Raw genomic sequence first — 144,179 nt, 5'->3', positions numbered from 1 at the left:
GTCCAGTTGGCTGTGATTTTTTTCTAAATTCTTCAAAATACATTTCAAAAGTAATTTTTAGTCCAGAAAATATGCCTGGTGCTTTTTGTTACAAAAAATATATTTCATGGCTGTTTCCAAGTCTTCCACTTTGGCTCCTTTTCTTTGAATTCAACTTCACTCCAAAAAGTGCAGAAAAAGTGCAACGAAAATTAGATTTTTAATAGGAGAGATTCTTTTAATTATGCTTATTCATTTTAATTACATGTATTTCTGTCTGTTAAGCTTTTGAATTCTATAGTATTTTGAAAGCCATCAGTGATCCTTTTTTTCTGTTTTTGTTTCTCCTCTCGAGTTTCTAAATAGGATACATTTAGGAAAAAAAAGATCACTTTCACAAAACAAACAGTTGGGTTATTTTTGTCATTACTGAGCTAATGTTGTACTTACAATCATATCATTCCTACTACTTTACAATGCCTTACTAATTACACTTAAAGTATAGCTTTTTCCTTTTGTATTGGTATATTGATTGTTTCTTCACAAGTTCGTAGTTTTCTGCCAGTACTGCCAGCTGCTCCTTTAAACTTTTACTATGCAAAGAACTCGTATTTTCTGTGAAATGTCAAGAAATGCAATTAACCTTGCTTTGACCTTTACTCAGCTGTAAGTATATTGCTTTGGATTCTGTACATAACAAAGTGTTGTCTTTCACCTTGTACAAACAAATTTAAGTACCGAAAATAAGCCTTAACACAAATAGGATATGTCAAGTTACACTGACACGTGTGTGTACACACATTTGTATGTGTAATATCTATAAATATGTGTATATATATGTATTTGTATGCCTGTGTACATAATATAATGAACATAAAGGTGATGTGTATCACATACATAAAAATGGCTAATACATTAACACTATCTGTTACTAGCGGGAGTATGCTTTGAAAATCTCTCCCCAAATGCTCCCTGTCTGTTACTGCACAAACTTTTTTTCGCTCAGACACATACCCTGAACCAATGAAGTAGATCATAAGTAAGCACTACGTTATAAAAGATAAAGGTATGCATAGTGTGCAGCAGATCAGCAGAAACCCCACTTCCCTGGCAGGAGACAGGTGCCAGGAACCCGAATGCTCCCTGCCTTCTCGGGGAGCAGGCTGCTTGGACTCAGGGCCAGCCTTGGCAGTGTTCCTGCTCAGCCTTGCACCAGGGAAATGGCTTTGTGAGCAAAAGCTGTGAAAAGCGACCCCTTTGTTTGGGAACTGCTCTTAAGCACAGACCCTTGACCTCGGTCTGAACTATAGCTACCCTGCCCAGGCCTGGCTGAGTGCCTCCCTGACTCCAGCCCTGACCTGCTGACCTGCCTTCATCCCAGACCTGCCTTGTCTCTCTGGACTTGTCTGGCTGTCACCAGATTGCGGCTGGTCTTGTTTACTACAGACCTGATCCTGGCCATCGACTTGCTGAGTAGACTTCCTGCCCTGTGGCTGCGGACTTGTCTGAGGATCCGGATTCTCTTGTTATTCTCTTATTATTGTCACTGGACCTGTCCTGCTCACCATACTAGGGTGCTGTGAGCCTGTGCTCCTTGTCACTGCCCCTGCCTGCCTTACTGCCTTGTTTACCTTCCGGTCTCCCTTGCTGAGCAGCCTGCTCCTGCTACTCCCTGACATTAGGCATATAACAATCTTTTAAAAATACAGACCTAATCACAGACATAATTTGCCTTGATTTGGATTTGTGGGTGTTCAGTTTGATTACCAGACTCCTAGAAGCATTTCAAGTTGAACATCCAAATGTGGAAAAATCACATTTAGACTAAGCTCTAGTCCTTAACATATCTGAAGTTCCTAAGTATTCAAAATTTTCTAATAAATTCAATATCAGGGCATAAGTCAGGTAGCTAGAGGGAGAAGTTATCAGATTTACATCCATTTTGCAAGTACAAAAGATGTAGGTGAACATCATTTTACCTATCGGTAACCTCGTCCCCAGAAGGTTCAGCGATCTCCATTTTCTTATAGTGGTTATCTCTACATACTCATGCATTCATGGCATGTCTGCCAACATACTCTATATCAGTGAAAAGCTCCTCCATCTTAGAGTCAGTGAATTTCAAATAGAAGCATTGAAGTGCTATTTTTATTGTCCTGGGGAAAAAAAAACAACATTTGACATTAACCTATCTCTGGTATTTTCTACCTCTCTCTTCTCTGATATCATCCCATTTCTGGGTATGTTACTGGAACAAAACAACTATTTCAGTGATTGTCTCTGTGGGCTTTCTGGAAGAAATGGTTGACTTGGAAGGTTATGAGAACAAGATCAGCAGTGAGTACATTACATGTAGAGAACACATGTGACGATAAGTAGATGGACCCGTAATAACTGAGGCAGCTGGGAGAATTCTTCTTACGGTGTTGCTCCTAGCAACAAAATTCTCAATTTGGATGTTGTGGACATTACATATATTCAGAAAAATATCATTAGATGATGGAAACTGAATCCTCTCTTCCTGTCGTCTCCTTTCTTATGTTCTATTACTATATTTTACGTATGTGATCTAATGCAAAAATGACATTACCTCAGTAAATTATAAGTTGATAAGTAGGAGATAAGATCAACTGCAGCTGTACATCTCTGTAAAAACAGTGATTAATTTAAATAAAATCCTTGACCTGTTTATGAAACAGCACAAGTCAGAAATCTTTCAGGAGAATATTTTCTATATGCTGAGTTTTGTCCAGATTTTTATTAGTTTGCATTAGCATTTTGATGTTCTTTTAAAAGCAGAGACCTAGGTAAATTCTAATGCTCCATTACAACTTCATCAGTTTTGGTCATAAAGGCTATCCCACCCTAAAGGTACAATAAATTGGACTTCAGGTGGGCTTTTTATACAAGTTTTCCATTCTGGGAACTAAATATTCTTAATATTAAAAGTAATATCAGGGAAAGAAAACTAACTGAAGAGCTGCAAAAGGCAACTGGAAAAATTATTCAAGTTGAATGTTGAATAAATGATACTGGCCAGAAATAGAATAATCTTAATACATTTTTTGTGAATATTATGATAAAGTGAATTTTCTGACATTGGAAAAGGCTTATTGAGCATTTTAAAATTTGTTTTGCAAATTATTTGACTGGGCATAGTTTCATAATTTAGATATGACAGGGCATCATTAAAATAAAAGTCCTTCAGAAACTCCAGTGTGAAGTATCTAGTTGTGTTCTTAGTTGTTAGTCACATGAATATTTACTTAGACCTCCCCTTATGTGAATAACGGCTCACTGGGAGAAAAAGAGTGTTTCAAGTCTGGCTTTCAAACATTGCATGGTAATTATGAGCTTGTGAAAGTTTATGAATCACCAAAATGGTATCTCTTAGTGTGTAGGTGTTTGATACAGCTGACTCAGATAATTCTAGGATGGGGGAAAAATAGTCATGGTTCAGACTTACCCTTCTCCAGCTGTGGTGATATTTGCTTCATACCAGAGGATATCTGAATGTTTTGGATTTATGTTGGTGACTCAACTAGCATTTTAGATAAACCATTAGAAGCCTCCTTATTATTTGAATCAGAAGTAGCTTAATGGTTGGACTCCCCAGGCACTCCTAACTTCACTCTGTTTTTGAAATGTTTAATAATATTATATTTGAAACGAGACAGTCTCTTGGAACATGATATTTGCAGACAGCCGCACATACTCTTTAGCAGATTTGCAGCTCAACGTGGCTCCTGCCGAAATGCAAAATCTCTGCTAGTTTAAGTGACATCAAGATTTGGCTCCCAATCTTTCAGTATAAAGCAGCTGAAGGTTGCTCTCCATTACACCACTCAGAGCCTGCTCATAGATCACTGCAAACTGATGCACCCTTCTCTTGACATGCTTCTCAAGCAGCGGGATCCAGGGCTCATGACTGCATTTAGGATGTTTGCAAACTGAATGTAACTTACAAAGCAAGGAGGATAACATGAAATTACTAACTACGCCAAGCTTTTCCCTTTTGTATTGGTACATTTTTTTTTTAAGGATTCGCTTTACTCTTATGTATGGAAATCCTAAGCCAGATCTTATGTTCTTTTCTGTATCTTCCAACTACTACAGTTTGTTGGAGCACTTCCTTTCAATGTGAACAGCCATAAGGTCTCTGCCTTTATGCTGGATAAATTGTCTCCAATGTGATGAGAAGTCTAAATAGAGTAAGATTTGGCCCATGTGTTGTATCCCTTTGAACTGAATTGCCTTTTAAAAAAGCAACATTCAACAAATTCATATGCTACAGCAGACACACTGATCCTGGCTGTCTTTTTGTACACCAGTGTGTCTCAGCTATTTCACTGGTATCAATGGAGATACTCCAAGTAAAAGCAATAGCAAGACAGAATCTGGCCTTTACTTTTAGGAGCACATTAACTTATCTGGTGTATGGGGCGGCCAGATAGTCCAAGCACAACATGCTTGTGGTACTCACTAACTTCATGAACTCTTTTGCTTCTTTGTTTCATAGACCATTTTATATTTTAAGTGGTAATGTTTTTAAGCTTATGAACAAGTATAATGTGTTCTCTTTCTAAATACAGTTTCTGACATTTAAAATCACTGCAATCCAATATATTATTTCTTGGTGATTTAGCACTGTTAGTATTTGGTAAGAGCATTAGGAGAAGGAGAGGGAGAAGGAGTTATGAGTTCCCGAAGCACCAAATAATCATTAAATAATTGCCTTCTGATATAGATTAGGCTACCCCAAAAAAAAAAAAAAATCCTTAGAGAAATGTGACCCCAAAAGAGCTTTTTAGATATAGAATTATTAAAAGTTCAAAATCTGCCAAGATGGCTCAGAAAATGTAATAGAAAAGAAGCCTGTCCAGGTTTTGAATTCCTTTATGCTCAGAGTGTTAAAAAACTAAGGAAAGACTCCTAGTTGCTGAGCTGATTAGAACAATTCCAGGAAAATCAGATTATTTCCATTAACTTAATCCAGAATGAGCAATGTCTGCACACTTGGTGTGTTTCATAATGTTTATTTTCTTCCACTTCTTACAAAATACTTTATTGTAGTCCACAGTCATCATCCATTTGCACTGCTATGTATTTTGTATAGACCTACTTCTTAACTCCTGTGACAGTTTTATCTTCAGAATATGAGTTTCTTGTGACTTGATTCTGGTCTCTGATCAGATTATACATGCCTTCAAAGAATTCTATATATGTATTGAAAAGACCCCCGAAGTCTTCTGTGGAATTTCTGTTGATCTCAGGATTTATTTGTTTTCACTTAGACATTCAGTAGGACAAATACACTTGTTTGTCTTGCTTATTTGGAAAAAATTCAGAAAGGAAACAACAAACTAATAACACTGTTCAAATCTAGTCTGTTAAACTTGTTATTTTTCCACATTCTTTGTGAAACTGGCATATCAACTCACATTTCAGCTATGTAATATGTTTCAGCTTCATACTACAACCAGTGCTGGCAAGTCTCTTCAGATGCTCATATAGGCTGTAGGAAAGCTTCAGTCAGGTTGTGATTTACATAGTTTTTCATTATTCCTTAAATATATATGCAAGATTCAACACTCTGGGGCATCATATGCATGATGGAGATACCTGCAGGAAGACTGTGGATTCATGATTGAATGATCAGATTATTTACAGGGTTCATTTACAGATTTTAAATTACAAAATATGCTTTTGAGGATTTTTTCTTCATTTAAAAGGTAATCCTGCCATAATTTCATTGCCTCTTCATGCTGTTTATCTAGTCCCAGAGAATATACCTCAGAGAATGCAGGTGTGAATATGTAGATGTGAAAATACAGGTTTGTTGCACAGCCTCTGCATACTTCAGCACTGGCTGTCAGGAATATGAAAAGGCATATGACAATTTTTATTTAGATGGAAACATGGCATAATCTACATGCCATGTTATAGATGAAAAAGTTTTAAAAATGACTTGCACCAGTCAATCACGCCAGAATAAAGTAGTTGTTTGTTTGTTTGTTTGTTTTTAAAAAGCAGGTATGTTTAAGAAAAAAAAACTGAAGCTATTCAGTACGAGATACTTAATGTAACATACTAACAAGGCAAATTATGTTATAGAGGGTTTTGCTATTCTGGATCCTATCACTGTGCACACAGAAGACATTGTTTTCACAATATACATTGAATTGTTTTTATCAACTTACAAATTCATCTGCCAGTTTATCAGTCAACCACTGAAAATCAAGAGACTTTTCACTCTTGTTGCAGCCCTCTTTCGCTTCTACGGCTTTGCGTAACTCACATTTCTCAGGGTTAAGTTTCTGTCAGTTCTTTGGTCAGTAACTTTTCTTCCTAATATCTGCATACCATCCTCAGTACTGGGAACACTACATACCTGCATAGACTGTGCTCTAGTATGGTATATGCTTTAGCATTGTGTAATCCTAAAAGACTAAGCCTCTCCAAGTGATACATGACCGTAGCAGAAATCACTTTAACAGGAGTGATCAAACACAGCAGCAATATGATGTTTGAAAGAGAAGCAAATTTCAGATTGCGTACTTAATATGATTCAGAAGTCATTTCAAGTTCAATGTACTAGTATTTGTACATTAATACACACATTAAAAAAAAATCTAAACAGTTAGTAAAAAATTGTTTCAGTTAAGCTTTCATTACCATGAAGAAAAATAGGATTTATCTTACTGCAAATTTAAGTCTCAGTGCAGCAAATATTTACAGCACTGATTAGGACTGTTTTATAGAAGGAGTGCTCCCCAGGAGTTCAACTGAACACAGTGCTTAGTCAAGACCATGCAGTGGTCCTTGTGGAAATAAGGCCTAAGTCTTTTATTATACTTAGAGACACCGGTGTGTGAATTACAAATGAATTACGACTCTAATTATGAGAACAGTTCTACATGCAGTGCAACCGTAATATTCCTCTTGTCTAAAGACATAGCATCTTAAATGAACAAGACTCGCAAAGAACAAGAAAGGAAGCAGTGACTTGAGGAGATGATCTGTCCAAGGTCAGTGCGACAGGTCAGCAGAAGATCCTAAACCAGGATGCAGGAGATACACCTTTAGTGTTCCTTCTTGTCCAGGAAGCCACTCATTCCTGCCAATCAGATTTTGAAATTTAGGCAGCAGTGAGACAAAATAAAATTACTATGTCAAGAAGGAGAGATATTTGTTTTTTTGTATCTGTCTCATGAACAAAAGGATTCAGGTATTAACAGTCCTCCTATAGGTACAGTACTTAGCTGATAATGTTGCTCTTCCTTGTGTGTAGATTTATTTAGTCATTCTCCACTTTCAATTTTAGAAAAAGTACAGGATATTTTGGTCAATGGCAGCCTTTACCTGTCCTGGGGTTTTTTTTTGTTTGTTTGTTTTTGCTTTATGAGGCCACAGGAAAACATGGTCTGATGTATGTCATGTGTATGAATTAATACCGTATGGGCTGATTTTAAAAGTGATTTTCATTTGACAGCAAAGAAGTATCAGATTTTTCCCTTTCAATGTAGTACTCTATATTTGTCTAATATTTCAAATTAAATGTGGCTAAACATTATGATACACAGTCTTTAGGGTAAAATTCAGACAAGTATCTCACATATAACTAAAGAAAAGCTAAATAAAACTTAATTCTTCTTTTTCTTTTAGACAAACTGTCTCTGTTGCCTGAAACCATAATGAATTCCTTCTGTACATTTAAGTGGCCTTTTCCTGTTGTTACTTATTTGCAATAAAGAGGTGTCCATAGGTCTCACGCAGGACTGGGTCTTGTTCTGTTAAGTCACTGTGCATAGATGCAGTCTGAAATGTTTATAAACTGCATACCATAAAATACTGCAGTGCTTTAGTGTCTGAGGTAGGCTGTTTACCACAGCAGCTCAGAGGATTCCTGTGGGTCCCTGACCCCTTGCTGAGGATTAACCCTAAATGTTTGTGTGCACTTTATATCTGTATTCTGTTCACTCCCCATTGCCCTGTTTAGGTCAAGGAAAGGACTTGCAGGACTGAATCAGTGATAAAAATGGAACTTGTACAAAAGGAACCTATACTATGGTGTAAGACCCTGGTTCTATGAAGCATTTAACTTTGGTTTGAAGGGTTTGCTAGTTGCTATTTTCAGTCATGGTTCTACAACAAGATATTACCGTATTTCTATCCTGAAAAAGAAATAGTGGAGAAAAAAAAAGCTCATGTCTCACAGACAGACATTTAAGGTGCAAGTTAAAATAAATAATAATAATAATAATAATAATAATAATAATAACAACAACAACCAGACACAATCCTACAGTATTTCATCACAGACATTTATTTGCCATGTACTTTTAAAACCAGTGTGGGATAAATAATCTGGAAGGATCACAAGGTCTGCATTTTTTCAATTCCTTTACAAAGTAATGATACTAAAGTTTTCATCCACCTAGAAACAGTGTCTTTGGTTTTGTCCTGTTGGTAAAGGAACACAGTGTGTATGTGGTCCTATTCCAGGATCATTCACTAGCAAAAAACCTTGTGTTATTGTGTCTGTGGTAGCTGTAAATTATTATGTCGAGATGTGTCCTGTAGTCTCTACAGAAAACTGACAGAGCAGCAGATGTCATGAGCTTAAATGAATGCATATAAAGATTAAATGTTATGTCTGATACAAAAGAGGATTCTTGAGGGCAAATTTCGGGAAGGTCTATGCCATCAGATCCAGAAGTAGGTAAAGCAAGTAGTCCGTGTAAAATTCTGAACTTGAGGGGCATTATCTCCATCTGAGTTGCCTGGGTGCAGGCAATCCACCTCGGCATGTGTTTCCTGGTAGCAGGAACGAGACCTGCTTCCTGCCAACCTGCAGTGAAGATGTTTTAGGGGAAGGGATTTTCTCCTGCAGTACAAATACTGCTCATGGATGGAAAAAAGAGCGAGAAGACTCTGTGCAGTTTTACTGAAATGGTGCTTCACATTCCCACAACCACCTTTTTAAGCTGGTGCAATCGGTCCTAGGCACGTACAGAAGCTTCAGTATCAGCTTAACTCTGCCCAACTGAGACAAGTCAGTCAGTCACTGGTCTGGCTGAACACCCATCAGGCTTTGGCACACTTTCCTTTGGTGTCCAGGCTTATTGTGCAGTCAGATCTATTCACCAACCCGTTTTAACCTGAAACCAGACAAACAAGAAAGCTGATGCTAAGAAAGCAGCAGGGCACGCAGACAAGTGGAAGAACCATTCTCTGCAGTAGCAGCACACTGTTAACTTCAGCTTAACCTGGCCATGAAACTGCACACTTTTTACTTCTGTGGATAAAACCATTGGTTTTATCCTTTAGTTTCTCTTCCTGTTTTCTACAAAATGCCTAGAAACCTGTCCTGCGAACCTCCTTCTCTACTGTAGTAAATGAGGAGGGAGGTAGTTGCTGTAGTGGCCCTTCCTCTGCGGAATCGAAAGGTAAGGTTGAAGTCTTGATTCTCTCTGTTGTGCTTTTATCACACTGACTTTTTTGGGTTTTTTTTGGCATTTTAGTCCTATATATTCAAAATTTAAATGCGGTGCTGTTTTTTTTTTCTTTCAGTTAGTTGCTGTATTTGCTCAAGCACTCACAAGGAGCATGTCTTCTGTCCTAACAATTCTATTTCAGTAAAATACAGCAGGGTTGGTTTAAGATGCATTTTATATACAGAAATGTTGCTATTAGATAGTCAACAGTAAATGGATGGAAACAAGATTGTATCATCATTCTTGTTCGTGTAGCACAAATAGCCTTTTCTTTTGTTGCCATAGGAAAATTTCGGAATCTTTATTTTTCTTGTGTATTTTACACTGCAAGTTTGGTTTATTAACAAGCAGGTGCTGTTTTCCAGCACCAGGTGCAATTTTCTAATGCTAGGGTTACTGAAAGGGGCAGAAAAGTAATAGTTATTTCTTTTCTGTTTCTCTGCTTGCATTTCACAGTTGACAGCACTCCATGCATAGTTCATTCAGCTTTTCCCTTGGGTAGCAAATCAACAAGCCAGTGTCCTCTGCTATTTGAGTCTTTTGCTCAACAACAGAGGAAAAGAAAAGTGTTTCGGAGCATAGGAAAAGATGCATATAAACTCACAAATATTGACAGGGAGACTCAAAGGCATATGAGCTATCAGAAATCACAAGTCTGTAGAAGTCACACACCAGGCATGCACAGAGTATAAGGCGGAGGCGGTGGTAGAGATCTGCCCGTTACTCTGCCTTCCTACTGCAGATATAATTCACGGTTTAACACATTTTGGGGAGGTGAGCCCAAGTCCTGTGTTTGTAAATAAAACTAGTGGAATACTTGCTGATTTTTAAAATTAGCTTCAGTACAAAGTCCTACCTGCTCTCTTCAGTTTCTCTTCACTTCGGGGATATCGCAGTGTTTGTCACATTACACACTTTGCCAGTGCAATTGCAGGTGAATGTATGAAAACATAAAGGAGGAAGTATCTTCATGTTCTTTGTTCTACGGTGGCTATTAACACCTAGAGTAACAAAATTACGATATCACTTTTAGTCCTTGGTGCCATTGTGTTAAAAATGATGTCAATAATCGTAATAAACATAATAATCTCTTACTGTTTGTAGAGCCTGAGTCCAAAAAAAAGACTTCCTAAAATAATCTAGTTTATCCATTTGCCCCAAGACAAATCAATCATCTTTAAAAACATGTTTTTCTGATGTTTTCTTAAAAGTCGTGGATGGCAGGGATTCCACCATCACTGAAAGCACTCCATTCTAATGCTTCACTCTTCTCTTAGTCAGGAATTTTTCCACTCAGGAAAGTGAATCTCGCTCGTGGGACTGCCCACACCGACCTGACTTCGGCTCACCCTGACCCTCCCTTGAGGTGCTGGCCTGCGGGACGCGGGCAGCTTTGCCCTATTGCTGGGAAGGGCTGACGGCCGGACGGCGCGAAAAAGGATGCGGCGATCTTTGGGGGGCCGCAGGGCCTGTTGCAACCCCTTCGGAAATGCGACGTTTCGTGCGCTCTCCTCTGTCGCCGCCCCTCATAAAAGCAGCGTCTTCTGAAATAAAGTGCGTGCGTGGGTGTCACTGGTTTTATTCTTCCCTTCCACCGGGGAAAAGGGGCTTGTTTCCGCAGAGACTTGCGGAGGGAGGTCTTCTGTGCCCTCCTCCCCCGTCCCCCGCCTCCCCGCCTGCAGCCGGGGTCTCCCCCTCGGCTCTCCCACGCCTTCCGTTATAGACGGTGGTGTTCGCCTCCCGCACCGTGCCCCCGCGCCGCGCCCGCTCCCCCTCTCTCCTCTCTCCCCGGCACTGCAGCAGAGGCTTCACCGCACGGCGGAGCGGGCGCAGACCCTCCGTTCCGCCCCTCCTCTGGTCTGTGGTGCTCGGTAGCCCACCCCCCCGGGAGGCTCCTCTCTCCCTCCTCCCTGCCCCCCGCAGCCACACGCCTTGAGCAGGAGGCGGAGGCGGCCGCGGGGAGCCGGGGGAGCCGGCAGCGCCCGCAGTACGGCCGCGCCGCGCCTCGCCGCCGCCTGCCCCGCCGGTAAGTGATGCTCCGGGCGCTCGGGCGGCTGCCGGGCAACTTTTTTTTTTCCCTTTTGTTTTTGTTTCTGCATGCTTGCTGCGGAGGAGGACTTCAACTTCTCCACGGGACTGGCAGGTGCTTTGCTCGGCGGGGAGCGAGGGGAGAGGTCTCCTTGCGGGGCAGGTCGTGCACAGGGTTCCCTCGCATCCCGGCGGCGAGCGGCGGCAGCCGCCTCTGCTCGGCTGCTCCTCAGCCTAGCTCCGTCCAGCGCTCGCTCCCTCTCTCGCACGGAGGGAGCCAGGACGCGCAAATCGGCGACGGTACGAGCGCCTGATCGCTGCTTTTCAAGCCGGCTGGCATATTACGGCTGGCAGAACTTTTGCCCTCTAGGGGAGCAAAAAACAGGGGTGCTGAGGTTCGCAGGCTCCAGATGTTTGAAGGAAGCAAGCTGGCAGATGTCCCAGCCCTAAGGACGGCGAGGAAAACCAAAGATGCAGGAAGGGTGTCGAGATTCCAGCTCCTTAGAGGACCGATGCTTTCTAAGATGTGTTAGGAAGGCGCAGGATTTCAGATCCTGCAACAGGGAAGAAAGGAAGAAGATAAACGGTTTAAGTGATTTTGAAAACTAAGTTGCTTTTCTCGCTGTAGATTGCCTTCAAGGATTGTAACTCACATTGACTACGTTGGGAGAACAGTTTAGCTTTCATGACCCATAAAGCAGAGGGGGGACTCCCCTTCCTTACAGTTTCGGGAAAGGACTTTTCCGAAACACACTCTCTATTAAGTTACTGCCTGCCTTGTATTTTGTGAATTTAGGTCCCGGGAGTACATGGGGAAGGGAGCACTGAGAAGTCACAGAGGGGAAAATGATAGTCCAAGTCTTGGGGTTGGGAAGAACCATGGGATGGTGAGGTTTTTTGAGGCGACCGTCATCTAATTTGGAGAGGATTACAAGGCAGACGAGCCTGAGGGATGCAAAGAAGCAGAGGAGCTGATCTGGCAGTCCTGAGTAGATACAGGACACCCCAGGGACCTGAGGGCTGAGTGACACCGGAGTAATTGGGCATGGAGGTCACTGACGAGTCTTGGGAGCCTAATCCTGCGAAGCAGTGTGGGCGCAGTGTGAGTGGGGGGCGAGGGTGGGAGCTGAGTCATGCTGGCTGGGGCGGCCACGGCACATCTGTACAGAAAGGTGGGGGGGGGCAGAGGAGAGAAGGAGGAGATGAGGGAGAGGCATATTAAGATAGGCAGGAAGGAGGGAGATCGTCTCATCGAAAGATGCTGAGATCATCCAGGGGCTCCTCGGTGACTAATAGTATCCTGCTCTCCTTCCCGTAAAGGGTTAGGAGGCTGATGGTATCGCTGATGGAGCGGGGAGGGGGGCGGGGGGGGGAGGCGGCGGGGTTGGCGGTGGGGGGATTGCAGAGGTTAGTACAACACAAGGGAAACCTACTCAGACAAACACAGTTGGTACTGCTGGTACTTGGGCTGCATTGCACTGCAGTGCAGGGAGCCCACAGCAACTTCTGCCTTAGGAGAGAGAGGGAGATGCTGAACTGATCTGTAGAGGTGGCACAAACGATGCTCAGAACTACTGCTTTGCAAAGGAATTGCAGATAGAACTCGAAGTAGAGCTGTAAAGAGATTTTGGAAGGAACTTCCTGATAAATTTACAATTAACCACAAGGGATTTTAGGGAAAAAACAAAACAAACACACAACACACAAACCAGATAAAGTTCTCCAGTTACAATAATTGTAAATGGTATACTTACATTGCAAGTTGTTTTCCTCTGAGTTCTCTATAGGAAAGAGCCTTATTTTAACTATGCTGTATGTCTTCCTGAATTATTGAAGTTTTTCAGTTGATCTTCTTTTCATGAATTGAGGTCCCTGTGGGAATGAAAACTACCATTGCACTGTTTTGTGCAATAATTATAGTTTTCTCTGTAGTTAAGTTTTTATTCAGCATTTTCATAGAGAACAAGGCACCATGGTAAACCAGAGACCCCATTCCTTCCCTCTCACCTAATTGTTTTCTCCAATTTTCTGAATGATACCATGCATTAAGCCTTACTGGTTTTGTGCTTATTTTGGTTTTGGTTTTGTTTTTTTAATCTGTTTCCATAGTGTGAGAGAAGAAGCATTGCTTTTCTGTATTCCAAAGAAACGCAAAATTCACTAAAATATAGTCACAGTAAGTTCCAAATGGACTTTTATTTATATTTGGAGGAAATATTTACGTAGGTCAAATATTGGCAAAAAGACAGTCTGTCAATTGAAATTGTTGGCACAAGTTGAACCCCCAAACATCTTTAAATGATCGTCAAAGAAAAAGAAGAAACAATTGTTTAATGTCCGTATTTCTGCAGCTGTATTCCTACGGCTTATTCAATAAAGATGACCCTGAATATCAGTGGTACAGACTAGACATAGACTGTCTCCGATGGCAACTTGATGTAAAATTACATGTCATTGCATTCTGGAAAAACAGATTTGTATTTGCCCAACTGAGATCAAACCAAGTGTTATGTATTTGAGAAATCTAATTAATTTTTAATAATAGTAAAGTGATAGTGTGGGTTTATTTCTCAGTTGTGAGTAACATGCAAGAAAGATGTTTGCAACAAAGGAAAATCACATGAAGCGTTCAGTTACGTTTTCAAAACATGGTGAAATGTGAAACCAGTGATCAGGTTTGTATGTGCCTGAGTATAAGCTTGTATAAGTTGCTCTCAGTAATGGTAGATTTCAAAATAATTTTTTTAATGATGTGGTCCAAAGCACAGAGGAGAAACGTTTATCCACAGTAGTCCTGGTTGTCCCATTAAAATTGCTGTGAATTGTATTGCAGACTTCAGTGGGAATCTGAATAAATCCAGCTATATAATTATCTAAGGGGTTTTTGTATGAAAATAGTATTAATTCGGATATTTCACCTTCTCAGTCATATAGAAGTTCTTTTGGTGTCACAGGCAGACCACTTGGGCTGTATGTTGCTGTGAATCTTTGCAACTCATATGCATCGCAGGATGCATATCAATGCTTGTTTAAACAAAAGCTCATCAATTAGATTAAATGTGTTTGCAAACCTGTGATAGGGAACACACAGCTGCTGCCACCGCCTTCATATTATGTAGTGCTTAACATTTTCCTGTTAAAACAGAATGGAGTCCTTTTCAAAAGGATTCAGAGGACTGAATTTAGAGTTTGTCTTCTTTTAAGTATTTGTAAACTGTAAAAATGAAAAAATAATTGAAAGTATGCTCAAAGTATTGACACCAGGAAGAAAAAGATAGTTAAATTTTTCTTTTAAATTAGCAAAATGTTTCAGGTTTAAATTAAATGTGATATATTCTCTAGTACCTACGTTACAAAACATGGTGAGCCTTTTTTTTTCCTGTAAAAAGCTGGTTTATAGCTTCACAGGCTTTTAACTGATCTTTGATTTTGTGTATTGATACATGGTTTTTCCAGAGACATTCTAAACATGCAGAGTACCTATTCTCCTGTAAATATACATGTTGCCAATCTATGATATGTTAGTCAGGTTTGGTTTTAAATTACCATTTTCTATGTCAGCGAGAGAGAAATACCTGTGCATTTAATATAATCCAATGTAAATACTATTATTATTATTGAAGGTGCTGCCCTCTTATTAAAAAAAAAAACAGAGGGGGTAAAGCAATGTTAAACACATCCTTTCCTTCTCTGTGGTTTGAATTCTCTGTTACTTTTCCACCTAGAGAGGCTAGTAAAAGTTTAAATGTTACAGATACAACAATGAAATTGCATAAGGTATAATAAAGTGTAATATGATTAAGATGTCGTAACATCCTTTCATTTTTAAGACTGAATTCTTACCTCCGTTTGTCTGCATTTCTGCTGACCAGCTGCTAAAGGATGCCATGCATCAACAAAGTGTCAGACTTTCATGATTAGGTGGGCATTCCATCCAAATATTTCTACATCAACTAAAAATGCACCATATTGAAAATATGAACGGCACCTATCACGTAATGTAGCTGTTTCAGCACAAAGGCATATAGCTTTATATTGATCTGAGACTCATGAAAAATACGATGTTGCTGCAGCTTCATGTTTCCTTGCCAGCAGCAAGATTTTTTTTTTTAAGATAAAGCCGTATGCCTGTAGCTGGCTCTCTCCTTCTCAGCAGGTTATTTTTGTGGTCATGGCTGCGTGGCTCTAGTAGCGTGCTTTGTTCTAGGATGGTAGTCTGTGTCTCACAAGCACGTACAGATTCTTTGACTGAAAATCCACACTACAATGAATGCAGCTAGTAGCGGCATCAAAGCATCCTGCAATTTTTTTCCCCTGTAATGATCATGTGAGGTTTTGCATAGGGAAAAGCTTTGTGAAATACATCATGGAAGGTAATTATTTAGCGATACAGGTAACCATAGAACTGAGAGGTGACTTTGCTCATTGCATCTCATAGGGCCTCTGGGTCTTTAAGCTGCACCATTTTCATGCCCTATAGAGCTGGAGGATAGTCTTGCCTTTCTGTAAGACTAACAGTGCTAATCTCAAGAAACTGGTTTTGCAAACTGGATTCTATCCTTTCCCTGCATGTCCTCCACCCTAACCATGGTGCTTTTATCCAGGAATCCCAGCCATTGCCACTGCCTTATAAAGGAAGTGGTCCTCTAAATTGCTTCTAAGGCTGAGAAATTGGTGATTCCTTGGAGCAGCACTTCCAGCAGGAAGTCACTGCTCTGTAACAGGTAGCTTTTTTGTTTTTTTCTCTTTTATCTGTGTGGATTGTGTGGATTCTTCAATCCTGCCTCTTGAACAGCTGGTGGGATGTCTCACATCCTTGCTGTCTGTAAAAATGGGGGAAAAAAAGACATATTTATTTTCATTAAAAAGGAATGCACTTGAAAATTCCATCACAAAATGTATCCAGGCATGAAACAATAAAGATAAGATCAACAGTGTCTTTTTCCATTTCCTGATCATATTGAAAGCTCTTTGCAGTGTACTTGTGAAATCTTTCTTGTACAGATAGGAAGGCACCAGATACTGTTTGGTATTTTCCTTTTTAACTCTCGAGCCAACAAAGTAAATTTCTTGGTACAGACTACGGAAGATCCTATAGTGACAGCTTGTTAGTGCTTTTTGAGGGGATTTATGGATCTGTGAACAACTGGGGTGCTTCTTCATAAGTCATATGAGGCTGGTCCTGAAACGAAAGGTAAGACCAAATGTTACCATGGTCTCTTATGCGTCTAGAAAATGCCTATTCTTGATTTTACAGAGCAGAGTTCTCCCTAGATTTTACTGAGCTGCATTTGAGCTGGTTTTAATTGACAAGTTAAAAGAAGATAATTCTAGATGCAGGTGAACATTTCATGTGTCTTGGCTTCCTACTTTTCATATCGGCATGTAGCTGTGCAGTTCATAGTGGCTTTTTCTTTTGGACAGTATTCTTCTCGGTGTCTAGACTTCGCCTCTCATGAGCAGGACTCACTGCCTTTCTTCATGTGTAGCTGGTGCACAGGCTGCTGCTGACGTGGGATTAACTTATCCTTGTAAGATTCTTTCTCAGCATGCAAGTAACGTCTTATTTTCAAATAACTTAACTGTTATTTCCTCTCAGCTTTGTTAAACAAATCAAGTTCTGGTCACAGGGAAAGTACCAGAGAAAAATGCATTTTGTGAGGTAAGATATTTAACTAACAAACTAATTGCTGTGCCTGGAAATCTTGTAAGGGCGACCTGTTCAGGGGAAAAAAAAAAAAAGCAAAACCCAAGAATTATTAACGCTTGTGGGAGTCTCTGCTATGCAGATGGAGTCTGCCTTTCTCTCGGTATGCCATCTCATTATGGCTACAGTATACTGCAGACATAATGAAGATGTTTAAAATAGCTACTTTCTGTTGCAGTCTGGTACACCAGTATGATGCTCTGAATGAACCACAGACGTGCTTGAGGTTATCGTGCCATGTGGACTGAGATGCAGGTAGATTGCCCTACATTCAAAGCTAGCTGGTTTAAAACTTACAAGAAGGTTTCTGCACAAAACTACTGCAATGCAAAAGAATAATGGAATGATGTACATTTGAAGGGATTCCTTGAAGTAACTTCATCCAGTCCCATTCTAAAAGCAGGGGCAACTTCTACAGTTAGCTTGGATTGCTCAGGGCCTTGCCCAGTCAAAGTCAGAGTATCTCCAGGGATGAAGACCTCAAAAGCTTCTCTGTGCAACAATTCCTGTGCTTCACCAGCCTCATCATGAAGAATTTCTATCGTATATCTAGGTGTTGGTAAGGGGGACAAAACTGGACATACTAATCTAGATGTAGCTTCACAAGCAGAGGGGAATAATTACTGCAGGTAAACTCTAATGCATCGCAGGATGTGGTTATCCTTCATTACAACATGGTACACTGTGGTGTACAGCAGCATCAGTTAAAATGGGGTCCCTTTGCCATAGCACTGGTGTTGGTACAGAGGTCCTGATTTTTCTTGTAGAAAATATTTCACATTATCTCTTATAAAGATGTTACTGTTCATGATTATTGAAGTGTGGTAATCCATGAAAAATATTTTGAGACATGACTGCCTATAAACCGAATGAAGATAAGTGTCCCACTGAGCTATGAAGTATTACGTAGAGACTCGAGTGTCAGCTAACAAAAATGTCCTCCACAGGTGGCTTCAAGTCAGTTGTGAGAGAAGGGACACTATGGATTATTACAGATGTACATACATATGTATATGACTAGTTTAAGTCCCACTGCACCTCACTGTAATTCAAACAAGGTGAATAGAATCGCATTCAGTGAGAATTTGGCTTAGAATCTGCAGCCTAGGGGTTTTGTTGGAGAAAAGGGGCTGTATAAGTCACTGATATTTTTTGTTTGATAATTATTTTCTCTTCGATTTTAAATAGTCTTAACTACATTCATAAATAAATAAACATTTGACCAGAAAATGTGTATCCTTCTAAGATTCCACGTATCTGGAGATATCTAAAACTTGTATTTAAATAGAACCTACATGGTTAGCCTTGGAAGATATTGTCATGCTAATTAGCATGGAAAAATTTGGATGGATGTGTTTGTCAGTACCACAGATTAAAAAATCACACGTTTTCTTTGTGGGTGTACACCTATCTCACAAGACCTGGTCCCGATCGGGGCTGAACTACAGCAAAAGGTAATAAAAGCATACCTTCAGCTTTAAAGAGAAAATATTCTATTTTGTATATATACCTTTTAATCCTTTTGCAGTTGTTTAATACACCTAAAAGGACTGAAGTTGAAAATTATCAAAGGAAAAATTACCTTTAAAGGGATGAAAAACCTTTTCTCACGTATTTCATGCATTGCATATTATTTCGTATATAGCTGCTCTCACGGATTTCCCCTACATATCTTCTAACTGGTAGGAGTTGTGCACTCACATGGATCTGAAGTGAAACTAGAAGAGAGGAGAGCATGAAAAACTAAAGCTACATATACTTTGCCAGTTACAAAACTGGCAGGAAAATCAGTGGTATATTTGCAATCACTTTCAAATACTTTTAAAAACACAGTGTTGTTCTAGTTGATGGTATCCCTTTAGTTCCATTTATAATCATCCTCTCATCTAGCCTCATTAGAATTTATGAAGAATTAGAAATTCTATCAGTTTCACACTTTGACTATTTACTTGTTAAATTCAAAACAAAGGATTTCCTTAAAGAATAACCTCTATATGGAATGAGTAGTCAAAAGAATAAATGTTTTCAGTATTCCAGTTTTTAAATGTTAATATACACTCTAAATGAGGAATGTTATTTGGTTTTGTAAATGTATATATGTACTTATTGTGCAAAGAAAAGGAAAATATCAAACCAAATCACACTCTGAGTTAGAAATATACATATGTCCTGTAAATGTACAACATTCAGATTTCTAAATGAGTTCAGGTCACTACTTTTGTGTGCGTGAGAATAGTCCGTATGGGCAACAGCAAGTGTACACTTAAAATGTGTTCTTTGGTGTTCTAAGCTGTCATATAGATTCCTAAGTTTAATATATTTCATAGGGCTTTCCAGGTTGGGTAGGCTAAAACTGACAAAGCAAACATGTAGCCCACTTTCTGGGAAAACTGGAATATCCTTATATAAGGATATCTTTGATAAGGAATATCTTCGATAATTTCCTTGGTCCATTTAGTTGGAATACTAATTCCTTCCCAGTCCTCTTCTTGCCTTCAAATGAAGTCCTGAAAAGAAAAAAAAAACTTGGACATGGAGAAGTGAGAACACTTTTCCAGAAAACACAAAAACGTGGTATAAGTGTTAGACATCACACAGGACCATCTAGAAGTTATCTGCTAAAATGACTTCAATTTTATTTCATTTTTGTTTCTTCAAATAAAATTTCATCTTCGGTTCACATCCAAAGTTGGCAGAGTCCAAGCACTTATTAATCGTAAAGCTCTTAAAAAGTTTTTCTTAGTACATTGTGCTAAGGATCTGAGCAATATTCTGCTCCATAGATGCACTCCTTAAACTTTGAATATCTAAACAGAAATATTTAGGCCCATATTTATAATCATAAATATCATGGCCTGACTTTCAGAGTCCCCAGGAATTCTCTCACTGCAAGACATATTCCAGTTGAATGCAGTAACAATTAAGATATCAATCCTTGTACACCTTGAACAACCAAACAATTGCAAACTCCCAGAGATTAAAAGATAATGCCATCAGGGTTGTTCTGTGTATTTGCTCAGAAAAACTACAAGGCAGCGAAAAAAAAGCCCAAAATACTAACTAATTGTTCAAAGATTTTAGAAAATGGATGTTTGGAAAATGGGTGTTAATTGGCTAAAACAGGTTCTTGTCGAAGACCATTGTTTTTTAGGTACTATACAGAACAGAGCAAAACTTGCTCCTACCTTAAGAACCTTAACAGCTGAAATCAAAATGAGAAAACATAAACATCTCATATGGTATTTGCTGGAGTTATGGCTTGGCTCCCTACTGTCTGTCCATGACCATGTCTGTCCATGCAGAAAGTAACTGTCCAAGATGTGACACTACTCATTAGTGGTCTAGAAGCAACCCTAGTGTTTTGGTACTGGACACCTTACCTCCTCAAGGCAGTTTTCTCTGATGTGCTCCTTGTTTTGCACCAGCTACCTTTGTAGGAATAAAGAGACTCCTGGAAATTGTCTTTCAGTTCACATTTGTTCAATGGTTAAAACAATAAGCTTCTTTTTTTTCTGTTGTAAAATAGCATTACGGTTTTGATTACAAAACTGGAACAACCAATAAAATCAAAGCATTAAAAAGAGAAATACTGAGAATTTTTCTGAGGTGTCTTTTAATTGAAGTGACTAAGGGCCAACTCAAGAGCAACACCCTTAAGGCACTCTCCTCTACTGTGTCAAAGCCACTCTTTGGCTTATCAATCACTTTTGAAAATTGTAATTTGATTGATGAAAATTCAGGAAATGTTTCTCAAATTCCTGTCTGGGATTGAAATTCATAAAACCTTTGAGTAATGGTTATTTCTCATATCTGGGTCACCCTTTTGCCTAGGAAGATGATTGAATTGCCTCCTGTGTGATATTAGCTCTTCCACATTGCATGATAAACTTTCTATAACATCATAATCACTTTAAAATGTGAAGTATCATCTTCCTTCTCAATTTTTAAATTTCCGTTTCATTCCAGCTACAGTTTCATTGCAGAAAACTACTGAAAGTCACATAATTAATTTCAGGTTTTTTTTTTTTTTTAGTATTTAGTGGATGTTTATCACTTATGTAGCCTTGGATGACAATATAGAAGATTCCTTGCTATGACAAGCTGTACAAAACGATTAAGTAGAATGGCACTCTGCTACCATTCTACTTAATTATTTAGTAAGTGGGAAGACTTTCTTCCTGGGAAATTAGGTATCTCTGAGAAGAACAAATCTTCACTGGATAAACTGCTTGCTGATTTCTGTATTATAGTAAGAAATGGGTATGATGGCTCCCTGCTCTGTAGTCCAAAGGAAGAAAATCTGTTTTCCAGTATTTGGAAAAATATTGCAAACCCACTTATTTCAATCTGTTGGTGATGTGACTGCTCTCTGAAGTAAATGTTTCCTGCAGAAATCATCAAAGGGTAATTTTATTGTGTATATTTGCTGAAATACGAGTAACTCAAGTAACTGAAATGTGCCTAAGATCCCACTTGGTGTTTTAAGGGATGTATGTTATTTTGGTATGGATAGGACAAAAATGTTTGCTAAATGTTCTAGGCTTCCCTAATGCTTGGACCATGTACAATCTTTCAGAACAGAACAACTGCAGTCTCCACCTGGTGAAGAAAGACACTGACAGTCTAGCAGGTGGTTGAGACACACAGCGCACAAGGAGAGGCTGTGGGTTTGCTCAGCTGGGAAGAGAAGACAAAGAAAGATGAAGGGGTCTAATTGCTGTCTTCCATCATCTAATGCATGATTAGAAAGAAGATGGAGTCAGGAAAGGGAACAGAAATTTGAACAAGATCTCTCTTACTTGGCTAGAAATTCTTGTACTGGCACAGACTGAGAGGCAAAATCAAGATAATTACATTGATCAAAAAATTGGTTTAGCTGATAAATGAGATTATTTGTTCTGTTGTTAAAGGGCCAAAATGTAGAACTGCTGAATAACTTCATTCTCTGTTTATTTATGGAGATGCAGTAGCTCATAATGTCAGCTCATAGCTGGGCATCATTTGACTTTCTGACCACTTTTCCTAAGGAACTGTACAGAAAGGATTTGAGTAGAAGTTACTGCACTTCACAGTTAAATACTATTGTTCTAAGACTGAAATAATAAAATATGTTGAATAAATATCCTCACATGGGATAAGAAAACATGGACACTGTAGGGCATTTTTTACTAGTCCAAACTGCTTTGTGCTATTGCTTCCTGGTGAGATACAAAGTGTACCTGCACTATCCAAGTTCACATGTGACAGGCATAGTAAATTATTACTTTTTCTTGTACACTCGTAAGGGGTTTTGCACACTGTGCTGTTGAGTTTTTCCTGACTTGTAGGGGCACAAGAGCTTTGGCATAATTTCCTTGAGATTGTCTCATATGGTTTATCTTAAAAATAACAGTCAGATGCACTGACTGCATCGTTTTCACCAATATTCACTTTTACTAGCTCTACGGACAATGTTGTACAGAAGCAGATTGTAAGAATCCAAAATGCAGAAATGTCATTCTTAAAAAACAGCTAGTGGAGGTTGTTCCGCCCCCCCATTGCCCTCCCCTGAGGCTGGGTGATTTACAGGAGTGCTTTGTGCACTTAGCTCCTGTCCCAGAGGAGAGTAGAGGAATACACTGCTGTTCTTACAAATATTTATATATAAATATATAAAGTCTAATTTATTGCAATAGGGTTGTTTATATGAATTAGTTTTACTCAAGGGCATAAGTTCTTGCATAATAAGACCATGTGGCTGATAACGCAGAAATCTTGTGGCAAATAAGTGTTGACAGTGTAAACCCCTGCCAGGAGGCAGGTAGGAAACGGAACTGGATTACCAACTAAAACTTTTTCAGTCAAATGTTGATGAACGTTTATTAAAGATGTAGTGTGCTTTTGGGTCCATTTTTTTATGATTGTTGGGTAAAAATGTATTTTTTTCCTAGTTGGGAGAAATTGTTTTAAATTGTACCTCTTATACATGCAATAAATGGAAGCCATTATGTATGTCTGTATTTCAATATACAGGAACAGGAATGAGCTAGAGGTTCCAATATACTGCCTTCCCCCACTCCTGTGACTGGGGAAGCTTACTTCTGTGAGCAGAAGTATCCTTTAGTTGGCTGAACTCTATGCCAGCAATTTTATTTAAACTGCATCTATAAAAAAATACGAAATTAAATTTTATTTAATATTCTAAACCAGTAAAAGTAACAATTCTGTCACGCCTTTGGTCTTTAATATTTTTGTAATGAGCATTTTTAATTAAGAAGTTATTTTAATTCAATAAAACTTTCTGAGAAAGTGTACGGCATAACTGGGATAGGTTTGATACAAAAGGTAAGTGTTGCTTTACTTCATAAGAGCTCTGTAAACATGTAGAGATTTTTTTAAAAGATCCAAGTAAGTGTTAAAAATGCAATTAAGAAAACCTGTTACCTGCTGATTTAACAGTGCTATAAGAGCAACGGTTGTATACTGTGTGTGTGAACTGTATCGCTGAAAGCTGTGGAGGGGTCAGGAGAGGAAGAACACATGCAGTGGACATTAAGAATATACTAATTGAAATCCCTGTGGAATTTTTATATTAAATCAAAACCTGCCTTTCCTTAACAGAAATGTCCCTTGCTCTAGGGGTGCAAGCACTGAACATTGCATCAGCTATACAATCTGCAAAACTATTTCAAATGAAAGCTGATACACATACATTCAAGGAACTAAACTCTTAATCAATGTGATGTATAACCTGAGGCCACCACAATGCGATGCTTTTAATAAGCTAATTGTAAGCTATAATCAAGAACTAATTGGCTGATGAAGCAAGAATTTCTTTTCTAAAATTGCTTTGCTTATTAAATTTAAACATTTATGACATCTGACTTTTTTTTTTTTCTGTTCTTTGGCTAGAAAAATAAAATTAATTTTAGAGCTTGGCTGTTGTATTTTACTGGGACTTAATTTTTTGCTTATTTTTCCTGCTTTGGACCTATGCCTCTTCACACACACAAGTGAGTTGTTTCTTCTTATACTCTCTTCAGGCTTTCTCGCACATAGAGTAGGCAAGAGACCTGCTTGGAGTGTAACACCGGTTTCCTTCATTAGTCAGCTGGCACTGGTGGTCTACAGATAATTTTCTGTCCTTGAACCAAAAATATTATCTGATATAAGTCACCCAGGGCCCTACTTGTGGGTAGGTAAGGAGTCTTAATGTTTCTTTTGAATAAGAAAAGTGAAAACAATAGGCCAAGTCTGAAGAGAAAATAATGGAAATGCTTATAAATGCCCATTAGTGATGTGCAACATTCAAATAGTTTGCTACCCAAGCATGAGGGCAAATGAGAATCCACTGGAGGAACCTGTCAAGTGTGAATAGTGGTCCTTCAACATGATTTGTGAGTGTGTGCAATTGAGGCACTGATAAGGGGATGGTCCACCTTATCTATGGCATTCAGGGGACGTTATTGATGTGGCATTGCTCCCCTGGTTCACTAATAGTAGCAATATCTTTCGTTATAAAAAAAGCACACATGAACATGGTACTGCGATGCAGGCTTTTGTGCTCAATTACCTGCTGAGGAGCCATGATTGGTTTTGTTCAAAGGCAATATCAGTAAAGAGCCAGCGTGCAAAAGAGCGATAATGACTAATCAGGTTGAAGCAGAAATTCAAGGGAAATTAAACCAGAACCCAGCCAGGCTGGGATGGTATCTTGTTGACCTTTGCAGTGTCAGAGAGTAAGAACATTGTTCTTATAAGTTTAGCAAAGATAAAACTAAACTGGTGAAAAACTTAAGTAAGTCCTACCTCTTGGAGAATGTATGTTTCTTATGGATTGTGCCAGTCTGAGGCTAGACTTCAGGAAATTACCAGTTACTTCTTATTTTGTAACATACATTCCTGATATGTTTTTTGCTTTCTTGACTGTCATATTAAGTGCTCTAAGTATCGCTGATATCCAATCTTTTAAAACATGGAGGTAACATGAAAAATTAAACAAGGCTGCTACATACTCTCTCTTTCTTTATTGTTTTATCAAATTACATTGAAACTTGGGAGTTAGAAGAAAACCATTATTATGACCATATAGCTCCTAAGTGCTACAGTCCACATAACATATAATTATATATAAATAGATATATTTTTATATATATATACAACAATAAGTACTTCTTTTGGGAGGAAGACATGCAATAAGAATCAGGGATTTTGTCATTATTAAGCAACTATTACTCATTTTTCAAACTATAAAGAATCATTTGGACTTTTTTCCTCATATTTTTATTCCAGTTCCTTTTCATGAAAACCCTTTTAGGATTAATTAAGAAAGGAGAAGAATTCATAACATTCAGTCTCTGCAACTGGCAGTGGTAATATGACATCCTCCCTTCAGAGCTATGAGTTTAACAGTCAGCTTTTCTCAGTGTGCTCCAAACCCAAGACTCAACCAACTTAAGACTTTTGACACCACTCTCTCCAGAAAATGTCTAATTGCTCCTACTTCTATATTTATATATGATAGAATAGATAAGGCTTTGATAATATTTCTAATATGCTATTTCAGTGGCAGCACAGGAAATCAAACACATGGCCCCGGAGCACAGCAGCATCGCAAAGATCCTCTTCTTCCATCCTTCTGTCCTTTCAAGAGATTCTTTCAATGACGTTTTTCCCCTTGCATATTCACTCATGACATAAAACATGGTGAATTGCTACAAATTCATAATTCCAGTCAATGTTAAAATTTGTGCAGGATTTGGGGTAGTTTCTTAGGTGTTTTTAGCATGCACTTCTAGTAAACTGCTGAAGGTGATAACTCCACAAAAGGTGGTATGTGTTCATTCTAAATCCCACTGGCTTCAGTGTGAGCATTTTAATTAGTTCTAATCCAGTCCCAAATGTTCATTCTTAATGTTCCTTGCAAACAGCCTCTTTTGGACTTGAAAAGTGGGTTGCTACTTCACATCGCAGAACAGAAAAATGAGATTACAGACAGATAACAGAGGCTCCTTGATAAAACTGGCAGTTTGGCAGCTGAAAAGCAGTGTGTGCTCCCCACGTCTTGCCAGAAAGAAGAACTACGCCAGCGTCTGTTTGTAGACTAGACTTGTTACATATGCCAAAAGTGAGCTTTCTAGTAGCCATTCTGATAACAGCTATAATTAACGATTGCTAATGAAAAATATTGCTACATTTTCCAATGTGTGTCTTTCTCTAGCTGTTACCGGTGCTCTTCCAGATCATAGTTTTGGTCACAATAGGCTTCACAATTTTGGGTATACTGTTCTATATGCATAAAGCAGTTTTCAGCCTTTTGGAGTTCAGAGATGCCTTCAGATTTTCCAGTGGAGGTAAGGAGCCACGTGTAGAAAATTTCAGTCTGCTGGCAGTAGTTTCACTATCTGGTTTTAGTGAGCTTTCACAGTCCTAAGAGTAGTCTGCAGGTCAGGCACATACCCTTGGTCTCTATGAGGATGCTGAGTGCCCCAACAGACCTTGTTTGCCCTGATGAGCCTCACCTGGGCCTCTCATGCAAGCACCTTCTGCCAGCTGGTCCAGGAGCTCTGTTGAAGCTCAGGCTTCAGCTTTTGTGGGAGCTGCCAGGGAGCAGCAACCTTGAGATTGCTCCAGGAGGGAAAAGAAGGCAGGAGCTGAGGCAGACTATAGGGCAGCACCTTTGCTGATGAAGCACAGTTCCCAGGCAAGGTGTGCAGAGATTTCAAGAGCAACAGCTTTTCATCAACAGTTTGGTGCTCATCAGGCATGGTGGGGCAGTGTTACATCCAAGGTCAGGAAAATCCAATCTGAGATTCACGAACAGCAGGGCATAAGAAACAGGCACCCTATAGTGTAGCTCAGGCAGACTTGGAGTGTCCATGTTTGAGCTTAAAGGGAGCTCAAGCCCATGGAAAAGCATCTGAGTGCCTGGGATGGGTCTCAGGTGAGGCTGGTCTGTGTGATTAAGGCCTATTGAGGCACCTGGGGCCCTGACAGTCAATTAAAACTCTCCAAGAGAGGAAGGGAAAAGAATGTAAAAGTAGGGAACTGCAGGAAGATGTTCTACTTCAGTGTTGAGTGTCTAGCATTTTAAGAACCAGACTAAGAATTAGGCTAAGAATAAGTAGGAAGACTGAGAATCTCAGTGAATTGGAGAATTATCCATAGACATAAAGCACACACTGAGAAAAAAGGCGGTCATATGTCATTCTGCTTTAAAATAAAATGGAAATGGTTTCCTATGGCAGAATTTATTTCTGAGATGTTTCAGTTGAACACACTTTGTTGCTGTGTGGAGTCAAACACAAGGAACAGAACATTTTTTTTCAGGTTGGCAAGTAGGTTGTTTTCAAAATAAGCTGCATGAAGCATACTGAAATAGAAGAGCTGGTGAATGTTTTTTTCTTTTTTCAGTCTTCATTTTACTACCTATTCTTTGCTTTCAATGACAGAGCACTGTGTTTGCTCAGTTGTGCTATCCATCTCTACATATTCTACCCAAGGAAAGAAAGCCACCCTGAGGTAGTGCTCAGATTGCATAATCCACTATGAGATATGGATAAATTCCTTTTTGTCAGAGGTCTAAGTTGCAGAATCTGAAAAGCTAGGGACTGCTGCATACTCTGTTCATCAGTCCATTATTTCAGTCTCTTTCTGTGCTCCATTCTCTCCTATGTTAACAAATCTACAAAACGAAGGCTCATGAAGTTTAGTGAACCAGGTAGGGATATAAAATGTAAGCTGCTAAAATATTAAATTTGTGATTTAATGGATGCTACGCACCTGCAGCCACTTAGATTTATTTACTTTAGGAGTGAAGTTTTCTCAGGCTTGCTGAAAAACTGCATGTGTTAACGCACACGTGCACTGTGCAACTTGCAATAATAGTATGATTCGGGTTAACAGACTGAAGAGACCTAATTAAACTTGTCTGCAAATGGCGCAGCTTGAGTATGGCTGAAACCTGAGTTTATGGGAATCTTTAAGAAGCCTTTACTTTCCAGTGTGGAATAAAATTATGTAAACAATTTGTACAATTATAAGTCAGTGCAGCCTTAAAAAAAATGCAATTGGATTTTTAGTAGCAGCACTTATATTTGGGGAGGTTAGAGCACTCGTGATTTCCTTTCTTACTCGATTAAAGCCTGGAAGACAATGATTCAGCTTTAATTGTGAAAAAAGTAATTTCCACCTGAAACTGTTAAATTTTCCTCCAGGGAGAGGTAAGATTTTATGAGTGTGCAGAATCACTTTTTTTTTTTTTAATGCAGCAGAACTAGCACTCTATTTGGATATCACGTTCCATAATTTTTAATAATCGAAGAATGTTTGAAGCATAGGGATATGTTACTGTGATCACAGACTTCCAGTAAAAATACTGTATCTAGTACAGTGCAGAAACAGTCCTAGGAAAATCCTAAAGGAACAGGATGAAAAGTCTTGGAATGGAGGGAATACAGGCTCTTTAGGAAGGACAGCCAGGGGAGAAGAGGAGGGAATGTTGTCCGCTATGTCAACGACCGGTTGGAGTGGGAATGGATGAGGAGCTGATCGACAGCTTACGGGTCAGGATTAAAGGGAGGGCAGGGACAGGTGGCACTATTGCAGGCATCTGCTAGAGGCCACTTGGCCAGGAAGACCAGATGGATGAGGCCTTCTATAGACAAATACGAGCAGCCTCAGGGTCACAAGCCCTGGTCCACATGGAGAACTTCAGCCTCCCTGGTATCTGTTGGAAGGACAACACCCCAGGGCACAAGCAATCCAGAGGGTTCCTGGAATGCGTTGATAATAAATTCCTTCTCCAAGTGAGGTGCTGTGCTGGATCTTGTTCTCACAAACAAGGAGGGGCTGGTGGGGAATATGGAGCTCAAGGACAGCCTTGGCTGCAATAACCATGAAATGGTGGAGTTCAAGATCCTTAGGGCAGTGAGGAGGGTGCACATCAAGCTTTCTACCCTGGACTTAAGGAGGCAGACTTTGGTATCTTCAAGGAACTGCTAGGTAAAGTACCACGGGACAAAGCCCTGAAGGGAAGAGAGGCCCACGAAAGCTGGTTAATATTCAAGTATCATCTCCTCCAAACTCAGGACTGATGCATCCCAACCAAAACAAAGTCAGGCAAAAATGCCAGAAGGCCTACATGGATGAACAAGGAGCTCCTGCACAAACTCAAACAGAAAAAGGAAGCCTACAGAGGGTGGAAGCAATGAGAGGTAGTCTGGGAGAAATACAGAGTTATTGTTCAAGCAGCCAGAGATCAGGTTAGGAAGGCTAAAGCCCTGATAGAATTAAATTTGGCCAGGGACTTCAAGGGCAACAAGAAAAGCTTCTTCAGGTACATCAGGGATAAAAGGAAGACCAGAGAAAGTGTGGGCCCTCTCCAGAAGGAAATGGGAGACCTGGTTACCTGGTACTTGGAAAAGGCTGAGTTACTCTGCAACTTTTTTGCCTCAGTCTTCACCAGCAAGGGCTCTAGCCACACTACCCAACTCACAGAAGGCAAAGGCAGGGACTGGAAGAATGACAAACGGCCCACTGTAGCAGAAGAGCAGGTTTGATACTGTCTAAGGTACCTGAAGGTGCACAAGTCCATGGGGCCTGATGGCGTGCATCAGTGGATCTTGAGGGAACTGGTGGATGAAGTAGCCAAGCCACTATCCATCATATTTGAGAAGTCGTGGCAGTCTGATGAAGCTCCCACTGACTGGAAAAGGGGAAGCATAACCCCCATTTTTAAAAAGGGAAACAAGGAAGACCCAAGGAACTACAGGCCAGTCAGTCTCACATCTGTACCTGGTAAGATCATGAAGCAGATCTTCCTGGAAACCATGCTAAGGCACGTGGAAAATAAGGAGGTGCTTGGTGACAGCCAACATGGCTTCACAAAGAGCAAATTGTACCTGACAAGTTTGATCGCCTTCTACGACAGTGTTGCTGCATTGGTGGAAAAGGGAAGAGCAACTGACGCAATCTATCTGGACTTGTGCAAAGCATTTGACACTGTCCAGCATGACATCCTTGTCCCTAAACTGGAGAGACATGGATTTGATGGATGAATCACTTGGTGGATAAGCAATTGGCTGGATGGCTGTGCTCAAAGGGTTGTAGTCAACAGCTTGAAGTCCAGGTGGAAACAGGTGATGAGTGGTGTTCCCTAGGGGTTGGTATTGGGATCAGCACTGTTTAACATCTTTGTCAGTGACATGGACAGTGGGATAGAGTGCACCCTCAGCAAGTTTGCTGATGACACCAAGCTGTGTGCTGTGGCTGACACACTGGAGGGAAGGGATGCCATCCAGAGGGACCTTGACAGGCTGGAGAGGTGGGCCTGTGAGAAAGTCATGAAGTTCCTCAAGGCCAACTGCAAGGTCCTGCACGTGGGTCAGGGCAATCCCAAGCACAAATACAGGCTGGGTGGTGAATGAATCGAAAGCAGCCCTGAGGAGAAGGACTTGGGGGTGTTGGCTGACGAGAAGCTCAACATGAGCCAGCAATGTGTGCTTGCAGCCAAGAAAGCCTGGGCTGCATTGAAAGAAGTGTGGCCAGCATGTTGAAGGAGGCAATTCTCCCCCTGTACTCTGCTCCTGTGAGTACTATACTCTACTCCCCACCTGGAGTACTGTGTTCTGGGCCCCCCAACATAAGAAAGACATGGACCTGTTGCAGCGAGCCCAGAGGAGGGCCCTGAAGGTGATCAGAGGGCTGGAGCACCTCTCCTATGAGGACAGGCTGAGAAAGCTGGGGCTGTTCAGCCTGGAGAAGAGGAGGCTCCAGGGAGACCTTAGAGTGGTCTTCCAGTACCTCAAGGGGGCCTACAAGAAAATTGAGGAGGGACTTCTGACAAGGGTATGTATTGATAGGACAAGGGGTAGTGGCTTTAAACTGGAAGAGGGTAGATTTAGATTTAGGTTTAGATTTAGATTTAGATTTAGATTTAGATTTAGATTCAGGAAGAAATTCTTTACTGTGACGGTGAGGCACTGGAAGAAGTTGCCCAGAGAAGTTGTGGAACCATCCCTGGAAGTGTTCAAGGCCAGGTTGGATGCAGCTTTGAGCAACCTGGTCTAGTGGAAGGTGTTCCTGCCCAGGGCAGGGGAGTTGAAACTAGATGATCTTTAAGGTCTCTTCCAACCCTAACCATTCTACAATTCTATGATTCTATCATTCTATGAAATAGAAGATTGGTGTACATCATCTGGAATATAGACAGTACAGTTTTTTCAGCAAAATACTTTTTAAGTGCCCTATTCTTTAAGAATAACAGGGAAAAGTAAAGGTGGATGTAAAACCAAATCACTTGATTTGCAAGAGGGAACCTAGCAGTCTTGGTTATACTTGTACGAAAATGTTTGAGAAGAATTTAGTTTTGCAGGCTTTTTAGAATATTTTAGAAAACAGTAACCTCCTTCCTCTTCTCTGTGAGAAGCCAAGATGTTTTAAGAGAGATCATCAAGTTTTAATTATTTCAGAATGAACAATAAAGTAAAATTATACAAAGTTTTAAAATTTAATTTCTACTTAAATATGCAGGAAAATCTTTTTGCTATTTATAAATCTGTCTTGAAAGCACTGAAAATACATTTTGCCAAGGTACCCGTTTACTGCATATTATCAGACTGGTTTTATTACAGCTCTCTAGGAATAGTTATCCTATCATTCTGAATTATAGCTGAGTTCCTATATTGATGAATTTCCGTGTCACAGGCTCTGAAAATCATTGTTACTTCTTATGTGCAAATATATTTACCAACTTTGTTATTACCTTATTCCGCATAATGATCTGACTTGACGTGTACAGCTTTTACTTCTGCAGTTAGGCAGCTTTCTATTTTGCATTTGGGGTTTTTTTAAAGTTGTTTTCTATCAGAGGTAGCGAGTTTAGGGAAAAACACAAGGAAGAAATTATCTACAATTCAAAGAGTGATGTGTTGAAATTACCAAACATTAATTTTAAGACCTATTTTGATACCTGCTCATGTCAAGCTGGGCAAGTGACCTAACTTTCCTGTACTTCAATTGACATATTTCAAAGCAGGAAAGAGAAAATTATTAAATAACTTCTTTGTGCAGTTTATCTAAGGTACTAGTCTAAAAGCAAATTCTTGTGCTTTTTAACATTTATAGTCTAAAGCATTTGTTACATATTTCCTGCATATCTTAACTCATTTTCAACAAGAAACATAACATAAAGGCTGTATGCCATCTAGTTTTACTTTTCAAAGCAGAGTAAAAATAGCAGGCATAGTCACCAAAGTGACTTTTTTTTTTTTCTTTTCAAAGTCACTAGAGATTGGACCTTTTCAACTAGAGCAAAATAATAAAAATGTTGTAATTTTTATGGCATGTGACAGGGATGTGACAAATACCTGACCCGTATTTTATTACTGTTCAGATCTGATATCTCTGCCAAATGCTTCTCCAAGACCAAATTTTTATGAAAACAGAAGACTGTTTTCCTTCTCTCGTATGGGCAACCGTTTTTTAACCAGTTTTGGCTAACCGTTTAGGCTTTGTACCCTTTGGGTGTGTATACGCCAACTGTCCTCCAGAGTCTGCTGAGGTGTCCCTTACTCTCTCTCTAGCCTTCCAGACTGGATTCTAAACCTTTTCAATTATTCTGTGAAAGGTACTTTTGTACGCTCTCATATTCAGTACTTGACACTTAAATTTCGTTTATAAAAATGAGCTCTTCATTTAAAACAGGACAATTGTATTTAAAAAAAAAAAAGTATGAGAATGACAAAATAATTTAGGTGGGGAAGGACCTCTGGAGGTCATCTAATCTTAAACCTGAACTCAGGTAGCTCAGAGTCTTGTCCAGTTGAGTTTTGAATACCTCCAAGGCTGGGGACCCCAGGATTCCTCTGTGCAGCCATTCCAGCCTCACCATGAAGAATTTCTTCCTTAGAACTGTTTGACATTTCCTTGGCTGTGGTTTGCAGCTGTTTCCTCTTTTCTTTTTGTTGCTTATCTCTGAAAAGAGTCTGAATCCATGGTCTTTATAATCTCTCATTAGATGATGGAAGATGATTAGATTCCTCCTTAAGCCTTCTCCTCTGGAGGCTCAGCAAACGCAGCTCCCTCTCCTTGTATACCATGCACCCCAGACCTCTATGCACCCAAGTGATCTCCCTCTCCAGTTTGTCATTTTCTTTTTTAGACCGTGGTGGTGGTGAGGGTGGTGAAGTAGGACATGGTAGTCTGGGTGTGGCTACACAGGTAGAAGTGAAAAATTTCCTTCAGCCAGCAGGCAGCACTCCTGCTAATACAACCCAGGACACGACCCATCTGCCACGGCGGAAAGGGTGCTCTGAAGATTTGTGTTCAGCCTGTTATTCACCTAGACCCTCAGGTTCCTTTCTGCAGATTTAATGCAGTGACATAAATCTTACCTATGTAAATATTGATTTAATTCAGGGAATACATTTCCCATCTAAAATCTGCATTTTGGTATAACCAGCTTGATGAGATACGGCAATAACACGCCTCTATATTAGAATAGTTATAGGAGTATGCTTTGTTTATTCATTTTCTTCATTGCTTTCTAGAACTAGTGGGATAACAAACTCTAAACAAACCAGTCTATGCCACTGTGATGGGCTGACCCCAGCTGGACACCAGGTGCCCACCAAGACACTCTTATTGCTCCCCTCCTCATGAGGACAGAGGAGGGAAAAAATAACAAAAGGCTCAAGGGCCCAGATAAGGACAGGGAGAGATCACTCACCAATTACTGTCATTGGCAAAACATCTCAACTCAGGGAAATTACTATAAATTAATACCAATCAAATCAGAGTAGGGTAATGAGAAATAAAAACTAAATCTTAAGAACACCTTCCTCCACCTCTTCCCTCTTCCCAGGCTCAACTTCACTCCTGATTTTCTCCACCTCCTTCCCTCCAGTGGCACAGGGGGTTGGGGAATGGGGGTTATGATCAACTAATCACATGTTGTCTTTGCAGCTCCTTCTTCCTCAGGGGTAGGACTCCTCACACTCTTCCCCTGCTCCAGTGTGGGGTCCTTCCCACGACAGACAGTTCTCCATGAACTTCTCCAATGTGAGTCCTTCTCATGCGCTGCAGTTCTTCACAAACTGCTCCCTTCTACAGGATGCAGTCCTTCAGGAACAAACTGCTCCGGCATGGGTTCCACACAGGGTCACAATTTCTGCCAGAAAACCTGCTCCAGCATGGGCTCCTTTCTTCATGGGGCCACAGGCCGTGCCAGGAGCCTGCTGCAGTGTGGGCTTCCCACAGCATCTTTCAGGACACATCCACCTGCTCCAGCATGGGGTCCTCCCCAGGCCGCAGGTGGATCTCTGCTCCTCCGTGGGCCTCCATGGGCTGCATGGGGACAGCTGACCTCACCATGGGCTGCACCACCGGCTGCAGGGGAATCTCTGCTCTCGTGCCTGGAACACCTCCTCCTCCTTCTTCCTCATGGACGTTGGTGTCTGCAGAGCTGTTCCTCTCACATATCCTCACTCCTCTCTTCTGGCTGCTGTTTTACAGCAGGTTTTTTTCCCCTTCTTAAATATGTTATCACAGAGGGTCTACCAGCATTTCTTATGGGCTTGGCCTTGGCCAGCATTAGGTCCACCTTGGAGCCTGCTGTCATAGTCTCTGTCAGACACAGGGGAAGCTTCTGGCATCTTCTCACAGAAGCCACCTCTGTCTATCCCCCTGCTACCAAAACCTTGCCACACAAACCCAACACAGCCACCAAGCACAAATGTTTCTTTTTTGATTGAATTTTTGAATTCTTCCCATCCAAAATTCATTGTCACTAATGATTTGTTTATAGTGAAGCATTTAATTATATATATATGCATATGTATACATAATATATTAATATATTAATTATAGTCATAAGAGTACTATAATATTCAAATGATAATTTAATAATTATTATTTAATTTATAGGTGATATAATAATATTATAGTAATAGAGATATACATATCTATGCATATGTAAATAAATTATTTTTTTTTAGCTAGACTCACTGATGTATTTCATATTCTTCACCCAGGCTCATTTCATTTTACTGTACGCCTGGAATTATTCCTTTTTTCCCCTCACTATTTAGGTCAAATTGATGAATGCTCAGTTTCTTCTCAGATTCCCACAGCTGAAGCAGTGCCTCACCAGAAAAGCTTAATGTGTCATTCTTGGTTTTATTATTTATCTATTTTTACAAGATATTTTGGCAAGGATGCTGGCTGAATGCAAATCAGAAAATGGACTTTCAGTCATGGAAAGCACTATATATAGTTTGTAACTTTTTTTTTGCTTGGGAGATACAATGCAAATATCTTTCACTGAAGAAGAAACAGGTTAACAGAAGTGCTCGGGATCCTCAGAACTAGCATCAGTCTGATGTCAAGCTTGTGAAGCAGAGAAATAAAATTGAAGCACCAAGTTCAACAGTTGCCATGATGAAAATGTAGCAAAATAAAATATTCAGAAAATTAGAACTATGGAATTCTAAAAAAAAGGATTTTGTTTTCCAACTTTTCATATTCTGCTACAAACAATAAAAACTAACAGGAGTTAAACATAAAAAAGAAAAAATATGTGTTTTGAGTTAATAAGAAAATGCCTGTAAGGCTGTGTGGGTTAAAAGAGAGAGTGTTAAAGTATCCTTTAACATTATGCCAAGAAACCACTACTCTTTTATCAAGGTTTATTGGCCACAATAGCTGCTTCCCCATGAGGAGGCTGATATAAACCAGCAACCGAGAAGGAGGGAGTTGGCAGACCATATTAGCCGAGAACTGGGAAGAGTTTTGGGGCTCTAATTCTGCAGGCACAGGGATGACATGCCCCAGCAGAAAGCTGACAGCATGGAAAGTTTATTCTTTTCAGAAAGTTTTTGCCAGTGGGAGCCAAGACTGTGACCCTGTATTTCCTCCTGAAATGTAAAGAACACTTGCCTGTTTTATTCCAGGAAGAAAGAAAAGGTGCTTAATTCCAGTTTGTAATACAGCTTGCCCTACAAGATGCCCTTCAACCTTCTCATGTTTTCTCTAAGCTCCAGTGCTGTTCTGTAGCATAGTAATTGTAGGGTTGCTGTTTCATAGTACCTGCACATCACAGGTTTGTGCAGAGTAATTTCAGAAATGACTACTGGAGTGGTTGAGGCTCATCCTGTTGCATTTGAGGATTTTATTCCCTGAAGACTTTCTACAATGCATAATTTTATTATTTTTCCTCCAGGGTAGGACTCCTTGGCTACTATTCTTAGAACTCCACTGCAGTCTCAGCACTTTAAAATAAATTTTTTCTAAATATCTATCCCCAAATTTTCTGTCTGTCTTTTCCATTATGAGGGGAATTATTTTCTACCTTCTTTTGATCTTGAGCCATTCTTGACAGCTAGTGGGCATTCACTTTCAAGAAAGTGCTGGTTGGTGTGGTTTTGATTTTTTTTTTTTTTGATTGACAGTGTTGAGCAATGAAAACTTACTTATCCACCTGCTTTGTGCTATTCCCTCACTACTCAAGTGCAGGATGATGGTTTTCACTGTAATTCTGACTACTGAAAACTACAAAATATGTTGGATGAACATACCCTGATGAAGAAAGTGAATTTTCAGGAGAAGAAAGTGTAAGATGAGGAATAGCTCTTGGCTCCACAGGGGAATACAATTTTCTTTTGCTGTGACAGTCTGAAAAGTGCAAAAATATTTTTAAATATGTTTGGTTAAAATGAAAATTTTGAAAGTAATGAAATTTCAACTTCCCCAAGATTTGGGTGGTCGTTGTGAGTAGTGCGGGTATAATATGCAATTTCATTAACTTTCACTGAAGAAAGTTTATGTCATCCAGTCTGGCTCAAATTTCTTCTTGCTTGATTCTTGTTAATACTTATTGAACAAGTTGATGCATTTTAGTAACCACCACTCAACCCAGATCCTGGAAATGCCATCTAGGAGTTCCACGGGAAGCACGTGAGAGTGTTCAAAGCGCAAATTAAAACCACAATGTTGGAAAAGAATTCCAACAGTCCTGCCTTACCTTTAATGAGAATGAATTTTTCAGTGTTTGCCATATATAAACAACAAGTAGCATCTTCAAGTAGCCAGATAATATTCAGACTGACTGCAAAACCAACGAAAGCAATTAAAACTCTAGTATTTAAGTACAGTAAGGCAAAGCAACTAATTAGCATTAGATTTTTTAAAAACTTATTAATAAAATTATTTACTTTGTACGTGCTATTCTGTTACTACTTTACTGTGTAAAAGCTAACAAGAAATTTCAAAGCATGTCCTATTTTTTGTTCAATCACCTTTTCCTAGAAAAGTAAGCTTTTGATTACAAAAAATTCAAAGGAAAGGATCATTCTACTTCAGAGTCTTTACAGTTTTGCTGCTATAACTTAATTAATAGATGGGACTACTTCAATTTTGTAACACTGTCTATCCCTACTGTGGGAGGGGGTCATTGAGCTGAATCTACTTCTAAGAAATTAGATGGTTTGGCAAGTATTATAACCAGAGACTAGATAGCATCTTCCCTTGCTCTCAGTAATAAAGCTATTTTGTAGGTCAAAAGAAAGCATAAAAAGAGCTTAATAAGAGAGAGTGGACCATAGAGGAATCTTCGGTCCTGATTGTGACCTTAGTTGGAACTGTGGATCAGAGGAGTTTAGAAGCCCGCGTGTATTTAATGACGGCTGGCTGAATTAGACATGTCTATGTTGCTGTTTAAAAGAATAGTGGTGTTCGTAAAACTTACAAGAATTGTGACACCCTCCTTCAGGATATCCTTTGAAAGATATTTAGAGCAGTGTCGTAGTTCAGCCCCGATCAGGACCAGACTACGCAGTCTCTCTCTCACTCCCCCCACCCTCCGAGAGAGCAGGGAGAGAAAATATAAGAAAAACGGCTCAAGGTTTGAGATAAGGACAGGGAGAAATCCTTAAAGTTATCGTCACGGGCAAAACAGACTCGACTTGGGGAAAACTATTCATTTATTATTACAAACAGCAGGATAATGAGACAGAGAACAAGATAACCTCCCTCCACCCCTCCCTCTTCCCAAGCTTAACATTATCTCTACTACCTTCCCCCCTCCCGAGCGGCACAGGGGGGAAGAGGGAATGGGGGTTGCAGTCAGTTCATCATATGTTGTTTTACGCCGCTGCTTTCATGGTCGGGGGAGGAACTCCTCACATTCCTCCCCTGCTCCGGTGTGGGGTCCCTCCCACAGGCCACAGTCCTTCCTGGAACTGCTCCGGCATGGGTCATCTCTTCCACGGGTGCAGTCCCTTCAGAACAGCTGTCCCAGCGGGCCCTCCACGGGCCACAGCTGCTTTTAGGCATCCACCTCCCCCGGTGCGGGGTCCTTCACAGGCTCCAAGTGGACCTCTGCTCTTCCGTGGACCTCCATGGGCTGCAGGGGGACAACCTGCTCCACCATGGTCGTCACCACAGGCTGCAGGGGAATCTTGGCCAGGAGCCGCATTACTCCTCCCCCTCCTTCTGAACAGACCTTGGCGTCTGCAGCCGTTCCTCGCAACAGGCTGGTAGATGTCCCTCAGGATCTTTTTTTACATCTTATTCACGTCTCGTCTCCTCTCCACTTCTTGCAGCCGGGCTGGACCGAGTCGGGCCCAGTCAGCTGCCTGGCGAGAGGCCAGAGGGTGAGGCCTGCAAGGCCCATGAGGCCTGCACCTCCCCCTCTGCGCCTCTGCCCCCGCTCAGCTTCTTCACATCTTCTCTTCTCTCTTTTTTTTTCTGTTTTCCCCTTCTTAAATACGTTATCGCAGAGGCGTTATCACGGAACATTGTGCTACCAATCGGCTCGGCCTTCGCCAGCAGCAGGTCCGCCCTAGGCCCGGCCGAGTCCACTGAACAAAGGGGAGCGACTTCTAGCAGTTTCCTACAGAAGCTACCACCTTAGGCCCTCCCTCACTAACAAAACCACGACAAGCAGAGAAGTAATGCAGGGAGGAGTAATATGGTGCAAATATAAAGTGAAGAATGGCCCACCTCCAAACTGCACCTATCGTTTTCTACTCTAGCTCCCTTGGTTAAAGGATAATTAATTTTTACAATATTATTGAACTTGCATATATGGCTAGTACAAACAAGAGTATATGGCTAGACTCTCATCTGTGCTTTTGCAGCGCTACGCTACTCAGGTAGCATCCTCACTCTTTCAGACTTTCCAGTTACTTACTTGTAGTCAATCAGTCCAACATAATTAAAAGGGTGGGGAGCTATCACGCATGGGCTGTAAATAATTCCTCTTTGTACTTATCACCCTTAAGGCAGGGATTTCAGTTCATTGAGAAAGCAAAGCTGTTTAAAAGAACATTGTTCAAATTATATCTACTGCTTGGAAACTTAGGGGAGATAAAGAGAAATTTCAGCTTTCATACTCAGCACATCTTTCTGTCTACCAAGATAGAATTTTGACTTGGTCTGTGTGCAAGTTTTAGCTGGCAGAGTTATGCTGTTAATGAGTTTGAAGAGGTGTAATTCCTTATTGACATACCTTATCTATCATAAACTACAGTGTAAGCTCAGTTGCTTTTGCAAATTTATGTTTTTGGAGTCTGCTGAACGCATGAGGTAGGTGTACTATAGGAGTGCAAAGCATGGTTTTGCCAATGTTGGCATTTAGACTTTGAGTTCAGTCTTTCCCTCCATAGACATACCCTATAGTAAAATGGAATTTGACAACTAAAAGCCCTTAAAAGAAGATTTGAAAAACAAAACAAAACAAAACAAAACAAAACAAACAAACAAACAAAAACCAAACCAAAAAAACCCCAAACAACACCCAAAAACCAATCAGTAATGTAAGAATTAGAGGAATTCAGGGTTTAGGTTAAACAGGGTGCACGCACACTCTAAAGTAATCTAAAATGGTCAAAATCTAGGAACAATTTGCCATCATTAACCCTTAGAATAGTACCTGTTAGGAGTTCATGAAGTTCTTGAAAGTATTTGCAGAAAGCTACAGCAGACCCAGTGAATGTTTTTATGTATTGTGTGTTCAATAACAGCTGGTAGGTATTGTAGTCACAGCAAGGATCAGATGCCTAATTCAATACACAAAGGCACTCCTAAGGAGTGCCTTGAAAACTGAAAAGCTGTAGTTAAAGAAACTGCCTTAGCATAAAAGATTCACCAGGATGACCTACTTAGAAGGATCATCATGTACCTAAAATCAGGCTACAGTTTTCAGTCATAAATATTACATTCTGGCTATTTTAAAGCTGCATTTCTCTTCCAGTAAATGCTTCGGTTTGCATTAAGTAGTTGAATAGTGCCATCACGTCTGTTTTGTTTGAGAAACATTCAGAGTGCATGAAATTAATCTAGAGGAAGGGACTAAAAATAAAGACGTTTGCCACTATAGTCATCATAAAAAAAAAAAAGGTACGGAAATATCTTTTAGCTTCTTCAATCATATTACCTGCATGTCTGTGTGATTTTAGGGTTGGTTTTCTTTTATCAGAAGTACATCATGTCCTTAGTTTATCTAATGCACTCTGTAATTCTTCCTATTCCTCCAAACAGTACGTCTTAAAATGGATGTCTGGAATATACTTCTGGGGACAGTGTTTACAACTGAATAAGTAAAGGACAGCTTCTCAAAGCACTACCCTGGTCTTCTCCCATAGAGCGGCTCACACTACTTTAGCAAGGGGAATAGGATTTGCTTCAGAAATTGCCAGCCATTTATTCTTACTCCTGCATTACATCTCACTGCCTCCTTAGCTGTACTGCTGCAGCTTTTTCTGAGGTTATGCTGGAAAACAGATCATTAAAATGATCATGGTTAAAAATAACCTTTTCCCCAAGCTGGAAGCAGGTGATGTTTTCTTGGAAGCACTGCTACAGAAATTTCAGCCTGCTTTCTCCCTGAGGTGAGGCTTCTCAGTCCTGTTGCAGTGCCCAGGTTCACTCCCCCCTTAACTTCAGACACATAAGTGATGGTGCAGTTTTGTAATTGATTTCAGCTGTTCTAACTATGGACTATGGCCAAAGAAGGCCATACATTTCTTCCCTACCTCTGCTTGCACATGGGTGTCATTTCTTTCTACTACCCCTAGTGATTGTGCAGATGTGCGATGAGCAAATTGCCTTGCTGATATGCCGGAAAACTGCCCAGAAAATAAGGGAATGGTTAGTCATTGGTGGAATAAGCAAGCTGCTTTTGACTCATTGAGTCTGTATTTGTGATGCTAGGGCTGCATAAAGGAAGAGATAGAAAGGTAGGGCAGGGGAGCACGGAAGGGGACAGAGACAAAATGTCTTTGGGCTTTCACATAGCTTGATTGGCATGAACTCATGCCAGACTAACACACTCTGGATTGAATTAGCTGATGATACACAGTTGCTCCAAGTTGCCTCTACTGTCACTATGGACAGAGGAGACAGTGATGTGTGTGTCCAAGATTTAGGCACTGGAAAACTTCGAAGTGTGAAAGTACCAGCACTTCCATCCACCCAGCTTCCTGCACTGTTTTTTTTTAGGGTGGGACTACCTATTGCTAAGACTCAGTGTGAATGCACCTGTGAACGCTTTGGCCAAGTTAGTCAGCTTTGAAAGACTGGCACAGATCTCAGAAATATTAACTCCCTGCAAGATTTGTGTAAGAATGAGGCTGGACAAAGGACAGATATTTTATGGTAACTATTGAGAGAAATGCTAATATTTGTAGCCTTTGGGGGAGGGACACTGCAGATAGAGTCAGTATGATATATGACACATGGAATTGCTTTTTTTTTCTTTCAGAATAAAACCTGGTATCCATTGAAAGACTAGAATGCAATAAATTTCATTTTGAAAACCAGATACTAGATTTTTCTTCAGAGTATTTTCCTTGTAACCTAGGATATTTGCATCTCTGAAGAAAATTCAGGTTTGTATATTTGAAGCCCTGAACTGTGATGTCCAGTGCTTAAATGAAGATTGGTATGCTGCCATAACTGTGTGAAGCAGCCACTAAGAAGGAGTAAAGTATAAACTTTTTTCTCTTGTGTTTTCCAGGTTGAATATTACAGCTTCACAGGTACTTGGGCTTTTTCTACTGATGTCCAACACAAAATAGATATTCTAAACGGTATTCATCAGGTCCCTCAGCAGCATAATTGCGATTCTTCTTTGAGACAAGATGGAGGAAACATACAAAGATAGGACTTCGTTAGTGAAAGGGGCAAAAGATATTGCCAAAGAGGTGAAGAGGCAAGCAGTGAAAAAAGTGAATAAAGCTGTTGACAAAGCTCAGGATGGCTACACACAGAGGTCCTACAACCGATTCCAGAATGAGGAAGATGACGATGACTACTATGTCCAAGGGGGAAATTATGGTGTAGAAGCTAATGATGATGAAGGATCAAGTGAAGCAACTGAAGGGCATGATGAAGATGATGAAATATATGAAGGGGAGTATCAGGGAATTCCCAGCATGGGGCAGGGTAAGGATGGCATGGGGGCCTTAGGTCAGCATATGCGTGATGAATATAAGGATCGTCATGAACTGGAAACAGAAAGGAAAGCTGATGAAGAAGAGCTAGCACAGCAGTATGAACTGATAATACAAGAATGCGGCCATGGTCGTTTCCAGTGGGCCCTCTTCTTTGTGTTGGGAATGGCGCTAATGGCTGATGGGGTTGAAGTTTTTGTAGTTGGATTTGTGTTGCCCAGTGCTGAAACAGATATGTGTATACCCAATTCTGGATCAGGATGGCTCGGTGAGTAAAGTCTTTGCTCTGTCTTTGTGCTATTACAAGTGTTGTTTATAGTATGCCTTGTGAAGAATTTATCAGCACCAATGCATGTATAAAAATGTTTTTATAGAATATAAATAAGAAATACACAAAGTGCATTAACAGCTAATATGGATTTAATTAAAATAATAATTTTTTTTTAGATAATTGTTTTCTTTTTCAGTAAGTATAAATAAATCACTGAAGTGGAAGACTGCACAGTAAAACTTCAGAGGTATACATTTTGTTCTTCTATACAAGGGTAGACATCCTGATGAACTAATTAAAAAAAAACCAAACAGATAAACTACAGTTGGAATATTGGAGTTCTGCTGGATTTATGCAGATGTTGCAAAGAGTAGATGATACAACTGTTCAGCAACATTGTCATACTGCCTGCGAGCGTTCCAAAGGATGGTGTGGAATGCAATCTGGGAAATGCAGGAAATCCAGGGAAAATGCTATCTACCCTTTTCCCTCCTTTTGTCTTTGACTCCTTTTGTCCCAATGACTGTCCTCTAGCCATCCAAAAAGTATAATGTATATTTTGAGCTGGGGGAGACAGAAGTCAGTAGGACAAACGGCTGAAGATGAGCCTGGGGTATGCTTTTTTGTCTGTTCAGTTGATCAGGATGGGCTGTGTCTCATGTGACGCAGCAAATAGGCAGGCTGAGTTACGTGCCTTGGTCAGCGCAGCAGCACTGCGAGGAGGTCCATGCTTGCCCTCCCCGGGCGCATCAAATAAAGTAAGGCTCTCATGGGGCAAGGCTGTGAAGAAAGGGTGTAGAAATGGTTCCCTGAGGAAGAGGAGAAGTAAGACCACAGGGGCGTGCGACATGGCAGAAAATGGAATATATGTGTGCAGCTTGGGCCTAAAGGACACAGGCTACTACAGAAAAAAAAAAAGGCTTCTTATAAAATATTTAGGAACCTTTGTCTTCTACCAGATGTACTGTTTGTTCCCTGCATCTTTGCAGTGCATTGTTCTGTTGTAACAGTCTCATTTTTACTTAGCTCGATTTCCTGATTTTATTCCTTCGCTTACCATCAATTAGAAGGACCCTAAGATACCAGCTGCATCAAAATTAGATTCAGAATTTTAAATAGCACAAGGCTATTTGTGCTATTTAAACAAAATAGAAGCTTTCTTGGCTGACCATTAAGCCCATGACAGGTTGGATTTTTGACATATTAATACTGGCAATTTAGCTCTGTCTGTTTTAATAAAGTGGACCATAGTCACCCTCACTTGTATCTCTAAGCATCTCTCCATGCCAGAGGATCATGAGTGGAAATAGGAGCTGAGTTCTCAGATGGCTGAGTCCTTTGAGGCATTCTTTGTGATTTGGTCATTTTTTTGTTAGAAATGAACTGCTCTGCCTACTTGTACAGTGCAGTGATTCAACTTCTAATAAAAGAAATTAAATTATCTATGTTTTTATGGTTATACAGGCTGCATGCAAATAATCTGTTTGGTACTACTTGTTTACACAAATTTACAAACATGGTATTTGTCATGGTTGGACCTGTGAGTTTTCAGATCTACTTCTTACAGAAAGAAAGTGCATAAACATGTCTATTTATAGCCATTTTGGAGCTCTATAAGTAATCAAAGAATAGAGAGAAAGAAGAGAAACCAAAACAGCACAAAAAGATATCTGTAGACAAATGTTACTGTGTCAGTGCAGATAATAAAACAGAATACATTTTATAAAAGCAGTGTACTCCGTCTTGCTTTTAATCTTATTTTATTACACACTACTTAGCAGTTGAGGACGTCTTTAAACTCTACCAGTCAATTTTCTTAAGTCCTCTATATTACTGTAACAAAAATTATGGATCTTATCCCCATTTTTTAATTACTGATTACTGTGTTTGTTTTACCACACGCACCCTCCCAACAAACTGAATGGTCAAAGTTGTCTTTGTTCTCCAGGATGATAACAAAGTAAGGGTAGCCACCAAATCTCTCTGCAATTGGTTTCTATGGTGTTAAGGAAAAGAAGGAGGTTATGCAGCATTAGGAGGGAAATTCATGATGTTTACATACACATTCAGTAGCTAACTGATTCGCGTATGCAGTTCCTTCCACTTACATTAAATGTTAAACTGTAAAATAGATCTTTTCATAATTAAGATACGCTGAACACTTTAGTACTTATTTCTCCAGTTGTTGAGTTACAAGTGTGGAGAACATGGCGGTAATGCTTTTTCTTTGTTACACCTTCTATATAGAATTGAAATTTGGGGACAAATACTTTATATGTTCTAAAAATAGTGTTTCATTTAAACAGTTACTGTAAGCATTTACGGAGTTTTCTGGAATTGGGAGTGGGGAGCTGTCCCCACAGTAGCAAGTGGCCATGAGGATTTGCAGCCATCTATTAAGGTCTGATCCATGTCTAGAAGAGAGTTGACAATTTCGCTGTCACTAGACTTCTTATGATGCTGTCTTGAGATATACTGGAATGACTCTGACAATGTTTAACTAAAACTCAGTACAGAAGCAGTTAAACTCCTCATAGATATATATATGCAGGTGTGTGTGTATAAATATAAGTGATGCTCACTGACAAAATTAAAGAAAAAGCTCTGGAAGGCTTAGGTATGCAAGCAATATATTCTCATGCCCAAAATATAGAAGTTGTAATGAATATCCCTGTATCTTCCTTTTGTAGTAATGTAATAGTAGCCTGTTGTGGTTGTTGTTTGTTAACAAACAAATAATTATATACAAAAGGAGTAACATACAAAACAAGAAAGAACAGAGAGAAGCAGTTTTTTTCCAAGTGTGTGTCAAAGGCATTGGAGCACATGGTAGCTTTGTCAATAGTTTCACAAAAAAGATATTATTTGCCCATTGCTAATAGAAATATATTGTAGGCTGCAGTTTGTCGGTTCACTTCTACATACTGTTCATAACCAATGCAGATACACAGCCTTTGCAGACAGCGTAACCTTAATTCCAGTGATACAAAATACACACCACATCAGTGAATGCTTAGTGTAAGCATTTTTATATGATCATAACGAGATCCTCACAGTCATGCATTTCAATTCTTTTGCCATTGTGATTTCACATTGTAATTATATCCTAAATGGGGTGTTCCAGACAAGCATAATTTCCTTTCATGATTACAATTCCATAATCCAGAGGTCTTAAATGTTGTTAGAATACTAAAGTCATGGCACAGTGCTGGGAGTTATAAGGTGAAATTGATACACATACCCAATATTTACGTTCCAGGCAATTTTCTAGATTGTTAAGAAACACACTAAGAAAATGTTAATTTGTCATTGGAAAAGCACTCATTGACTCAGGCATAAAAATTGATTTCTCATATATCATACTGTGATAGTTTACTAGGGAACGTGAGCTAATTAAAAGCATGTGACGTTATACATAGAGCCTCCTTGTTGCATATTTTTAAATTTACTTGCGTCAGGGCAATTTCCAAAATTCCCTCCCTATTGACTTGTATGAGCTTAAGGTCACTGTTGATTGTTCATCAGCAGCACTCAGAGCCCGTAATGTCACGTGATGAAAGTGCTGATCAGAATCATGAACTGGTTTCTCAATGCCTTTTCAGTTTAAATTGGATGATGCCTTGCGGCAATGAAGGCTTCCCAAATTCTGGGCTGCACTGGCAAGAGTGGTCAGTAAGTAGAGCTAAGTGATTATTTTCTTCTCTCAGTGAGGCCACATGTGAGATTCTTTGTCCTGTTGTGGAGCCACTTGAAAGAAGAGATTAACAAATTAGGGCAAATATAGTAAAGGACCAGTAAGATAGTTAGGGGGCTGGAATACATGGCATAAAAGAAGAAGCAAAAGGAACTACTCTTGTTTAGCTTGGAGAAAAGAGGTCTAAGAGGCAATCTGTCTGTACTATTTGGTGACATAATTAAGGAGGGCTATGGAGAAGATGAAGTAAATTTTTTTCTCAGAGAAGCACAAGAGGTCAGAAGTCACAAACAGGGAATTTCTGGTATGATCAAGAAAGTTCATAAGGTCAGCTACTGGGAGGAATGCACAGAGAAGCTGTGGGATCTTTTGGAGATTTTCAAAAGTTGACTGAAGAAGGTCTGAAGCAATGTGATCTATCTCTGAAGGTAACCCCACTTTTAGCAGGGGTTCAGACTAGAGCTCTCCAAAGGTCCCTCCCAACCCATGTTTTTCTGATTTCATAAATTAAAAAATAACTACCTGTAAATGTACAACACTTCCAGCTACTTATAAGTTAAAGAGATTCTGCAGTTGTTACACCTGACTGAACTTTTAAAGGAGAGAATGTTTTGCACTCATAGGTTGTGCACAGGCTTACTGCTTTAAACACTGACTAGAGTCTACATGTATATGAGCAAAATCACATTCAGTCATCAACTAATATTTCTTGAGTTATTTGTTCTCCTCCTGAGCCTGTATGGATTGTCTCTGGATCTGGCAGAAACCTGTGAGCACATGAGAAAATGTCAGTGAACAAAAGACTGCAGGACCTGAGTCTGACAGGACCGTTTTGTAAATATTCAGGCATCTGCATATCTAGTGGGATTCTGCAATGTGTCTAGGCACCTCACTACGTCACTAGACACCTTGCACACATCCATATCCACACACAGACACAAATATATGGAAAAATGTGGAATCAAATTGTTATCCTGAGATTGTGGTTTCCCTTTTGCACTTTTCAAAAGGTTTCCTTCATGTAACTTGTTGAAGCAACTTCCCTTTTAGAGAGATTTCTCTTGTTGTGGATGTTCAAACTAAAATGATCTTCAGTAAAGATTTACGTTGAGTTTTCTTTGATGTTCAGGGCTTGTGATATTCCTTTGTTTTCCCACCTATTAAGTAGCTATAAATTCTCTGTGTAGGCCAGATACCTAGAGACATCGTGATTTGGAGGGGAGGAGAGGATGTCTTGGGACTGCTGATCTTTTTTGAGGACTATGATTTAATATGGAAGCTATGGGTTTTGTTTTTGTTAATTGATGGTTAAGTAAATATTTTGTCACAAGCTTTTTCCTTTTGCCAGTTGTAAATAAATGTATTTTTAAAGCTTGAAAAAATGTGATGAAAACAAAATCTATTCAGATTATTCCCATTTGTGAATTCATTAAAACTCTTTTAACAGCTTTTTTTTATTCCAGGGGAAGTATAATACTGAGCAGCATCTGATTTTCTGTTTTGCATTTTGTCTTAAAATTCAGACATTTAAGACTTTATTTCAAAACAAAGTCTCCTTCAGGCATTATGGTTTTCTCTTATCTACTCAATTCCAGTCATATTGAGTTTTGACAGCATGGCTCCTCAGTATACTCTCATGCAGAAGACATAAACAGTTAACCATATGTTTGACACTTCTTTACTTCTGATAAGGTCTGAATTCTAACAGATTGTCACAAACCCATCTTTACACAGCAGTGAGTAAAGTTCCTTCTGCTGCTGTAAGTAGACATCTATGTGTAACACTGTTCTCTTTTATTGTTAAATATTACTATAGGTCATTATATACAGATGAGATTTATTGCATGTTCCTGCATAGACTATAGTAGGAAAAAGTGAGTGTCTTCTGGTTATATTCCAGTTATTAGCAGAGTACTGGATTTGTGATGGCATAATAGACCACAATTGACATAAAATAAAGGAAAACCAGGCTCTGCTACTCTACATTTTAACTGTTATGTGCAGCTAGTCGATGTACTCCTATAAAATTGAAACTTCCAGGGGAAGATCTGTATTTTTGTTATAGAAAGCACATAGAAGTTCTTTTTTTTTAAAAAAAAAAAAAATATTTTAGACCTCAAATACAGAGGAAGAGATTCCGAACTAATTTTTTTTTTAACATGGATTCTTGGCAGTGGTATAAATTTTATTGAAGAGAGCACAGATGTCAAAATGTTAGGTGCTTATATATGGGTCTGAGAAGTACTGTATTCACAAGAAATGCATCTAGGTTAAGAATACTTACTGGAACCATAGCAGACCTTTGAGTGTGAGGAATCTCATTTAAATAACAGTGAAAGTCCATTGCACTACTTACAGTTAATAGTAGTAATACATCTTTATCAGAGACAGAAAGGTTTAGAAATAGAGCTGCAGTCATTGAAATGTGCGCTAAATGTTCTGGAGCAAGGTGAAAATGGGTCTGTAGGATTAACATCTTACTTCTTTAGGAGATGCCAGAAATACAAATGCCATTATGCATGCTGTTCACCTTTGGTACAGTTCAGATCCCTTGCAATTACATTGTAAAAGTACTACTGCAGAGCTTTTTCTGCTTGTCTTCCAAACACATTTATTTGAGGGACAAAAATTAAGAGACAGATCCTTACCCATTCTAAGCAGGTACATTGTGTGGACCAGTTGAGATTATGATTATGTTTGGTTTTCTTTTCTGAGGGAAAAAAAAAAAGGGACAGTAGAGAGTATGCAATGTAATTTTTGTCTGTTATGAACTGTATTAAACCCATAACACACAGAATATCACAGAACAGGATCTGGGAGCACAGATTTGAACCATTAATGAAATGCAATGTATTCAGTCCTCTGCGCCATTGAAGGCTCCCATTATAAGCCAGTATTGAAGGTGGGTCACAGCTGCCTTCCTTTTCTGAGGATGGTGTTGCTCCCAGAGCACCTTACTGAAGCTGCTGCTAACAGGGAGAACAGTACCAACATGCCAAATGTTCTTCCTCTTCACAGTGTTCCTACATGCAACTTTACTGGGGAACGCAAGCTATCAGACACCGTTAACTTACATCTTCACTCCTTCCTTTTAAGATGTTCACCATTTAGCCTGGGGTTGAATATAATATAACCCTGCCTCAACATCCAGTTTCAGTCATGTAATTTTAACCTGAGTAACACAGTCCATACAAGACAACATGAAATGACTACATTGCAGTTCATATCTGAGAGCCTTGGTGTTTGTATGCATTTTCAGGATAGCCAAATGCTGTTTTAACCAACTCATCCCTTGAGAGCTCTATAAGTAATGTAATACTTGCTTGTTACTTTTTTTAGTTAAATGGACCTAACTACATTTGTATACCTTGAAATAATGTCAGAGATCAATTGGTCTATTTTCAGCTAGTAAAGTAGTAAATCACTTTTTGAGCAAGACATTTGTTATCAGAATATGACATTTCTTCAAGGTTTAAGCTATGCTTCAGCTGAATTCAATGAGTACGGTGGATATTGGACAACTTGCTTTTATTAAAATGATGAAAAATACAGTCTGCAATTGGGATAACGCATGTGCTTGTAAGGATTGTATGAGTAGCCAGCAAGATACTTGTACATTTAACTACTTACAAACATGCATTACCACCATATGCAAACATGCCTGTAACATTTATTTGCACACAAAAAATGAAGTTAAATAATTATATGCTTGCAGTTATCTTCAAATCTCTGTCTTGGAGACTGATTACGTCTATAATAGTTAAAAATCACTGGGCTGCTTCTTTTTTTTTGTGCACTGCAGGTTATTTTCTGGTTCTGCCTGTCCCATCAGAGATCAGTGATTTTACCATTTATGTCACACAAATTTATAGTCTTACAAAAGTGGCCAAAAGAAGGAAATACTTCCCAAAGGAAAAGCCTGAGGGTCACAGTGATTTCACACATTTAATTTGGCTGTCACCTCCACTTTTTCCTCCCTCTCTCAACTGCCATGGGATCTCTGGCTGATGATACATCACTTCTTAAATCAATGTGTCAAATAGAGTTTTTTAACCAAACCAAACATTTTAAATGTGATGGTGCACTCTATTCCAAGTCTCTGTTTGGTTAATTCTGCAACACAGTTAAGTTATGATCTGCAAGCTTGCATTTATAGAAACATTGATCTTCATTATTTATGTTTTTAGCTCTGATCTTTGCATCTTGCATCAAATGTTGAGCTATGAAATGAAAGGAAGGATGTATGAGCTCCTCAGAAAGAAGAAGAAATATTTTCACAGAGAAAGTGTTAGTGAACTTCATTAAGACATGGAACAAATGTAATTTAATGGCTCTTTGTCACAGCTGAGTAAATTTCTTCCTATGTATTTTATCCAAGGATTTAATCAATCAAGGATTCAAAAACTTTTTGAAGTTTGACTTCTCATTTCATCTTACGCTATCAGTATTTCAAAGAATTGCAAGAAAATTTTATATTGTGATAGGTATGGTTTGAAATAGCTACTTATTCCAGACCTTTGGCTTATCCTTATACAGAATGGGAAGGCTTGATAGGAGGGGATGATATAAATGTAGGGCTTTGCAGTTTCATGTACTACAACAAACCAACAGGCCACAGGAGTCCAGGAGGAATTACTTGCAGATTTATTATGTGATTGGAACTGTGAATGACTTAGGGATGTTCTATGCATAAATTTTTCATTGAAGAATCTCAGATTTTACACCCAGCCCAATTCTACTTGCTACTAGTACTTCTAGATGAGCACGTCCCTACCACTAACTGTAAAATGTTGTTCCCTGGCTCTCTTAAACCAATCACGCTTTCACTCAACATCTACCAGTCTTTGTTCCAGCTAGTAGAAACAAATCCAAGAGTTTTTGATGACACATTACATATGTCAAGTTATTCTAGCTTTTCTTAGCAAGCAAGCTTTTCTCAGGATAAACATGTGATGGACAAAACATCTCCAAAGATGGACCGAAACCCATTTCTCAGGCAGATAGATGTTCTTACCTGACTTTTTGAGGGAATTGTAGAAAGAGAATAATGTAAACTAGGAAAATTATGAAAATGGTGGAAAGTGACACTAGCTTTATATCCACAGTGTTAAAAAAGGTCTAAGTTCTCAAGGATAGGCAAAGGTATCCCATTTACAAATTTCTTCATGTCATGTTAGCTGAACAGAAATTATTTGCTCTATACTGATTAGCAGTTTAGCAGTGGAGAGCCTTATGTAAAGTTGACGAAGTACGGATGAATATAACCCATAAGCAACTCTCTATTGTGCTGTGTGTTGCTTTTGTCTGGAGTTTGTCAGATCTGCTCATTTTCACAGAGTAGAAGTATTTTCCTAATCCGCTAGAATTCAGGGCGATTTTCAAGGCTGGTTCTGAAGTTGCCACTAGCAAGTCTTGTTAAACAGAGATCATGAACTGATAGATACAGTCATCTAAACAATTTTCCATTTAGACATTATAACAGTGCCTCCTGGCAGTATTGTAAATACGTAATTAAAAAGCCTGTGTAGCATCACCAGCACCTGCAGGTGTATTGGCACCATGGAGAGGATTATTCTGATCTGTTATTCTTCATTCTGACACTGGATTAGTTAATCTATTTCATTGACTCTAAATGGGAAAGCAGAAAGAAGATATGGGACCATTAGCAATGGAAGTTTCCTTTTTCACTCGTATGCTGTTGTGTGCTAGGTGAGGTAGACCAGGTCTCTTGTTGGGCACTTTGGGAGACGTGCGAGTTTTAGACTCTTTTTAATTTTGGTAACCTGTTCCTAATGAGGTTAGGCCTAGTTCAATGTCTTTTTCTGAAACATGTGGAAGATCTTTGGTTTTGGTTTTGATTTTTTTTTCACTAGAATTTCTCTTCCCCCACCCTTTCACTTTGTTGGAGCAACAGTGGTAACAGCCACTGTACGGATTAAGTGAAATTTTAAAAAGTTATTTCCTTCCGTTTACAAGGAAGACATTTACACAGTACTGGAATATAGTTTCAGTAAGGAGAGTTAATTACTGATTAAACACTGAATAAATAATCAAATGTTAGCTTTAATATTGCACAGATACCTTTACTAGGAGCATAGTTTTATTAATTAGTTCTTAGTGTCATGTGCTTTGATTTTCTGAGTTGAATGCATCTGTTATTAACGTAGGTGTATATACTTCAGGTTTTTTATTTTAATTCAGCACTAATTAAAATTTAGTGATATTCATGGACTTTGCTCTGTTTTGAGTCAGAAGCAGGACTGGGCAAATAAGAAATTAACACTCAGGCAATAAAACATGTAGCCAAAATGAACAGTTTTGATATGAAATTAGATTATTAATGCAGATGACTGTGTGGGCAATTTAAAGCTTTAGTGAAATATTTTTTTTGCTTTGAAATTTAATTAATCCTAGCACATTACACAGTGCTGTGCACTGTTCAATCATATGCAGCATTTATAATCATTCTGATTCTCAGGATTGCCATGGAAGTGCATTTCAAATTGCAAAGTCACAGCAATTTCTAGCATGACAGGGTCAATTCAGAGATGGGCAAAGACTGCATTGAATTTAGCATCTAAATCTGAGAGTAGAAAAAATCCAGAGAAACCTCTGCAGTTGCAATGGAAAAGAACAGGAATTAGGGGTATTAGGACAGCTTAACTAGGTGTGTTTTATCCGAAGCTTGTCTGTTGGCGTTTTCTCACTAATGCCAGAGAGAACTGTCAGATCAAAGGAGAAGATGACGTGAAAATAGTATGTTCAGTGACAGCACCTAGGGAATCTGTCAACAGCTTCACACCATCACCTGGGATTACCAGATTTTTTTATAAAGTCTGTGTATTGGTAGCTACCATCTTGTAAATATATTGTCTATGTGGGAAGAAAGATGCCATATATTGACTTGGTTCTTAAAGCCCCATGTTGCTAAATTTGAATGTTGATTGATTATTTCTGTTGTGGGTAGGAAGCAGTAGTCTTTGTCTCTGTAACGCATTGTTGATTTAGCTAGCCAAGCAAGAGCAGAATTAAATAGCAGTGTGCTGCTGTTTGCTGCAATAATCATTACCATTATTCAGTTTGTAAATAATTCTAATGAAGAAAATGGAATATCTCTGATAATTTTTTTTTATTCTGAGAAATATGTTATGGAATAAATAAAAATTATGCTAGCATCTGGTAGTAGATGGCACTTTTTAAAAGACTTAGTTATTGACATGATAATGTTCTTACAGCAGAAGTGATGAAGACAATGTACTGCAAAGGTATCGGTTTACCATATTCTCTATTTTGCTGCCTTATCAGAAAATATAGCTGTGAAGAAAATTCTGCATTCTAGCAAGTAATCTATTACCTGTCACAATCTCTGCTGTTACTGAGCTGCTTCTATGCATTTATTAATTTATCTAATTTGGATCTGAGGAAAAGCAGGAGCAGTTATTCTTTTTGTTATTACAGTATTTCAATTAAAATAATATCTGAGTACACAGGAATCTCACCTGTTAGGACAGAGCATTATTTCGTTAGGAAAAAAACATGTATCAACACACCTGCTTGTGTAAATTTTAGATATATTTTAAGGTGAACGTCCCTAGAACTGTAAGGAGAGTTAATAACATACAGACTCTTAAAGCAAGAAAATATTATGTCTTTCAAATTAACAGATAATGTAAATGTCTACCTTGTTCTGCACTTGATACGTAAACCAAAATTAGTCTCATTATCCAATGAAAGGAAACATGGAGGCAAAATGCCAGTTTTTTTCCTATTAGAACTAAATTGAGCCTTACACTAAAAACATTTCAGGTTGTAAATCTCTCACCTGAGATACAGGAAACAAATCAAAAGTAGACTTAGGCACATAAATTTAATAAAAGTAGGTCAGAGGAAACAAAAAAATTAATTAGTATCTGAATTAAATTTGTGCGAATGATGCCATGGGACCTTTGACTTTCACGTGGATGATATTCCTGTTATAGCACTGGAAAAGCTTTGCTCAAATGTTTCCAGCTATGTCTTTTCGTCTCTGGAATTTCCCTTAGGGTGGACATACACCATAGCAGATTCATGATTTGGAAATATATGTAAGTTGTTTTTCTGTAAAAAACTGTGTGGGGTTTGTTTGTTGTTTTTTTGTTTTTTTCATGGGAAGGACAGAGCTGTTCTCACTTCTCCTTTCCTCCCAAGAAAAAGAAAAAAAGTTTTTCTGGCTTGTCTTCAACCTTTGTAAGAGCACAGCTGGGTGATGAGTTTGGGTAGCCATGCCATGAGACTATTTTCACTTCAGTCTCAATGTTAAATCAAGAAGAATTCATTCAGTTTCAGTTGCCTTCCAACTATCTTGAAGGCTCCATAGTGGTCTTAGAATCATAGAATCATAGAATGGTTAGGGTTGGAAGGGACCTTCAAAGGTCATCTAGTCCAACCCCCCCTGCAAGGAGCAGGGACATCCCTGACTAGGTCAGGTTGCTCAGAGCCTCATCCAGCCTGGCCTTGAACGTTTCCAGGGATGGGGCCTCCACCACCTTTCTGGGCAACCTGTTCCAGTGTTCTATAACTCGCATCGTAAAAAATTTTCTCCTAATTTCTAATCTAAATCTACCCCCCCTCTATTTTAAAACCATTACCTCTCGTCCTATTGCAACAGGCCCTACTAAACAGGCTTTCCCCATCTTTCTTGTAGGCCCCCTTGAGGTACTGGAAGACCGCTGTCAGGTCTCCCCGGAGCCTCCTCTTCTCCAGGCTGAACAGCCCCAACTCTCTCAGCCTGTCCTCATAAGAGAGGTGCTCCAGCCCTTTTATCATCTTCGTGGCCCTCCTCTGGACCTTCTCCAACTGGTCCATGTCCTTCTTGTGCTGGGGGCTCCAGAACTGGACACAGTACTCCAGGTGGGGTCTCACCAGGGCAGAGTAGAGGGGGAGAATCCCCTCCCTCGACCTGCTGGCCACGCTTCTCTTGATGCAGCCCAGGATGCGGTTGGCCTTCTGGGCTGCAAGGGCGCATTGCCTGCTCATGTTAAGCTTCTCATCCACCAGCACTCCCAAGTCCTTCTCCTCAGGGTTGCTTTCAATCCATTCCCCGCCCAGCCTGTATTTGTGCCTGGGATTGCCATGACCCAGATGCAGGACCTTGCACTTGGCCTGGTTGAACTTCATGAGGTTGGCACGGGCCCACCTCTCCAGCCTGTCAAGGTCCCTCTGGATGGCATCCCTCCCTTCCAGCGTGTCGACGGCACCACACAACTTGGTGTCGTCGGTGAACTTGCTGAGGGTGCACTCTATCCCACTGTCCATGTCGCCGACAAAGATGTTGAACAGGGCCGGGCCCAGCACGGACCCCTGAGGGACGCCACTCGTGACCGGTCTCCACATGGACATTGAGCCGTTGACCACCACTCTCTGAGTGCGGCCATCCAGCCAACTCCTTATCCACCGAGTGGTCTTCTGCATCTACTTCTCTTTTCAAGTTCAGTTCTCTAGAAAATTTGGACTTCCCTTTTGAACGGAAAAAAGATACGGAAAAATTGTGGTGTTGGTGGTTTTTTAAAAAATTTCCATTTAATATTTTGTACTTTTTCCAAGGCTCGATCTTTGTTTGGTATTTTTGAAGCTTCTCTTTAGAAGTACAGTTTTGGCTACCTCACAACAATTTTTCTTTTATTAAATCAATCATCAAATTATGTTTGTTGTACTATTACAAACCTGTATTGTTTGAGTTGATTGTGTTGCTAATGATGTTTTTCCTCTGTTATCTTAAAGGTTGTAAATAGGTTTGCATGTAGAACTGTTGAGTTAGTTGCTCTTTAATTTTCCTGTTGTCAGCTGAGTAGGATCTTGCTTTTGTTCAGCTTTTCTTTCAGTTCCATTTTCCTGAGTTTCATGGTTGAACTGTTGCAGTTCATTGGTACTTTCTGAGAACAGGATCATTTTGTCTGAGAACCAGATATGATTAACTTGATTTCTATTTGTGTGAAGTTTCTGGATTGGTATCAGATTGAAAGTCATCAAATGTTTTGTAGGTATGTTTGGAAGTGGTATAAGCAGGTTCTTGGTTTTGGTTTTTTTTTTTTTTTCTGTAGATGGAGCTGAGGGATTATTTATTGTATGGTTTGTATTTGATTGATTTGAGCTATTAATTCTATGCTATGTATTTTTGGTAGCCTTTACATCAAAGCATTTCCCTGACTTGTTTTCCTATGTAAATACTACAGAAAGATACTTTTAGAAATAAACATTTTTTTTAACTTATTTTGGATCGAAACAATTTCCCTTCATGAAAACATTAATATTCCTGTATGGCTCCGCATATTTTAGAAGAGGAGGCAAGGTTATCTTTTTTTGACTGATCTCACTGGGATTCAGTTATCTTCCTTCATTTCAATGAGTATGAGTTTATATCATTCTTAGTTGTTATGGAGATAAAGTTGTCCTTTTTTACTGACTGTGAAGGATATCCAGAATGTCTTATGCACTAAGCAGCTGAAAAAATATGCAAAAGCTAAATGATCTGTCATGCAAAGACTTATCACTTTGGAATTATTACTGTTAGAGAACTAAGCATACGACTTACTCAGTTGCAAGTCACACTTGAACATCCAAGAATCACTCCAGTATGGTAGGCACGGTACAAACTTTTATATTGAGACTTAAGAGCTTCAGCATTCATTTAAAAATAGCTTTATACCTTTCATGTATTTAAACAGATAAACTCTATTACCATGATTGCTAAAAATAATTCTAATAATATAATATCAAGTGAAACTTGACTGTTTGTAAATATATATTACGCAGAAGAGCAAAAAGCTTCAAAACCAATGTGTAATTAAGCATCTGCACTAGATGGTATGAAATTGCAGCTTGAAGCCCGACTGCAGCTATCCTGAAAAAAGGATGCAGGAGGAGTGGATTAGTCTAAAGAGTAATAATAGAAAAAGAGCCTGATATGCTGTGGCATTTGAGGATTTGCATATATTGCATATTATTAGGTAAGGGCAATCATTTAACATCTGAAGTTAAGACACAAAATGATTGCTCGGGGAAAACAGCTAATATTTAGATAAAGGAAAACCATGGCTTGAGAGGTCTTGAACTTGCAAAGACTCATGAAAAAAATTAGTTAATATGGTGGCTGGCTCACATGTTTGTTGGAAAACAGTAGCCATCAACATTTTGAGATGGCTGAAAATTGATGTTTTACTCCTTCAGCCACTTAGATCTGCATCTTAAAAATTTACCATTCCAAAAATGCAGAGCTTATTATATTCCGCTACTTCAATCACTGTTTAGGGGAAAGAAGAAATAGTTGTTATGGAGGAATGTTAGTTTGTGGCAGTTCTTTATGTAAGAATGCTGGAGCTTTAGTACCTATGAGGAGGTGAGTGGCATAATATAACAAACAAGAACTGGAGATCCAATATTCTGACTGCACAGATTGTTTTAGACATCCAGAGACAATGGATTTAGAAAATTGAGTTCTTCTGCCAATTCTGGAGTTATTACAGTTTTCTTGTATTTGTCGTCTTAATGGAAAAGTGTTTGCTTTAATTACATCCTGTTATAAACAGTTAATTAGATGTTATATTTGACTGAAGTTAGTTGCTGCATGGGTTGTGATTCTTTTCAAAGTCTTTTCTGATCAAAGAAACGAATAACATTATAATTAAGTATAGTTCTGAAAGATTATAATCTTTAAACTCTGAATACGCTGTTTATCAGCATTAAAACAAAGATAAATCTGGATATTCTTACTCATTATGCTACTTACCAGCATCAGAGTTCTTCACTATGAATTGTTATATTCTAAACAAAAGCATGTGGGAAGGTCCTAGTGCAAATAAATAAAACACTGATTAAAGTGCAGTATAATTCTTATGAAAGGAGTTTTTCCCCTCTTGGAGCTGTCTTAGGACCACATTTATAATCTCATTTTCCAAGATATAATTAATATTTTAATCTTATTTTTAAAGTCCTTTTTTTTTTTTTTAATGGGAATGCTTTTTCCAGTTGTATGAAATGCATTCCTCACTCAGACAAAAAAAAACCCTAAACAATACAACAGGAGAAAAACAACTTCAGCTGCTTTATAATAAGTATGTTAAAGCAAAGGATGACCATCAGTAAGTCCCATAGCCTGAGTCTCTCTGTTGCAAGGAAGCCTGACTTTACCTTCACTGCTTTTTTTTTCTCTCAGTGAAGTATATGCTCACAAATTGATTTCACAGAAGGATTTGGCTATCCCTTAGATACCAGGCTATGAATTGCAACAGATACTGGCAAGTAATGAAGTTATGGCAGCATGTGGAATAAAACCTACATGTATTCTTATCCCATTGCATAAATTGCCCATAACTAGCATTCAGATACTGAGAGAGTTCTTGCTCAGCTGCTTTGTCAGGTTAAGCTGTTGCTAGCATCCTGAAAGATGTTGTGTGTACATCCTTTTAAAAAATATCTAGCCACCTGGTAGCCAGAGTGTGTGCATTGTGTAAATCAATTCCAGACGTGGATCCCCTCATCTGAAGAGGTGTATTTTGTACATTTGCACAACGGGGAAAAATCATTGAAGTATGTAGAATTTCTGCTGTGAAAAGAAAACACAAGTTGTTAAAACTTGATAAAAGAGCAATAGAAGAAAACATTTATTTTATCATGGCGTTTGTTTCTTTTCAGCTGCCACTTGCCTCTTATCAGTGCTTTTCCACCAAATGACAGAGTCTGAGACTACGTTTCTTTGTGGGGAAAATCAAAGACTTAGGTTACAGGTATCATTAGTAGTTTTTGTATTTTAAAAGAAACTTTAGTTTCTTAAATATATTTCTAGGGTCACGCTAGATGTCAAATCAGAGTGTACCTTGTGCTGTATACAGCTAAATTCCTTAGAGGCACAAGTGCGCTGTACCAAAAAGAAAAAGAAAAGCAGCCAGTTTTGTGATCAGTAGTAGCTGCTCAAATAGAGAGTACCACCCTCAGGATGACATGCTAACTTAAAATCTATATATGTATACGTACATCCATACAATCATTGTTTTGATGACAGATGTTTAAAGGTAAAGAGAAAAGGCAGCAAGCTCTGACCAGCAACAGGATATTTAATTTGTACATACATAAATTTATGAAAAACATAATATGTGATTTATGAAACATGTAAAAAAAATATTACAGTTTTCTTCATGAAATGTATGTTCTGACCAGCAGCATGACATGATAACAAGAGCTACAAAGACTGGGAAGAAAGGAATGATGAAGGGTAAAATGATAATCTGATGTCATTGGTTACTTGCATTTGTTAGGTGGCTGTTCAGCTATTATAACTGAGTTAACTTAAGAGTTCACCTTTGCCATTTGTCACTTTTATGGCTTATTATGAATATTGCTGTGGGAGGGAGAGGTCTTAAGGAATAATCTGAAAGTTGAGAGGAAGGTGACTTCCTTTATGGGCTGCAGGCAGGGTTAGATTCTGTGTAAAGAGAGACAGAAAATATGAAAAAGAAAAAAGACAGGAAAGTACACTGGAACAGTATCATTGACAGCTGCAGTAGATTCAGGATGGAAGGGATACAGAGTGGAAGGTCTACAAGACAATTAGGAAAAAATTAAAGCTGAATATAATGGGAAAGAATAAGCTAATGGTGCTGCTCAGAGAGCAGCTTATTTATAGCTGTTTATTGATAGGAGGGGAATATTGTTTTTAGCAACATCATCTCTTCAGGAGAATTACATGGGTACAAGAGAGGCCAAAGCACAGTATAATGACCAAAGGACTTGTCATCCAAAAGAAAATTTAGTATTTTTGAACTCTCAAGATCTGTAAACTTTTTTCTTTCATTGTTCATTGTGTTTTGATATTTCTGTGCATCACAAGGGAAGGAGTTACTTGGTAGAATTATTTGTGTAAAATATTTTGAAGTTGTCTATATAAAGAAATACAAAGCTCTCTGATTGGCTTTTTCTGAGCACTTCTAATATTAGTTTTGACTGGGAAAGCCCAACAACATTTATGTATGAAAGAATGTAAGGAATTTCACTTTAAGAGAAAAAAAAATAACCTTTTTATTTGTTTTTTTTTTTTTTAAATCACTCTGCTGGCAATTTAGCTATTGAGCTATTTTTGTTAAGTTCTTTCAACTACCGACAAGCAAGCACCAGGTCTGGTGGATGGTGTTTCCAAAAGCTTTTGAGTACTGGTCTACCTGTAGTGTGGTACTGTAACCTTGTCCACAGAAGAGATGTTAAAGCAGTTAAGTCAACATGCTAAGCCACTCACCAAGCTTTGTCTCTTTAGGACCAGAAAATGTATGAGCAGTGTGTGCATTCTCAGGCAAATCTCAATTATTGGAATAAAAATTTCTGATCAGAATGAAGGAGCTATCTGATAAATGTCTGTTGCTAAATACCTCTAAACCAAAAAGAATATTGTAGTGCCTGTGTCCTTCCTTAGCTAAGAGGAAAGAGAATAAAGATATCTTAGTAATTCTGCAAATTCTTGATTTACCTCCATTCTCATCCTTTGATGAAAAACTAAAATCCCAATTATAACTAGAAAATGTCAATTGACAAATGTTATTTTGAGAAGACATTTAACTGTTATTCTTAGGGAGCTTGTTACTCTGGCTTAGGTAAAGAGATAGTTAATGCTCCTGTGATGAGCAGCAATGCATCTGTCATCCTGTCGTGGGGAACTCATGGAGAAGACAGTCAGTCTAGAAATATCCTGTTCTGATTTTATGTTGGCTAAAAAGGCAGCTGCAGAAAAGACTGATTTGGTATTGGTCAAAACCAATGGCAAAGGACATTGGTAAAAACAACACACTCACTTCACCAAAATACAACTCTCTCATCTTTCCAATACACATTTAACACAATGTGTGTTCTATCAAACATTGTAAAACAATGTCTCATAAGGAAGCAGCAGTGGAAAATACTTGTACAAAACATGAGGGAGAACAGGAAGATTTTGGGGTACAAGAGACCCTGCAGACGTCAGCACTTCCGATGTCAACATCTGGAATTCCAAGTACATGAATACTGATGAGTGACCTCTATATTGGTTAACCAAGCCCAGGCATTTAAGTGTTTTCCCTTCCATCTCCCTTCCGTAGGGCAGAGGGGATTCTTTTGGACACCAGAATTTTACACAACAGCAATTAAATCCCAACAGAGTGGCTGGGGAATTTGTCCATTTTTGTGACTGACCAAAAAAGAAACACAGGACAAGAATTACTAGTATTTTAACTGCTTCCAGCTATTTTATATTTAATTCCTAGTCTGTAGTAGGCATATAAGATGGTAGCAACTGCTACGTAGACAAAAACCAATTTGGGAAGTTCAATAAAAAAGTAGGTGGAAAAAGAATTACATGTGTCAAATAAAATACAAATCTGATGGGTTCTGTGAAAAGCTTGAGAACTACTTTTTCTTCTGACAATCTGCTCAATGTGTTGTGCATCTCTGCTAAATGTCCCACAGAAGGTTTGTCCCTGGAAAGGAAATAATGTACAATATGCTAAGGTGTCAATGGTCAAAGTGTTGAATATTTCAACTTATCTTTCTGTGGGAAAGTACTTCACATTGAGAACACCATTAACATTAAAAAAAAAATCACCCCAGAGTAATTTTCCCACATCTTATTTTAATGTATGTAGCTAGACTCTAATGTATCTGTTCAGAATTATCTGGAAAAAAAAAAAAACCAAACTCGAAACATTTCAGTGCTTTTCTGTATACAGGACAGTGCCTTTTTAATAAAGTAGTATATTGAAGTAGGAGGGAGAAAAAAAAAATCAAGCTGGACATCTTTGATTCAATAGATCTCAAATGGAAAATGTATACTTCATAAGCAGCTTCCTTTACACTTAGCACATCTTACTGGCAGTGATTATAACCCTACAGGACTGCTTATATTCTAGAAGTGTTCAGACAATTTGTTTCTGTAGGGGAAGTTAAAATTTTTGCAGTATTTAACATGAATGCAGGTTATTACTGAGGAAATAGTGACATTCTTTCTCCCATTCAGTCTTATTTGCCTGTATTTTAATTGTTTTAGCTAGAGGCACCTTCTTTAGTAATTGTATTAAGCTTCAGCATGTCTGGTAACAGATGACAAAGACACAGTAGGAAATCTGTTTTCTCTAGATACATTTGCAAAGATATGCATATGATTTATATTCACTGAGAAAAGACAAATTAATCTCTATACCGTTTGTTTCATAAATATAGAAGATCAACTATTTTTTTGTGTGATCAATTGTGGTCAGCTATGTAGTTCACAAAACAATATCTTTCTCTTTTGTTTATTGCAGGTAGCATAGTGTACCTTGGAATGATGGTGGGGGCATTCTTCTGGGGAGGCTTGGCAGACAAGGTGGGAAGGAGACAGTCACTCCTGATATGCATGTCTGTCAATGGATTCTTTGCCTTCCTTTCATCATTTGTCCAGGGCTATGGCTTCTTCCTCTTCTGTCGCTTGTTTTCTGGATTTGGGTAAGCTCCTCTTGTTCATTTCCACAATTCCATGTGTTAATAAAACTTTCCTGTTTGCAAAAGCACATGATTTAATGTAAAAATATAGTCTGTGTCAGGGGCAAGAGAATTAAACAAGGTATCTACTACACTCCTAAATAACAACCTGAAAGCGAGAAATAGTAACTTTAGGGGAAAGACACAGACTGCAAATTCTGAGATTGAGTTCTGTTCTTTTTTTGCAACAGACTTGCTTTATGAACTTGATCATCTTGCTTAACTCCTTTATGCCTCAGCTTCTCTACGTATTGCTTGGTCAGTCAACAAAATAATACCCTCCTCACAGGTGTACGGAAAGATCTCGGTAATATTTGTAACGTTTCTAATGTGTTTGTGTGCATAATACTGTTTATAATACCACCGCAGTCAAGACTCTCCAATTTAAAACGGGGCCCCAGAGTGTAACAAATGTTATTACTAGCTTCAGAATACTGGTGTTTGCTTTACCTTTCATTTAAATAACTTCTCAGTTGTTGGACAAGTTTAAGATATTGCTAATGGTCGATTAAGTTTATAATTTTAAACTCACATGAACAGAGATTAACATACACAAGTAAATTACTATGAGAAAGCTTCTACCTTTACTGCACCCTTGGATAATCAAGAGCTCTGTTCTGCAGAGTGATTAGTTTAGCACTTCTGGTAATTGCTTTATTTAGATCAAAGCTCCCACTATCAATCTTTAGGATATTGAACAGACAGGAGCTGCTGATGGCGCAGTATCCTGTGTCATAAAGCCATGCACATGAAGTCACTGCTTGTATGGTTTGTTGGCTGTAGTTTATGCAGCCATAGCACAGTAACACTGTTTTGTGATGTTTGTGGTTGCAGAAACCCCTTGAAGTGCTCCAAAGCAGGGTAGGGCTAGACACCCGTTCCAAAAATAAATTACTGTAGCACTAAGTACTACTAAACTGATTTAGGAAGGAGGATGGCAGGTCGAGGGAAGAGAGGAAGATGTGAGGCATCCTCTCGCTAGAAGAATCTCCTTAGTCCCTCAGCAAATTGTCAGATATGACTTTAAAAGAGATCAAGAGGAAATTACACTGGTTCTAATTCTTAAAACAAAAAAACTTAGAAAAACAAAACAAAAAAAAATCCCATCCAGCTTCTTTAGATGTTTTTCATCTCATAGGCCCCTCTCAGTTCCAGGCACTATGTTTTGTCTCTACATAGAGAAACATTGATCACGTTGCATGATACTTTCACTCTTTCTTGGTCCTGCCAAAGTCCGTAAGCTTGTTGTATTCCTGCTTAGCTTGCCCAATTCATGAGGGAAGTACTGGACCCTTGTGCCGCAAAGGTTTGTCTTTTGGCAGATAGATTTGTGACACTATTGCCTTTCACCCAGATTGTTCCTCTTGGGGCATACAGTAAAATATGTATTTGTCATGCCTCATGCTAAACTTGCCTGTAAGGTCTCCTCACTTGTAGCAGTAGCTTTTCCAGTAAAGTAGTGTCTGTAGCTTTACTCATGGTAGATGTATGTCCTGGATGGGGAAGCATGTTCTATTGCGTACCCAGCTTATGATTAATGGTCTTGGGAGGATCAGGCCCTTCATATCCATATCTTATACCTCTGTGTGGGTCCCCACTGTGTCCAAACTCCTCCTACCTCATCTTTGAGAGCTGCATGAATAGATCATAGATAATTTGCCACCACATACTACATTTCAAATGCCCTTTCCCCCCAAAAAAAAGCTAAACCCAACCAAACAACAACATCAACAAAAAAAAAAACAAGACAGCATGAGCTGAGGATTCATTCCTCATAGCAGTTACTGCAGATAAAGTTCATGGCTGGCTCACATTTGCTGTTTTCTTCAAAGACCAGATTTCTTCCCACAATAACCTCCTTCAGCTGCTGGCAGATTTGCATTGTAAAAGCCACGAGATCTCTAGAACTGAATTTGTGCTTCATACCCTCAAGACGAAGGAAAGCTCTCCCTTTTTCTATTCTCACTGTTTGCCTGTGATGATGCATTTTTCCCCCCAGATTTTGCATGTTTGGAGCCCTTCTTTTTCATCTGCTCACTTGCTCTCAGAGAAGGCTTACTTTTCATTGAAGAGCCATATTCAAGATGGTATTGGTGTCACATCTGCCCTTCCTCTGTTTTTTAATCATGTTTTGGATATGATCTTATGTTGAGAGCAGCTTTAACAGCAACAGACACGTCATGTGCAAAGAAGTAAGAAAGAAGTGAGAGGCTAGAACATTCCACCTGCAGAGGCAGCAAAGTAAAATCTTTTCACTTTTAAACAACTGGGCACAAATATAGCCACTGGTATAGTACACATCTCACAGGTCTCTGTTTTGAGATACTTTACATCAGCTACTGTGCAAGATGGCAAACGCTTTTTGTTATTGCTCACTGAAGAACTCCCAGATGTTTCCACCAGATTTGAGGCCATATCTTCTTGCAGTATGACTGCAAATTTTCTTAAAGTATTTGAATTAAATCTTGAACATCTATTGCATTCTTTACTATGTCCCACGTATTGCTCGAATGAAAAAGAAGTTGTGTCAGTTGAATGGGAAGAGAAATTCCACTTCACTTCTCTTTATAATCGCTCCTCATTTTAGAGGTCTTGTCTTTGGACAGTAGATGTCAGTTGCCTTTTTTTTAGTGAAAGAAAAATATATATCTCTGTTACCAAGGAAGGAGGCTTTGTTGCAGTAATTTTGTGTGAATCAAAGAGCACAAAGATAAAATAGGAATAATTTTAAGCAAAGAATGGAATGATACGTTTTAAAGGCAAAATAGTATTGTTACTGAGATTGGAGAAGAGCTTTCCAAAGGGAGTTATCTGGAAAATTTCATATAATTAAAAGTCAATAAAATGTTAAGTATTCAAAGATATAAAATCATTTAGGTGTACAAAATTTAAACTGATCTGTTATTTTCTAGATAATACAAAAATAGATTCAGAAGCAGGAAAAATAAAACCAGTATCTGATGGAAGATTTTATTTATAAAAAATATTAAGTAGATTCTTCTCAGATTCTCTTGTAGTCAAAGTATATTTATAGAAGTAAACTGCCCAGGGGAAAAAAAAAATTCTTTACAATCATTTTTATTGCATCTGAAAAATCTAAAATCAATAAACATTTTGCATGTAAAAAAATGATTTGAAATACAAAACAGTATAAATAATATTAAGAAATTACTGAGTAAAGGGTATTAAGAGCTATAACGGTCTGAAAGGTGAACTCAGGCTAGTGAAACGAATAAAGAAATGTTGGACAGTCTGCAATACCATTTCCTTTTACAGAAAATAATATCATAACTGTGATTCTTCCATTGATTAATCCAAAATCAAAACTCAAAAAGAAAGTGAATCCAAAAGCCTGATAAAGGTCTAGGAAGGCTTTAGACATGGTTTCCTACAAAGTAAAAAGACCTAGACAAGAAACTGTGAGCTGTATTCACCATTAGCCATTGTGGGAATGTGCAAAGATTTATCATCAAAAAGCACCTTGTTAGATCTATCTTTGAAATTGTCAAAGGAAGGTTTCTCTAATACCAGAATATGACTCAAACATCACTGCTAGCTTGAAGGGAACTGGGAACATTGCCTATTCAGCACTGCCACTGTGAAGTATTATTCTCAGCTAAAGAATTTTATCTAACCACTATTACAAAAAAAAAAAAAAGTATTTATTTAATCTAAGCTGTTAGTTTACTTTATGGAAACTTTTAGATAATTTTAGATGCAGTTTTTCTAAGCACAGCAACTCAGTTTAGAATAAAATGTTTAAAACTACACTACAGACTTCATTTTCATTTCTTTGAAATTACCAAAGATGATATAATTTGGGAAATTTCTTATCCAGAGCAAATGTTACTTCTAAAAGTAATCAAAGTTTTCATGCAGTAAAAAGCTAGCTGAAATAAATATCCTGATATGAACCACAATTTAGAAATTCTTCAGACATCTTCATATGTGTGCTCCCAGATGAAACTGATTCTTTTTCATGAGAAAAGTAAAAAATGCTAAATAAATATATTCTATTTTTCAAACTAGGCATTATGTTCAGATTACAGTGATGTCTTTTAATTTGCCAAAATTGCCAATTTGTCTGAATTTCTTCTCCAAACCTACAGAAATATTAGGAAATATAGCTTAGATGTGGTTAGCTTATGTAACTAAAAGCTACTAAGAAGCCTTTTCCCTGCCCATTGGCCCTTGTGAATAAGAGTCTCTCTCGAGATGTACTACCATATAGCATTCTTTTCTGGATAACTTTAAACTATATTTCATTAAACCTGAAACTAACCTTCAGAGAGCTCTTAACCTTTCCTCAGAAAATATGTCTAGAGCTACCTGCAGTACTCCTTTGACATTACTAGGATCTACTAAAGAGTGTTGGTGTCAGTGTAGCAGCACTAAACTCATAATTTAGATTTTTTTTTTCTCAAATTCTTCACACTCTTGTGAGGAATCAATAGTTAGCAAAAATCCAAAACTGTAAATGAAGTTTCTTGCAACCAGCAGTTTTGAGGTGATTGCCTGAGCAAATCCACCCGCACTGACTTTTACCACCACTTTTGTATATTACGTGTAGTGGCAAGAAACTCTTAAGTTTTGTATATCCCCCTTCCCTTAATGGCCAAGACAGGAAAGACATACAAGCAGTCCATTTACATAACAGCTGTACAAATGTTCCAACAGAGATATGGACTATGTGGACATGGCACAAGATAGTTGGCCTACAAAAGCAGTTGCCTTCAGGAACTTCAGATCTAGACCAGCAGGATGCTTTTATAATTGTCTGTCACCAATATCTAGTATCATATTGTATTTATATTTTACCTCTTCATACCAACTTGCTCCACTTCTTTCTCACGGAGCACCTTGTATCATCTCAAACTCAAAAGGTTGTAATCCTGCCACCTTTAATTCCTTTCCAGCTCCCAGCTGTCTCCCACCCATGGCTGTCAGTGTTTTTACATTGTGAGCTAATGAACAGCTCTGCAGGCGACTGGCTTAAAGCTGGTAGCACATGCCAAAAGGGCAGATATGCTTTTCAGTCAAGCCAAGGAAACAGTTGGCAAGATCTGAGCTTTCCAAATGGCTTTGATCCAGCCCCTGCAGCTTCAGTGTGGGTAAAGGCTGACGAACGTAAACCTTGGATAGGTGGGAAAGAAGTCTCCCAGGACTGTTAGGAGAAGAGGACAGTATTCTTATGAGGAAAGGAAGACTACACAAATGGGAGAGAAAGACTAGATAAGGAAAACGTATAAATAAGGTAGAGAGCCTACATGACAGAAAGCAATTGAACAAAAAAAATACGGAATCAAAGAATCATAGAATCATAGAATGGTTAGGGTTAGAAGGGACCTTCAAAGGTGATCTAGTCCAACCTCCCTGTAAGGAGCAGGGACATCCCCAACTCGATCAGGTTGCTCAGAGCCTCATCCAGCCTGGCCTTGAACGTTTCCAGGGATGGGGCATCCACCACCTCTTTGGGCAACCTGTTCCAGTGTTCTACAACTCGCATTGTAAAAAATTTTTTCCTAATATCCAATCTAAATCTACCTCCCTCTATTTTAAAACCATTATGACTCGTCCTATCACAACAGGCCCTACTGAACAGCCTCTTCCCATCTTTCTTGTGGGCCCCCTTGAGGTACTGGAAAACCGCTATAATGTCTCCCTGGTAACAGCCTCAACTCTCTCAGCCTGTCCTCATAGGAAAGGTGCTCCAGCCCTCTTATAATCTTTGTGGCCCTCCTCTGGACCTTCTCCAACTGGTCCATGTCCTTCTTATGTTGGGGGCTCCAGAACTGGACACAGTACTCCAGGTGGGGTCTCACCAGGGCAGAGTAGAGGGGGAGAATCACCTCCCTCGACCTGCTGGCCATGCTTCTCTTGATGCAGCCCAGGATGCAGTTGGCCTTCTGGGCTGGAAGGGTGCATTGCCAGCTGACGTTGAGCTTCTCATCCACCAGCTCTCCCAAGTCCTTCTCTCAATCCATTCTCTGCCCAGCCTGTATTTGTACCTGGGATTGCCACGACCCAGGTGCAGGACCTTGCACTTGGCTTGATTGAACTTCATGAGGTTGGCACGGGCCCACCTCTCCAGCCTGTCAAGGTCCCTCTGGATGGCATCCCTCCCTTCCAGCGTGTCGACGGCACCACACAGCTTGGTGACATCAGCGAACTTGCTGAACATGCACTCTATCCCACTGTCCATGTTGCCAACAAAGATGTTGACCAGAGCCGGGCCCTACACGGACCCCTGAGGGACCAGACTCCACTTGAACATCAAGCTGTTGACCACCACTCTCTGAGTGCAGCCATCCAGCCAACTCCTTACCCACCGAGTGGTCCATCCATCAAAAGCCATATCTCTCTAGTTTAGAGAGAAGGATGTCGTGCAGGACAGTGTCAAAAGCTTTGCACACATCCAGGTACATGATATCTGTTGCTCAAATTGTAAAATCATTTAGGCTGGAAAGGACCTTTAAAGTAATCCAGTCCAACCATAAATCTAACACTGTCAACTCCACCACTAAGGTATATCCCTAAGCACTATATCTACATGTCTTTTAAATACCTCCAGGAATGCTGACTACATCACCTCCCTGGCAAACCTGTTCCAATGCTTGACAACACTTTTGGTGAATAAATTTTTCCTAATATCCAATCTAAATCTTTCCTGGTACAACTTGAGACTGTTTCCTCTTGTCTTATCACTTGTTACTTGGGAAACGAGACCAACAACCACCTCACTACAACCTCTGTTCAGCTAGTTGTAGAGACTGATAAGGTCTCCCCCTCAGCCTCCTTTCCTCCAGATTAAACAACCCTAGTTCCCTCAGATGCTCCTCATAAGATGTGTGCTGTAAACTCTTCACAAGCTTTGTTGCCCTTCTTTGGATATTTTTCAGCACCTCAATTTCTTTCTTACAGTGAGGGGCCCAAAACGGAATTCAATACCAGTTCCCTCAGTATCCTTGGCTGGATTCCATCTGGCTCCATGGACTTGTGTGTGTCTGTGCGGTGTAGCAGGTCACTAACCACTTCCTCTTGGATTATGGAGGCTTCATTCTGCTCCATATTCCTGTCTTCCAGCTCAGGGAGCTGGGTACCCAGAGAACAACTGATCTTACTATTAAAGACTGAGGCAAAGAAGGCATTAAGTACCTCAGGCTTTTCCACATCCTTTGTTACTATGTTTCCCCCCACATTCAATAAAGCATGGAGATTCTCATTAACCCTCCTCTTGTTGCTAATGTATTTATAGAAACATCTTTTATTGTCTTTTACAGCAGTAGCCAGGTTAAGTTGTAGCTGGGCTTTGGCCCTTTAATTTTCTCTTTACATAACCTCACGCCACACTTGTAGTCCACCCAAGTGTCCTGCCCCTTCTTCCAAAGGTTGTAAACCCTCCTTTTCTTCTGAGTTCAAGCCAAAGCTCTCTGTTCAGCCAGGCCAGTCTTCTTCCCCACTGGCTCGTCTTCCAGCACATGGGGACAGGCTGCTCCTGCACCTTCAAGATTTTCTTTTTGAAGAATGTCCAGCCTTCCTAGACTCCTTTGCTCTTCACGACTGCCTCCCAAGGAACTCTGTCAAACAGTCTCCTAAACAGGCCAGTCTGCCCTCCTAAGTCCAAGGTAGCAGTTCTGCAGATCCCCCTCCCTACTAGTCCAAGAATCGAAAACCCTATGATGATAACATGCAGCATGATAACAACGGCTGACGATTGTGAGACGTCTCCCAATCGCTTAAGAATATTTCATCTGCCTTTTCATCCTGGTTGGGTGGTCTATAACAGACTCCTACCACGATATCTGCCTTTGAAGTAAAAACTTTTTAAAAGCAATTAAAAAGAAGAAAAAGACCAAAATCTGCTAAAGAAAGTGTTCATAAACAATCATTTTGTGATTACTAATACTGGTAGATCTGAAAGCAATTTACCTGACATATCTAGCTGAACAAGTACTGCAGGCAAATTCTTTGCAATTATATGCTTGAAATTGGCATCAAATATGACTTGATTTATTTAAATTATGTTGGGTAAATTTGGGAAATGAATTATTTACTCATCAGTTCAGGTTCCATCAGAACTGACAGTACTTTACAGTTCCATGAATAATCATGTGAATCTTTATCACAAGGACTCCCTTGCTAGTAACAGCATACAGGCCACGCATGTACCTAAAAGACAACTTCTCTAGTATGCATAGTCCAAAGAGACATTTGTATTTAAACATGGGTAGAATGATCAGCAAAGTTTAGTCTTTAGTGTGCTGCAGTTTTGTAGGGCTTTATCCAGCAGTTCTCAAGGAGAACTATTCAGTCTGGCTGCTTACTCTTAGATACTTCGCCAGCCTAATGGCAGTTCTGAAAGGAAAACAACAGAGATTTTTTTTTAATAAGACTTGTGCTAGTCAGGGTGGAGAACTGTTAATAAGAAGAGGGAAAAGTAGGTGCAATTGAACAGAAGGACAAAGGGTGGTGAGCAGTTTCTGAATCTCAGGAGTGTAACACTGAATCTGTGTTTTGAGGTCTATCACTTTTTAACAAGTTGCACGTAACAAGGTGACAACTTGCAAATGCCATCTCACATAGACACTATCTTTATTTTTAGTCTGGATGTTGTCCAAGTTTGAAAGAGAAGAAGACAAGGTATTTCAGAAGAACATCATGCTGTCTTGTGCATTTTGTATTCTGTAAGGGGTTTTTTTCTAGTTATCTCTATTCCTTGTACGCTTTTGCACTTCAACTCCCTTTGGCTAGTGTGCAAATAAACAAAGGCTTCTATCTGAAGCCAGAGGTTCCTGAATGCCTCGCGGAAGTGTTTTCATCCCAGCTGTCACACTATGCAGCTGCCAAAATCTGTTGTGACAAATCACAGCTCTGAAGGTAGATTAGTAGACACTTATAATCTTTGTATCTAACACGTAAAATGCAAATGTACCTTAGCTTTTTGTTTGTTTCACTGAATCCTACTCTTCTAGGGTGCATCGCTTAAATCTCCTTTTGGTTTCCCCTTCCCCATAATTTAATAGAACAAACATGAACGGAGATTGTACATATGTAACATTATGAAAGCATAGCTTTCAGTTTGGATGATTTTCTGGGGTCAGATATTTAACCTTCTTTTGCGGAAAAGTGAGATTAGATCAGTTGCTTATTTCTGTATTGTCATTTCCTCTTGAATAACTGTTGTTCTTTTTGAATCTATATTTAAAAAAAAAAAGAAGCATCAAAACATTGGATAAGGAGCCACTCTCCTTTGTGAATAACTAGAATAAACAGTACAAAACATTTTTGAACTAACAGAATTGACCAAATATGACCTAATACCCAAAATACATGCCATATGCACACTGAGTGAAAGCTGAACTACGTAGGAGAGGGCTTTCACTAGAGACTAAATGCAGCTGCAAGATATAGGTACCAGACAGTGGAGGACTCTGTGTGTATGGGTCTGCATATGAGCAAAAGCAGACAGAAAGAAGGAGCCAAAACCTAAAAATGTAGCTAGAAAGATGTTAACAATACAATCTTGAAAAAGAGCAAGAAGTGAGAGTAAAATAAGAATTTGGGGGTAGAATGTGTGCATTTTCTATAACCAAGATGACATCAAATAAATTGTTAAGTCATTAGTTTTTTCTCCAAACAGAAGTAACCCATAAGGTTCAAAAACTGGCTGATCTTTTGCATCAAAAAGGGCAACAATATCCTGATTAGCTGGTATTTCCTTCCAAATGAATGACATCTTTCTGAGAAAATAATAAAAAAAAAAATATATATTCTGCTCTTGCTCTGCCTACTTCAGATGGGGTTTATTACAGAAGATAAAAAATAACTGAAAAATATCATGACTGACGTTTGTTATTCTTTTGACTGACATTTATGCCATTCTCTCCACATATGGAGCAATATGTGCAGTAGAAAAGGGCTCCTGCTGTTTATTAAATGTTGGGTTTGCATATATTCTTACATATCTATTAAAAAAGATAAGGCTGAAGGAATGCATCCTGTTGTTTTAGGTGGAGAGACTGATCCTTACGGACTGAGAGTGTTTATTTTATCATCTTGAGCCAAGCTCAGCAAAGCTTTGCCTCCTGCTGGTATTAGATTGTGCCTCATTGCAGAATCTGTAATTCTGGAGACAGCTATCACTTATGATCATCAACCCAGAGGTTTAGACCAGTGGTTTCGTAATCTTTTTAAAAAAAAAAAGTTCAGACTCTACACAGTTTTCCAGTGGAGGTAAAAAAAAACCCTGTATTGTTGATTTGTACATACTCGGAGCGTATTTGCACCTCCTAGATACTTTTTGTGACCCTTTAGGAAATAAGGCATGGACTCCCCTCTGTGATCTGTCGATAACAATTTTATGTTCATTGCTTTGTCTATGATGAGTGAAGAAATAACATCAACAAATAACAGATAAGTTGTAGAAACTTCAGTTTGCTTGAATCATTTTAATTTAAGGAAATTAAGATCCTTCCCATCTTTTAGAATAAACATTCTTCTGAAGTTAGCATGGTTTTCAGAGGCTTTTCATCTGCACATGCAGACATGTGAAGAGTAGAATGTAATTTCATGTATCATCCTTTTCTACAAATGAGGATGAGCAGTATAATTTATAAACACAATAAAAGGAAACAGCCCACTCTATCATACCAATTAATTGCCAGAAGCAGACTTAATACTGTATCCTGTGGGAAAATAGTGTTTTCATTTCCTATAAAACAAAAGTTGATGTCTTCCTACTTAAAAATCAGTAGCAACTCTGCCTTTGATTTTATTTGGAGTTTCCTCCCATGCGTGCCATCATCCGTTCCACACAACATTGGTGGGATAGCAAAGAGACAGTCCACTTTCAAACTTGTAATACAAAGACATTGGGGATTAAATCCTGCTCCTTTCAGATAAAAAGGGAAGAGCTTAACTGGAGCCACTGAACTATTAAGGGCTTATATGAGTGTAAGTGAAGGTGAGATCGAGCCTAGAACTTTTTTAGCTGTAGAAAGTGCATTCTCCCTTGCAGCTGTTAGGTGATATGGTGGGTTTTTTTTAATGTGAGCATTTGATAAATTAATTCATAATATGTAATGGCTGCTGAATTATGTGAAAGATCCTTACAAGAGAGTGATGGAAGAAGTCAGAGTTGCATTGATCTTCTCTTGCCCAAGTCTGACAGGTAGTTTATACTTCTGCTGGCGATGTTCAGTATACTGGATACTACATTAGTTCTATAATAGTAAAAGGCTGTGGTACCAAGCACACATTAAAATTTCTGCAAGAGTAAGACAAAAATTTCTTTACTACTTAAAAACGATCTCTAGGTCCACACAGTTTTTAAGGAGTTTTCTCATTGTTGTTTGGTGTGATAACAGTTGTGACTCTTCCTGCTCTCCCTTTCTGCTGTCACTTCCCTTGCATTTGGGAGCAAGTTTTAGGGAGTAGGGACATGGCTACTGCCACCCTGAGATTGTCCAGCGTAAGAGCAAAAGAACAGTCTTCTGTAGCAGGATGCTTCCTCTCCATCTCCCTCCTCTCTCCTCCAATTCAGCTGTTGATTAGCCTCTCTAAGATTTTCATAATAGTTTTTTAGTCATTGGAGTAGCTTTGTGACATAGGAAGAGCTTTTTAGGTACCAATATCCTAACAGCTTCTAGTAGTATCACTCCACACATAAAGGAGGCCAGAAGGAAGGATTTAACCAACTGAGAAGTAAGTTTTCCATTCACATGTTTAAGGTGCGAAGAAGTGTCTAACACACTTTACTACACAGTTGCTATGAAACAGAGGCCTAAAACTCTAAATAGCCTTTGTTGTCTATATGATGAAAACATATCTTTTACTTCTCCTTTAGACAGTAGACAAGTTATTTTTACTGTTTATTCAATATGAACATAGTACCTGGACTTTCAAGCTTTTCTTAGCCCATTGGAAATGTCAACTTAATCACATCACATGAAAGAGAAAAACTGGTTTTTTTCAAAGCTGATTAATTTTTTTTTCTGTTTATTTGCATATCCCAAATAAACATTTTGGTTTGCTGGCTCCAAAATTCCTCTAAAAGGTCTACTTGTTAGAAAAGCTGACCTATTAAATTGGTCAGTACAGACAACGCTTCTTCTGTAGCCTTAGAGGACCTTTAGGATGTAGCATAGGAGTCAACCCACCTGGATCAGTTTTGAACATTAAAGCAGCATCAAGCTCTCCTCCATGGTACAGTTGGTTCATACTAACAGGTAGGAGATGCCTTTTTTGCTGCCTTTGGTCCGTATTTCTGTACATCTTGTGACCTTAAGCTAGGGTACATTCTTTCCACCTGAAGCATCCATCCATTTCCTAAACTATCATCCTACAGGTATTTGTACAACCTATGGATGCATCACTTACTCCACCCATTGGAAACTCTGCATAAGCCCCACTTCATTGGAATTCCAGCCTAGGAGATCTAAGAGAGATTTCAAGAAGACTGCATGTTCAGTCTTTAATTTCATAAGCATAATAACTCTTTTGCCTGAAATTAACCATTGTAGACAATGTTTTCAAGCACTTTGGAATAAGAAAACTATTAAAGTGCTAAATGTGATTTATTATTAATTGTGCTATATAGCATGGATAGTTTCAGGCTCTATTTACTACCCTAGTAACCACTTTATAAAATAAAGAGAATATTCTGTACTTCATGAGAAAACATATGAAATTAAGAAAATTGTAGATTTAGAAGAAAAGATTGGACAATAGAACAGGAAAATTACCAAATATATATTTATCTACCACTCTTTGTACTTTTCTTAATGAGCAGAAACAATCAGAGAAAAAAGCACTAACTTAGCACAAACTATTCTCTTTAGGTTGGGTGTTGTTGCATGAATGATCATAGAATCATAGAATAGAATCATGGAATCTTTAAGGCTGGAAAAGACTTCCAAGATCATCAAGTTCAACTGTCAGCCTAACACCACTGTGCCTACTGAACCGTGTCCTGAAGTGCCATGTCTACACATTTTTTGAACACCTCCACAGATGATGAGTCCACCACTTCCTTTGACAGCCTGTTGTAGTGCCTGATCATTCTTTCAGTAAAGAAGTGTTTCCTAATATCCATCCTAAACATCCCTGCCACGACTTGAGGCCATTTCCTCTTGTACAAGTTATCTGGGAGAAGAGACCAACACCTGCCTCTCTACAACCTCCTTTCAGGTAGCTGTAGAGAGCAATGAGATCTCCCCTCAGCCTCCTCTTCTCCAGACTAAACAATCCCAGTTCCCTCAGCCACTCCTTATAAGACTTGTTCTCCAGACCCTTCACCAGCTTCATTGCCCTTTTCTGGACGTGCTCCAGTAACTCAACATCCTTCTTGCAGTGAGGAGGCCTGAAACCAAACACAGTATTCGAGATGTGGCCTCACCAGTACTGAGTACAAGGGCACAATCACTTCCCTAGTCCTGCTGGCCACACTATTCCTGAGACAAGCCAGAATGTTCTTGGCCTTCTTGGCCACCTGGGCACACTGTCAGGTCATATTCAGCTGGCTGTTGACCAGCACCCCCAGTTCCCTTTCCACTGGGCAGCTTTCCAGCCACTCTTCCCCAAGCCTGTAGCATTACATGGAGTTGTTTTGACCCAAGTGCAAGACCCAGCACTTGGCCTTGTTGAACCTCATACAGTTCATCTTATCCCACTGATCCAGCCTGTTCAGATTGCTCTGCAGAGTCTTCCTACCTTTGAGCAGATCAACACTCCCATCCAATTTGGTGTCATCTGCAAACTTGCTGAGGGAGCACTCAATCCCCTCATCCAGATCATTGATAAAGGTATTAAACAGAACCCGCACTGAGCCCTGGGGAACGCCACTTGTGACCGGCTGCCAACCGGATTTAACTTCATTCACCACAACGCTCTGGGCTCAGCCACCCAGACAGTTTTTAGCCCATTGCAGGGTACACCTGTCCAAGTCACGCGCCACCAGCTTCTCCAGGAGAATGCTGAGGGAGATGATATGAAAGGCTTTGCTAAAGTCCAGGAAGATAACATCCACAGCCTCCCTGTCATCCACTAGGTGGGTCACCTAGTCATAAAAGGACATCAGGTTAGTCAAGCAGGGTCTGCCCTTCATGAACCCAGGCTGGCTGGGCCTGATCCCCTGGTTGTCCTGCACTGGTGAGTGCACTCAGGAAGAATTGCTCCATAGTCTTCCCTGGTACCGAGGTCAGGCTGACAGGCCTGTAGTTCCCCGAATCCTCCTTCTGGCCCTTCTTGTAGATAGGCATCACACTGGCAAGCCTCCAGTCATCTGGGACCTCCACTGTCACCAGGACTGCTGATAGATGATGGAGAGTGGCTTGGCAAGCTCCTCTGCCAGCTCCCTCAGTACTCTCGGGTCGATTTCACCCAGCCCCTGTCCTGGTTTCAGCAGGGATGGAGTTAATTTTCTTCTCAGTAGCTGGTGTGTTTTGGATTTTGTGTGTGAAGAATGTTGATAAAAACATTCTGATGATACGAGTTGTTGTTAATGAGACCAAGGACACTGTCTGGCTTTCCAAGTCTCGTTAATGTGCAGATGCGGGAAGCTGGGCAAAAGACAGACAGAATAATTGATCCAAACTGGCCAAAGAGAGTATTCCATGCCATAAACGTCATGCTCAGTATATAAGTGGGGGTTGCCCATGGGAGGGGGCATCATTTTCAGTTATTCCTTTCCTTGTCGGGTATCCGTTTGGGCACCCTTGGCATTCTTTTCTTCTCTCTTGCTTGCTGGCATCGTTCCCTCTACCTTGCTAGCTTGCTCTCCCCCTTGCTTGCTGCTCGGTGTTGTTCCTGTGATCGCTGCTCAGGATGGGCTGCGTCGGTCATTCGGACATCGGGTGGTGAGAAATTGTACATTGTTCATTTTGTATATTTTGTATATATTTATATCCTTATATCCTGTTAGCTTTGTAGTTTTTAGTATTTTTAGTAAACTGTTTTTATCTCAACCCACGAGTTTTCCTTTCTTCCCAATTTCTCTCCCCTGTCCCACTAGGTAGGGGCAGGGTGAATAAGAAACTGTGTGGTGATCCGGGCTAAACCACCACAGTCTTTTTGGCGCCCAACGTGGGGCTCGAAGGGGCCTCACTAGATCAGTCGTGAGATCATCGGACCTTAGTCTGAGGATTCAAGGTTCAAGCCCCGGTCAGTCCCGAAGGGTTGAGATAAGGACAGGTTTGAACACAGTGTGTTGAAAACAGATTTGTTACAAGTGTTCATTAAGCCAGTTTGGTCATCGCTGGGCACAATGTTATTTTATTTGTTCTCGCAGTTGTTTTTAGAGCTGTACTGGATAGCACCCTACTTGCCGTATTTTCTGTTTGTCGGTGTTTGTGCACGCTTTATCAATGATGTGTGTTGGATCAAAGGTATCATTCTGCTGTGCTATGCGGCACTGATTTGTCTAGTGAGATTGCTGGTAACGGGACCATTTTCATATCTGTACTCAATGGCGGTGGGCAGTGTGCAGAGCGAGGAGGCAGAGGCAGCTCCACCCGGGTATTTCGGGAGCCATCTTGTGGGTGTTGTTTGGAACTATACCTGTTGTTTTGTTCCGGGAAGCCAGGCCGCGGGGGGAACATCTGTTTACAGCTTTCCCCACCTCACCAAGCTAATTTCAACAGCTTTTGAGAATTTTGAATACCCTTTTTATACCCCTACCACCATGTTCATGGTGACAAGTCTCTTGCAGCTATCTCAGATCTTGATATTGATGAAGTTTAAACAGTTCTTTAAAAGTATTATGGCTCCTCCAATCCCTGCAACAGACACTGTGGCTACTCAAACTGCTGCTACAAATACTGCAGCTACTTCGGCCGCTACGGCAGGTGCTGCAGCTACCCCAGCCCCTGCTACGGGCACTGCGATTGCTTCAGCCCCCATGCCAGACACTGTGGCTACTCAAACCTCAGCAAGCAGTACCAAAGAGAAACCGAAAAACCAATCATCTGCACCAGTATCAGTTGCCCCTGTACATAAGAAATACACCAAAAAATCAGTTCGCATAGTGAAAGATGATGATGAACCAGGCCCATCACATGATCAGGGAGACACAGAAGGGGAGGTAGTCACCCGATCCCTATCCCTGAGTGAGCTGCGAGATATGCGAAAAGATTTCAGCCGTAATCAAGGTGAGCAACTTGTCACCTGGTTGCTCCGATGCTGGGACAGAGGGGCCAGTAGCCTGGAATTAGAAGGCAGGGAAGCCAGGCAGCTGGGATCTCTGTCTAGGGAAGCAGCCATTGACAGGGCAATTGGAAGAGAGTCAGCAGCCTGCAGCCTCTGGAGGCGACTCCTGTCAGGTGTGAGGGACAGGTATTTCTTTAAGGAAGATATTGTATGCCACCCAAGCAAGTGGACCACCATGGAGAGAGGTATCCAGTTTCTGAGAGAATTAGCTGTTCGGGAGCTGATTTATCATAACCTGGATGACCCACGGACATCCGTAGATCCAGATGAAATTGAATGTACCCGACCCATGTGGCGGAAATTTGTACAGAGTGCACCATCATCGTATGCCAACTCATTGGCAGCAATGAGTTGGAAAGATGATGAGATGCCACCAGTACGTGCAGTGGCTAACCAGCTCCGACAATATGAAGACAATCTCTCTTCCCCGATGCGGGCCTGTGTCTCAGCTATAGAAAGACTGACTGAGAAATCTGAAAGCCAGTTTGAAAAACTGTTAGAAAAACTATCTGAGGTGTGTGAGAAACTCGAAGATTCTTGCTCCCCACCTGCATGGACTAATATCTCAGCTATTAGAAGAAGACCTCATCCTCCTCCTGCTCAAGGGAGACGGTACACCCGACGAGATGACCTATGGTTTACCTTGCGTGACCAAGGAGAGGATATGAGGAAGTGGGATGGAAAGCCTACCTCGGCCCTAGAGGCACGTGTACGTGAGTTGCAAGGTAAAACAATCACAAAGGGAGGTTCTTCCAGGCAATTTGCTGCTCCAGTCTCCAGTGGGCAGTTCCCCAGACAGCGTAGAAGGGCTGATCTCACCTCTGATCCTATGGAAGGAACTTCTGATTCATATTCACAGAAAGTGAATAGAAAATATTACAAACAGGACTAGAGGGGCCCTGCCTCCAGCCAGGCGGAGGAGAGGGACAACAGAGTTTATTGGACTGTATGGATTAAATGGCCTGGCACATCAGACCCACAAAGGTATAAAGCTCTAGTAGACACTGGTGCACAGTGTACTCTAATACCATCAAGCTATAAAGGGGCACAACCCATTTGTATTTCTGGAGTGACAGGAGGATCCCAAGAGCTGACTGTATTGGAGGCTGAAGTAAGTTTGACTGGGAATGAGTGGCAAAAGCACCCCATAGTGACTGGCCCAGATGCTCCATGCATTCTTGGTATAGATTACCTCAGGAGTGGGTATTTCAAAGACCCAAAAGGGCACCGGTGGGCTTTTGGTATAGCCACCGTGGAGACAAATAAACAGTTGTCCATCTTGCCCAGACTTTCAAAGGACCCTTCCGTTGTGGGAAAGCTGAAGGTTGAAGAACAAAAGGTACCAATTGCTACCACCACGGTGCACCGGCGGCAATATCGCACCAACCGAGACTCCATAATCCCCATCCTCAAGCTGATTCGTCGACTGGAGAGCCAGGGAGTGATCAGCAAGTCCCGCTCACCCTTTAACAGTCCCATATGGCCAGTGCGAAAATCTAATGGAGAATGGAGACTAACAATGGACTATCGTGGCCTAAATGAGGTTACACCACCAATGAGTGCTGCCGTGCCAGACATGCTAGAACTTCAGTATGAACTGGAGTCAAAAGCAGCCAAGTGGTATGCCACCATCGATATTGCCAATGCGTTCTTCTCCATTCCTCTGGCACCAGAATGCAGGCCACAGTTTGCTTTCACTTGGAGGGGTGTCCAGTACACCTGGAATCGACTGCCCCAGGGGTGGAAACACAGCCCCACCATTTGCCATGGACTGATCCAGACTGTATTAGAAAAGGGTGGAGCTCCAGAACATCTGCAATACATTGATGACATCATTGTATGGGGCAATACAGCAGAAGAAGTTTTTGAGAAAGGGGAGAAAATAATCCAAATCCTTCTGAAAGCCGGTTTTGCAATAAAACAAAGCAAAGTCAAGGGGCCTGCACAAGAGATCCAGTTTTTAGGAGTAAAGTGGCAAGATGGACGTCGTCACATTCCAATGGATGTGGTCAACAAAATAACAGCTATGGCTCCACCAGCTAACAAAAAGGAAACACAAGCCTTTTTAGGTGTTGTGGGTTTCTGGAGAATGCATATTCCAAATTACAGTATGATTGTAAGCCCTCTCTATGAAGTGACTCGAAAGAAGAATGATTTTAAATGGGGCCCTGAACAACGACAAGCCTTTGAACAAATTAAACAGGAGATTGTTCATGCAGTAGCCCTTGGGCCAGTCCGAACAGGACAAGATGTGAAAAACATCCTCTACACCGCAGCCGGGGAGAATGGCCCTACCTGGAGTCTCTGGCAGAGAACATCAGGAGAGACTCGAGGTCGACCCCTAGGCTTTTGGAGCCGGGGATATAGAGGATCTGAGGCTCGCTATACTCCAACTGAAAAAGAGATACTGGCAGCATACGAAGGAGTTCGAGCTGCTTCAGAAGTGATTGGTACTGAAGCACAGCTCCTCCTGGCACCCCGATTGCTAGTGCTGGGCTGGATGTTCAAAGGGAAGGTCCCCTCTACACATCATGCAACTGATGCCACGTGGAGTAAATGGGTCGCACTGATCACACAGCGAGCCCGAATAGGAAACCCCAATCGCCCAGGAATCTTAGAAGTAATCACAGATTGGCCAGAAGGCAAAGATTTTGGAATGCCGCCAGAGGAAGAGGTGACACGTGCTGAAGAAGCCCCACCATACAACAACCTCCCAGAAAATGAGAGGCGATATGCTTTGTTCACTGATGGATCCTGTCGTATTGTAGGAAAACATCGAAAGTGGAAAGCTGCTGTGTGGAGTCCTACACGACGAGTGGCAGAAGCCACTGAAGGCCAAGGTGAATCAAGTCAGTTTGCAGAGGTGAAAGCCATCCAGCTGGCTTTAGACATTGCTGAACGGGAAAAATGGCCAAAGCTCTATCTCTACACTGACTCATGGATGGTGGCAAATGCCCTGTGGGGGTGGTTAAAGCAATGGAAACAGAGCAACTGGCAGCGCAGAGGCAAACCCATCTGGGCTGCCGCACTGTGGCAAGATATTGCTGCCCGGTTAGAGAAGCTTGTTGTAAAAGTACGTCACGTAGATGCTCACATACCCAAGAGTCGAGCCACTGAAGAACATCAAAACAACCAGCAAGTGGATCAGGCTGCTAAGATTAAAGTTTCCCAAGTGGACTTAGACTGGCAACACAGGGGTGAACTATTTTTAGCTCGGTGGGCCCATGACACCTCAGGTCATCAAGGAAGAGACGCAACATACAAATGGGCTCGTGATCGAGGGGTGGATTTAACCATGGACACTATTGCACAGGTTATCCACGACTGTGAGACATGCGCTGCAATTAAGCAAGCCAAGCGGCTAAAGCCTCTTTGGTATGGAGGACGATGGCTGAAATACAAATATGGAGAGGCCTGGCAGATTGATTACATCACACTCCCACAAACTCGCCAAGGCAAGCGCTATGTGCTTACAATGGTAGAAGCAACCACTGGGTGGCTAGAGACATATTCTGTACCCCATGCCACCGCCCGAAACACCATCTTGGGCCTTGAGAAGCAAGTTCTCTGGCGACATGGCACTCCAGACAGAATAGAGTCAGACAATGGGACTCATTTCCGAAACAACCTCATAGATACCTGGGCCAAAGAGCATGGCATTGAGTGGGTATATCACATCCCCTATCACGCACCAGCCTCTGGAAAGATTGAACGGTACAATGGACTGCTGAAAACTACACTGAAAGCAATGGGTGGTGGAACTTTCAAAAACTGGGACAAACATTTAGCAAAAGCCACTTGGTTAGTCAACACTCGGGGATCCATCAATCGAGCTGGCCCTGCCCAATCTGAACTTTTACATACTGTAGATGGTGATAAAGTTCCTGTGGTGCATGTAAGGAATATGTTGGGGAAAACAGTCTGGGTTATTCCTCCTCTGGGCAAAGGCAAACCCATCCGTGGGATTGCTTTCGCTCAAGGACCTGGATGTACTTGGTGGGTGATGCGGGAGGATGGGGAAGTCCGATGTGTACCTCAAGGAGATTTGATTCTAGGTGAAAACAGCCAATAATTTGAACTGTATATAATCATGTCTGTAGTTCTTTTATGTTCTATCAGAGGTAGTGCAGCAAGAATCACACTCAACAGCGAAGAACAAGCTTTGATGAAACCGAGCGATGTGCAGCAGTGATGGAGTCAGAACTGGTGACCAACAACTTCCTCGAGATCAACATCTTCAACTTGCAGACCATGGACGTGATACACCAGCCGCGCCAGAGGTACCAGCTATGAGTTCCAGATGCAGTATGTAACAACTTCACACTACATACCATCTCTCCTGCCCTGAGAGACTGCTATCACAGATGGGGCCCAAAGTCATGGACTAAATTAACTCAACAGACTCTGGAGGGATAGCTCATAGATTGAGATAGTGATATGTGTGTATATCTATAAGCATGACGTAAATGGTATGGAATAAGGGGTGGATACTGTCCTGGTTTCAGCAGGGATGGAGTTAATTTTCTTCTCAGTAGCTGGTGTGTTTTGGATTTTGTGTGTGAAGAATGTTGATAAAAACATTCTGATGATACGAGTTGTTGTTAATGAGACCAAGGACACTGTCTGGCTTTCCAAGTCTCGTTAATGTGCAGATGCGGGAAGCTGGGCAAAAGACAGACAGAATAATTGATCCAAACTGGCCAAAGAGAGTATTCCATGCCATAAACGTCATGCTCAGTATATAAGTGGGGGTTGCCCATGGGAGGGGGCATCATTTTCAGTTATTCCTTTCCTTGTCGGGTATCCGTTTGGGCACCCTTGGCATTCTTTTCTTCTCTCTTGCTTGCTGGCATCGTTCCCTCTACCTTGCTAGCTTGCTCTCCCCCTTGCTTGCTGCTCGGTGTTGTTCCTGTGATCGCTGCTCAGGATGGGCTGCGTCGGTCATTCGGACATCGGGTGGTGAGAAATTGTACATTGTTCATTTTGTATATTTTGTATATATTTATATCCTTATATCCTGTTAGCTTTGTAGTTTTTAGTATTTTTAGTAAACTGTTTTTATCTCAACCCACGAGTTTTCCTTTCTTCCCAATTTCTCTCCCCTGTCCCACTAGGTAGGGGCAGGGTGAATAAGAAACTGTGTGGTGATCCGGGCTAAACCACCACACCCCATAGGCTTGTGAGTGTTCAGGTGGCATAGCAGGTTTCTTCCTGGATTGTGAGGGGTTCATTCCGCTCTCTGTCCCCTTCTTCCAGCTCAGGGGGCTGAACACCCTGGGGATAACTGGTCTGGCTATTAAAGACTGAGGCAAAGAAGGCATTAAGTACCTCAGCCTTTTCCTCATCCTTGGTGACATTGTGCCCCCCTGCATCCAATAAAAGATGGAGATACTCCTTGGCTCTCTTTTTGTTGTTAATGTATTTGTAAAAGCATTTCTTATTATCCTTAACAGCAGTGGCCAGATTGAGTTCTAGCTGGGCTTTTGCCTTTCTAATTTTCTGTCTACATGACCTAACGAACTCTTTGTACTCTTCTTGAGTTGCCTGCCCCTTCTTCCAAAAGTGGTAGACTCTTCTTTTTTTTTCCCCTGAGTCCTAGCAAAAGCTTCCTGTGCAGCCAGGCATCTCCCCTGCTGGTTCGTCCCTGCAGGGGACAGCCTCCAGGAGACAGCCTGCTCCTGCGCCTTTAAGACTTCCTTCTTGCAGAATGTCCAGCCTTCCTGAGCCCCTTTGCCCCTCAGGACTGTCTCCCAAGGGACTGATGCTGTCCTACACACCATAAGCAATCTATTAATTTAGGTCTTCCTGAAAGTGGGACGCCTGTAACTCTGCATCAGCACTTTCCAGCTTAGGCAGGAAAGAGGAAGACTTTGTTTCTGGTTCTGCTAGTGAACTGTCAGCCTTAGGAAAAGAACTCTAATTAGATCCATGAGTACTGTATTTGGGCAATATTGTGGAAGTGCAGTTCAAAGCTGTGTCTGAGCCCTGGAGGGTAAGAAATCACAACTGGAACCCACTTATACTTTGGCAATTGGACAGCCCCAAGTCCATAGCAGCACTGAGGTAGCAGGGCTTCCCCATGACAGCAAAACGAGCTCTGATTCCACCCTTGGCCATGCTTCTTCCACCATTTGTCACCCCAGGCTTCCAGGAGAACCTCCAATGACAATGTCTCCCATTGCCTGGGACAGGGCAGCTCACTAGTGAAGGCTTTTAGTGTTTTCACCACTGAGAACAAACGAGATACAGCCCTTGCCAGCTGTATATCTAACAAGAGTTCACGGAGGTATAAACCTTTGCGGAAGTGGCAGAGAGGCTAAGAGCTAGCAAGCTCAACTGTGGGAAACATCCGTTGTAAAGCTGAGAGCTGACCAATGGTACTTCATGAAGAGCTGTCTAGAAGAAGGTAATACAAGGGCAGACCCTTAAACAAATATAATTGCTCGATTCGGTATTTCATCACTGAACCTGAAGATGTCGTAAAGTAAACTTATTTTAATAAAACATTTAATAAAATTTGTTTTATAAAATTAACTATTGTTATGGCACTGAATTTTCTTAGGAGTAAAATAATATTTCTGTATTCATGTTTTATTTTTTAATATTTGTTTTAATCTGTTTCAAGCTTCCTTTTTCTGCTCCCAGTTTGGCAGCTCCCAGTTTGGCAGCTCCCAGAGGACAGCATAAATCTTTAAAATTAAGTTAAAAATTCAAAACGTGCAAGATACTGCTTTAAAGTATAATCTGGTCTGTGAGAATATCTCTTCAAGCTTCACAGGTATTTTCTTCAGCAGGAAAAAGAAAATCCGCAAGGACTTGTCCTGTTGTGGAACATTTGACAGCTTGCATAGTTAGTGAAGAGGTAAAAACAGTAAAAGATTATCTGGAAGCTGCTACTAAAAATTATACGTAATTTGAGTTACTCTAATTTTTGTAAAACCAAGTTGAACTCCTTTTTCTGTCAAACTAACCTTTAGATAATGTTTGTTTTTACCATGTGAAAAACTGAATATTATATCAATGCATAAGGTTTTCATAAAAAAACTTAAGTAAAAAACCAGCATGGGCTTAGCAAATCACATAGTGCAACTGAGTAAAATATAATTTTAAATATGTGTGAAATAAAATGTATTAGTAACGTAGTTGTCATTTAGTCACTTCTGGATTAACTAAAGCATGGGAGGTAAGATGTAGAGAAATATCTATTATTCTTTGGGAAAATTACTAATATTTTCAGTTGAGAGCAACATATTTTGACACTTGTCAGTAGACTGCTATGATTTCAGGATTTTTGTAGTGGTGAAAGTAAGTGCTTTGTGCTGGTTTCTGTTCTGGTGGATGGCATATTGACAATCCCTTTGAAACATTGAACGCAATGAATTGTACAAATAATTTTCAGTGAAATATTTGACAAAAATTGTGTCCAAACTGGTGAAATTTTCCTCAAGAGTTCCCCAATACATGGCACAATTCGAGAAAAAACACTCTCGCCAGAGAAGCTACTGGTAGTTTGTGTTTTCAATGACTGCAGCTATGGGCTTGTTCAGACTTCAACTATATCTTCTTGTAGGATTGGTGGAGCTGTGCCGACAGTCTTCTCCTACTTTTCGGAAGTGCTTGCTCGGGAGAAACGAGGTGAACACCTGAGTTGGCTCTGTATGTTTTGGATGATTGGCGGCATCTACGCTTCTGCAATGGCTTGGGCAATAATTCCTCACTATGGTAAGAAAAACATCTCCTTGTGACTTGTGGCTCTTCTAGTATGAAAGTAAAGCTCTTGAAGTATAGTTTAAAGAGGGGAATTCATGTCTGTCCTCCAAATGGGAACCCTGCTGTTTGGAAAAACATTGATGCCTTTTAGTGGAAATAATGAAAATAGGTTGTTGCCTGAGCAACAAACAATATATTGAAAGCTGCAAAAATTAGCCAATACCCATGTTTAGTCAGATTCTTTAAATTACCAAAAACCTGGACACATGAAAATATAATTGGTATTATTATTGAATCTGGAGAAAATAAGTGGAGACTTGCATCAGAGAAAAATTTAAAATTATTGGATAGCAAAGTTGTGCTCACTTTGTTTGTTTGATACAGAGATAAAATGTCAATTATACATCCTTGAGAAAGAAGAGTAAGGACTATCTTAATGTTTGGAGTGCTAATTCTGAATATAAAGCTGTGCTGAATGTTTCCTTCTTAGTAGATCTTTTTAGTGATGTAAAAATAGAGAAATTGAACAGAGTGCACTTAAATGCTGTTAGGGTGAACAAGGGCAAGTAAAACAGAAATTTTGCAATGGCTGAAGTTATACACACTTCCAGTATAAGCCACTTTGTGAAAGAGCTCTTTACTGCCCTGACATGGTTAAACATTATGTGGAGGCACAGATTCAATTCTTAGTTTCCTTACTTTCCTTTTAGAAGAGTTAAGTGCTCATGGGTCTCCAGGGTTGCTGAGGCTGCTTAGGGGTTCTTAAAAATCAGCTTCTGCAAGCACTTCTTCCTGGCACTGCTCAAGACAAGTAAAGCAGCATTGTGAGTGAGCTGGCATCCAAAGCAGCTTTCTTTAGCGAAGCAATGAGGTTTATCAGAGTTGTGTTATGAAAGAGAGAACAACTTCACAAGGTTTGCCCAAAGTGATTGGAACATTTAGCGAGTGGTAATGTCCAGAAATAAATTATAATCATCAAGACTAATCAAATATCGAGACTGTTGCATTAAAATTAATTTTGGAGTCCAGTACATGCAACCTGAATCTACATCTTCAACCTTGCCTTTTGGCTTTGAATTGCTGGAATCAAAGAGAGGAATTTTTGCTGACAAGGCACAATGTGGATAATTAATTTTTTTTCCATTTAGTAAATTGCTTTGGATGCCAACTACTTTTTGCTTTCCTATGGATTTTTATTTTCTATGTCTTTCAGCTGAATATGCAAACATTATGACAGACTGATTTACATAGGTTGTCTAATTTTATTATAGATTTTATAAATAACTCAATAACCTTTACTGAGGTGCTTTAAAAATGTCACATGGCAGTATATATCTCAATGAATAATAATACACTTCCGTATACCAAAGCAGTGTCACTAGAAGAAAAAATTTTCTTCTTTCTTTAGCAGTGGAAGAATATCAGTGGCAAAAAGCCATTCCATACTTATTTTTGTTTTGTATCCTTCTGCAAAAATATTTATGAAATCGCTTAAGACAAAAGAACATAAAAACCGATTTTGAGAGACAGTGTTCTTCAGCGTTAGCCATATATATATCACTTTCCTTGCACTATATTAAGGAAAGTTGTAACAGCCAAAAGAAGGGCTAAAAAGCAAGCTATAAATGACACAAACAATCTTTTCTTACAGGAGAAGAAATAGATTTATGCATCATTTTGGCAAAATTAAACAAAATGTATTTATGGGTTTTGAAGAAGTCTTAAAATTTCTTCACTTTAAATCAGACTTTTTTGTTACATCATGAAGTTTAAAATCTGTGTCTTAGTCCCTAGTATAAATGTGAAATGACCCCAGCTCAAGACCAAGGACAAACTGCTTCAGTGTCACATGTGTTCATGAGGAGGCTCTTGTAGTGGTATTTCCTCTTTTACAATTTCTACATGGTTTCCATGGAATTATTTTGCCAGAATTAAGCAAAGATACAGCTTTTTCTACAAACCACTTCCAGTCCTTCTCATCATTCACATCTCCGCTGACCAGAAAGCCAAACATAATTATGAACAAAGCAGCCCACTCACTTCTAGGCCTCATTTGTGTATTGCACAGGGATTTCTGAGCTCTCTGCTTCTCACATAAGGAGTAAAACCAGTTGATTTTTCACAGCTGAGCTGAGAAGTTACTCAGTGACAGTGAATGAAGTTACTTCTTTTGAAAAGCAATAAACTGCCATTCAGCATAATGGAATTACTCTTAAGTGAATAGAGAAATACCAGGCCAACAGAGTAGAATAACACTATAGATTTTTTTTCCCTCCCTCTTTTACGAATGTATTCCTTTCATTTGTGCTGCCTCTTATATAAGCCACTTTTGAAAGTCCTAGATTCACAGCCAGTGTACGTTATCTAGCCCACGGCAGCCACTGAAACTATCTAATACAGACTTACCAGTTGAACATTTAGCTCTGCCTTTCTGTGAGAAAACAAAGATTACATTCTCTATAGGTAACAGTTTATCTCTGTTTCTGTTCAAGCAGCACAGAACTGTCTGAAACCTGAGTAACGCTCTGAAACATGAAATAAAGCAAAGCTAATAGTTGCCTTGACATCAGTGTGTTGTTAAGAAAGGACTCAGCATGACGTAGTGCTGCAGTAACCACACATGGAAAGGCTAATATGATCTGGAAAACAAGCATCTCTGTCTCAGGGCTTCTTGAATTCTATAGCTGTTGGCTTTTGTTTAAAAATTGAAAATGGGTATGGACTTTGTCAGGGTCTCTGAAAGAGGAGTTCAGGTCATAGAGAAGCTATTGGAAGAAACATCTGCAGAGAAATGCTTCTAGTTGCTGCTAACAAAGTCTCAGATTAGGCTGCCACAAAGATATAGCTTTATGCACTACTTAGATTAGCCTGGATAGGAAGGCTAATTACCATTTTAGAAATAATTTTACAAGTGCAACACTCAATGCAAAAAGAACATTTAAGTCTAGTCTAAACATTTTATTCAGACCAGTGTAATCACACTGCCTAACAGATCTTAATCTAAACTACTCATTTTTCATCAGTAGAGTCTTTTTTTCCATTTAATTGAGGACCAACTACTTGTGTTCAAAAGAGAGGTATTTAGCAGCATTCAAGGGACACAAGTTTGGAGAAGAAAGTGAAATAAGAAATCTAAGGAAAAAGCATTCAATTTCAGAACTGAAGATTTCATGTCTAGCTGTAACATGTACCTCTAGGTGTAAGTAGGAAAGTATTAACTTGTCTGCTTAAAGATTCTATGATTGAAGCATTTCTTTCCATTGCATCTACAAAAAAAAAAAAGGTATTTTGTCCTGTGACTGAAAGAGGACAAGTTACAAATTACATTTCCACTCCAGTCATTAGAATTTTACTAAACTAAAGAAAGTAATTTTTTTTCTGATTTTTTTTAAAGCAGATAATTTTTTTACAGTAACACAGAACTTAAAAATGCAAACATAGAAGTGTTCAAATGATGGACTCATACTTGACTTGCAAAACATTGTGTTTAAAAGATTAATGGTAACTTCTATTTTTAAAATGTTTAATCATGCCTCCTACTGGAAATTTTGTATTCTTTTCTTTGTTTGTAAAATGTATCTGCTCCTACTTTTCCCTGAAAATCTTCACCTTTTACTTTTCTCCTGCCAATATCCCTAAATTAGTTTAAATGGTAGAAACTGGGATTTAGTTTAGGTAGGAAAGAAGGTAAGTTTTAAATATAAATATAATAAAGTACTAACATCAACTTGCAAATGCAGTTACAGAATCTCCATCACTGGAGGTTTTTAAGGGCACATCAAACCACAGCCTGTTCTCGATAGTTTAGACTCACGCTAAATTCACCAAATCTACTACTGCAGACCCATTGCCCATTCTTAATTCTACTTTCCATAAGTAGATAAGTCTTTTCACAAGCACAGGAGTTCACAAATGGCTTCTGTTTCTAACTGAGTGTAATTGTGATGAGAGCAGACCAATCTGTTTTTCTTTTGAGTAAGTGGCTTGCGAAGTGGTCAGAAAAATATTCCTTAGTTTGTAGCAGAAGATTGTTGAGGTGAAGCAGATCAATTCACCTGAATAAATTAACTTTACTGGCAATCAAAAAGATCGTTTTATGACCTTTTTAGTAGGTGACTTGAGAGTAGTTTCTGTAGTACTTTCTATTGTCGTATTTGCTTAGTTCTTGTGTGGAGATAAAAATGGTAAATACACCTTCAGAACTACAATAAAGTCCCCTTCTGTACAAAATCATCATGAACTATACTGTAGTAAAATAGGCAAGGAGGTAAGCAGAGCTGCATGCAGCTATGCAGATGAGGGGATGGAGAGCCATTGGCTCACTGTGCAACTCAGAGCATGTACAGCACCAGGTAAGTGTTAATGAAGGAGGTAATCTCTCAGCCTAAACCAACAACATGATGGACTAAAACTGTTCAGTGGCAATGAAGTCAGAAAAACTTCTAACTCCCTTATTGTATCTTTTTTTTTATTGGGCTAAAGGCTTTCTCATTGGCACATGACAGTAGCAGTACTGGGATAAAAAAATCATATGCCAATGCTACATGTTATCAGTGGGGTTATAGGGCATGGTGAGTACTTGATTAGCAATAAAAGCAGAAGGATCTTAGGAGTCTAGCACTTCTAATGACCAGAATCAGAGCCTTCTGAGTGCTGGAAGCTGCAAATGTGGGTGTACAGAGATTCCAGTCCAGCCTGCTGGTCTCCTCCAGCTGCGAGGAAACAGGTGTTTATTGCAGTAACAAAGTGCAGTCAAAAGGTTGCACTCCTCTGTGGTGATGATTATTCCAAGACTGTTGCTGTGAAACAGTTTTTATCCAGTACATAAATGTTATGTGATATAAGTTTTAGACAATATAAGGAAAAAGTGGCGCTTTTTGTGTTTGTCAGCATTTATACTTGTAGAAATTAAAAGAAATTAAAAGCGATAACACAGATATTAACGAATGTCTGTGTTATCAAGATGAAGAACTAGAAACCAGATTTTTTGCTTGGAGCTTGTGTAGGCTACATTGTTTTCAACAGTAACCCACGAACCTGGGTACTTCAAGTTCTAAGTCAGGATTGTACCTGAATGAGTTCAGAGAATTCTTGACTACTTTGAAAAATTAGGGTCTTAAACTCATAATTATGTATCCAAACCCCACTGTTAATTACTTTGTTGAGATTGCACAGATTAATATCTGTAAAGCATCTTTAGACACAATTTGCCAGCTCAAGTCTGTAAGCTTCAAAGTGTCTAAGTTGATGGTTATGCTGTAAATAAGTGGTTGTTACTTTTACAGATATCACTGCATTTAAAATATTTTGTGTAGGGCTTCTAAATTCTGAAATGTGTGTTAGAGGTGGATCTGAGCATCAGAGGAACAGCTTGATTTAACTCACAGCTATTTCATCAGCTGCTCCCAGCATTTCCTCAACAGTGAAGTGCCCAGCAGCTTATAAATGTATTATAAATCATGATTTCATCTTAGGGAAAGCATCACCAAGTTCCTCCTTCCATCCTTCCTTTGCTGTAGTCCCAAGAGGGGAATTTGACTATCTCTGATGCAGTGCACCCATCCAATCAAAAGGCCAGGATTCGCTTATATGATTTATAATAAAAAGAGCCACACTTGACTGATTTCATATTGCTGCATCACTGCAGCGACTGTGACCCAGACAACCAGGGAAAGAAACTATACTCAGTAGTTGTATCTACAGAGATGACTTACTGCGGTTCCTTGTATGTCAACACTTGATTAATGTGAGTTGGAAATAGGAAAACTAGTTATGTGATGACTGTTCGGTTTCCTTTTTTGAAGGTGCAACATGTTGAAATAGCATGCGATCAGTGACTTGGACATGCAAGAGGTGCATCAGTGATGTCTTCTTTAATCTTGCAGGAGGCAAATAAGAGAAAAACATTATTAGCTGCAAAGACAAAAGGAATAAACTCCTTGTTGATGATAATACAAAAAGTAATTAGCTGAAATTTCTGTCAAAGGCAGGTGGCATCAATAATGAAAAAGACTTTCTAATGGTGTGTTAGTTAAGCATCTGAATAAAACTGCTATGGAAGTAGTGAAATCTCAGTCACTGTAAGTCTTTAAGAAGATATTTTGAGAATATTGTAGGGGCCATCATTGATTCTGATTTGGAGCAAGTGGATGCACTAGATGCCCCCTCAAGGTACCATCTACCTTGTTCCCAGGACACTAATAAGCAGATACTGTTGCTCCAGAGGGTGCTGGCATAGGGCAGAAAAGAGCAAATGAAGAAAACAAGGACAAAAGGAGGAGAAAACTTCAGAAATTAGAGGCGGGGGGCGGGGGGGAACAAACCAAAAGAAAACAAAAAGGAAAAGAAAAAGGAAAAGGAAAAGAAAAAGAAAAAGAAAAAAGAGTAACATTGGACATTCCCAGCCTGTGTAGAAAAATGCCAATCTATCAAACTATTCTAGCTGGTAGCTCCAAAAGAAAGACAGAACGTTTCTCTGCTGAATAAGCCTGCACTGGTAGAAAGAGAAACTTAAAAAATCAATCCTTCTCTAACCTTGAAAATCCTAGACTCTCAATTTAAAAATCATTCTTTTTCTTATTTTTCTCAAACCTTTACCTAATAGTCTGCCTTTTCATGGTGGTTCAGAACAAATTCAAGCCTGGCAGCAGCTGTTTTGGAAAAAGCTGAGCCCAAGGCTCCATTTTCTATTACACAGTAGCTTCTGTTCTCTGCAGAAGATCTCTGAATGTTATTAGTCATCAAGAACAAAGAGAGATGCCAAAGAAGATGGCCTGGGGAAGAGCGGCATGTGTCTTTTCTCAGTTGTAAAAAGTCCATGAATGCACTAATAAATCAGTGGAATTTTTAATCAATTTTTTTTTTCTTTAAACTTGGAGGAGACATTTGATCCAAATTTTAAAACCAAGACCAGCTCTTCAATTTTACCTTCTCCATACAATTACCTTTCTGATAGATCTTCTGTCTTCAGAATCCATAAATCTATGGATACCTTAACCAATGAAAAATACTGTTTGAGATTTAAAAGAAGTTGGAGCTTTGTTAAAGTTGAATTTGCATTTACTATGAGATCGTGTCATGCTGAAAAAAAATGAATAGATCAGACATAAAGGCATCCACTACATAATGCAACATCTGTTGAGCTGTTTTGCATTCCTCTAAGAGGCAAAATGATCTTCAATGTGCCATGCTTCCCCCCATGCTTAGTGCACTTCTATTAATCTGGTGTTCTGTGGGCTGAAGCTATATCTATACTTTTTAAATCCGAGTTAATTAAAATGGGTAAGAGGCAGTTTTAATGTTAACTTGGGTTATCAACTCCTATTCATGAATTGTTCTTCATTTGAAATAATCCTATGAAATTAGATTTTACTGAATGTGTATATTGTAAAAAAAATCTTCATCTTTAGGAACAACAAGAATGAAGAACAACTGCTTATGCAAATTGAGCTAGGAAAACAAATCACTTTGTTTATCAGTTTGCTATTTTCTGTGCCCTAATGCAGGGTTTGATATGGTCATTTAAATGTTTATATTTGCAAGCATTAAATGCTTGAGTAGTTTTTAGCACATCTACTTAATAAGCACTAAAGTTGCTCATTACTGAGCTTCAAATATAACCTTCTCCTGGACTCTTTAGGTTTACTGCAAAAGAGAAAATTTGTTTATTGAGAGATTCAGTAAAAAAACTATCACATTGTTTTGAATTATGATGCCCAGCTTCCTAGGGGTTTCTGTCAATGTCTCTGTGATCCTGGTAAACCTCTTTCTCTCCTCTCTTCCCTTACACCCCTTACAAGGCACCAGGGCAATACAGGGCAATAAGTTTCTCCTTATTTTTTCCAGATCCTTTTCTACAGTTGCCCTTTCTTGTCCCCAGCACTGTGCAGTAAGAAACACTCAGCTTCCCACACCCTCACTGTGCTCCCTGCTGCATCACAATCCTGCTCCAGTTGCTGTCAGGGGAGGAGGCAACATGTTTTGGCTTAGGTCAGACCAGTGCCAGAGCCGATGGATGGCACAGTCCCAGCCCCCAAGATGGCTGCAGCATCCCTGAGGGACAACTGACTTCTCCTGCCTTTTCCTCCATGCTCTGATGGGGTCTTTTCCCTCTGCCTGGGCAGTGCATTTCACAATGATTTGGGGAATGTGATTCTCTTCAGGACTCTTTTGTCCTGTCAGATTTGATTGAAGTAGGTCAATGGCTTTAAACGATGCTGTTGGAGGAACTGACAGACAGGTGAACAGACCGTTGCCATAAACATCACTGTCTAATGCCACAAACATAATTTCCCAAAGAAACCATAGTAATAGTCAATCATTCTTATGCCAACAACAGCAAATCCTCTTAGTTTTAGTGAAAACTCAGTTTCACACAATTAATTGGCCTGGAGTATAAATTAAGAAAAATTACATCCAAGTTAATTAAGATACCTTAAAAATCTGATCGGTGGCCATCAGCCATCGGAAATGTCTGCAGTGTCAGGCATAACCCTTGCTTTTCACTTCCAGAAACAAGATGCTAATCTGACAAAATTTCTTCTTTGTTCAAATTTTTAATATTAAAAAGACAAAAAAATATTTTGGTTTCATGATTGGTCTATAACAGATGAAAAATTTAGGTCGGGCAAAAAAGAGATGACTGGTCTTACTCTGTGATTATTCAGACACATAAATGTATTAATTTTCTCTGGAACACAGTACGACAGTACAAATTTGTCAACCATACTTCCATATTGTTTGTCTGGCTTATATAACTGTCTCCTCTGAAGGAGTCAGTGATTGTCCTTTTAGTAACAGTTTCTTTTCATTTCCTTAATATATTCTGTCTATGGATTGGATATACCACTAGAATATCATTTTTCAATTTGCAGTGCAGTTGGCTTTAAAATAAAATTAACATGATCAATTGAATTGCCATTGGATTTCTTTTTCAGGAATTTTGTTTATATTTTTCCTTGAAGAAAAATATTAAATGCTGCTTTTGAAAATCATGCCTACTTCAGTGAAAGTAATTCCATCAAGGTATACTCAATTATGCAAGCGTATCTGAGTATTTGAATACAGCATCTGACTATATTCTTTCTGCTTATATTTATAAGGGAGGGACCTGTACAAATACACAGTAAAAAAGTACCTCCGCTATTGTATTTTCATGCTTAATATTCAGAACAGAGCTATATTTTTACACTTTCCAAAGATGCCAGCAGAAAAGAGTATAAAATGAGCAAAGAGAAATGGCAAGATTTGGTAGGGAGGGCTCTGGGCTGAGGTTTCAGCTTCTAGTCTCCTCAGTTTTAATGCTGGCTGAGGTGAGGAGATGCTGCTATCTAAAACTCTCTGTTTTTCTTTTGGGACACTGAAAGTTGTGACCCGCCCTCCTAGTTGTTTCCTGAAAGTAGCATTGCGATATCATAAAAAAGTGAGGAATCATAACTAAAGAGATCATGGTAAGGCTTTTAAGTGGTTTTATCTTCCCACAGGAACTTTATGTATTTCAGTCTGACATAAGCATCTGATTCCTTTGTGATATCTGGATATGGTAGACTCTGTAAGGAAGTAATGAAGCTTTATAAAAGGAAAAATGTAATATAATGCTTTGTTTATTTAATACCTTGTGTTTACCTTGTTCCTTTTGATAACTACATTTCAAACACTGTGACTGCTTCTCTGTAAGCAAAATCCACCTCCCCTCCATTCACACCTTGGATAGCTATGATAGATTATAACTGAGGTTCATTAGTGACTTGCAGGTGCAAATAATATTTGTGTTGGAAGGGTTTGACCAAAATTTGAATTCAAGATTTCTGACCCATGGTTCATAGTATGTACAGAAAAGCTCCAAGTTTTCAGCTGACTAGGTTTGTTTAATTGGCTGCTCTTAGATTAGAAGATAATACTTAGAATGCACATCTAGGCTAATTATTAGATCACATAAATTGTCTGTTTAGTCTGTCTGTCTCTTTCTTAGTCATAGAATATTGCTCCTTTCTGTTTAAAATAATTAAAAACATAAGAAGAGGTAAATTAAATAGCAAAAAAGGAAATGAGACTTAAATCACAGCACTGAAATTCTCATTAAAAAAAGATTTTTCTTGCAACAACTTTCAAATAAATAAAATATAACAAAGTTAAATTTTGAAACAGTTTCTTGAATTGCATAAGTGTTCTGTTATTACACTGCAACAGCATGCAAAAGGTAAAACGCCTATCACTGGTAAAAGACACATCCTCTCAATATTCCTCAAAAATGTTCCAGCATTTCAATGGCTGTCTTGTTTGTACCGTAGGCGAGATAAAAGGCCTCATTTTCTTTTCATAAACTGCAGTGCCTTTTTCTGATTGTCTTTTTGATGAATTACTTCTCTTTTCTTATTCTCGATGAGCCCATCATTTAAATATTTTTAGTCCAGATGCACATAAATCACTGAAAGTCCCAGACCAGGACAGGAACACTTACATTTTCAATTGGCTTCCACATTTAACAGCTGCTGTTAGTAGTGTCTACAACAACTTGTCACGCTAAATATGACGCGATTTGTGAGCCCAGAGCCATGGGTAGGCCGTTTTACCACACAAAAACATATAGATATAATTTTATCTGTGTTTTGTCTACTGGTAGCACAACAATAGAATCAGATTTTGTTGTAGACAAGTGTTTTCTTTCAGACTGAGTTCATAACGGCTACTGCAAAGAGCATTTGTCAATTTTATATTGCCTACTTATAAAAGTGGATTTTGTCTGCTGTTTATGATTTACTCTGTTGTACTCTTTAGCACTGTCCAAACAGGTTTTTCAAACTCCGTATGCAAACCATTTTTCCATTCTTAATTAGATATAATAAAACAAAGTACTGGAAACCATCAAGTGCAAGAGACCAGAGGTAGAAATCTTAACACAAAATCAAAAGTAAGGTCACACAAACAAAATCTGAATCATGTTTTAGTGACATTTGATTGCATAGTCTCAATGTCAACACTGACCATGATATTTTTAAGCTCTGACAGCAGCATCTTTTAATATGTGGTCTCCCTCACTTTTTTTTTACATTAGTTGCATCTGCTTGATCCATCATCTCTATGTCCTGGTTTTGGCTGGGATAGAGCTAATTTTCTTCCTGGCAGCTGGTATAGTGCTGTGTTTTGGATTTAGTATGAGAATAATGTTGATAACACACTGACATTTTAGCTGTTGCTGAACAGTGCTTGACGCTAAGTCAAGGACTTTTCAGCTTCTCATGCTCTGCCAGGGAGAAGGCTGGAGGTGCACAAGAAGCTGGGAGGGGGCACAGCTGGGACAGGTGATCCAAACTGGCCAAAGGGATATTCCAAACCATATGATGTCATGCTCAGCATATAAAGCTGATAGGAGTTGGCTGGGGGGCGGTGGCTGCTGCTCAGGGACAGACTGGTCATCAGTCGGTTGGTGGTGAGCAATTTCATTTGCATCATTTGCCTTTCTTGGGTTTTGGTTTTCTCTCTTTTTGTTATTTTCCTATTATTATTATCATTATCATTATATCAAACTGTTCTTATCTCAACCCACAAGTTTTAACTTTTTTTTTTCCAGTTCTCTCCCCTATCCCACCGTGAGAGTGGTGAGCAAATGGCTGTGTGGTGTTTAGCTGCCTGCTGGGTTAAAACCCACAACACTCTGGAAAGCATGACATGGCCTTTTCTTCTTAGACTGCTGAGCCTGTAAGTTACGATGTTGTCAGAGTCGTGGCCAGCAGATTTTACCTCTTTGTTTTGCAGATTGTGAAGTGTCTTCACTGAACAGCTTCACAGAGCCAGACCCAGTCAAGCAAGGACTTTGCAGAACTGCATGAACACATAAATCTCTGGGGCCACTGACTCAGTCAGCCAAACAGTCAGATCACTCATGTGCCATAATGCTTTGTAATGAGATTTTCGATAGAGTCAGCTAAATATTAGCCCTGGGTGGCCTCTTCTGGGTTGTTTTTTGTAATATGTGAGTAATTAGAACATTGTCTTTCCAGTTCTTCAGTCTCCATTCCACTTTGGACTCTAATGTAAACTCAGGGTAATTGTTTAATAGATCTTGCTCGTATTGGAAAAATACATTTTAATTTTTATGCTCACTTTTTATTTGGCTGTTAAGCTAAGAAAATTCTTAGACCATTCTTTGATTCAGTTTTATTTGCAGATCCTGCCAGCTACTGCTGTGGTTTTCAATAGCAGGGATTTCATAAAATGCTTCTAGGCTGTATGCCCATAAAAATAATGAAGACAAACAAATCTTTCAGCCATAGGCCTCAGTTAGCCAAATAGGAGTCTACACATCTATTTGAAAAATGTCTAGTGGTCATTAAACTCAGAAAGGTCACAAACCACTGACGTATTTGCACCCCAGCACTACTTTTTCTGAGTTCAAGCCAAAGCTCTCTGTTCAGCCAGGCCAGTCTTCTTCCCCACTGGCTCGTCTTCCAGCACATGGGGACAGGCTGCTCCTGCACCTTCAGGATTTTCTTTTTGAAGAATGTCCAGCCTTCCTAGACTCCTTTGCCCTTCACGACTGCCTCCCAAGGAACTCTGTCAGACAGGCTCCTAAACAGGACAAAGTCTGCCCTCCGTCAACTAGAAGTTATTCAGGGTTGGTTCATAGAATCATAAAATCATAGAATTGGAATCATAGGTTGGAAGAGACCTGCAAGATCATCAAGTAGAACCATCAGCCTAACACCATCATGCCTACTAAACCATGTCCTAAAGTGCCACATCTACACATTCTTTGAGCACCTCCAGGGATGGTGGCTCCTCAACTTTCTCGGCCAGCCTATTCCTAGTAATAGGTGTCTGAAGTCTGGCAGAATGACTTGGGATGGAAACTAAACTCTTCATGGTGACCAAGGTCAAGACATTGCAATTCTATGCTGAAGTTCTTTCAGATTTGGTAGGTTTTCAGCCCTATAGGATAGTTGCATTGCATTTGTATTCAGAATTGCTGAAGTGCAAAATTGGATCCGCATGGTGGTGGCCAAGTGGAGACATTTACATCAGCATGACATCTTAGGAAAGTGCATTTTTGTTACATCTCCCTAGCTTGAGAATGGAAAATTCTAAGTGGCCAGTGTCTCCCTCCTCAGCAATGACATCCTTTGTTCCTTTCCTGTGAGTGGAACACATTTCCCTTAGCCCTTGTTTTCATGTAGTATGATATTGATGGGTGCAGTTAATAGTTTAGGAAAGGCTCTCAAAGCTCTGTGTCATGATCCCACAGCAGCTGAGCACTTCTCCAGGGCCAAAAAGGTATTGCAGAACAACTCTAATTCTCTTAGGAATGAGGTGCAGGTATATCAAGAAACCATGTAAAGGGTTCTGTACAAATTTGATGTTTATCCTTTCCCTCTCACCTTACGGGGTGATGGCTCTGCATTTCATGTCAATGTCTTTCTTTATGGATTTGGACAATACAATCTTCTCCCAAACTCTCTGTATTTTGGTTCTGATTTTTCTCTTATTTTCATGCCTCTTCAGTGTTACTGAGATCTTCCAGCACTGAGTTAAGGCTTAACCTGTGTAATTATTGCTGTTCCTGCTTCATAGATGGGGATGCAGCATAAAAATACACAGAGAAGAACAATAAAACCCTGCAGATTGCCAATAACTTGGCATGTTATTGGATGCTGTCAGGGAGACTGGTGGCTTGGAGATTAACTAAAGTAAATAAACAAACATGCATACCTCTATGTAAGGTAAATAACTTAAAAGGGAGAGGAATCTTAATCTCCAGTCAGCTGATTTACTGTCAGCTGACTCTTACAGCTTCCATTCAAACCAGAACATTTCCTGCAAAGTGCACTTACCCAAGATATTTTTCCTTTTTTTTTTCCTTTTAATCCACTTTTTGTATATATGAGAAATCCTTGAAATTTATTTGTTTCAATGTTGCTTTATGTGAGTAAAAAAGTAATTTGTCCAGCTCTGAGAGGGTACAGGAATCCTCGTGTTATTACATTTCTCTATCGTACAGTAAGTGCAGAAGAAACAAAGTAAAATCCAAAAATGTCGTGAGCAGCCTCTTGTGAAAGCTCTTCTACTCTTTTGCCACTGTTCGTTGCAACTATTGCATCTTTGGAATAGTCCCCTCAAGGGGAGAATATGAGGTGAATATGTAGAAAATTTATAATGGTCAATTTAGTTTGCAAGTCCTTTCTCTCTGGTTTTATATAGCTTCTCTCCTGCCCTTCATAAAATGTGAACTGCTAATAACTTATTTTGCTTTATTTGTGTCACTTTTTTATTTAGTTAGCCCAGTATCTTTCCTAGTAAAGAAAATTGAAATGCAAGAAGAGCTTCCCTTGTTGAAGTCAAGATACAGATATGCTGTTCACATTAGGTTCAGTACTGACAACAGCCTACTTCAAGTCCCTACATGTATTCATGTTTATCTAGGTAGGAAGGCAAGTGAGATCCTGATTTCCTAATCATACATAGACCACTAATTAAATATCCTTTGCCACCTCTAGCATCTGCCAAGATTAGACAGATGGCATGACCAGGCTATTAGGTACCTGCATTTCTCTTATTAGGAATTGCTGCTTTAATTCTCTTATATGATTACATCTGTTAATCTCTTCTGCCATTTTAAAGATTAACCTCTTGCCTGTATTGGCTACTGTGAGTCACAGCATCTTGATACAGCTAAACTTTAGGGCCAAATGAAAGTCAGATTTCAGACAGACCATTGCAATCCACACACACAATGACTTATGAGCTTCCTTTTTTTTCCCCCAGCATTGCTAGGTATTCTGATTTGAAACTTTTTTTTCCCTCTCAGGCCTGTCGCAGATATTTTAGCATTTCCATAGCAAGGAAAAAAAATTACCAGCTCTATATTCTGCACAGAGTATATGCAACGTTAAGTCAAAGACTGGTATATTATAGAATCATAGAATTATAGAAGGGTTGGAAGGGACCTTTAAAGGTCACCTAGTTCAACTCCCCTACAAGAAGCAGGGACATCTCCAACTAGATCTGGTTGCTCAGAGCCCCGTCCAGCCTGGCCTTGAATGTTTCCAGGGATGGGGCATCCACCACCTCTCTGGGCAACCTGTTCCAGTGTTCCACCACCAACATAGTAAACGATTTCTTCCTAGTATCTACTCTGAATCTACTGTCTTTTAGTTTAAAACCATTACCCCTTGTCCTATCACTACAGGCCCTGCTAAAGTGTGTCCCCATCTTTCTTATAGGCCCCCTTTAAGTATTGAAAGACCGCAGTACAGTTTCCTTGGAGCCTTCTTTTCTTCAGTCTAAATAACCCTAGCTCTCTCAGCCTGTCCTCATAGAAGAGGTGCTCCAGCCCTCTGATCATCTTCATGGCCCTCCTCTGGACCTGCTCCAACTGGTCTATGTCTTTCCTGTGCTGAGGACTCCAGCACTGGATGCAATACTCCAGGTGAGAGCAGAGTAGAGGGGAAGAATCATCTCCCTCAACCTGCTGGACACCCTTCTTTTGATGCAGCCCAGGAGATTGGTTGGCTTTCTGGGCTGTGAGCACACATTGCCAATTCATGTCAATGATGTCAATGAAATACTTTTCATCCACCAGTACCCCCAAGTCTTTCTTGGCAGGGCTGCACTCAATGACTTCATCCCCCAGCCTGTATTGATACCAGCGGTTGCCCTGACCCATGTGCAGGAGCTTGCACTTGGTCGTGTTGAACCTCATGAGGTTTGCGTGTGCCCATTTCTCGAGCTTGTCCAGGTCACTCTGGATGGCATCCCATCCCTCAGTCATGTGGACTTCACCACCCAGCTTGGTGTCATCTGCAAACTTGCTGAGGGTGCACTCAATCCCACTGTCCATGTCATTGATGAAGATGTTAAACAGTACTGGTCCTAGTATGGACCCTTGAGGGACATCACTCATCACTGACCTCCATCTGGACATTGAGCTGTTGACCACTACCCTGTGGATGTGACCATGCAACCAATTCCTTATCCACCAGACAGTCCATTCATTAAATCCATATCTCTCCAGTTTAGAGAGGAGAATGCTGTGGGGGTCCCTGTCAAAGCCTTACAGAAGTCCAGATATATGGCATGCGTAGCTCTTCCCTTGTCCACTGATGTAGTTGCTCCATCATACAAGGCCACTAGGTTTGTCAGGCAAGACTTGCCCTTGGTGAAGCTATGCCAGCTGTCTCAAATCACCTCCCTGTCCTCCATGTGCCTTAGCACAGCTTCTAGGAGATCTTTTCCATTATCTTCTCAGACACAGAGGTGAGGCTGACAGGTTGGTAGTTCCCAGGGTCCTTCTTTCTACTCTTTTTCGAAATGGGTACAATGTTTCCCTTTTTCCAGTGTCTCAGGACTTCACCTGACTGCCCTGACTCTTCAAATATCCTGTAGAGCGTCTTGGTAACTAGGTCAGCCAGTTCCCTCAGGACTCTGGGATACATCTCATCAGGTCCCATAGACTTACGTATACTCAGGTTACTCAGGTGATCACAAACCTGATCTTCTCTTACAGATTCATTATATTACATTACATTACAGATATTATTACTAAACCACGTATCATACCACATAATTTTCTGAAGCATAGGGATATACAAACCTCCTCCTCAATGAAAAGTAAAACTGGACAGTAGTACAAAAAGTGGATTCTTGATGTCACTGTTCAGAGGTACTACAGCTGGAGACCTCACTCAAACAACAGTGCCATGCACTGGATAGAGAAGTTGTGTCTGATGGTATCAGAGAGCAAGTTGTTTCTATGCAAGGTCAGCCCTGTTTACAGCTGTCCTGAGGCTTGTCTGAATGGCAGATAATGTTACTAGAGTGATTGGAGACTGATAATCTCAGGTCTCCAGATGAAGATCAATGCTAGCACACGAAAGTGAAGAGTGCCAGTGGTTGACAACCCACTCCTCTGCAGGAGAGGAAATGTGTCTTATTCCTTTGAATCACAGTTTTAAGTGTCAGCAGACCAACTTTGAGTTTAATGTATTTGTAAAATGTATCTGTTTAACACTATTACTTTCTTCTGTCATTGAACTGTTTGTCCTCATGGCTCCCAGGGACTGATAGCATCAGCTAGAGACCCAAGCAGATGTGGCTGAAAGTTAGAGTCCTCTACAGGCACCTTTGTTAAGCTACCTGTATCATGACCTGCCACACTTCAGCTACCTTATTTCCAGATTTCTTCTGCAGAAATTAACAGCAGCTGACCTGCTGAGCTAGTGGATTTGTAGAGCATCTATCTATCTATACAGGCTAAAAATATCACTGCCTTTCCCATGAGATATTAATAATCTAATCAAAGCAAAGAGAAGCATTCTCCTTGGTGTTACTAGAGTTTCACATTAACGCAATTACAGAATAATTCTGAAAATACTATTTCTGCATTTCTTCGAGACCATGTGTTTTGCTAAGTCTTGTAAAAATGTCTAAGTGAGCTGCCTCAGCTGTATAACTTACCTGAACTACTTATTTTTTTTCGGTTTCAGTGATGTTTTACCATTATTTTAATCCATACCACTAAAATGTATGGGCTGAAATCCTGCATGTCACTCACAGTTAAACTTGGTAATCCCAGGACAGACTAAACATAAGTGCAATAATAATGTATTTCAGTGCTGTCTGATGCAAAATATTTCCAATCCTCTTTATAATTTTGATTAACTTAGACTTCGGTAATACTCAACAAAACAACATTTAATAGCAGAAGTCTTTCTGCAGAATTTGTTATTATTTATATTAAGTGCGGTAACGGTGCCACCACGTGGCAATGTAGAGCAATCACACATCTCAGTCGCTGGAAACTTCAAATTTAGAACATAAAAAATGGAGGCTAGAAAGCTGAGTTCTGATCAAAGATTGTGCGGTAAAACAGAAATTTAAAAAGCTATAAAATCATAGAAAGGATTCTGCACAAGAATCTCTCGTGTGTATGAATTCCTATAAATTCTCAGCTATCTTTCTCCTCCATCCTAATCTTAGGGATATTCTTGCATCTACTCCCTCCTTTGATCTACCAAAAGACACAAGTTTGTGCAAACTTGGCTTTTTACAATTTCTGACACTGCCATGAATCTAGTTCCTCTGATTCCTGCTGGATGACTAACAAATACTGTTATCAAGAATGGTTATTCTTTAGCCAACCATACAATGAAATCCCCATTTTGGTTAGGCATTCTTTGCCCACACTAGTTGCTTAGAAAGATATTTCACAAATTTATTCCTCTGGTGTTTAGAAACCTTCCCCTTGCCAGCCTGTATTTATACAGAGCCTGTAGACACTCAAATTTTTCATTGCCCATATTGCACTTGACTGTAACTTTTACGGATTTGTAGAGAGCTATCATGTTCCCTTTAAGCCCTCATTTTGGAAAGTTAAGGAAATCATTCCCATTAGTCTGTTCTCTAGTAATTTAGCCACTGTAAAAGATTATCCCTGTTCTTGACGATACCCACTGTTTACCAGGTAAAATACATTTACAAAATTCAGCATAATTTAGCTCTATATTTATTCAGAAAGTCTGTGAAAGAAATTCTCTCTTCTCTCCTTTGGAGCAAGAACTTGTTTATAATATCCTTTTAATTTTTTTCATATTATGGAGCAGATTAAATGCTATGTTGGGAGGGAAGATTTTGTTGACATTGAATTCAACATATAAATTGATGATTAGATATGGATCAGCATCTTGTACATTTTGGCTTTGCTCTGCTGCATGCTGCTGTGTTTCTGTAATCAGTAGTTGCCATGTCTGTGATTCACTTGGCCTTTTCCAGCAGTCAGTAAAGTGGGAGGGTGGTGTTCAGCACAAAGGTTGCTGCAGCAGCTTCAGATTCAGCCACTGAGGATTTTACATTGCTTTACAAGGCATCATTCCAAGATGTATTTGCGCCAAGTGTTTTGCAATTCATAAAAAACTGGGACTTGCCACCGTTTTCAAGATTAATGACTCAAATACAGCATAGCCAGGGAGCAAGGGTGAAGTTTAGCTCTAGGTTGCTGTGCAGTGCTCTGAATGCAATCGTGTAGAGCTGTTCTGTCTTTGCTATTGTGTCATAAATCAAGAGAGGGAGAAGAAAATTGAGTTACAGCCAAGAACACACTTCCATTTGGCTTCAAGACTTATGTACAATAGGAATCAAAGCCACTTTGTGAGCTAAATTCAGAGCTACCCTAATGGCTCCATTTTCCAGATTAGCTCATGACCTAGGAAAACGGGATGTGTTAAATGTAGGAATAAATCTAAACTTGCTCTGCATTTGAAATATATGTTTGTTTTGCTGATCTAGTGCTGGTGCTGGAATAGACAGGAAAGCAGCCTCAAGAAAGTTATGTTGCAGCTGGTTTTTTTCCTGCCAATTATTGCCTATAATCCTAACATTCACTATCATCATGAATTCAGCAGATATTTAAATCACAAGATAAATTGCAGCAGATAGTACAATACCTAGAGAAAAAAAAATGGAATAAAAACAATTAAAAACATACTGAACATTTAATTTGATGTGCCCCTCAAGTAAGGGGTAAAGGAGTAAAAAAAGATGTTTTGTAGGTTGTCAGGATGACAGCAGGATGAATAGTGCACTCACTGCTTTTAATTATGTGTAGTTTGGTTCACTTATATTAATAAATGGCACCTTAAAATAAATTATCACCAGCATTTTTCAGGACTGACTACAGAGTACAAGATGTTGCTGTTGTTTTATGACAGGTGGAAAGCCAGGTTGATTTCATTTACCACAAAAGTGCTTTTGTGCAGCTCAGTCTCATAAAATGTAAACCAGAGCAGTGAAAGGCAGATTGTCTAAGTATACCAGTGGCTCTGTATATTTTTGGGACAGTTTCTAATGACAAGAGTCAGTACCTCAACCACACTGTTCCAAAAGGTAAAACCCACCATCCTGTACCACCTTCCCTGTGGCATTAGCAGTTGCATGGCTGCCCAGTGAGTCTGATCAGCTCACTGTTTCGACCAAAATTTAACTTAATTGAAAGGAAATAGTTTTGCAAGTTCTGTGTCAGGTGATTTTGAACTCTAGTTTAAAACAGATCATGAAGAATATGATTCTAATGATACAGAATGTGTACACAGTACCCAAAGCACAAGTATGGTTTCTAATTGCCTCATTAATTCACTGTAAACCTTTCCTTCTTTACTTCCTTCCCTTCCCAATTTAGGTGCAAAGTATGTCTACATTATTTAAGATTTGAAAGATATCGTAAGATCAAAAGTTGACATTTTCCAAAAACCAGTAAAAAGAAAATTTTAATACTCTTGTACATCCTTTTTTGCTTCTATTTTTTAACCTTAAATTTTCATTTGAAGTTTTAGTTTGGAATACAATTTAACATTAAATTTTAGACAGCCCCTTTTTATTGGAGGGAACACAGTCTCTCACTCACACTCCCCACCCTCTGAGGGAATAGAGGACAGAGAATTTAACAAAAAAGGGTGAAGGTTTGAGGTAAGCACAGGGAGAGATCATTGAAGTTATTGTTGTGGGCAAAACAGACTCAACTTGGAGAAAACTATTTATTTATTATTAATAAAACCAAACAAGGATAAGGAGAAAGAGAACAAAACCAACTTCTCCCCACCCCTCCCTTTTCCTAGGCTTAACTTTATTTTAATTGTCTCTACCTCCTTCCCCCACCAAGTGGCACAGGGGGAAAGAGGGAATGGGGGTTGTGGACAGTTCATCACTTGTTGCTTTATCACCGCTCCTTCCTCCTTGAGGGAAGAACTCCTCACATTCCTCCCCTGCTCCAGTGTGGGGTCCCTGCCACGGGCTACAGTCCTTCATGAAACTGCTCCACTGTGGCTCCCCTCAGGAACCGGCTGCCCCAGTGTGGGCCCTCCATGGGCCACAGCCTCCTTCAGGCATCCGCCTGCCCCTGCGTGGGGTCCTCCCCGGGCTGCAGGTGGATCTCTGCTCCTCCATGGGCCTCCATGGGCTGCAGGGGCACAGCCTGCTCCACCATGGGCTGCACCATGCGCTGCAGCGGAATTCTGGCCAGGAGCTTCATTACTTCTCTCCCTCCTTCTCCACTGACCTTGGCGTCTGCAGCCGTTCTTCTCACCAGAAATTCTCCACAATGGGTTCAGGCAGATGCCTCTCAGGTTCTCTTCACATCTCATGTCCTCTCCACTTCTTGCAGCCGGAAGAAGCGGGGGCCGAGTCAGGACCAGACGGCCGCCTGGCAGGAGGCCAGAGGGTGAGGGCCGCAAGGCCCACAAGGCCCGAGCCTCCCCCTCACTGCCTGCACTTCTGCTTCTTCAATTTTTCTTTTTTTTTTTATTTTTCCCCTCCTTAAATATATTACCTCAGAGGTGTTATCACTGTAACATTCTGTCACCAATTGGCTCGGCCTTGGCCAGCAGCAGGTCTGCCCTAGGCCCAGCCGAGTGCACCAGACAAAGGGAAAACTTCGAGCAGCTTCTTGCAAAAGTTGCCACTGTAGCTCCCTTTCCTGACTTCAGAAGTCTCTCTCAGTAGCTGATGTGTTTGGGATTTCGTATGTGAAGAATGTTGATAAAAACACTCTGATGATACGAGTTGTTGTTAATGCGACTAAACAAAACCAACACAGAGAGGTAAAGTATGTTTGTCTGGAGCCTTATGTAGAAAAAAGTAACATGGCATTCCAAGATCTTTGCCAACACTGTCATTGATTTTACCTCTGTCTTCCTGGGGTAAAGATGGCAGGGCTAAATGAAGCCGTAGAGCAAGCTGATTACCATTTCTGGTCTCCTACAAACAAAAAGTTCGTAGGAAAACAGAAAAAACAGGTTCCCAAGTTTGCAGACCAAAATGATTCACCATGCTGTTGATAAAGGTCAAGAACAAATCATGGTTTGACTGTATTTTTTATGTGGTACTATGTTAGTGCTTTAATATGAGAAGGGATTTTTTCCCTAAGAATGTCTTTATGATCCACAGCATGAGATCTTTACATTCCAAAATACACTATACATTTAACAGATAAATATCTCCTTTGAAGTACTTAATAGGCCATTTGGTACCATGCTGTACCAGTTGTTTACTGACATCCAGACAGATTTAATTAACCATGTCTTTTGTCTAGAAATATCATTTAGCAAAGAAACATATCAGATTAGTCTGGCGTCAGCTGTTTCATTAGCCAGGATTCCATTTTCTTGGAGTAACATCTTCTGTCCTTTATCATTATTCTTGTCTTCCCCTCATCTTTTAACAAGCTATCCTTGAAAATTTTACTTCAAAAGTTATGCTTTATTGAAGCTGGACTAAAAAGCCAAGTAGTTACCCAAATAATATTTTTCTCTTTCTTAGGAGACATTCTTAGGTTTCTTACAATTCTAGCAACCAAACAATCAGATATTTTATTAAAAAGCTGAACTACCAGCCCTGCAGTTTCACATACAGGTTTTCCAATATTTCTTTTTGTATTCTTCTCAGTATATATTAACAATGGCTTCTACAGCATGTTCTTAGTCAGGACTCAGATGTATCTCAAGATCAGGTTTTTCTTCAGATGAGGAGAGTTGTTCTCCTGTTCTTTTTTTTAAAATCTCTTTGTATAATCATAAACTCTCTTCCTACTTCAGTGTTAAGGTTGCTTATCTTGGACAGAAGTTTAAATATTGAGTATTTTTTTCTGCACATCTAGTTATGGGGCACAGGGGACAAGTGTCAGTTTACTTTTAACAGAATTTAAGGAGTGGTATAGTGTTGTGGAACAAGATGGAAACAGGATTTAGGCACTGTAAATTATTTATGTGTTGCACTGTATTACATTAGGAGACTCTTATTAAGACTATTGGAATTAACTCTTTGTAGAAAAAGTTCATAATAATAAGGAAGGTTGTAAAATTAATATCCATGCAAACCCATTTCTTTGTATCTATATTCTTACATGTGGTGATGGTGTCCCTGTTTGGTTTGTGTAACTACCTTCCTGCAGATTTTGCTAAGAGATTTGAAAGAGGCTTCTTCATCCCTGCATAAGAAAGTCTCCCACCGTGCATAGTATGGCCATTTTCCAGCATGACTACTCACATACAAGAGGCTGAAATTCATAATGTAAGATTATTTGTGAAATCATTGACATTCATGGAAGTAGAAGAGATCAGTTAGGTTTCATTTAAATACAAGTATCGTTCTACATATCCAAGAAGCTGCAGACTTCCATGTACAATACTCCTTATTTCTCTACATTTTGTGAATTTCTGCTTTTGTAGGATGGAGTTTCAGCATGGGCTCTGCCTACCAGTTCCACAGCTGGCGAGTATTTGTGATCGTCTGCGCACTGCCCTGTGTCTCTTCTGTGGTAGCCCTCACCTTTATGCCAGAAAGCCCGCGATTCTTGCTGGAGGTACAACTTTCCAAATGGTTTTTAGATTCCAGTCAAAGTTATTTCTATGTTTACATCATGACCTCTATATAACAGACGTTAAGATTGTTCAGTGACTATAGTGAATATCCTGATCTGTATGTATGTTTTGTCTAAATGTTTTTGATCAAATGTTTAGGTTGGAAAACATGATGAAGCTTGGATGATACTCAAGCAAATTCATGACACGAACATGCGAGCTCGTGGTCAGCCTGAGAAAGTCTTCACAGTGAGTATTGCTTTTAAAGCTAATTGCTTAGCACATCAGCAAGCTTACTGACTGGCAAGGTCTGGAGGGCTTAAGCAATCTATATTAATACTCTGCATAACAAAGCTAATCATTTGCACTCTAAATACCTACATATAAGAATTTAATTCCTACTGAAATTGCTATATGTACAGCAAATGTTAAGATACCAGCCTTGGCCAGCAGATTCTTGAGCATATGAGCCCACAGTGTGATAATTTTCTCTGGTGTACCAAGACACTTAATAGACTCCATCTGTGTTTTAGTTATTAAGTTTACTTCAGCCTTAATAATAGCAGTAGGCACATAGAAGTACCAATTAGTTGGCTGTTGTATCTTTAAAGCTTTTGAAATTATTTTTTCATTTTCTATCACTAAAATAATAATTTTTAAGAATAAATTGCCTTTCTCTGAAATAGTAATTTCTGACATTTAATTTTCTCAAAATATCTTGGAAGCTCAACTGCATCTTGTTAACTTGCAGGTCTAATTCTAAGGCTATAGTCAAGTATTGATGGGTGGTTTCTATTTAGAGGATAAATCGACAATTCGGATGTGGGACTTTTTTATGGCATCTTCCTTATTTATGAAGAATATACACAGCAATTTTGTCTTCCTGGATACAGTATGGCCAAACAGCAGAAGATTTCTTCTTGCTTTGAAATCCAGTCTGCCTTTCTGTCTTGTGCTGTGCTGCAGGACTGCTGGCACTCTGCTCCCTCTCAGAACCATATGTGGGATGTTTTTCCTCTTCCAGAGGCTTTCTTCTTACTTTAATGCACATATAACTCAATTAAGAAATCCTCTTAAAAGTTCTGCATTTGCAGGTGGTCCTGAGGAATGGCCAGCTGACCATATAACATGATTCCATTGAGACTTGCAGTTTATTGCCTTGAATATAGTTTCCATTGCCTCAATTTAAATTTTTCTACAAGGAGGCTCAAGAACTCCTATACTTAGCCTGAAAGAAGGCTGGTTAGCACATCTATCCTGTTAAATCCACATTTATTGATACACTGGTGATCTACCCCTAATCCTATCTAATATTTTAGTTTCTTATTTCATTTATGAGTAAAGGGATTTGCCTAACACTATACAGCTAGAGCGTAATTTCTCAATTAGCTCTTGCTGATCTAAGCTGCTTTCAAACAGAGTACGCCTGCCCCAGGTCACTCTTTGTATTTCTTCTGCCAGCATTGATATTCATTTACTGATTGCACAGTCAGTCATAGCACAGACCCTGTCCCCCTGCAGTGTTGGTTTAGGCACAAGGAAGAAGACAGAAATGTGCTGGGACAAAAGGTGGGAGGAAGGATCAGCCACAGTCTCACATCACTTTGACGTAATCATAATCACATCCTAAAGCAGCCATAGAGAAAAAAAACAAAGCACATGCTTGTTGTTTCCAGTTCTTCTGATCTAACAAGTCTTTCTCTTTATGGTTGTTAAAATGTGACACTAAACCATGTTGAACTCAGCACTTTATTTATAGCTATTTTTGTTAATTGTTCAGCCATGGATAAGTCATGAACAAGGAAAAGCCATCACTTTCTTGGAATTTTTGACAGTTTCTGCCATGAACACCGGGAAAACTCAACTCCAGACATGGAGGAGTTGAAGGATTAAAAATACTGTACTGTATGTCAAGGTTACACATGTAAAGAAGTCCTATTTTTAGCTTGCATTAGTACGATTAGAAAAAGCATTGTCTCCCAATTGGACAGTGTCAGCACTTAATCTTATAAAACCCAGAAAGCAAAGAATTTATGCATAATTTGTTTGGGACATCCTTTTAGTCTCCCATTTGTTTTTTTTTCAATATAAGTTACTCCTAGATATTGTGACATTTTGTCTCAGTAATTTGTTCATATATCTTTCCTAAACCCCATTGCTTCATCCAGTACGATTCTATGACTTAGGCGTTTTCCTCTGCTTCATGTCACCAGCTATATCAGATATACTTTGATAATATGTTTTCTAACTCTACAGCTGGTGTAACTTTTTCTCAATTACGGCTATAGTTTTAGTGTGCTTTCCTTTTATATATTATATAACATGGTATATTGATGGTATCTCTTCCTAGAAGCTTTTTTCACAAGACATGTTTATTCTTGTTACTCCTCTTATTGAGGCTTTTACTTTCAAATCTTTAGAGAAGAGAAGGTATCAACTGATGAACAGATGGTTTTGAGTTAGCAGCTCCAAAATGGATGTATTCTAGTTACTGACTGTGGAGGTGGTGGCTCTTAATACTTTTGAAAATCTCTTCTGAGAGCAGTGACGCTAATAGAGATAGTAAGTTGATAGTATCTTCTGTTATGGCCAAGTTAAACATTTATGTACATGCTTAATTACCTTCCTCGGTCCTTAAAATGCACATTCATTAGATCTGTTGTTTTAAATGTTTAAGTAAAAAAAAAAATCAATATCCTTAAAACCAAAATTCTCTCCACTCTTTCATTGCCATGGATTAATCAATCTTTTTTTACTACAAACATTTTCCTTTGCAACATGTTGTGATTTTGTAAAATTAAAACATTGCATGTTTCTAGCCATTGCTTTAAAACAGAAGTTTGATTTTCATTAAAATAGATATTCTTTATTGTTTTTCCTTTCATTCTTCATATACTGACAGCTGAATTTGCATGGTCCAGATGGACCATTGTCGTGATTCAATAGGATTTTTCTTATGTTAAAGAACCATCAAGGCCAGGGGCTTTTTGTCCCCGGTCACATACACTGGTCCTAGGATATATACGTTTTTCCTTTACCCTCCACAGCTGCAAATGGGTCAGGTGGCCAGGACCATGAAAAGGCTGCTCCTGAGCCTACTGGTTTATACAAAGTGATTCAAAAGGCACACCTTTGCGGTGTGGCATGTGAGGATGTCTGCATGTATGAGGTCTTAAATAATCTTGGAGGATTCATGTCAATCATTTTTTGTACAGCATGTTTCGCAAAAGCAGTTTAAGAAAAGGGTAAAATGAATGGAATAATGCGGACAGGATTATTGCTATTCAAAGAGGCATGACGAGAAGGGTATAGGCTTTTGATATAGTCATGGTTTGGCCAGACAGTGAGCTGCAGTATTTCAGAAATGAGGATGGTTATAGCTAAAACCGCTTAGTGGGCTTTTGTTTGTTCTTGTTCACGGGATGAGGCTGCTGATGCATCTTAAATAGTGTACACTGTAAAAGCAGTGGGCTGAAAATTAGGGCTTTACCATCAATACTGCTATTCCCTGAAGTCCAGTAATCCACTATGATACATCTGTGGGTGGTGGTGTCCTCATTCTGTTATGAAGTAACACAAGTTATTGCTACCTTCAGAAACTGCAGCCAAACATTGAACACTCAATCTCTTGCTCTCTCCCTCCTTATATGTCAGTCCCTTTCCCCATTTTATTTATTTTCTTTCAATTCTCTATTTGTCTTATCTTTAAATAAATTGTGTATGAGTACACTGCCTTTTGTAATATTATTATGGATCTGGGACGAGAGAAGAAGCCAAAACCAAAACCATACAATGGCATAAGTTTGTCAGATCCTGTGTCTGGAAAGACCATATAACACATTCTTGTTCTCCTACACAGGAGATTGCAAGTGAAAATTAGCATTGTAGGCAACAACACTCTCTGTCACTGGTAATTCTATATTTTTCCTTGACGTCTGTTTAACTCGTTTCACTTTAGATGAAGTAGATGATTGCTCGTAGCAACAATAACATGTGTGGTTCCAGATCATTTCATCTAACTTTTTCTCCCTTCATTAAAAAATATGGTTAACGTCAACATCCAAAAGACAAAGAGAGTTCCCTGTCTAAATCACAGGAAATGAGAATAAAAGAAAAATGTTATTCAACTATTAATTCTCAACATTTCAAATACTTCTGTTTTCATTACTGTGTCTTTAATGAATAGACTTTCAACAGTGTTGTGATAGCAACTCAGAAACAACTTGATAGCAAACTCTGGACATGGTTAAGTGAGGGTTTAAATAATGTTTTATCCTTTGTGTCATTATGGCTATGTACAGCAACACTCTAGCAGAACCTGACAGTAACATCTTGTTTCAGTCAGAGGAAATGGATTTCCTGCATGCTTTAAAAGTAGAGCTTTTCCAATACAGTTGCATACATAAGCAACTTTGGCATTAGAGTGTGCTACTATTCCTTTATATTTCTAAAGCATTTCTAGTGTAGACTAGAAATCTTCTCATTTTTAGTTTATGGCATTTATTAAAACCTTCCAATACTCCTTAACAGGCAGTTAATGATTCAAGAAAATGTAAATATTTGCTGTTCTGTTTTTATTTCTAGGTTAACAGAATCAAAACTCCAAAGCAGATAGATGAGCTCATAGAAATAGAGAGTGATACAGGAACTTGGTACAGGAGGTGTTTTGTTAGAATTCGCACAGAGCTATATGGTGTAAGTAACAACATCTCTGTTTATTCTGTGATCACCTTTCTTCTTTTTAATTCAGAAATGGAATGGATTGATTGAGCTTGTGCTGGTGATAGTGGCAATGCTGAATTTTCCATGCAACTGGGAGATTCAGGAACCAGTGTAAGGTTCTGGTTTCCTGGCCCAGAAGAGGTACAGGTGAAACACAGAGGTTGGTCCTGACTTCTAAGGAGGAAAATGCTGTGTTGATCTTGACACAAGTGATAGCTACATAGCCATATTCCCAGGCACCACAATATAATATGTACTGAGAATGCATATCCATAGGCATATCCATATACCTATTAAATGAGGTGACACATGATGACATGAAAAATTATCAGCAGGATAATTGAGGCAACCATATTGCTTACAAATGGTAAAGTTATAATAAATTTTGTAATGAATATCAATAAAACCTTTATAAGGCATCATATCTGCATGTATTTTTAGGCATGTCAAATGTTTTACTGAAATCTACATTACAGCCATTTCAGAGAGTTTAATACAAGCTCACTGGGACTGTGATCTGTGTGGTGTTTTACTTTTTTTCAAAACCAAAATTATGCAGTATTTTTGAACCTTGTAATGAAATTGAGAAAAGTCTCATTAACTTTAAAAAAAAGGTAAAAAACAGCTTTTCACAGCTGTTAAAAATCTAGCATCTTGAAGCTCTTCAGAGCTGTAATGAAGTGTTGTAAACCAAGGGTTGTCACAAAATTGCTTGGCTTCAAAAATAGCATTTTCCCTATGAAAAAAGAAAAATAATCCAGAAAGTGTCTACTTTTATGGTTATTTGTCCAAATATTGAGCAGCTGAAGACTGAAATGTTATAATTTGGCCTTGTTACTAAATCAGCTTTAAATGAGTTACAGATTGGTTTCTTCATATGCTTGCCATCGAACTGAACTAGCCCCTGGGCCAGAGTACCTTCCTTGTTGCGTGATGCGTGCTAAAACTTCCTAGGACAGACTGCCTCTTCTCTTTAAAAGGAGGGGACAATCTTGAGATGAGAAAGAGAGAGAGGAGAACACTATTCTCAATCAGCTCTGCTGTAGCATCTCTGACCTTGGGGTAGTCCCAGCTTTTCCTCTTATAGTTAAAGTACAAATTTCTAGCTGTGGTAGGTTATGATAGATCAAACTCTGAGTGTGTCCTTTTTGAATTATGGAATATAGTTTGTCTAAACTTAAAGCAGTGTCATACTGGGAAGTGAGAATAAAACATTTCTGACAAGATCTCTGGTTTATATGAGATAGTGAAATGAGTCTGCCTAGAGATTAGCAAAGCTTAAGGTGATGAGAGCAGGGGTGAATTAATGGACATGGTCCACATTGGCATATAAAAAAATCTATATAAGACAACAATGTGTGCTCCCAGCCCAGAAAGCCAACCATATCCTGGGCTGCACTGAAAGAAGCATGGCCAGCAGGCCAAAGGAGGTGATTCTGCACCTCTGCTCCACTCTGGTAAGACCCCGTCTGGAGTACTGCATCCACCTGTGGAGCCCCCAACATAAGAAGGACATGGACCTGTTGGAGTGAGTTCAAAGGAGGGCCATAAAGATGATCAAAGGAATGGAGCACCTCTCCTATGACAAAAGGCTCATAGAGCAACTCTCTAAACAGGGTTGTTTAACCCGTAGAAGAGAAGCCTCCAGGGAGACATTCTTGCAACCATTCAATACTTAAAGGGGTCTTACAGGAAAGATGGAGAGAGACTTTTAACCAACGCCTGTAGTGACAGGAGAAAGCATAACAGTTTTAGCCTGAAAGAGGATAAGTTTAGATTAGACATTAGGAAGAATTTTTTTTTACAATGAAGGTGATAAAGACACTGGAGAAGTTGCCGAGGGAGGTGGTAGATGCCCCATCCCTGGAAATGCTCAGCATAAGATTGGATGGGACTTTGAGCAACCTGATCTTGTGGAAAATGTCTCTGCCCATCACAGGGGGCTTGGACTAGGTGATCTTTAAAGGTCCCTTCTAATCCAAACTGTTCTATGATTCTGTGAGAAGAAGCCAAGAAGTCACAGAACCTGGCTATTGCTGGAGATTAACAGTACCAAAGAGCTGATATGCTATCTCTGATTCTCTGAGGAAGCAAGCAAATCAGAACCAAAAAGCTTCTATCATTTAACAAAATTGTCCAAAGTGTGTTTTAAAATAAATGTATTTCCTAATGATTTACAGATTTGGTTGACGTTTATGAGATGCTTCAACTACCCAGTGAAGGATAATACAATCAAACTTACAGCTGTGTGGTTCACCTTGTCTTTTGGGTAAGAGTGGTTGAGATCTTAAACCATTTTGATAGACTTGACAGATAGAACAATCATCTACACACAAGTTTCTGTCACTATGATTATCATTTTTATTCAGAAAGGTTTTATTCAGGATCTTTCCACAAAATGTTATATTTATTGATTAGTCCATTCTTGGTTGCAAGCCTGACTCATCAAGACTATCTTCTTCAGAAAATTGGCATCTTCAGGTGTCAGTGTATTTCAATGTTTTTATTTTATGGAGGATTTTATTATGATAGAGCAACTGCTCCATCATGTAAGTGGCCGAGGGAGTTAGTCGTCCTCACCTCACACAGATTTCCAAACAAATGAGATTGGTGGCTGACCTTTTTCTGTTTTTCACAGCTACTATGGCTTATCTGTCTGGTTTCCTGATGTCATTAAACATCTGCAGTCAGACGAGTATGCATCCCGAGTGAAACATTTCCACAATGAGGAGGTTTCACATTTCGTCTTCAACTTCACACTGGAAAATCAGATTCACAGCAATGGAGAATACATCAATGACAGGTTTAGAGATTTCCTAATATCCTGACTTGGCTGGAATAAACAAATGCATATTTTAAAAGCTTGTCCTAATAATCTAATATTTTTATCCATTAGCTAATGATAGATGGTTTTATTGCTTTTTAATGGGAGTTTATTTCTGTGCTTCATTTCCTGTCACTTGTGGAGCATGAGGAGAAGTGGACCTGTACATGCCCTCGTGGTTCATGTGTGAGGATCCCCCATGCAAACTCAGCTTCCTTGTCATCCTGAAAAACAGACCAAAAAGCCTAAGTTAACAATACTTCCTTTCACAGTGGGATTCAAAGGTTTTCAAACCAAACACATGAGCCATATTGTAGGAGGCTGGGGAGGGATGTGCTTTCATCTCTGTTGCCAGGTCTTTTCTTATATTGATGAAAGATGCTTCTGTGAAAACACTGAAGGTTGAGAGAATCTTATAACAGAAAAATAAAAGTTAAATGTTACTGTAAATCAGTAAAAAGTATTAACTGCTCTAAAATGGGAAGCAACACGTTGGTCATGCCTTTTGTGTTTTTTAACTGAATCCAAACATATTAAGGCTTTGTCTGAACTTTACAAATAACTAGATAACTTAGGGAAAAATGAAACACAGCTGGTTTAGATATCTGCTTTCTCTTAAGAAATACACAGAGCAACCATGTGAATGATCTCCTGGAAGTCATGGTACTAAGTAATTATTATTTCCATAGGAAAATCTGTATCTAGGTGAATAAAATTAATTTTAGTAATATAGGGGTTTTTCAATTATTTTTTATAAGAACTTGAGTTTTGACACAGTTAAAGGTTTATGCATTGCAGACCAAAACCCCCAGTTATCTCATTTTTAAACTAGTCATCGCTTCCGAGTTCCGCTCCTTTCCAGGAGTCAGACGTTCTCCTAAAAGCAAAGAACCATTTACTAGTAGTAATTGACAGCACTCTGTCAACCAAAATATCAATTTAAACTGAAAATTCTTGTAGAACACTAAATCTAACATTAATCTACTCTAAAACTCTAATTTCCTCTTTCAAATGTGCAAATTTAATAGGCTTCTGACAGTTTTTTGAGATTCACAGAACATTTTCCACAGAAGTATGAACTCGTTTGATATTCTTCCTCAAAAAAAATTTCAATGCTCCACTCACCCTCAATGTTTTCTCCATGTTCTTTCTTAACTACAAGATACATCAATACTTGACTTTCTAGTTCATTACATTGCTGTTGGATTTTAACTCAAATCATTGCAACACCAATTTTAATATAGTCAGAACATGTTTCCTGTCCAAAGTTTAAAAGTGCATCAGAAGAATGTAGGACACATAGTCTGTCATTTCTGTTTCAACTGACTAATCTAATTGCTAAATTTTCTTTGTTCTCCTCTGGAGTTAAGCTACATTTTTAAAGGGAAAGTGCTATATGAAAAAGGATAATGAGTTGATACTGAGTACCAACCTGATTTTAATCAGTCTATCACAAAAGAGAAATTATATAGTAACTAAAACTAATGGGCTGAAAACACCATTCTTCTGACCAATGCACAAGAAGAATTCATTAGGTAGTAAATCCTTTCCTGTGATAAATACAATTAGCTTTTGCTCTCCTTTCTTATAAAGATGTGATTCCAACAACTTTATTGGCAAGAGAGTTTAACTCCTACTATTTTTTAGGAAGTATATTTTGTGTGTTCCTATTCCTACTATTAGTATTGTAATAAGAAAAATACTTAGTCACACGAGGTTTAATTAGAGAAGGGTAATTTTCCATTTTAACAGCTCTTAACTGCCATATAACAATTAAAGCACTGCTTTTCAAACTGTTGCCACTTTGGGTGAAGTCTGCCAGCAAAACTGACATTTTTCAGATGTAACTTTTCCCACACCTTCATGTGAAATAAAAGATGTCACAAAAATAATGATGTCTTTTTTTAACATCATTATGATATTTGCTAAAATTATACTAAAAAAAAAGTTTACAGCATTGTTTTAGTCAAGTAAACATCGAGGTAGAAAGTTACTGCTAGTGATGCACTTTGTCATTGACTTTTTCTATTAATTACTTGATTGACAGTCGTGATCAAAGACTTAGGAGATAAGAGTCAGTAGGAAGGAGAATGTTCAGAAGTAAGAAAAGCTACAGACAATTTGTTTATACCTGTTTTACGTACACAGTAATTTCAACTGCATTTATAGACACAGCAGTTACAAACACATAGTTCCAGTTAGATATCTAGCTGTATAACTGTCAATATCAATGTTGTTTTCATATTTTAAACTGTTTTGCAAAAACATTTTTTAATGCTTGGATCAGTATGTTTTGCATTTGAGCTTGACATGCTGCCCATTCTGTTTATCTGGTTCTTTTAAAAACACTTTCTTTCCAGCTTGTTGGTACTAGCAGGTGCTTATTTATTCCAAGAGACTGAATTTCTGGAGCATGATCTCCCAATTTATGACTGTAATGTCAAATTACAAGTAATAGTGATTTTACAAGGCTACTACCTGAATATCATGACATTGATTTTGGTTGATGGTTAAGGACAAGTAATATCAGAAATATTATCAAAAAATTGTATTACTAGTTGTGCCCAGTAACTGTGTGGAGCTGTTTGTCTTATTAATGCTTTTTCTGAATGACAGTGTTCTAGAATCAGCTAATCATTAATTACGTCTCCAGAATGCCCTTAAGGAATCATTTTTACTGGGGCTGAAATTTTTTAGACATGTATAGCTGCATGAGCTTGACCTGTTGCTCATTCTGACCTGTGAAGATAGACTGACAGAAATTATTTGTATTGGGCAGGTTTATTATGATGAAGTTCAAATCAGTAACCTTTGAAGATTCACTTTTTAAGAACTGTGTGTTTGAAGACATTACTTCACTGAACACATACTTCAGGAACTGTACTTTCGTGAATACCACTTTCCACAACACAGGTATTATGATAAAAAAAAACCCTGAACATCCATTGTTCAGCTTTATGTTCTCATCTTATGTTTATAATTTCTGGTTTTCTGATAAGGCATACAAGAATTTCTCCTGTAGGGAATAAAAAGATATAAAAAGCAACAGGCCTCTGTAGCGTTATAAGAGAAAAGTGAAAGGATCACACCCACATGCCTAATATTGACTCAAACAATAAACATCTCTTTGATTTTAATAGTCTCTGAAGAGATTAAGTCTGGAGAAGAGAAAATATATTTACTGCTTTACTGGTAGCTTTAGGTAGTGTATTTTTTATGTAGTCTAAATGTGACTGGTGGAGTACTTTGTTCGTTGTGCTTGCTGTGACATAGGAATCTGAGTTCAAGATTCAAACTACCCTATCTGTAATCATTGCCACTCTCCTAAGCATTGTAACAAAAATAGGAATGTGTATTTTCATATAGGATTCTTTTTTTTTCAGTTTAATAAAACATAACTGAAAGTAGAACATGGCCAACTAAGCTTGTTGGAAAAATGGGGCACTGCTTACCTCTTTGCCATAACTCCAGCAATTGTAATAGCGATAGAGTTAGGCTTCAGAGTAAGCATGGAAGGAAGGTATGCATGATTCAGGGTTGTAAGACTGACGGAAAGAACAGAAAGAAAGTGCAAGTATAGGGAGAGATAGCCGAAATTGTGTTGGAAGAAGAATGGCCTGAACGATTGCATGTAGTAGTAAGTCATCCGTGTTTGAGCGGAAGACCACAAGGCCTTCTCAGAAATGAAAATTAGTTTAATCTGAATTCTGTAGGAACATTTCACTTTAAAGGAAGTCAAACCAAACTGAGCATGATCAGTAGTCTCATCTAAAAGGCTGTCTGGTGTGGAAATAGAAAGTCTGGTACCAAGCAAGACCGCGTGATAGAAACCTGCAGATATGCAGTGCTTTTTATAAAGGTCTTTCATAAAAGGCCTTAACCAAATACAGTCCAAGTGGAGCTGAAATACAGTAGTATAACTTGCCTAATTCCAGGCCTTATTTGTTTTTTTTCGTGAGCTTTGCGTATTTTTCTATTAAGAAAAGAAGATATCAATACTAACAGCAATAACTAGTCCCATTTTACAAAGCAGTGAAAGCTCTGAGTTGTCATTAAGTTTGCCTAAACCTGAAATGTTTTTAATCAAAAGCTGCACATGGACTTGGCTGTTAGCTGAAATGTTTCTTTTTCTTCTTTCCACAGATCTTGAGCAATATAAATTTGTTGACAGCGAACTGATAAATTGCACATTTTTCCACATCAGGACAGGATGCCAGATTTCTTTCGATGACGACTACAGTGCCTACTGGATTTACTTTGTTAATTTCCTGGGAACTTTGGCAGTGTTACCAGGCAATATTGTGTCCGCTCTCCTGATGGATAGAATTGGACGGTTAACAATGCTAGGTAGGGACTTCACTTTAAAACAGGGAACAACACCAAAATCTAGGGCTCTCCTAATAAGGTAGTATGTTCTCCTTTTAAAAAAAAATTGGTTCAGAGAGATGCAAAACATTCCTTCTGCAGACACTTCATTTATGAGGCGCCATAAGTGTCATTTTAAAAAGCCTTCAATTTAGAAACTCTAGGAATAAAGGCTTCTACAACAAGTTCTGGCATGCCATGTTATTAGTCATTGCTCTTCCATGCTGATATTACAAGACCATTATTTAGGCATTTGAGATGAGATTTTGGAGAGTGCTGACCATTGTCTTCTCTTTGCTCCAGCTGAAAGGAAAGCAAAATATGCACAGGTGACCCTCAGCTGCTCCTCCTAAGAGTCAGCAGTCCTTTGCCTGTTATCTATTTTGCAAAGTAACACAGCTGAAAGATATCTCCTGTGGATTATCAGCAATAAGAAATCTGTTTTCAGTTTACTTAAATAACTGTGTGGTAGTTCATTATGTAGCTTTCTGGGAGAATATGTGTATATAAATGCAATTCCTACTCAGTGTTTTTATTACTACTATATAAGAATGAGTTTCATGTAATTGCATGATGAACAAGGAACAATGGGGGTAGTTTTCCCCAGGCAGCTTGATTTGGGAGTTCAGAGAGGGTTCCAGCATAATACTTTATGATATATCCTAATATTTGAGGAGTTATATGTTTTTCTATAAGCCCCTTAAAACGTTTGTCTTCCTGACTAATCTTACCAGCAGAAGAGGTCTCTTTAGTTTTAAACTCAAATATATGGATCAGTTATTTAGCTGCACTGTGTGCATAGAAATATTTGACAAAACAAACAAAGATAATTCTTTAAATACAGCTCCACTTCATGTTAGTTTCCCCTGTTTCATACCTAGGTGGTTCCATGGTTCTCTCTGGCATCAGCTGTTTTTTCCTCTGGTTTGGGACCAGTGAATCCATGATGATAGGTATGCTGTGCCTCTACAACGGCCTCACCATCTCAGCATGGAACTCTCTAGATGTCATTACTGTGGAGCTGTATCCTACAGACAGAAGGTATGTGCAAATACACCTCCCTTACCCTCACTGACACTATCTCTATGGACCAGCAGAAATGGTTAATAGGTATGGTTATATATTAGCTTTACAGAAGTAGTGATGTTTTGAGTAGGCCAAAAGAACAGTTTCTTATGAATAGCAAGGGGGAAAAAAGAGGATTTTTGAGCTATTTGTTATGTATTTCACATCAAGTATCACCTAATCAGGAAAATACCATAGATGTAGTTTCAGATGAAAAAAAAAAAAGGAGGTCTAACTGCTACTCTCATTTAAAGCACAGCTAATGAGTAGTATTTCTGAAAACAGTAATGGAATGGTTTCCCCTAGTGCAACTGGCTGTGAAGGCAGTAGTTGGTCCAAAACAGCAATTTAGCTACATTTGTCTGTTGGCTGTGAAATGGTGGGGATGATAATAAAAATTGCTATCTGGAGCTGAACAGCATCTTCTGGAAGAGATTGTGGGCTTGAACCATGCTGAGCTGTTAATCAGTCTGCTACAAATTTGCATGCAGGGCCTCTAGGAGTGTACATACTCAGTATTAGCAGATACAAAAATGTGTCAAGCACTACTCGTAATTCTCCAGGACTCTTGCAGGAAAACTCAGGACAATCTTCATGTTCTACAAGCATTGTTGCTAGATGATATGGGTTTAGGGTTTTCTTCAGATACAGGGTACTTTTTAATGCTGATCTTATGTCACTTAATAGATTAAAGGACAGTTGAGTCGTATGCTGTTGTCTGTTGAGTGTAAAAATGTAAAAGCCACATTTTCTTGAACAGACTGGGATATTCCTCCCCTCTTCCCTCCTTAAATGAATTTTATGTAAAATTGCCCAGATTACTTCCAAGGGACAGCGCACCCTTTCTTCTATCACAGTGCTATCCATTATGTCCTTCACTAGAAGTTTCAAATATGGTGAAGAATATTTCAAGTTTACAAATGCGTGATGCCTTGCTGACAAGTCTAGGCAAGACTTAGTTGCTAACAAGAGATGCAACTGGCTTTAGTATTGCCCATAAGGAGAGGACAATTGTGGACTGACTTATCTATTTTCTCTTCACTGGTATTTTAAAAATATATACTTCTTCTCACAATAAATTGATGTCTGTTGTTGTGGTTGTATTGAATAACCATACTAGGCTACTAATCAATCCAAAGCATTAAGGTTTAATAATAAATAGTACTGGTTTTATTACACCTCAGGCAATTGCTTTTCCCGCAAGAATTATTCTATCATCCAAACTCTATGATATAATTCTAATAAATATCCTCTTAGAAATAGCTATATTTTTTATATTCCTGAATGTAGCAGCTACAAATACTTTCTTAAAATGAAGTAAAGAGAAATAATTGGAAAAGCCATTTATGTTAATGGAAGCAAAAAATAATCAGTACTAGGAATGATAAAAAGAATATAACTGATAGCTGTTCTAGGGCATCTGCATTTATAGCTAATAGTTGTTTTTAATAGTTTCTGATAGCTTTAGGATTGTAGCAAATTATTTCTTCTTTTTCTTTTTTTTTAAAAAGCTTATATGTGCTATAATAGCTGTCTGGAATTCCACCTCAGAAATTTACTTGCGATTGAGTGGTTGGGGTTTTATGCAACAGCTCGAGTAGAAAACTTGTCACTCTGTATTACCAATAAAAGGGCTGATAGGCCAAATCTGCCTCTGCCAGGAAAGACATTGCTGATGTATACTGTAGATGAGATTTTTTTCAAAAAGTTCCAAAAGTAGTGGAACCATCACTGCCAGTTTTTGTCAGCTGGATTATGAGGAAACAAGCAATTCTAGAACTCACTTCCTAGACATGTTTGGTTTTTCTTTTTTTTTTTTTAGACTGGGGCAAATCTTCTTCGTGTTTCATAGAACTATTAGAAAATTAATACCTGCAGGGACTTAAATTGTTCTCTGATTTTTTATTTTTTTTTTGTCCAGACTAGCTACAGTTTAACAACCACTGTTGCCTACCTCTGATGGTCTTGTCTTTCCTTTTAAGACTCCTCTGATCTCCATAGGCTGGCACAACTTGCCATAGTTTGCCAGGAATATTAAGCTTCTACAAGTAGCTGTTGGGCTGAACAGCCTTTCCAGGCATATATGGTACATGAAGCTGCCTGATATAGTTTTGCATATGAGGTCCTTCCTACTGAAAATTATACCCTCTTTCACTTAAAAGCTACATCCAGAGTGAATCTGGTCCTGAAACTGGCTTCAAGTTTCCCCTCAAAAAGTGATTTAGGTGTAACAACTTTGCTCATTCTGTCATTATTTTGCTATTCCAATACATACTTTTTTCTTACTCCTGATCAGTGAAACGATCACAAACAAGCAGCGAAGTGCAGCTAGAGGTTGGGCTGGAAGAAAAGCATGTGAAAAGAGGCCAGTTCATGCTACCATGCACAAGAGACTAGGCTGGGCAGCCCCTCTATTTCCTCCTGCACAACTCTTCTTGGAGACCAGCCAGTTGCCAAACCACTGGGGCTTTGCCAGTGTTGTGCAGCATAATACAAAAGGTGTTTCATAAATTGTACGCCAGGTTATTTAGGGATCGTACTGGCTTTTTGCCAGATAAGGGTGTGGTGAGCAATTTGGAAATGTGCAGGGTATACGATACATGGCACACATTTCAGTTTCCTCTTCATCAGCTGTCCACAGGGCAGAGTTAAGGTGGCTTCAAAATCTTAACAGATTTGGATTTAGTATGCATTCACACTTATCTACCTATTTATATTTTCATTTACTAAAGCCAAGATTGGAGGTCAAGTAGTTTGTCCTACATTCTTGATGAGTACTTTCAAATTTTACACCATTTTACCATAGCTTTTACCTGAATGTTCTTTATAAAATTTCAGTTGATTTGCACAGCTGCTAAAATAGGAGGTGTTAGAGGCTGTATAGATTTCAAATGGTTCTCAGGTAGATGATGAAGTTGTGTTAAAAGGTGAAGATATGTTACTAATGCTAGTCATGGGTAGGTTTCTGTCTTCCAGATGACACACATGGTGATAATGAATAATCACTTGATAATATCTTTTTTTTTTTTACTTTTCAATAGACAGATTTTAAAGAACACTCATGATGACTAGCTATAAACTAGCTGATTTCCAATAAGCAAGTAAATTAACACAGCTCCACAATGTGAAAAGCTTGTATTAACTCATCTTTTGCCTCATCTTTCATCTTGTCTTTTGCCTTATCTTCTTAACGGCTTGTGCTATTCTGAACTAGTTAGCAGGTTCTGAAAGGTCTTTGGTTGGTCATGACCCTCTTGAAGGCCAGACCAAACTGTTCCATAGCTCTGGAAGCTCTGCTCAGAGAGTTATTAAATGTCTTGTGAACGTTTTTGGGTGCTCTTAGATTCCTTCCCTACTTCTTCATAAACTTTCCATGTTTTCCAAATACTACTTTGAAAGGAGATGATGTAGAAATTCAGTCACAGAGGAAAAAGATATTGTTAAAAATGACTTTATATGCCTGATTTGACACCTGTTGTACCAACAGTCTCAGTTACCGAGCATTTTAGAAGAGGGAATGGGCTGAAAGTGTAACTTCCACTGCAGCTATAAGTGCTCCGTACTTCAGCAAAACAAACTTGAAGGTGCTAAACTGAGTACCTAGAAAATGTGAAATGCATATTTAATAACTATTTAGCTAGCTTTAAGCATCATATACGAATTCTGTGGCAGGGGTAGGGATTGTATCTTTTCTCCTGACAGCATTGAACTACCTTAACCATGAGACTGCTTTCTTATCTTGAAATCCCTGACCTTATTCACAGTGCACCCCTCAACTTCTGCAGCAGATGTGGGAAACCAAGTTTTCTTCAGTACCTTTATGTTTTACCCTCAAGCTCTCTTTGTTTTGTGAATTGGCAGAGTGATGCGGAAAAAAAATATTGTGTGATGAGGTAATTATGGCTTGTGTTGTAATGTGTGTGCCCAAGGGTCTTGCAATAACATTGCACAGTTTCCTAGCTCTACTTGTAATATAAGTGTGAATGGGAGAGAGTTAAAATTCTCTGAAGAAGTAATATTTAGGAGGTTTTTATGCAATCATTACTTTCACACAAATAATATCTTATTTTGAACTAACTTGGGAAGCACCAACATTATAAGCCAAGACTCTTGTCAATGAGTGGATACAACAAATAACCTCAACCTAAACAGAAAGTGGAAAAGAAACAGATCATCTTCCACAAAGCAAATCAAGGTCAGATTACATCAGATAACCAACAATTCATCAGTTTTACTACAGCTGCCAGACATCTGGGTTTGAATCTTGGCCAGGAATATTTAGCATTCAAGGTGTGCTATAAAATGAAGTCATCCTGTTTTGCCTTTTTTTAATACCTCTGAAATAAGCTCATAAGGGTTTGGCCATAATAAAGAAATAAGTTGCCTGTCTTCAGTTCATTGTATTTATCTTTTTCTCTTCTTCTTAAGCCTTGAGAATCTATCCCTGGAGTAATAAACCTTATTCACAGGGTATCTTAAGTCCAACTTTGTATTGTCATGACTGACAGAAGAGAAGTTGTCTATTCTTTTGAGTCATAACAGCAGTCATCAATTCACAGTATACTTCCTGACAGCTATTTTCTGCTGCCATCCTGTGGATGTGGTTCAACTGCATTTTGCTGAAATTTCATGTTAATGTTTTTAAGGCATGACATAGAATCATAGAATCATAGAATGGTTAGAGTTGGAAGGGACCTTCAAAGGTCATCTAGTCCAACCCCCCTGCAAGGAGCAGGGACATCCCCGACTAGATCAGGTTGCTCAGAGCCTCATCCAACATGGCCCTGAACGTTTCCAGGGATGGGGCATCTACCACCTCTCTGGGCAACCTGTTCCAGTGTTCTACAACTCACATTGTAAAATTTTTTTTTCCTAATATCCAGTCTAAATCTACCTCCCTCTATTTTAAAACCATTACCCCTCATCCTATTGCAACAGGCCCTACTGAACAACCTCTCCCCATCTTTCTTGTAGGCCCCCTTGAGGTACTGGAAGACCGCTATCAGGTCTCCCCAGAGCCTCCTCTTCTCCAGGCTGAACAGCCCCAGCTCTCTCAGCCTGTCCTCATAGGAAAAGTGCTCCAGCCCTCTTATCATCTTCGTGGCCCTCCTCTGGACCTTCTCCAACTCGTCCATGTCCTTCTTATGTTGGGGGCTCCAGAACTAGACACAGTACTCCAGGTGGGGTCTCACCAGAGTAGAGGGGGAGAATCACCTCCTTCGACCTGCTGGCCATGCTCCTCTTGATGCAGCCCACGATGCAGTTGGCCTTCTGGGCCACAAGAGCACATTGCTGGCTCATGTTAAGCTTCTCATCCACCAGCACTCCCAAGTCCTTCTCCTCAGGGCTGTTCTCAATCCATTCTTTGCCCAGCCTGTGTTTGTGCCTGGGGTTGCCACGACCCAGGTGCAGGACCTTGCACTTGGCCTGATTGAATTTCATGAGGATGGCACGGGCCCACCTCTCCAGCCTGTCAAGGTCCCTCTGGATGGCATCCCTCCCTTCCAGCGTGTTAACGGCACCACACAGCTTGGTGTCATCGGCGAACTTGCTGAGGGTGCACTCTATCCCACTGTCCATGTTGCCAACAAAGATGTTGACCAGGGCCAGGCCCAACACAGACCCCTGAGGGACGCCACTTGTGACTGGTCTCCACATGGACATTGAGCCGTTGACCACCACTCTCTGAGTGCGGCCATCCAGCCAACTCCTTATCCACCGAGTTGTCCGTCCATCAAACCGATGCCTCCCTAGTTTAGAGGGAAGGATGTCGTGCGGGACGGTGTCAAAAGCTGTGCACAAGTCCAGGTAGATGATAACCGTTGCTCGTCCCTTGTCCACCGATGTTGTCACCCCGTCATAGAAGGCCACCAAATTGGTCAGGCATGATCTGCCCTTTGTGAAGCCATGTTGGCTGTCACCAACCACCTCCTTGCTCTCCATGTGCCTTAGCATGGTTTCCGGGAGAATCTGCTCCATGACCTTGCCAGGCACAGAGGTGAGGCTGATCGGCCTGTAGTTGCCTGGGTCCTCTTTGTTCCCCTTTTTAAAAATAGGGGTTATGTTCCCTCACTTCCAGTCATCAGGGACCTCACCAGACCGCCACGACTCCTCAAATACAATGGCCAGTGGCTTGGCAACTTCATCCGCCAGTTCCCTCAGGACCTGCGGATGGATCTCATCAGGTCCCATGGACTTGTGCACCTTTAAGTTCCTCAGATGATCCCGAACGTGCTCTTTGAGTACAGTGGAACATAAGGTTCTTCATCCTCGCAGTCCCTGTTTGTGCCTTCCACAGCTTGGGTGGTGAGACAAGAGCCCTTACTGGTGAAGACTGAGGCAAAAAAAGTCTTTGAGTACCTCAGCCTTCTCCATGTCCTGGGTAACCAGGACACCAGTTCCTTTCCGGAGGGGGCCTACATTCTCCTTGGACTTTCTTTGGTCCCCTACATACCTATAGAAGCTTTTCTTGTTGCTTTTTATATCCCTGGCCAGATTCAATTCCATCAGGGCTTTAGCCTTCTTCACCTGATCCCTGGCCACTCACACAGCCTCTTTGTAGTCCTCCCAGGCTACCTGTCTCCGATTCCACCCTCTATAGGCTTCCTTTTTCACTTTCAGTTGGTCCAGGAGCTCCTTGCTCATCCACGCAGGCCTCCTGGCCTTTTTGCCCAACTTGTTGTTCATCGGGATGCGCCTCTGCTGAGCTTGGAGGAGGTGCTCCTTGAATGTGGACCAACTTTCCTGGGCCCCTCTTCCCTCCAGGGCTGCCTCCCATGGCACTTTGCCCATCAGGTCCCTGAAGAGGCCAAAGTCTGCCTTTCTGAAGTCTAGGGCTGAGAGCTTGCTGTGTAGTTTCCTCGCTGCCCCGTGGATCTTGTACTCCACCGTGTCGTCGTCACTACAGCCAAGGCTGTCCTTTAGTTTCACATCCCCCACCCGTCCCTCCCTGTTGGTGAGCACAAGGTCGAGCATGGCACCCCTCCTTGTCAGCTCCTCTATCGCCTGCAGGAGGAAGTTGTCATCCACGCATTCCAGGAACCTCCTGGACTGCCTGTGCCCTGCCGTGTTGTCTTTCCAACAGATGTCAGGGTGGTTGAAGTCCCCCGTGAGGACCAGGGCTTGTGACCGTGAGGCTGCTCCTATCTGGCTATAGAGCGCCTCATCCGCTCTGTCCTCCTGGCCAGGTGGCCTGTAACAGACCCCCACCGTAACGCCCCCTGTCCATCACTGTCCTCTAATCTTGACCCATAAGCTCTCTGTCAGCTCCTCCTCCATCCCCAGGCAGAGCTCCACACACTCCAGCCAGTTGCTGACGTAGAGAGTGACACCCCCCCTCCTCATCTTCCCTTCCTGTCCTTTCTAAAAAGCCTATACCCTTCCAAGTTTACGCTCCAGTTGTACGAGTCATCCCACCACATCTCCATGATGCCAACAAGGTCATAGCCCTGCTCATGTGCACGCATCTCCAGCTCTTCCCCATGCTGCGTGCATTGGTATAGAGACACTTCAGCTGGGCCCCCGACAAAGCCAACTTGCTGGCTGGAGCGACAGGAGTTCTGTTGGACCGCAGTTTAAGTTCATTTGCACTTACCTGCGATCCTTCCTCAGCTTCTGGGCCCTCGGTCCTGGTGCTGGCGCCATGCTGACAGCAGTGGGCCGAACTGTGCTCCCCCTACCCCAGCAACACTACTTTAAAGCCCTCCGGAGGAGTCTGGCAAGCCTTTGTCCAAGCACACTCTTCCCCTTCTCGGTTAGGTGCACGCCATCCGCCCCTAGCAGCCTGGGCTTCTCAAAGCACGCCCCATGGTCTAGATACCCAAAGCCCTGGCTGTAGCACCACTCCCTGAGCCACGAGTTAACCTGTCAGATATGTCCCTGCCCTTCGACCGGGAGGATTGATGAGAAGACCGGGAGGATTGATGAGAAGACCACCTGCGCCCCAAAGCCTTTGACTGTTGTACCCAGGGCCCTGAAATCCCTTTTGATGTTTCTCAGGCTGCTGCCGGCTGTATCACTGGCACCCACATGAAACACCAGTAGTGGATAATAGTCTGGGCCGTATGAGGCTAGGTATTCTCTCGGCGACATCCCTGATACGAACCCCTGGGAGACAGCACACCTCCCGAGAGAGTGCATCGGGTCGGCAGATGGGTGCCTCTGTACCTCTCAGGAGGGAGTCACCCACTACTACCACGCGTCTCTTTTTCTTGGTAGCGCTAGTTATCACGCGAGCCAGTCAGGCTACCTTGCATAGCTCCAGTGCCTCCCTTGAGGTGCTGGGTCTTACTTCTTCAGTCTGCAGAGCGGCAAGGCGGTTCTGCAGGGGCACCTCAGGGTTCTGGGGAAGCTGCTTCTTCCTCCTGCTGCGCCTTGCCCTTGCAACTTTCCATTCATTGCCATCTTCTGCCTGCTTGCTTACCTCGTGTGTCAGTGGGGGGGTTTTTGATTGGTTCACTGGGTGCTGCGGTTCCAGTGCAGACTGTGCCTGGAACCAAGTATCCAGCTCCCTCTCCGCCTCCCTGATGTCCCACGGCCTCCTGACTGCCTCCTGCAGCTCAGCCACCTGCTGCAGGAGCTCCTCCACCTGGGCACACCTTCTGCAGTCAGGGCTGCCGCCTGCCCCTGCCCTGAGAGTAGGGTCCAGGCACTGCCTGCAGCCGGAGGTCTGCTCCGCAGCCTCCCGCCTCGGATGCTCCATCTGCGTGCAAACCTAGGCAATGCATTGGGCAGTAGTCCAAGGCAAGAAGGCAAATTCCACAGTTTTACTTGCACAATGAGTGCTAAAATTGGCCAGGCTATGATATGCATCTTTGTACTAATTTTTAAAAATATCTTAAAATGTCTGGACGTTAGAAAATTGTCCATAGCCTATTCAGAAGCTCGGTTTTAATAGCCTTTGCATATTATCAACATCCGCAAAATGATATTCAGAGTTTTTTTGTAACTTGCTGGATAGGCTCAGCACTAGCTCTGGCAAGAAAGTTATTATATACTTGTGCTACATGTTCAATAGCACTCACTGCAGGACAACAAAGTTTTTAGGTGCCTTGACTCTCAGTAATGGAAAAGTAGGCCTGAAATATTTTATGCAGGAATATAAGTACCTGATCTAAGAAACAGCATATGTGGCAACCAGGAAACAAGCTCTTTTAATCTAAAGGCTTGGGTAATCCCTCTATTTTTAACTGCTTGGACTCTTGCCATTTTTATGAGGCGCTTGGGTGGAAGGAAACTAAGTGTTTTTCTTCGCAGCTTTCTCAGCAACAGAAGTAAAATAAATTGGGTAAAATTCCTTTTCCTTAACATCCAGATTTCTCTCAGACCTAACACTTTTATGGAACTTCTGCGTTACTCTCTTATCAATAGTAAAATCTGTAATCTTTTTTTAAGGCAATCCCAAAATGATTCACCAGCATTATCCTACTGGTGTGCCTGAACAACTTAATGACATTCTCTAGCTGGAAAAGGGATTCTTGCTACTGAACCCACCTGACCAGTAACAAGGATTGCTCATGGAGTCAAAAAAAAAAACATTTTTGTGCCAGTGCTTTGCCCGGTAAATGATCAACAACAGAAATTGGTGTATATAGGAATGGTCTTATGCCTTTAGATTTTTTCACTTAATTCATTCATGATGCTGAGATGACACATCACATATCTTTGATCATTTGCAGACTTGCTATACGCTCTAGCACTTTCCTGAAACACTGTAGCAGAGACTGTGCTGGGGCTGCAAGAGAAGGGTACGCTTGTATACCTATGTGAATCACAGCATATTTATTTCCTGACTATTTTTACTCAATGGATCTAGTAGAATTAATTACAAAGGCATGAATTAATACAGATTTTAGCTGATTTGAATCACAAACACTGTTCTAAGAAAGACTTTTAAAAACCAACAAGTCTGAATTTGCTATCCCTAGAGCTCAACAGTTTGCTTAATGACTTTGTTCTGGCTATTAGGTGCTCCAGCCCTTTTATCATCTTCGTGGCCCTCCTCTGGACCTTCTCCAACTCGTCCATGTCCTTCTTGTTTTGGGGGCTCCAGAACTGGACACAGTACTCCAGGTGGGGTCTCACCAGGGCAGAGTAGAGGGGGAGAATCACCTCCCTCGACCTGCTGGCCACGCTTCTCTTGATGTAGCCCAGGATGCGGCTGGCCTTCTGGGCCGCGAGGGCACATTGCCTGCTCATGTTAAGCTTCTCATCCACCAGCACTCCCAAGTCCCTCTCCTCAGGGCTGCTCTCAATCCATTCTCCGCCCAGCCTGTATTTGTGCCTGCCTTGTGCCTTTTAAACTGAAAGATATGAAGGCAGAAGGTTGAACAGTGACAATGCTTTTCTGGTACAGGTTGCAACAACATTTTACCTAAGCCTGTAAAAATCTTACTGTTCTCGCCAATGATGTGCATATTTTAGTCAAAAGGACATGCCTGAAAACTGCTTAAAGATGAAAAGATTGAACTGCTACTGCATTGTTCATTTTGTATCATCAGGACAGCCCAGGGCAATAAAATGGGCTTACTTTGTCTTACTTTTCTTTGTTTATAATTTGATAAAATTAATAGGATTAGACTAATAATGACCCCTTACAATTGAAAAAAAAAAAAAAAAAGAAGTCCATTTTACAAAGCAGAACTGGTTTTTCAGTGCCAACAAATTACCTTAATTTTGCTCAGATGTAAGAGATACTGTATTACAAAATTACTTTCAACCTTAATAACGTAATCTTTAGTATATGACCTATAATAGATCTAAATCACAGTGGCAGTCTTGAATGTGCTACCTGTAGAGGCCAGCATATGAAAATAAATGGTCCAAATTGCTCCAAAATTTATATTCAGACTCCTGTTACAACTAGTTGATATAAGCAAGTAGCATCTGTGAAAGAGCTTATCTTTATAAGGCAATATAAAACAATACTGAATATAAGTAAAGCATCCCCATATGTTTCATGCTATTGCCTTTCCAAAGATTTCCTGCCTGTATCTATCCATAACTTGCTTTAGCTAGATCTGTGCATTCTTTGGGGAGTTCTAGTATCTCTCTGACTATACTGAGGCTGTTGATGAGTGTCTATTATCTCTACGTGAACAGGTTTTTTCCTGTTATTGTTACTTGGGGGCAAATTTGGTTTTACATCAGTATTGGCAGCTGAAAAAATCACATTATAACCAGTCACCACCATAACTTTAGAAACACTTTCTGTGCGTAAAGAAGGCCAAGATTAGAACAGTTCTGACTCTTCCCTCCTTCTTCCCCTGCCTTGTTCAAAATAACTGCAGCTTGTTATTATCCTATCACATAAACTCTGTTTTCCAGGCTGACTGTGCTGTTTTTAACTTCTTCCCACCTGTTTGCAAAAAAAGTCTATTTTACCAGTCTTTCCTCTTCACGCTCCTCCTTCCTAACTCCACTTTCATTCACCCTAGAAGATGCGTCAGTCTGGAGCTTCTTCCCTCTCAGGACCTTCTCCCCATCCTGGTCACCTTCCTCGAGATATTCTTCTGTGCTCCGCTTTATCCACCCTTGTAGTGCAGATGCTTCTGTGGTAGAGATTTTATCTTCTTCTTGTAGGCTTTGAAAGATTACTCGAGTAAGGTTGCTCTTCACTGCTTCCTTTAGTGCACCTCCCACTTCTCTTTTGGACTGATACCTCCAAAAGTCTTTCTTGGAGGAAAGCTTTAACTTTCCCATTTCTCCTCTGAGGAAGGCATTTTCAAGGAGCTGCTACAAACATTTCCGTGTCAGAAAGCTTCACAAGAAACACTTCCGAAGTTCCCTTATCTGCTTTCAGCATTGTGCTCTCAGGCAGTCCTCACTGGTTTGCACCACCAGACAGCAGAATATGTCACTTTATAGACAGTTATCTCCAGGATGTGCACGTTTAGCTTTTTTTGACAGTAATTATTATCTAAAAGTACTGCAAGTTTAATCAAATTTAGAAAGAAAGAGCAAGTAAGGGCTTTGAACATTCAGAAGGCATATCTGAGTCTCCTCTTGTATTTTTAACAGTATTTCTAGGTAGTTTCCTCTCTGCCATCAGAATGACCTGTCTCTCCTTCTTTAGATATCGCTGATACTTATTATCATGTGATAGCTAGATGGATATGGATGCCCTATTTTGTGTTAAGAGGACCTATGATTAATTCAGGCAAAATAATAATTACTTTGCTAAGTCTCAGATATTTTAAAGAGACCAACACTGCTGTCAATTGCAAGAGATATATAGCCAAACCAATCATGAGTTTATTATGGTTATAATCACCCAGCGGAAGAGACTAACTTCTGTCCTGTCCTGGAGTCACAAAAGACATATAATACACAGAGCTGACACTGGAACAATAAGTATCAACTCTACTTAAAACATTATGGAAGTAATATCAGAAAAGAGATTTGATTTTGGTCTGCAACCATGGACAAATTATTATTTAACATTAACAGAAAAAAAAAAACCAAACCTTTTTGCATGTATATTAACTAGTCTATTCCTTTTCTTAATCCTGTTCTGCAAACATCCTTTTAACTGATTTAAGAATTTGACAGTCAAAGTACCATTACTTCAAGTTAGCACATTTATGAATCCTGTTCAGATACTGGAGTTGACTCTGTGGGGTTAACTACAGTTCCACTTCTTTGAGCAAACTAAAGTGATTTAGAAATATACTGAAAGGATCTAGACCTACCTTCATCATTCTGTTGGTGCAGGTCTTCAATGTAATAGGAGTGGTACAATTCTGAAGCACAGCATGTCAGATGGTCAGGGCATGGATAGTGCTGAAACCTCTTATATCCTGGGCAGCTATACTAGACAGAAGCTTTTATCTCTCCTGCAGTATGAAACTTGGATGTAAGACACTGGAAGGTCTGATTGATCAACACTACTGAGATCCAGCAGCCAAATTTGCAGAAGGGCAGAAGAGATGAACCATTGATACTCTGGGCTGTGGCCACGTCCATCAGTTTCTTCAGGGAGACGATCTCTTCTCCCTTGATACCATGGTTTGCTATTACCAAATAAATAAATAAAATAGTTCTGTGAAGAACGTTGAGAGTTTATATCCTTGCTCCCAGCTGGGATCAAGTCTGCTTACTTCAAGTTGTTTCTCTGGGCTGCTCTTTAGGCGCTCCAGTAGAAGGTTCTCAAACTTCCTTCCTAGGAATTCAGGCAACATCTGAGCACAAGACTTCTTCATTTCCTTCACATGCATCTCAGTAGAATAAACTGGGCTCTTTTAAGTCACTCAGACTATTAGCATTTCTGTTAATCCCTGCTGTTCAGACTGGAGGCTTTTTCCTTCTACTGGCAGTATTTCATATTAACAAGAAAGAAACATTTTGTTCAGAAAATAAGTTTCTATCCTCCTGACTCTTATTTTTTATCCCAGTGAGCACAGTGTGAGCTCTGCATAGTCCTTCTCTCTTTCACTTCTAAGAAATTGAAGAGATGTTAGAGATTCTACTATGGTATAGCTATTTTTGTTAAGATACTTTCAGTTGGACAAGGTTTTCCTGCAACTATGAATCATACAGTCATGTCAAAACACAATTTATTAAAATGATAGCAGTTTGCAAATCACATCTATGCATGGGTACCAAATATCTAAAATACTTAATCCAGACTACTAAAATCACACCACTGCAATGCAAAAGCCCCTCTGAGTTGCCCAGGTCATACTTTCTGTTGGAATCTATTTCCTTTCCCTTTTTTTCCAAAGTTTCCCAGATATCCCTTCTGCACCAAAAAAAAAGGGCTCTAAAAGACAAACATTCATTTTTATGAATGTCAAATGCTGTCAAATACTATAAGATCTCATTAGCGTTTTGAAAAAGCACTAGCTGAACATATATACCACCCCTAAGAAATCCAGTTCCATTCAGTACCACAAGATTATAATAATTTTATTCTGGTGACTTCTTCCCCCAGTCACCAAATATCTCTCAAAAGATTTCCCACTTCCTATCTCCCAATCCAGCACTTAAAGTATTACTGAATTTCCATTTGCAAGTCCTGTGTTCTACTGTAGAGGTGTAAAGTTACCTATTCGGTCATTCATTTCACGTTTTGGTTCTTGAGCAGAGTGCATTTGCCTCAATAAAATGCTGTAGCTATTGAGCTTTAATTTCCTATTATAAAGACAAACACAGAATTCTTGTTGGCATAAATTCTGTTTAAGATATCAGGATGATACTGATTTATTCCCACTCAGGATTTGTCTCAAAGGCTTTACTCTTTCACCCATTTTTTAACTTTCTTCTGTTTTCTCTTCTAGGGCAACAGGCTTTGGCTTTTTGAACGCACTATGCAAAGCAGCGGCTGTACTTGGAAACTTAATATTTGGTTCCCTTGTTGGTATCACCAGAGCAATCCCTATTCTCCTTGCTTCTACTGTTCTAGTATGTGGAGGTCTCGTAGGACTTCGGCTTCCTGACACAAGAACCCAGGTGTTGATGTAACTGGAAAAAGCCATTTACTATTTATTTTCTCCTTCATATAAATGTTGATTCTCCTGACTGATGGTGCAAAGGCTTCAGATTCTCAACACTTAGTAGCGTGCTCAGATGTCAGAAATTGAACTCAAAAGATACTTTGGAGTGGCAGAGATTTAGAAATCTCTGTGTGAAAGTTTTAAATTTCACTTTTGTTTGCTTGCATACATTGCTATTAAAAAACACTGAACTTCAAAAGCTACCTCTTAAAACACTTCCAGTGACATGTCCAGGAAGGTAAAAACCATACTAATAATTAGATATTTAAAATGCAAGCAGTCATTTTATTTAAAAATACGTGCTAAATTTGGCCATGGCATTGTGAGCTTTTGTAACAGTACAGACTTGCAAGTCAATTACTTAACAGTATTGCTGCAGAGAGTGTCAATATGACATTTATAAATGCACACAGCATTAATTGGGAAACTCTACAGACTGCATCAGTACTGACCTTCTGCAGCTGTGCTTAGATGGTAAAGACTTGTGACGGTGCCTCTTTCTTGGAAAACCTTTTTACACTTATTCAATCTGAAGTAAAGGTTACCAACTACACCCCATATTTGCTGAGGAGAAGGCAGTAGCTACTACAAGGAGATGAAAAGCCAATGTAGGTAACCAGCAAAGAGAATAACAAAATAAGCACTTTCACTCTGCTGCTGGTTCTTCAGAAAACTTTTGTTTTCTTCTCACTTGTGGCATCTGAAATATTTTTGCCATTTTACAACAGTGAATTTGTCTTAATCCAGGAGTGAAACAATGCAAATATTTATGCTGTTGTAAGTATCAATAAAGGAAGAATTAAGCCAGTGAACTATATGGAAAGTAAGATGCTTTCAGAAAAGTTTTTTTTAGTACTTACATTTCTAATACATTTTTCTTTGTGACAGAATGATTACAAAAATACGTGGCTGTGGAATGCCACCTCTTAAATTCAATCAGGCCTTAACTTCAATACAGAGTATAATGAAATTAAAACATCTGAAAAGATTGTTTAAAATAACATCAAAACAAAGAAAAGCAATAATAAAAACTACCTTCATTATTTTCAGTTTATACACTTCTTTATATAACCATTTCCTCAGCTGTTTTTTAACAGTTCTAGAGATATCTCACCATTTAACACTTTCAAATATCTCTCTGAAAGGCCATGCCAATGCTGCAGAGAGTGGTAATGTCTTTATTAGACCAAGTGTAAGGATAGAAGGTAAATGGTAGTAAATATACTCCTTCTAAGCCATATGCTGTGGACTGTTCTGGATTACAGTAAAGACTTCCTCATCAGTCCTACTGCTATGCAAAAGGGTACGGTATCTCTTTTAAATGTTAGCATTAAAAAATAAATAGAAATACATCTATAAAATTAGCATACAAAAGGGGCCAATCCTTTGATGACAGAAACTGGCTTTGCTTTCAGTGGAACTAAGACAATTTGTATCAGCTGATGAACTATCTGCAGTTTAAAGTTTCAAATAACAAATTTGGTATAAAACATAAAGGAAAATTTATCAGTTTTTTTTTTTAATTATGTCTGACAGCATTTATTAGCGGGTTGAATCATTGCCAGAGAAATTAGACTTTCAGATAAGGTCATTGTGTAATAGGATAGATTTTTTTGTTGTTAATTTTTCTCTTGCTCATAGATGTGAACTTAGTTCAGGTAGTAATATCTATCACTGCATTCTGTGTCAGTTGTCACCTTAGTTGTATTGAAAGAGTCAGTAAAAGTCCACATAAGATTATTCATTACACTTAAATCTCACTGTTTAATTTACTGATACTGGAAGTTACGTTTTTCAGTTCTTAACAAATGCCTGTGCTACATATTGTAGCACCAAAATGTTAGCCCATATTTTATTTTCTGCTATTAACAAACGAGAAAAGTGGCTGAATTTTAAAAAAAAAAAAAAAAAAAAAAGAGTATGGAAAACTAGTAGGCATTTTTTCAATGTTAATAATTTAAATATGATGTAGTAAGAAACAAAGTTTAGGAAGTGTTTATTTTGCGATATAAATAGTCAAGATATTTGAGATGAAATATTTTATATTTAAATCTGACGTAAACATGTCTTTTGAATTTCTAAACTATGTTAAAAAAAAAAGGCGGAAGAATTATTTTTCACCAAGTTTCAGGTTAAGAACAAAATGCTAGGCTTAGTTTTGCATCTGTGGCTTTTGTCCACTAGTCATAGTCTAACGTTGTTTTAAGGCTGTTTTCTCCAATGAGAATTGTATTTGAGCCCCATTTCTCTGCCACATTCATTAGTAGCATGTGGCCACCTCTTCGTGTGTACTGCACAACTTATTTTGAAATCTGAAGCCTCTGTACATGTTTGGAGTTAACATCAACAGCAATGGTAAAATATTACATTTTCTTGCTATGCACTGTCCACTTACAACTGGTATATTCTGTCCATCTCTCTGTATAATTCCAAAGAACATCCAAATCCAACACTTCATGTCATCTGACCGGTGTGAAGGAAATGGGCCACAGAAAAATAAGGTTCCATTTTTGAGGGCCACAGTTCAAGGCTAACACACTAAAATTTAATTACATGTGAAATTATGCTGGTTCTTATCTGAATCCTTATCCAAACCCTTATCTAAACCCTCACTACATTATAAGTATGTGATAGAGTCTGGATGAAGTGGAATATAGCAACAACAGGAATTACTAAAGACTAACACGGTTCCCAGCTATGTGGACCTCACATGTTCCAGGATTAGAGTGAAAGTTCTAAGGTAGGAAAAGGAAAAAAGAAAATAGTAGGTAGGAAAGGGGATAAAAAGTAAGTGGAAGAGACACAAACATTTCTAACATATTAACCAAAACCTAAAGCTACAAGCTCCCTAGCTGGTGAGCCAGTTGGCTCAACAGATTAGAACTAGTGCATAAGCCAGCATCAAAGCTCTTTGAACAATCAATTGTTTGGGCTTGAGTGCAGTAAAGATTTATCTCATAAAGACAAAAGAAGTGAATGCAATTCCAATCTACAAATACTGAGTTAGATAGGTACAATCCACAAGCTGGAACAGAAATACTTGATCTATGGAGATCTGGACACAAATGTTATGTTATAAGCAAGAGTGATTTGCCTGGGCATTAGTGAATCTGTTTTTTTGTTTTGGTTTGTTTCTTTTTTTTTTTTGCAGCTTCCAAAGTAATCTCAGGTAATAAATACGGGACAGTAGGAATTGCACATCCTTTCTTTTTTTATTCACTTATATCTCACACAGAGTCACTTAGTGGCCTGTTTAGATGCCTGACACACCACAGAAAACCCAACTTGATAACATTGTTTATCAGAGCTATTGAACATATATAATCAAAACTGCTTACTTGTCTTCTTTAGTCACTGAACTGGTTGACCACTACCTGGAAACTCCTGTCAGTCTAAATTGAAGTAGGATGTAAGCTCTAGTGCTAATTTTATATTGAAAACTGTCCGCAAAATGCATGACGTTTTCATTTTTGGTGAATAAATTTTATTTTAATTAGTTTTACTCCTTACAGATTGCCTGACAGTAGAGCTTGAATTAGCAGACTTTTATTTCTTAAAAGCATTTTATTCACTGTGTTTGTACGCTTTAACCAAATTGGCTATATTCATGTTGGTTGGAAGCATGCACTACATTGCATTGCATTGATTGCTGAGTACAGACTCCTAGCAAGGCAACCAGCTCTAGGTGTTCATGGTTTCTGAAGTGCTGAAGAGGGTTGCTAATGAATGATGCATTGGAAAGCCTTCTTCCTCTATGCTTGATTTCAGCCAGTGCCCTTCTAAAGGTGTACAAAACTGACCCAGGTGAAAAAGTGTTAGCCCTCCTTCCTGATGGCTCCAGTAGTCTACTTTTTGCTCATCATCTTAGAAAAGTGAGGCAAAGTATGACTGCTAAATCAAGCTTTGCTCTCTTTCTCTCCATGCTATTCCATTAATTCTATCCCAAATTGCTTTTCTTACCAGAGGGCCAATCTTAAAGAAAGACAAAACTCACTGCTCCTTCTCTCACTTGCTTCTGGCATTCAGTAAGAAGGTTTGCTACCTATCTTTTGCAATTTCGCCGTCCCTTTTTAAACCAAAATGGAAAGTGAACTGAAAAGTACTTCAGATAATCTCACCTTTTAAGGCAGCCAGACTCCACATTTCCCTACATATCCAGAAGGCTGAACTAATACAAGGATGGGAAACTAATAACACAAGGAGGAGTCTCCTCTCAGAATGACCCCTTGTTGGGCTCCTTCTGCTGTGGGTGCAGACAGAGGAATCTTCTTGTCCATGTACCTAACCCAGCTCTGTTTGGAGGGAATGCTTTTCTCTGTTCTTGTTTTCTCTACCACTATGGAGCCTTATCTTCATGTAACTGCTCTTGAGGCACAACTGCCAATTCCAGTTCTTAGAAATACAATATAGTCCTCAGTCCCCCATATGAACAGCCTCTGTGTGCTGGGCTTTAGCTCGCTTCCCCACTGTGAGTTTTAAAATGATCTTAATTAGTGAGAGAAAGATGTTTACATCCAGTCGCACCTCTTTACCCAAGCAAGATGATACTCTAATACAACCTACAAGCCATGTTTCCTGTTTAATAACCTGGAAATGCAATTGAAATTTCAATCAAAATGTTAAAAAATGAATCCTTGCACTCAGGGGGTCAAAAACACAAGAAGTGAAAACAGAAATGTTCCACTTCCTCTGGAGTCTTGAAAGAAAACATATGTTCAGTAATCATATTCCAGAAGAAAACACATCTGAGAGGCTGCTTTTCCTCTGCATTTCCTGCCTTCTTGTTCATTAAACTCACTGTGAAATATTAGGTATTTGCCTGAATTAATACTTTCCAATGCTGCTAGTTCAGGAAACACAGCATGAAAAGATGGACTTTTACCTGCAGTTTGGAGGCAAGACAGGGATCAGGCGGTGATGTGGCATTAGCAGAGGCAAGTTAGCCAGAAAATCTGGAACTCGGTTCAGAACCTGAACTAAATAGAAAGTACAAATTTACAGTGGTACTTAGGGATCTCCCTTACCTTCACTTACTCTCATCCAGTCTACAACCAGTTCGTATGCTGAAATCAGGCTCATTTGCTTTCCTCTAACATTGATAATTTCAACCAAGTGATGCAAAATATTTTTGAACCATTATAGTTATCTGTAATCTTTATTTTTGTTGCAGTGGTGAATACTCTGATCCTTCAATATTTAGTCCAACTCCAGATGTGTAAGATTATGGTATAGAACTTCATCCACATTCAGAACCTTTCTTTGATGTAGTGACTTAGCATGTCAAAATCAGGAAAAAGACAAAATGGGCCTGATTGATTTACTTTTCTTAGTTGATAGTAGGTTGAGTTCTCTCTCAAAACGCTGGCCTGTAATATGTAGCCATGCTTTCTAGCCCTTGGAGTACATACTGTCTAACAAAAAAAAAGAATAATCTGGTAATTATTGACAGTCTACTCCCAAACATACACAGAAGATGCATTTACTAGGACCAAAATACTTAGGAAAAAATGTGGAAAAATAAAGGTGTAATTGTTTTCTGAGGTAAACAATCTTCCGTGCTTGACAAAGGTCTAAAACATATTGCTCACTTCTGATCAGTACACAGTCCAAAAACCAAAGATTGGAGATTACTTAATAGCAAAAGTATTTGGATAGGATGACCTGACACAGAAGTATTGTCTTTTCCACCCCGGGGTATTCATGAATAGACATTTTAATGCCACATGACCGAGGAGATTTGTAGAGATCTTGCCCCTATTCTGGCCATCAACACTTCTGAGCTGTAGCCAGACACATCAGTGAGAGAAAGAAGTTGCTGGCAGGCTGGCTTTCGTCACTCTCTCCACAGCTAGCCACTTAAGCTCATTTCTCTTGGATCCTAAGGATCTGCTTTTTTGCGCAGCCTCTTGCTTTCTACTTTTGGGCATCTACCACCTGCCACTCAGTTTTCACCAGCAGTTCTGACCAAGCAAGTTGAAGCTACTTGCTGCTAGCGGACAGCACTCATAACTCATCGCAAGCACAGTACTCTGCAAGAGTCCAATGTCTTACGTGTTGTCCCAGTTTCATCTGTTCTCTAGAGCTACAGTTGTCACCTAGCATTTCACTCTGATCATACTGCATGTTTTCTAACCTGTAATACGTATCTTCTATCTACTTAATGTCTGGCTTGTAAAGATATGCCTGTCCCCCACTGGCTATGTGATAAAAGTCATTTGTGAATCTCATGTAGGCTTGTCTTACCCACTTAAAAGGTGATCCTGCAAAAGAAGGGGTTCGGGAGAAAATAATGAAATAGAAAAAAATTAAATACAAACCATGAAGACTAAGATTTCAAG

At 39.6% G+C, this 144,179-nt stretch overlaps 1 protein-coding gene across 1 annotated transcript; it reads left to right on the top strand.

The window, feature by feature from the left end:
• Positions 1-42,329: 42,329 nt before the first annotated feature.
• On the top strand, positions 42,330-137,809 carry SV2C (synaptic vesicle glycoprotein 2C). The gene is made up of 12 exons (XM_086770534.1): positions 42,330-42,909; positions 62,905-63,085; positions 86,895-87,046; positions 110,242-110,375; positions 110,533-110,622; positions 114,958-115,068; positions 117,276-117,364; positions 117,734-117,898; positions 120,699-120,832; positions 122,063-122,266; positions 123,166-123,325; positions 137,626-137,809. The coding sequence occupies exons 1-12, from the start codon at positions 42,330-42,332 to the stop codon at positions 137,807-137,809; spliced, it is 2,184 nt and encodes a 727-aa protein (XP_086626660.1).
• Positions 137,810-144,179: the final 6,370 nt, after the last annotated feature.

The sequence above is a fragment of the Chlamydotis macqueenii genome, chromosome Z (genome assembly GCF_036417535.1).
Source record: "Chlamydotis macqueenii isolate bChlMac1 chromosome Z, bChlMac1.mat, whole genome shotgun sequence".
In the NCBI taxonomy this organism is placed as follows: domain Eukaryota; kingdom Metazoa; phylum Chordata; class Aves; order Otidiformes; family Otididae; genus Chlamydotis; species Chlamydotis macqueenii.
Note: the sequence above shows the minus strand (reverse complement) of the source record. Positions and strands in the feature narration are given on the sequence as shown.

Excerpts from the sequence above, each read along its gene's own strand:
- SV2C (XM_086770534.1), top strand. The coding sequence starts at position 42,330 with ATGGAGGAAACATACAAAGATAGGACTTCGTTAGTGAAAGGGGCAAAA. Across the intron at positions 110,376-110,532 it reads GCCCGCGATTCTTGCTGGAG|GTTGGAAAACATGATGAAGC; the intron begins GTACAACTTTCC and ends TCAAATGTTTAG. Across the intron at positions 110,623-114,957 it reads AGCCTGAGAAAGTCTTCACA|GTTAACAGAATCAAAACTCC; the intron begins GTGAGTATTGCT and ends TTTTATTTCTAG.